Consider the following 144,179-nt stretch of genomic DNA (forward strand, 5'->3'; position numbering starts at 1 on the left):
GAAACTGAACAAGACAATCAGTTACCCTTTCTTGACATCTTACTAACTAAATCACATGAAAACTGTATGACCTTAACGTACCACAAACCAACATATAAAGGACTACTGACTAACTTTTTTAGTTTCACACCATTAAATTACAAAATTGGACTGATACGAACACTGACCGACAGAGCACGGAAACTCAACAACACAGACATCGGCTTTCAACGTGATTCAAAGAAACTAATTTTCACTCTCCAACGTAATTCTTTTCCTTTTCATTTCATCAACAACACTATACAACACTATTTGGACAACAAGAAAAGCTCTGACTCATCTAACTCCACGACTAACACTAACGATATACAACAACCTGACAATAAACGTTATTTTAAACTACCTTACATAGGTGCTTACTCACGACACACACAACGCAAACTCACACAAATCATTAAACGCTACTGCACTGACATTGACGTTAAACTTATTTTCACACCTTTTAAAATAAAATCTTTATTTTCGTTTAAAGACCCACTTCCCGAACTTTCCAAATCTATGGTAGTTTATCAATTTTCATGTGCGGGATGTAATTCCCGCTATATTGGTGAAACTTCTCGCCAATTATCTACCAGGATAAAGGAACATACTCACATAGACAAAAACTCCACTATCTACAAACATCTTAAAGCCTCTCCTTCATGTAAAAACAAATTTTCACCTTCCTGTTTTAAAATCATCGACACTGATCAATCCACTTTCTCACTCAAAATCAAGGAAGCTCTACACATTAATAAAACTAATCCCGATTTAAATATCCAAGTTCACCACTACAACACTATATTTACTTTATAATAATATTTTTTGTTATAAATTTTTAATACTTATTTTTAGAACTTATGTTATAAGTTCTTAATACTTAATACTCATTGTAATTAATTTATTCATATCATATTACGTATGATATTACTTAACACTAACCATTCTGCACTGAAGATGGCATTATGATAATGTCGAAACATGTTTGCTCTCAAAAAAATCGTCGTTTTTCTCAAGTGTTTTTTAAAATTGCTGCTAATTAGAAATTATGGTAATATTATCTACGACTTAGCATAAAATTATCATGGAAAGGTTTCCTTGTCGGATTTTCGAAATTATGAAAAGCTTACAACTAAGAAACGCAAGGCTGAACTTGATGTCGCCTTCCTTAAAGATTGCAATTCACTTGGATTTTTTCCAAAGTTCCTGTGTTTTCCACTGCCTAATGTTGACAATCGAGATGCATACCACATTCGAAAGCGTTTACTACGAACTACGATAACGAAGAGATCTAAAGAACTACGGACACTGGATAGGGACCTGACGAACAAAACAGAAGAAATCAAAAGCTTTCTTAACCCAATTGACTGGCATATCTTGAATAAAGCCCTCAAAAAGAATGTCGACAAACAACTAAACAAAATATTTTCGATACACTGTAAGAAACTAAATAATTTGACCAAAAACAAGGCTATACCATTCACTCATAAAGACACTGTCACTAACCTATCATCTGTAAAGCTAAGTGAAGATGAACTTAACGCTCTAAAAAACGGTCTCAACTTCAGCATCAAACCTCCAAAAATCCACTCCTCCGACATTCTGGCAACATTCGAACGAATCCACTATTCATTAAGAAATAAACTTATCAAAGAAGAGGACTATTCAATACTAAAAACGGAACTTGGTCACTTGGCACACACGTACGTAACTTCCTACCATCCAACTCCTAAAGACCTGAAGAAACATAAAATTCTAAGGAACAATCGTAATAATGACAAAATCATTGTTCTTAAACCTGACAAAGGCAATGGTGTAGTCATTATGGATCGTCAGGTATACATTAACTCTTGCCTCACTATAATTAACAATTTATCTAAGTTCAAACCACTCGATCATGATCCTACAATTTCCCGTGAAGCAAAGTTACAACGACTGATACGTAACTTAAAGAAAAAGAACTCTATTAACGAAAAATCATTTCAAGAAATGTACCCTAGAGGTTCACAGCCAGCTCGATTATATGGTTTGCCTAAACTTCATAAATTAAACAATATCAATGACATACCTCCTATCAGACCTATAAATTCTTCAATCAATTCGTATAACTACAAATTAGCCAAATACCTCAGCTCTTTACTCCAACCCCTTATACCTAATGACCATTCTGCTAAAGATTCTTTTAGTTTTGTCGATGATTTTTTATCTTTTAACACTAACGCTCCAAATGACAAATTCTTTATTTCTTTTGACGTTGAAAGCCTTTTTACCAACATACCACTGACCGAAACCATTGACATTGCTATAGATTTAATTTTTACCAACAACCCTACATTCAAAATGAGCAGAACAGAACTAAAACTATTGTTTAACATCACTACGCCTGAGACTCATTTTTTATTTAACGGTAAGTACTACGACCAAATTGACGGGGTAAGTATGGCCTCACCCTTGGCACCCATTCTAGCTAACATTTTTATGGGTTTTCACGAACGAAACTGGTTAAATAACTACAGCAACAACAAACCTTTATTTTACCGCAGATACGTTGACGACATTTTTTGTATTTTTCATAACAAAGACGAAGCATTACTCTTTTACGAATACATCAACAAACAACAACAAAGCATAAACTTTACATACGAAACCGAACAAGACAATCAGTTACCCTTTCTTGACATCTTACTAACTAAATCACATGAAAACTGTATGACCTCTACGTACCACAAACCAACATATACAGGACTACTGACTAACTTTTTTAGTTTCACACCATTAAATTACAAAATTGGACTGATACGAACACTGACCGACAGAGCACGGAAACTCAACAACACAGACATCGGCTTTCAACGTGATTTAAAGAAACTAATTTTCACTCTCCAACGTAATTCTTTTCCTTTTCATTTCATCAACAACACTATACAACACTATTTGGACAACAAGAAAAGCTCTGACTCATCTAACTCCACAAATAACACTAACGATATACAACAACCTGACAATAAACGTTATTTCAAACTACCTTACATAGGTGATTACTCACGACACACACAACGCAAACTCACACAAATCATTAAACGCTACTGCACTGACATTGACGTTAAACTTATTTTCACACCTTTTAAAATAAAATCTTTATTTTCGTTTAAAGACCCACTTCCCGAACTTTCCAAATCTATGGTAGTTTATCAATTTTCATGTGCGGGATGTAATTCCCGCTATATTGGTGAAACTTCTCGCCAATTATCTACCAGGATAAAGGAACATACTCACACAGACAAAAACTCCACTATCTACAAACATCTTCAAGCCTCTCCTTCATGTAAAAACAAATTCTCACCTTCCTGTTTTAAAAATCATCGACACTGATCAATCAACTTTCTCACTCAAAATCAAGGAAGCTCTACACATTAATAAAACTAATCCCGATTTAAATATCCAAGTTCACCACTACAACACTATATTTACTTTATTATAATATTTTGTTATAAATTCTCAATACTTATTTTTAGAACTTATGTTATAAGTTCTTAATACTTAATACTCATTGTAATTAAATTATTCATATCATATTACGTATCATATTACTTAACACTAACCATTCTGCACTGAAGATGGCATTCTGATAATGTCGAAACATGTTTGCTCTCAAAAATATCGTCGTTTTTCTCAAGTGTTTTTTAAAATTGCTGCTAATTAGAAATTATAAATAATTCTAAATTTGGTCTCCAAGCAACTTTAACAAACTTCTAGCTATATCATTGTTACTTTAAGTAGAAGTTAGTTTTTTGTGCAATTATTTTAAATTTTGTATTGTGTTCAAATATCAAGGCAAAAATATTATCTACAATAATACGATAATCTTTCTGTTCATAGAGTTACCACCATCATCTTGCGACTCACGTCCTTGTAAAAACAATGGTATTTGTACAAGTAACGGAGATGCATTCTCGTGTGAATGTGCTGTTGGCTTTGAAGGCCACACTTGCGAAGGTTAGCAAGGCTTGAGTTTTCCTTGAAGTTATTGTTGAAAATACAATTTGATTTCCATGTATAAAAGACTTAAATATGGGTCATTAAAAGCTTTATAATCTTTCAAATATCAAATACAACTTGGTTTTAAGCTCACTGCAAATCACTCCGAACCTCAAAAACGTAATTCCAAGAACGTAATTGGAGTATCTGTGACATAAACACAATTATCAAATATACATTAGCTACATGTGATATAATCATCAATTACAATACAAACAACACTTTTGTAGTGCATTTTCATCACAATGTTTAGGGTTGATGGTTTTTTTTCATTTTAGTTCTTAACGCTTGTGCCAGAGAACCTTGTAAAAATGAAGGTGTTTGTACAACTGTTGGATCTTCTTATAACTGTAAATGTAAATATGGTTTCGCTGGAAAGAATTGCCAGAGTAAGTGTACTCATACGTTTTCTTAATTGAAATACAGTCAACATGTAATTAAAACTGGACCGATCCAGAAATTTTTATACAAAGCAAATTTTGCAAATTTATGATGTCAAACTTCAAATGATGCCAAATGACCTAAAACTTGAAATTATTGATAATTTTAGTTTTTTATATCAATGACACAAATAGACGCGGCTTTTCCATATCCTCGTTTATAAGTATTTGGCACATGTCTTTGATAAAAAATTATCAAAATTTATCATTATATTAGACAAAAAGTGCTTAATCATTTTTAGCAAAGTGTAATACAAATGAAATAATCTTTTCAAAGCAGTTCAAATTATGAAGATATGCCATTTACTTCCATTAAAAAAAAGATGCCCTAAATGAAAAGCTAGCAACTTCGATGGTTGTTTACTAAATAACTTTAGGTTATAGCAAATAGGAAGGGAAAAAATGGATTTAGTGTTGGGTTGTGGAATGCTTAGTTCGCAATTACATTTATTTACTAATGTTTTAATTTTTATCTTCACGCTTGCAGAGTTAATACCAACACCGTGCGACACACGTCCTTGTAAAAACAACGGTGTTTATACAAACAATGGAGATAAATTCTCTTGTAAATGTGCTTCTGGTTTTAAAGGTGAAACTTGTGAAGATTCGTTCAATTTTTTCGCTAAACCAAATGTCTAAGATGTTAAGCCAATTTACAGGATTTATAATTACTAGTTAACAATTAAAACAGAGCAAGATTTCTTTAACTTACAAGACACACCATTTGTCACAAGCCTACTAAGACAAAGAAATTATTATGACTTTGAACAGTCAACATTGTAAAAAGTACTATCTTCAAGTCAAAATCAGTTTGCTGAGAAAAATATCAAGTAAATAAATCTTTAACATCTAAACATTGCCTTGCAGAGGATGAATTAAATACTTTTTAATAAAAAATAGATTAACTCAAATTTTATAATCGTATTCAAATTTGAAAAGTTTTCTTTCTGAAAATTGTAGTCTGTCGATTAACTTATTTCACCGGATCTGCCTCGAATCTATTCTTTTGTGTATTTGTATTTTTTAAAAGAATTGGAAACATAAAAACGTTACCTTTTTGTTCATTGTGCACATGCGTCATCAAAGTGATTAGAGATGCTTTTCTCAACAGAACTAATTTAATACACTATATTTAAATTTTTCAAAATTGGATGATATTTCGTTGTAAATGTTAGAACACGACTTCAGTGATTGTTTTTATACGATAGGCACTCTTGCAAATATTTCTTAAATATTATGAATAAATAAACTTACTTAGTTTATAATCTCTTTTTGTGTAGGTTGAAGCTCTATGGCAACCACTTGACACGTTATAATGGGTTATGGTTTCAGAAAAAAATATTTGTTGTAGTCAGAAAGTGTATTTTACTTAATTACTTAGCTTACTGTTCAATAAAACTTTGCATTAAAAAGATAAAGCGTGTACTTTCAAATTTCCATGGCACAAACTGCGTACCTAAGTTATAATGCATGAAAGTCTTCAATGATTTTTCTGCACTTGTGATTCCATGACAAAAAAATTACACTAAATTTCTCTATTCTTCACAAGTATACAAATTTTCAAACACTTTTACACTTGTTATATGAAATATTATGTTTTAAGTGTACACCTAACAAGAAGAGTAACTGGATTACAAGTTGCTTTACCTTGCAAAAACCATTTGAGACCTTATTTGAATGGTAAGTCATACTGTTGTGGCCTTTATAGATTTGTTTTAGTCTATTCATAAAATCATTTTTCAGATTTTAAATGGATACATTTCTTAAAATAGTTTATTTCTTTAAATTGTTTAAACAAAGTAAATAAAGTTACATAAATCGTTTAAATAGACGGTAATTTGGTCATGTGAAGGAAATTTTGTACGCGATTTGGAAATGCTTTATATACGCAAAAGGTACGTAATAAATTGGACAGCTGCCTCCATGCGATCAAAAGAATTCCTTTGAATCCGAAAAGTGTGCTTTTTTAATCGCAAAATTACTTGAGTAAAGAAGTTCTTTGAACATTGAGTCATGAAAATATTGCAATGTAAAAAAAATTTACTGTCCAAAGTGAATCAAAATTTTATAACATAAGGTTTGAAAGCAAGATCAAACTTAGACGATACAAGTTGCTTGGCTTATTAAATGTTATCTTTGCAGAAACTATTATAAAAAAGTAGATATTCCCTTTCTTCCATGAAGCCCATGGATGCTTTCGTTGATGGTGAGAGAGTTATATGTTATAAGGAGGCTCTCGTTCATCACAAGAGAGGTATGAAAAAGTTACATTGTAAAAAGTGAAGGGTAAAAGCACGTATAAACATGCTTAAATTATAAGTGAAGTAGGCAGAACTAGTTTAAACTTTTGTAGTAACCTTGGATGTTTTAGCTTCTTTTATGCGAAGAATTCTTGTAAAGGAAAAAGACAAATTTTGAAAACAAAAAATCCCGTTTTCGGTTTATGCCTCGCGAAACCCCAACTTATTTGAGAACCAGACGCCGCATGTTGATTAAGGGAAATAGATAATCGTTTTCCTTGAAGCCCATGGATGGTTTGCTCTTAATAGACGAGAAACAGTAATTGCAAGTGTTAAATCAGAAAGATATAAACCAATAAAAATTGTATGAAACATTTTTAAGGTTGTCTTAAGTTATAAGTGCCTGAAAAAGGCACAGTGTTAGAAGAAGTTAATCGAAATGGTGCTTGGTTTACTTCGTGAGAAGAACTCGTTTAAACAAAAAAATAAAATTCAAAAGCAAAAAGCCCCGTTTTCGTCCATGTTTCCGGATATTGTATATTCTATAATATGTTTGCTTTCGTCTGATGCCAAGGAGCTTCTTAGCTTTCTTATTGAAAAAGTAGATAAAAAGCCGCAATACTGCTTGTGTTATAAAAAAAAGAAACTTGTGTCAATCTGAAACTCGGATATTGTATTCTGTCAATAAGGAAATATTGCCAAGTTGTGAAAGTTTTTATTTATGTATTGTATGCACAAATTCTCAACGACCATTGCATGTAAAATTTTCATTTAAAACTAAATTAAATTGTTAAATTAGATATTTAAAGGATTTTTACTGGCGTCGTAAATATAGGAAATGTCAATTGTGATTTGTGTCACATAGCAAAAAAAGTAATTTCCTTGATTTTAACGAACGACAGTCATGTGCGCGCAGATACTTTTTCACATAATTTATATTACGTACCTTGTACAGATGATCTTTTCAGCTTTCTATTTTTTAAATTTTAGTCAACATCAGTTCAAGATGTATCACAGTATAGGGAATATATAGTTGGTCCACTTTGTTCCGCAATTTACTGCTGTATGTTCATTCATAATAAAAGCAGCCATCAACCATTTCCTCATTTCTAATTGTAGATTATGCAATTTACTGCTTCCACTACGGCAATCAAATGAGCAGTAAGCTATGCGTGATACAACAAAAAACTCAATGGGGAGGCCTCACTGTATGTTTCTCAAGTACAGATCTATAGAACTTTATATAATATTTGAAGATACAAATATTAAGGATATTAGTGTTATTTGTGTTCACCATATATGAACCAAAAGAGTTGAATGAACTACTGACTGAGTATTCAGCTCTTCAGCTTGTTTCCGAGGTAAGAATAAATATTTTTTGAACAGAACTATTGCATAGAACTATCCTCAAAATCATGGGGGCAGCTAATTTTACCAGTTGTAGTTGACATCTTTTGCAGTAAACTTGCTTTTTTTGTAACTTGTATTTTTGCAACTGGAATAGGTAAAAGCAGAACTTGGTCGAATTTCGGCAGACCAAAATGCAGCCAGCAACATGGTTATCCATTACAATAATATGGTTCAAAATGTCATGAAATGGGCAGGCAATAGTGACAACAAGCACATAAAAATATTGATGTCAGAGATGGAGGCCATGCTGTTGCAAAAACCTAATAAGGAAGCTGGTATGTGTATTCAATTAAGTCTGACCATTTACAGAGTTCCAGCGGTGGATTTATGGGAGGGTTGCACATGGGTGCTCACTTTTCTAAGCTCTCGTCAACAACGTGGTGCATAGAGGGATAAAAATGGCATTTTTCATGACTTTTAAGTTTTAATTAACGCTGAACATTTATTATTATTATATATAAAATATTTAGCAAATTTATTTGTTTCTAACATTCGGATTTTAGTTGCTCACAAAACCAAGCCCCCCCCTAAAAACTCTATGCTCGATCCACCACTGTAGAGTTTCATCTTAAAGCACGAGCACTTAAATCTACAATGGCAAAATGCGTATACTGTAAATATTAATCAGTTGGTTGTATATTTTGCAGATATAAGGAGTGAAGTTACAGCATTGATTATTCAGGTTGTGTTGAATGAAAAACCTACGGCAAATTGCTTAGTTTTCAAGATCTGCTGCGTAAGTAATAGATACCAAAACTATATAAAAACTGCATGGATAAAATTTGATGTATGCTTTAATAAAAATACAATTATATTACTGTCATGACATGACAATATTGTGTCTCACTTTCAATGACCTAATAATTCTAATTGTGTTTATGTTTATGCTGCTGTTTGGGAAGATGACTCTTTTGATGATGAAATAGCAAACACCACATACCCGCGACTAATTTGATCGGGAGAATTATGGAGTCTGGACCCCCTTGTAATTACCACCGAAGGGCAAATTTTTTTAAATCTGTCAAAAAAAATATAGAAATTTCATTGTCTATAGTACTACTTCTAGGTACATTTTATGTACTTAATATGGAGTATACACCAAAGGCCTGTAACATTTATGCCCTTTTGGAAGTAGTTTTGATGGGTAAGCCCGCAAATGCAAAGAAAAGGATTTCAGTTCAGAAGTTTCTGAAAAGTTTGGGGCTTTAGAGATTATAATATAGTAGTATTTCTAAGATGTTATACATATTTAATTATATATATGCATTTAACTTTACTTGTTTCATATATTGACTTGTTTATAATATGTTTTATGTTTTGTATATATTTATATGTGTGAATACAGGCATATAAATCATTTAATTTTTTTAAATATATTTATTGCTCAGCAATTTTGTGTCGCGTGTTTAACTGGCCTTACATAAAACAATAAGAAAAGGGGTTGCAAAATAACACTGAATTTAAGTGTCATTTTGACACCGGACGTTAAGGGCTAAATTAGCACTTTAACAAGTGCTATAATAACACCAAGAATAGGCGCTATTTTAGCACCAAACTCGGTGTTAATTTAACACCAGTAAGAAAATAACATCCGAAATGGTGTTATTCTGTACCATTTAATTTAACACGACTTTTTAGTGTTAAATTAACACCTTAAAATTTACAGTGTGCCTATCGTTCGAAAAGTCTTGATTGACTTTCTTTTGTGACTTCATGCAAGGCACTTGTCAATAGAAGATATATATACCCAATACCTTCGATAATATGATAATTCTGCTAGAATCTAAATTTGTGCAAAGACAGACATGGTCCATTTAAAAGCAACTTACAACCGACATAGCAAAAAGATGATTTGAACAAATTAAAAAAAGATTTCTTCACGGATACGTTAAACATTACACCTAGTACTAATATTTCAGAAAAAAGTTTTTGCTGATAGGTGGATTTTAACAAATGAATGAAAGGGAGGAAACAATTTATTAGTTTGCATTTAACGTTGAAAAATAAAAAACATTTCTTATCCAATGGACATCATAAACTAGGAAATTTAAATTGTCATAACAGCACGCTGTTTACATATACAAGGCGTCGATATATGTTAAATATTAAAGTGAAATAACTCTCATTACTAAAATGACGACAAAAGCTAATGAGTCAACAAAATTATAATAAAATTATGTCTAAATGCAACACATCTGTTTCTCTTAAGTAGCTAACTTATTGCGTATGTCACTTTTTCATTCATAAATAAAACTAGAAAAGGCATTTAGGTTCATCTTATTTATGCCACTTAGAGACAACAATTTTTATGAACAAATTTTGCGGGCTTGAAATAAATTTGAAAAAGTATACTCAAGTGAAATTATTTTAATAGAAAATTATAATTCTAAAGAATAATTCACCTTTACTAAACGGTTTGTGTTTTTGGACTGCTTTATCCAAACACACGGGAGCTAAGCGAGAGTTAAGTGAAGTGCTCAAAACATGAGCCGAAGGCGAGTACTTTTGTACCGCTTTTCTAAACTCGAGCAACATTCCCAAGTGTTTGGAAAAGGCATTTTAATCAATGAAAACCATTTAGTGAATGTTTTATACAATAACAGCAAGAGAAGAGTGTTAACAACAAGATAATTCTCCTAAAAATTTATCACTTTTTTTAAATGTTTTTCCATATAATAAAGTAAATTTCAACCAAATTTTATGTTTAATTTTAAGAACTAGGAGGAATCCACTACTCTTCATATCGCAGTACAGGATTGAAATGTCCAAGTCGTTAAATTATTGCTAGAACATGATTATTCCATGATAAACTGGGAGACTAAAGGTAAACGACAGCACTGCTGGAAGCTGCCTTACATGGCAAGAAAGACGTTTTGGAATGTTTACAGGACAACAAGGCAGCCATTACAAACGATTATGAATTCATTAACTGCTAGAATTTGGCCATTTAAAGGGGTGATGAGGATAGTGCTATGATGTTAATGTGTCATAATAGATGGCGATAGGTTTGAGTAATTTTAGTTACCATTTGTTTTCTTTAAAGCAAAAGATATTTCATACCTAAGTTAACATTGTAAAAAAGTGGTACTTTATCAGTATATCAATTGAACAAGAATAGCTCTTGCTTATAACGCAATTCTTTTAATAAACTTTAGTAAAGTACAATTTAAGAACTTTGATTTTTGTTTTCAGGTTTTGGAAAAATCTTTTCACTATCCTGAAGTAAGGATTTTAAATTTGGTTTCAGAAAACATATCAGATGTGGCTTACCAAGCTCTTTCCAACAGCATGATTTCCACAGGTGACCCAGAATGTGGTGATTATAAAGTTGAATACGACTTCATATGTTTACAAGTTAGTGACAAAGGTATGTTCACTCTGTTTTTATTCTCTTCTTCACATCGTTCTTAACTGTGCCATTCTTTAAAAAAGAATGATATCTTCAAATAAATATGTTTTATAACTTTTATTGTACCTGCAGAGTGCAATATGAAGTCTACTAAACGTAAACCTAGCACACATGGCTGTCAAAGCGATGGTGGATAATAAAAGCTACAAATGTCTTTCTCATCCTGTTTGCTTGAAATATCTTACAGAAAAGTGAAGAAATAACACATGGAAGTATTACACACTTGAATTGTTTATGTATCTTGAGTTTTTACAATTTTATTAACTTCTATGCATTTAGCATTCCCAGCTATAAGACAACGCTTTTAAACAAAGATGATAGTTCAACATATAGCATTCCTAACACGACACAAGGTATTTTTAACTAAACAAATGGCATTCCTATTAATGGGAAAACATCCCAAGACAACGGTAATCCAGCGCATATACATGTAATCAACAATAAAGTTTCTTACGATGTGTTTGTTATTTCTAACAATAGATAGTGCCTCCTTGACAATGGCAATGGCAGTTCGTTTGTTTTTTTTCTGGCTATGGTTGAATTAAAGAACTTTGTCAAGTGGGATTAAAAACATTGATTATTTTCTTCTTTATTCTTTCTATAAATTATCATCAGTAATTAAAAAGATACGTAAAGTCTTTTCTTGAGTGACTATTAGCTAAGCTAAGTTGACTTTTTTGCCTTTCCCACGTAAGTTTTAGTTCGGTTTTTGGACAAAAACAATTTAATAGTTTTTTCAAAAATGTCAGTTGACATACGTATTAGTGATCTCAGATTTATTACAACTTAATTTTGTTTTTCTATAGTTAGTTCTTTACAAATCGCACTTCTTTATCGACGACATGAACTTTTAGAATATGTTCTCTACATATTCACAGTCATCTTTCCTCGACGATTTCTCAGTGAAAAGCCTGTTCCATAGCATTGTTTTCTGCACGGCTTTATCTGGTTATATATTTCACCCAATTTCCATACTTTAGTTTGCTGATTTATACAATAAGAAAAATGGAATTCACATTATGCAAGGTTTACATATCACTTAAACATCAAAATAATTTTTGGTAACACTGCGGGAAATGTTGGATTGAGTTGTATAAGCTTTACAATTAAATGATATGACGATTAAAATTTTGTGTTCTGTAAAACCATATTATCTTGATACATGTTGATATAATAAGTTTTTTGTTTCTGTTCACATCTGTTTAGAAAAAAATTTAAGTAAATTTGCTCTATTCTACAGGTAATTATCCTACTGTTTTTGTTCTTGGTGGCGTTTGCAAAAGCATTTACGGTGATCATGAATGATAGAGAAAGATTCAAAATCTTCGGGCACGCTATTTTAACTGCCATTTTCATGATGATGGGTGACTTTGATTTTGAAGAAATTTTTGTGGAAAATGATATCTCTGAGTTCAATACATTGAAAACGTTGCGAATAGTTTTATTTTGTTTTGTTTCTTCTGTTTGTGTCAATCATCATGATGAATCTTTTGGTTGCTCTTGCAGTTCAAGACATAAGTGACGAGTTCAAGAAAAAAAATAAGCAAATCAAACCCTTTTATACTGTGAGTAATTGGAATTTTTTGAGAAAGCAAATATTTCTTATAAATGAGAAGCCTATATAGGAGAATCTTCTTTAACTTTAATTTCAGAAATATCACTTTGATTGAAAATATAGTCTATATGCACACTGCCTTATAATGATTGAAGAAAAGAGAACAAGAGCAGTCTTCTAAGGTGAATAAACAACAGGAAAGAAAAACAGTCTTTACATTTCCCTTAGATATCAACTTAGATAGCGAAAGCTAGTGTAGGTAGTTTTAAGAAAAATTAGAATGCAAAAAGGATATAAACGCTACTTAAAAAAGCTAATACGCACAAAAATAATTTAACGGAAAGCTTAATCAATCGTGCAAGCTTTTTTAACTCTAGGTTTATTTTACCAAATCAGCGGTCACTGTTTTTCACTACTAAAATAATAGGATGACAAGTCTAATGATGGTAGGTGAATGAAAAGATTTTATTTTGGAGGCTTGAGAATAAGAGAAACACTATATTAATAGCCTCCAATATCAACGCCAAATACGTCGGTACAACGTATTTGTGAAAAAAAGGATAAAAGCTTCGATATAAATCTCAACCTTTAGTAACTATTTTTTTCTGTGAATATAAGATAACTTAGCTCAATATATTTTTTAAGGAGTTATTAAAAGAGAACAAAAACAGCCTAGATTTACAACCCTATTATATAAACTAAAAGATAACGTGTATCAGTGTTAGCATAAGTAATGATCTTATGTAGAGCGTTGTCTCTTCTCTAGGCAAAAATGATGAGTGATTTAGATAGAAAGATGCACAGCTTTAACAAGTGGTCTTCTTGGAATAGAAAAAGCTTTTTAAAACCAGCTGCAAGTTGGCTGAAACGTCGAGACAAAATTTTGGTTACATGATTTAGAAATATATTTATGGGTCAGTCGTCATTTCAACAGTTATAGAAAAAACATGAGGACAACGACGTATTGCAAATGGAACTTACAATGGTGAAGCAGGAACTTATAAGGATGAAAGAGGAAGTTAAATAAAAGATGAAATTATAAAAAAATTGAAGAATGACAAAGACTTGAGTAAAAAGATAGTGATAAACTTAAATTGATGAAAGCCAAATTGATAATGACAATGATGGGCATTGAGAAAGACAGTTCTCTAAAAATCCAAGGCCATTACTACACTTCAATTTACAAAAGGGGGGTGTATTAATACATTAAAATATACCTAGCTGATTTCTTTGGGAAATGAAATTCTTTTAAAAACCAAATAGATCACTCGCAATAAATAAAGTACTATAAGTCCCCTGTAACTGAGTTAATGATGATATGGGAAATACAATGGCGTAGCCAACTTGTAAATTTGCGACAAAAATTTCAAATTAACGTTATATATGTCGAAATTATATATTGACATTATATTTGAATTGTCATCAATGTTAATTTGAATTATTTTTTAACACATATCAACTTTTTTATCTGTTGGCAAGTTTTTGGCAGTTATTTTCTCGCTTTTAAAACATGATTCTTTACTTTAATCTTCTTTCTGCATCAAATTATTTGAAGACATAGTGCAAGTGTCTTTCAAAATAAATGTTAATTTCGCTTAGAACAGCGAAATTAACATTTATTTCAACAATGGTGAAACAGGAACTTAAAAGGATTAAAGAGAAAGTTAAAGTAAAAAATAAAGAATGACAAAGACTTTAGCAAAAAGATAAGAGATAAACTTAAAATGATGAACGACAAATTGATGAAGACAATGATGGGCATTGAGAAAGACAGGTCTCAAGAAATCCAAGCCATTACTAGACTTCACTTTAGAAAAGGGGTGTGTATTAATACATTAAAATGTACCTGGCTGATTTCTTTAGGAAATGAAATTCTTTTAAAAACCACATCGATCGCTCGCAATAAATAAAGTACTCTAAGTCACCTGTGACTGAGTTAATGATGATATAGGAAATACAATGGCGTAAACAACTTCTAAATTTGTGACAAAAATTTTAAATTGACGTTATATATGTCGACATTATATATTGAGGGTATATTTGAATTTTCATCAATGTAATTACTTTTTACCAGATATCAACTTTTTTATCTGTTGGCAATAAGTTGGCAGTTATTTTCTCGCTTTTAAAACATGATTCTTTACTTTAATTATCTTAAAGTAAATGGTTTAAACACGGGAGTATCGTTACATGTTTGTAAATGTAGATCGTCCAGGTTGGTATAGTCCTGAGAAGGACTGTTTTTGTTGTTGTTGACTGAGGTTTCGACAACCTTAGCGGTAGTCATCTTCAAAGTCAAAAGAATCTGAATATGACTACGTGTAAGGTTGTCGAAACGTCAGTCAACAACAACAAAAAAAGTCCTTCTCAGGACTATACCAACCAGGACGATCTACATTTACAAACATTTAATCTTCTTGCCACATCAATTTACTTAAGGACATAGTGCAAGTGTCTTTCAAAATAAATGTTAATTTCGTTTAGAATATGCACTTAACAATATCTACTTTAAAAAACAATAATGAAATGAATGTGACTAGTTAGTTTTCATAATGTGACGTAGGACAACATCTGCCATATCTCTTGTGAACGACAACTCATGATGCATGTTGTTTTGTTGCGTTGGATTCGTTCTTGCGAGATTGCTATTAATAAAACTCTATAAGTACTATATTGAAGACGAAGAAAACGTTTTACTACGACTAAAGGAATTTCAAACCCAGTTAGGCGACCACACTGGCCGACAAATTAAAACGGATTAGATTTAATATGACGACTTTTTGTGAAAATCAAAGAATTTAATGGCAATAATAAAGAATAGCGACATTTTGTCGATTTTAAGAATCACTTTTTCAGGGCAAAGATATGGAAGACGAAACCAAACACCGATCGATTTTTTTGGTTAGCGTAGGGACGAAAACGTTTAAGTTGATTCAAAGTTTAGTAGCTATCATTTTCTTCAAAACTAAGAGTTACGAAGAGCTGACGCAACTGGTACAGGATATAACTACCAACCGAAACCATCTGAACCATTCACAGACAATAGTACAGCGTTTAAAATTAAACACTCGATGCCAAAACCAAAGTGAGATCTTTTCAATGTTAATGGCAGAATTAAAGCGTCTAATCAAAGGATCGCGAATTTGGTTGAAATTTGAACGAAATGTTGCAAGATTGATTTGCTTATGGGAAAAATTACCATAAGATTCAATATCGATTATTAGCTGAAGCAAAACTAAACTTAAAATGAGAGCTTGACCTTTCTTTTGCAATTGCAGCATCCGAGAATTTCACTTCAAAGAATCATTGACGTAATGGAGGCGGTTGTCTTGCTTTTTTCTTGTGTACTTAGGTAAGCCATAAAAACGGAGCGGTTGAGAGCCTTTTAAGAAAAAGGTATTGTATACTTGGTTGTCAATTGAGCCCTTTCTTTTTAATTTTCTGAGAAGTCGTTGTAGTTTAGGTTCTCGCAATAGCGTCGGATTTTCATCAAACAGTGTGAATTTTGTTGTGTTTAATACTTATATTTTATGCTCATTATAGAATAACCAAATGAAAGCTTTGAAAAAGTGATTTTCTAATACATTTTGAAGGAGTCTGCTGAACATTACTCAAACAAACATGGTTGAATATAGTTCGCAAAGCTTACTTTAAAGAGAAAGTAAATCTACAGCTAGTTCTACATAAATCGAATTACAAATATGTATAGCCTGAAACAAGAACAAATGAGGCTCCTATTACCACTATTGTACTTAAGAAAGAAAAATGTATCCCATTGATTTTACTTCTCTATATGCCTTTCCTCTTAAGCAATAGGCATAGTTCCCACAACTGTTAATTTGAGGTTTACGCTTGCAATAAGAAAACTTAGATGAGCCGCCAAACCCAATGAAAGAATCGGGTGTATGACAATTATTTTCATTATTTCCTATGATACCAAGCCTTACAGGAGAGTTTAACTTTTTTGGTGCAATGAAGTTAAAACCTTCTTTATTGCAGTTTTGTTGAAGAACGCTGTCGTTGATTAATGACATCCATTGGCTTCGGCTCACACTTGTTTTGTGGTATTTTCCATCTGCGATGACATCATACAACGATTTAGCTTTCATCTTGAAGCTGATTAAGTTTGTACCGTTGAGTTTCATTCCAACACATATCTTGTTAATTTTGGTGCTCCAATAGATAGGAAGTTTTATTTCCAAATCATCCATTCCTGTTTTACCACTTTTAATATTGTAACTACTTTTATTTGTCCAAAACGAAGAGTCAAAATCGAATGTTTTCTAAACAAAATTTGTAAAAATTAAATAATGAATTAAAAATTCTGTTCAAATTTAAACATTTCTAACATTTATTTCAATTAAAATATATTTCCTGTCTCCAAAAAATAAGTTAATTGCATTAGACATGAACTGATCTGAGGTATTATAACTTCTACCACACAAAGACAAATCGACCTTCTGTAACTGTTTCAATGTTAACACAGGCAAAAATCACATTGTGGCAATGGCGACACTTACTGTCTCTCCTTCCACAATAAACTCTTTACTCATTGTAATTTTAAGTTTATGTCGAGAATGTAAAATGAACTAAATATACAAAAATTCAAAAAAGATATGATTCTTTTACAGAAAACTTTGCTGTAGCCAAGTGAAGTGTTTGCCTTTATCAAATACACACCATCTTCTGAACTTTTACATTTGTTTAGAATAAATAAACAAAACCATTTTGGAGTCTGGATTTTGTTTCTAGAATTTATTAATATAATATTTTATGACAAGAAACGTTGGCAAACATCAAGTTTTATCAAGCATTTTTGTTTAAGAATAAAAAAATCCCGATTGAATATAATGATGGAGAGTTATGTATTATCTATTTAATAAAATATGGAAAACATTAAGAATGTATTATATTGCTAAAGCATCATAAACTGTACGTTTTAGATAAGGTGTTTTCATAAAAGAAATACTTCAAAAAATGCAACTGCATTACGAAAATGTTTATTTTTTTAAAAATTAACATGAAATGAGAATTAATTAAGAACAGGTGGAGCGGATCTGTCGGAAACTGAAAAGGACATCATTCATCATAAGTTAGTAGCATGCACAAAATATCAGTAAGAATGTCAAGAATTGGAAGTTATTAAATGAGATATGATCTTCGCACTTAGCTGGACAATTTAAGCAGTCGTCTCAGGACCTGAAAAAATCAGGTGACTCAACGGGATTCGAACCCATGACCTCTGCGGTGCCGGTGCAGTGCTCTGACCACTGAGCTATGAAGTCACACAGTGGTGAGCAGGTCAATATTGTTGGGCTGATGTTTTCTCGTGAAATGAATTTCATATGAATGTTTTATGCAGTGCAGTGTTTGAAATTAAATGAGATATGATCTTCGCACTTAGCTGGACGAGAAAACATCAGCCCAACAATATTGACCTGCTCACCACTGTGTGACTTCATAGCTCAGTGGTCAGAGCACTGCACCGGCACCGCAGAGGTCATGGGTTCGAATCCCGTTGAGTCACCTGATTTTTTCAGGTCCTGAGACGATTGCTTAAATTGTCCAGCAAAGTGCGAAGATCATATCTCATTTAATTTCAAACACCGCACTGCATAAAACATTCAATTGGAAGTTATAGTGGAGATAGAGTGAGAGAAGCGAGTTAGTTGTGAAACGTATGTGAACAAGACGAAATCCATTGTACAATACAGTAACGAACGTACATTTTATTAGTTAATATACCTTTGTAAACCATATTGTCGCGTGCTTACTTTGATCGATTGTGACTTATCGAGGAATACGAATTTGTAAGCACAATTCTTGACAGATCTATGATTTTTCATACATCTATCATGGATCATCTAAGGTGTAAAATTTTGAATTCCAAAGCCTCAGAAATGCCATTTTAATCGTTTTAGAGCAATACAAATTTTATTGTGGGCATCGTTTTTGCGTAAAAAGAACACATATTGCTAAGTTTTTTTTAAAAAAAAACTTTGAAGTTTACCATACTGTTAGTTTACAAAACAAGAAGTTTACCATACTGTTAGTTTGCAAAACAAGAAGTTTACAATTGGCTATCAGTTGAAGTTGGTAAAGCCAGTCACAACAACAACAAAAATTTAAATGAACTAATTACACAACAGCAATTGCAGTCCTTTATTGGTTGGGCTACCCTTTTTATCCGCCGAGATTATTCCAGATCGCCCAATCATCAGGCAATTGACCAATAAAAAGGCTTCCTTAGCTTTCTTGAACTTCATTATTGGTCAAACCAGTCATTAGCATTATTGGTCAAACCAGGATTAGTATTATTGTAAATTAAATTTTATGTTGCTAATTTTATGTTGCTTTAACATTAAGCATAACATCCGAGTATTATAAACTCCATAGTTTTTTTAAGAAAAAGGTTAGCAAAATGTGTTGTTTTTACGCAAATTTGATGCCCATAAAAAATTTGTATAACTCTAAAACGAATATAACTCCATACTCTTGACGTCATTACTGATATTTTGTGCATGCTATTAACTTGTGATGAAAACATATTATCTAAAACGTACAGTTCATGATATTTTAGTAACATAATACATCCTAAATTTTTTTTTATATTTTATTAAACTAAGCTAATTTTCCATCGTTCCTTACTCAATCAGAACTTTTTTATTCTTAAACGATAGTGTTTGAAATAAGTTGATGTTTGCTAACATTTTTTGTCATAAAATATTATATTAATAAATTCTAGCTACAAAATCCAGATTCCAAAATTGTTTTGTTTATTTATTCTAAACAAATGTAAAAGTTCAAAAGATAGTGTATACTTGATAAAAACAGATACTTCACTTCACATATATATAAAAGTAATATGATACAGTAACATATATATATAGATATGGAAAAATTATAAGAATAATAAGGAAGTAAGATAAATTAATAGGGAGCGTAATATAAACTAAATGTGTTGAATTGAGAAACTTGAAAATTTAGGTCAAAGTTATTTTTTTTGATGTGGAGTGCTTCTTTGACTTATCTCATTCTTGAATCTGCCCTAACTCGAAGCACAATGTTTAAGTTTTTCGATTCAACACAATATTTTTTTGCAACATGCTCCTCATTAATTTATCTTATCTCCTTATTATTGTTAAATTTTAGCCATATCTATATATTTTGGTCGGTGTATCATGTTTAATATTCATCATTTATTTTTTGATGACAGGAAATGTTAACTGGTAAACAGGATTCTTAATTTATGACTGAATTTTTTAAAAATTTCTTAGAAAACATTTGACTTTGACTCATCGCTTTGGAAAAATAAAAATAGTTACAAGGTTGAAAATGGAAAAACAGGAATGGATGATTTGGAGACAAAACTTCCTATCTACTGGAGCACAAAAATAAACATGATATGTGTTGGAATGAAATTCAAATGCGAGATAAATTTTATCAGCTTTGATTTTCAAGCTAATTCGTTGTACGATATCATTGCCGATGGACAATACCGCCAAACCAATGTGAACCGAAACAAATGGATGTCATTGATTAAAGACAGCGTTCTTCAAGAAAACTGCAATAAAGAAGGTATCAACGCAAAGGCAGAAAGAGAATTATTTGCTCGTGTAAGGATTGGTATCCTGGGAAATAATGAAAACGGTTGTGGGACAAGTGACTCTTTCATTGGTTTTAGTGGTCCATACAAAGGTATTTTCTGCAGGCGAGTACCTCAAATCAACAGCTGCAGGAACTCAGCTCATTGCACAGTAAAGCCGAAAATAGAACTTAAATCAATGGGATATATTTTCATTTCTTAATTACAATAGTGGTAATAGGAACCATATTTGTTCTTGTGTCAGGCTATATATATTTTTAATTCGATTTATGTAGAACTAGCTGTAGATGTACTTACTTTTTAAAGTAAGCTTTGCGAATTATATTCAACCATGTTTGTTTGAGTAATGTTTAGCAGACTTCTTCAAAACGTAATAGAAAATCTTTTTTTCAAAGGTTCCATATGATTTTTCTATAATGAGCATAAAATATACGTAATCAATACAAGAAAATTCACACCACTTGATAAAAATCCTACTTTAGCCCGGGAAGCTAAACAACAAAGACTCCTCAGAAAATTAAAAAGGAAGGTTTCAATTAACAACAAAGCATACAATAACATCTTTCCAAAAGGCTCTCAACCACTCCGTTTTTATGGCTTACGCAAGTTACACTAGAAACGTGAAGCAAGACAACCGCTTCCATTACGTCAATGATCCTTTGAAGCGACCTTCTCGGATGTTTCAATGGCAAAAGCAAGGCCAAGTTTTCACTTTAAGGTTAGTTTTACTTCTGCTAACAATTGCTATTGAGTTTTATGGTAATTTGTCCCATAAGCAAATCAATCTCGCAAGATTTCGTCCAAATTTCAAACAAATTCGCGATCCTCTAATTAAACGCTTTAGTTCTGCCACTAACATTGAAAAGATATCACTTTGGTTTTGGAAACGAGTATTGAATTTTAAACGCTGTACTATTGTCTGTGAATGGTTTGGATGGTTTCGGTTGGTAGTTATATCCTGTGCCAGTTGCGTCAGCTCTTCGTATCTCTTAGTTTTGAGGACTTAGATGGCTACCAAACTTTGAATGAACTTATACGTTTTCGTCCCTACGCTACCAAAAAAAAACGATCGGTGTTTTGTTTCGTCTTTCATATTTTTGCTATGAAAAAGTGATTCTTACGTTCGACAAAATTTCACCCTTCTTCATTATTGCCATTAAATTATTTGATTTTCCAAAAAAGTCGTTATCTTAAATTTAATTCGTTTTAATTTTGTCGGCCCGTGTGGTCGCCTAACTTGGTTTGAAATTCCTCTATCGTAGTAAAACGTTTTCTTCGTATTCGATTTAGTGCTTATAGAGTTTTATTAATAGCAATCTCACAAGAACAAATCCAACGCAACAAAACAACATGCATCATCAGTTGTCGTTCACAAGAGATCTGGCAGATGTCGTCATACATCACATTATGAAAAATAACTAATTAAATTCAATTCATTATTGTTTTTTAAAGTAGATTTTGTTGATTGCATATTCTAATCGAAATTAACATTTACTTTGAAAGACACTTGCACCATGTCCTTAAGTAATTTGATGCGACAAGAAGATTAAATGTCTGTAAATGTTGATCGTCGTGGTTGGTATAGTCCTGAGAAGGACAGTTTTTTTGTTGTTGACTAACGTTTCGGCAACCTTACACGTAGTCATATTCAGATTCTTTTGACTTTGAAGATGACCACCGCTAAGGTTGTCAAAACGTCAGTCAACAACAACAAAAACTGTCCTTCTCAAGACTATACCATCCTGGATGATCTACATTTACCAACATGTAACGATACTCCCGTGTTTAAACCATTTACTTTAAGAAGATTAAAGTAAAGAATCATGTTTTAAAAGCGAGAAAATAACTGCCAACTACTTGCCAATAGATAAAAAAGTTGATATCTGTTAAAAAGTAATTACATTGATGACAATTCAACATATATAACGTCAAATTAAGATTTTGGTCAAAAATTTACCAGTTGGCTACGCCATGGTATTTTCCATATCATCATTAACTCAGTTACAGGTGACTTAAAGTACTTTATTTATTGCGAGTGATCTATTTGGTTTTTAAAAGAATTTCATTTCCGAAAGAAATCAGCCATGTACATTTAAATGTATTAATACACACCCCTTTTCTAAATTGAAATCTAGTAATGGCCTTGGATTTTTTAAAACCTGTCTTTCTCAATGCTTATCATTATTTTTATCAATTTGTCTTTCATCATTTTAAGTTTATCTCTTATATTTTTACTAAAGTCGTTTTCATTCTTCATTTTTTACTTCAACTTTCTCTTTCATTCTTTTAACTTCCTGTTTCACCACTGTAATTTCCATTTCCAATAGGTCATTGTTTTCATGTTCTTTCTAAAACTGTTGAAATGAGGTCAGACCCATAAATATATTTCAAAATCATGTAACCAAAGTTTTGTGTCGATGTTTCAGCCAATCTGCAGCTGGTTTTAAAAAGCTGTTGCTATTCAAACAAGACCATTTTTAAAGCTGTGCATCTTTGTTTCTAAATCAATTATCACTTTTGCCTAGAGAAGAGACTTTGCTCTACATAAGATCATTACTGATGCTAACAGTGATACACGTTATCTTTTAGTTTATACAATAGGGTTGCAAATTTAGACTTTTTTTGTTCTCTTTGAATAACTGCTTAAAAAATATATTGAGTTAAGTTATCTTATATTCACAGAAAAAAAAGTTCCTAAAGGTCGACATTTATATCGAAGCTTTTATCCTTTTGTTCACAAATAAGTTGTGCCGACGTATTAGGCGTTGATATTGGAGGCTATTATTACACTGTTTCTACTAATCTCAAACCCCTAAAAATAAAATGTTCTCATTCAACTACCATCGTTAGACTTGACATCCTATTACTTTAGTAGTTGAAGAACAGTGACCTCTGACTTGGTAAAATAAACCTATAGTTAAAAAAGCTTGCGCGATTGATTAATCTTTCTTTTAAATTTTTTTTGCGTGTTAGCTTTTTTAAGTAGCGTTAATGTCCTTTTTGCATTCTAATCTTTTTTATAAAACTACATACACTAACATTCGCTATCTAAGTTGATATCTTATTGAAATGTAAAGACTGTTTTTTCCCTGTTGTTTATTCACCTCTACCTATATTTACACACATTCATCTTACCTTCAGTTTTAATAAGTGAGAAGACTGCTCTTGTTCTCTTTTCTTCAATCATTATAAGGCAGTGTGCATGTAGACTGTTCTATATTTTCAATCCAAGTGATATTTCTGAAATTAAAGTTAAAGAAGATTCTCCTATATAGGCTTATCATTTATAAGAACAACTTTCTTTCATAAAAAATTCCAATTACTCGCAGTATAAAACGGTTTTGATTTGCTTACTTTTTTTTCACTTATGTCTTGAACTGCAAGAGCAACCAAAAGATTCATAATGATGATTGACTTAAACAGAATAAGTACAACAAAATAAAACTCTTCCAGCGTTTTGAATGTATTGAACTCAGAGATATCATTTTCTAAAAAACTTTCTTCAAAATCAAAGTCACCCATCATCATGACAATGGCAGTCAAAACAGCGTGCCAAAAATTTTAAATCTTTTTCTATCATTCATGATCACCATGAATGCTGTAGCAAACGCTACCAAGAAGAATAACAGTAGGATGATTACCTGTCGAGTAGAGCAAAATTACTTAATTTTTCTTTCTAAACTGAGGTGAACAGAAACAAAAAACTTTTTATATCAACATGTATCAAGACAGTATGATTTTACAGACAACAAAATTTTAATCGTCGTAGCATTTAATTGTAAAGCTTATGCAAGTCAATCCAACACTTCACTCGAACCATTTCAATATTTAAGTGATATGAAAACCTTGCATAATGTGAATGCTATTCTTCTTATTACACAAATAAGCACACTAAAGTATGGAAATTGGGTGAAATGTGTAACCAGATAAAGCCAAGCAGACAACAATGCTATGGAACAGGCTTTCCACGGAGAAATTGTCCAGGAAAGATAACTGTGGGTATATAGAGAACACATTCCAAAAAGTTCATGTCGTTGATAAAGAAGTGTGATTTGTGAAGAACTAGCTAAGGAAAAACAAAATTAAATTATATTAAATCAGAGATCACTAATATGTATACCAACTGACAATTTTGAAAAAACTATTAAATTGATTTTGTCCAAAAACCAAACTAAAAACTTACGTGGGGAAGGCAAAACAATTAACTTAGCTCAGCTAATATTCACTCAAGAAAAGAATTTACGTATCTTTTTAATTACTTAAGATAATTTATAGAAAGAATAAAGAAGAAAATAATCAATGTTTTTTAATCCCACTTGAGAAAATTCTTTAATGCAACCATAGCCAGAAAAAACAAACAAACTGCCATTGCCATTGTCAAGGAGGCATTATCTAGTGTTAGAAATAAAAAACACATCGTAAGAAACTTTATTGTTGATTAGATGTATATGCGCTAGATTACTGTTGTCTTGGGATGTTTTCTCATAAACCGGAAGGCCATTTGTTTTGTTAAAAATACCTTGTGTTGTATTAAGAATGCTATATGTTGAACTATCATGTTTGTTTAAAAGTGTTGTCTTATATTTGAGAATGCTAAATGCATAGAAGTTAAAAAACTGTAAAAACACCAGATACATAAACAATTCAAGTGTGTGATATTTCCATGTGTTATTTCTCCATTTTCTTTAAAGATATTTTAAGCAGACAGGATGAAAAAGACATTAGTAGATTTTATTATCCACCATCACTTTAACTGCAATGTGAGCTGGGTTTACGATTAGTGGACTTCATATTGCACTCTGCAGGTACAATAAAAGTTATAAAACATATTTATATGAATATATTATTCTTTTTAATGAATGGCACAGTAAAGAACGATGTGAAGAAGAGAATAAAAACAGAGTGAACATACCTTTGGCACTACCTTCAGTGGTGTAGCTAGCGAAAAACATTTGGTCGGGCTCACGAGGCGCCACCATGGTTGGCGCGGAGCGAGAAAATTTTCCGAATTTAGACTCCCTAGAACATCGGAAACGGCTATCTTAGAAAGCAAATGCGTGATATTTATGCAGGAAATAGAACCATTTTGGTTAATTTAAATTGCCGAAGGGTCTTATAGTAAAGCAGAGAAATAGTTCAAAAATAGTTGCAGATATGTGATTTATTTTCTCAACACCACATACATAAATACATACCTACGTACATCTTGTAAAGAAACTTTGACAAAAGAACCGAAAAAGGCTCAGATTTGTCATCAACAACTATCAAAAGTTGTGATGCTGTTGATTGTCGTGCTGAAATGACAATAATCATTGCTTGCATTAAAAAGTTCCCGGAAAAATTCTCACATGGCATGGACGTAAGACATCATCAGGTTGCTATCAGCCATATATGAATACCTATTTGTATAAGAAAGCAAGTCTTCGTAGTTTTTCAATGAACTTCTTTACTACCTCATCATGCAAAGTGTTGGCGTCTTCTTTCTCTGAAAGTATGTCTTTGTGAATGGAAATTCTGCAAAGAGAACTAAAACGTCCTTGGCTCATAGTATTTCTAAGATAAATTTTTACCCTCTTCGAACAAGAAAATGACCTCTCAACTGAAGCACTTGTAATTGACAAAACCCCATTTATCTTTAACAGTTTTACAACTTCTGGAATACTAGATTGAAGATGGAACTGATAAATATATTTCAATAGTTCATCGCATGAATCACGGTGAAAGTCTTTATCTCTGTAAATAAAACAAAGTTGGCTAACTAGCATTGGTATGTCAAACATATGACCATAAACCTCCTTTAGAAGATTTATCTTTTCTGAGGGCACTTCACCTTTCCACATTTTAAACACCCTAGGGTTAACAAGGTCAAAATGCTCCATATCCTGAAATCTCTCAGTCAGCATAGTCACAATTGTGTCAAGAATTTCAAAATACATTTGTTTGTAATTATGCCGTTGGTCATACCTGGTTACTGGTGGTCCCACTTTCTCAACAGCCAGGTCGTACACCTGACAATATTCTGTATCATTTCTCAGAGAAGCAACAAAGGCCTTGAATCTCTCAATCCTACTCACTAGATAATGAAAGTCAGTGTCCTTGTCTTGCAAGATAGAATAAAGTATGGATGACTGCTCAAGAATTCTATGGAAAACAAGTACCAAGAAACAAAACAAGAAGCCATTAAGGTAGCCAAGTAAACCAGTAACCTTACTTAACGTTTCATCATCCCAACCTATTGGATTATCAGTAAGATTTTCAAATATGTCTATCATTTTCTCATAGTTAGAATGCAAGACATTGATGAAATGAGCTCTATAATACCATCTTGTGTCACCAGGACTAGGAAACTCAAGCCTATGGGATGATAGTAAATCTTTTCTTTTGGGGGAATTGCTAGTACAGGTGCAGCAAGCACTAATATTAACAAAGAAAATCTTAACAGGTGAAATGGAGGATGCAGCTTGACATAATACTAGATTTAGTCTATGGGCAGCACAGTGAATAAATTGAGCATAAGGATAATCCTGCTGAACTTGAGCTTGAACACCATTGAGATGACCAGACATAACAGATGCACCATCATAAGTCTGTCCAATAAATTTCTGTTTGACATTATTATATTGACTTAACTTACCCTTAACCACTGATGATATAGCAGTTGCAGTCCTATCACAACTAACATCAATAAACCCAAGCTGTCTTTCAATGACACTTTCCCCTATGTCCATTCGAAAAATTACACTCAATTGTTCTTTGGTAGAAACATCAGTTGCCTCATCAACCTGTATACTTAAGAAAGTGCAGCGATCTATTTCTTTTAAAATCTCATCCTCTATTATCTTATCAAGACAATCAATCAAATCATTCTGAATATCAGGAGAGACTCCAGTAAACCGCCCTTCCCCAGCAAGGTGGGTTTCAGCAAGCCTGCCATGTAATCGCCTTTCAAAAACAGAATCCATCTTGGCAAAACTTTCAAGTAGCTCTCTATAATTTCCTCTATTCATGCTGTCAATAGATTCATCATGCCCCCTAAATGCTAGCTCTTGCCTAGACAAGTATAAAACAGCTTCTGTTATGGTTTTCAACATTTCCCTGTTTTGCCTTACCTCCTCGTTATGACGCTGAATCTCTTCACGTCTGGCTTGTGACATGAGACAGTCGACACGAGGCTGAAAACCGTAGGTCCTCCAGGTCTTGTAAGCACCCATGTGCGATTTTGCCTTCTCATGCTTCATACAATCGTATAGGAAATTCTTCATGTTTTTGAATCCCGTCTGCGTCCATGAAGATGACGATCCAGGGCAAAACAAAAGACAAGGCCAACAGAACAATGCATTCTTTTCTGAGCTACCACAAAGCCAATCTTTCTTCGAGTACCAACTTTCCTGAAAGCTTCTATTGCCTGTAGTCGCTTGTAAATTTGGAATTGGCCGCTGCTTTACGAGTATATTTTGATCGCCTGATTGTCGAAAAAAAAATGGTTTCTTTTTTAGTAAACTTATTATATCGATTTCATTAGCCGAAGCCATTGTAATGTAAGTTATCACGATTTCCTAATGTATATTTCGAAAGCTCAAAATTCAAGTCACGCCTTTGAAAATGAGCCTGACTAGATTTTGTTAAACATTTGAGTGTGTTCACAGCTACTCTCAACCAATCAGATTACAGATATTCCCACTATAGATTTTACTACTTGGTCGGGCTGAATTTTCAGAGCCCGACTAGATGTTGCAAAACAGCGCATTTGAGTTTTCTTAGTTGCTGTCAACCAATCAGATTGCAGATAATCCCACTATAGATTTTACTACTTTGTCGGGCTGAATTTTCAGAGCCCGACTAAACTGCGTAATGACTGGCACTAGAAATGCACTAGTCATTGTTGCTAAGTAACGTTTAAAAATATGATAATTTTGCTAATAACGACGCAATTTGACAAATATTACACTAATAGACTGTGGATTATTCCAAAAAGAGTCGCAGAATTTAAAATTTTCGCAAATCCAATTTTGAAGAAAACAAATTTTTCATTTTTGGGAAAATATTTGGTCGGGCTAAACCCGACCAGCCAGACCGCAAGCTACGCCACTGACTACTTTGTAAACATATGAAGTCGTATTCAACTTTATACTCATCACATTCTGTGTCACCTGTGGAAATCAAGCTGTTACAAAGAGCTGGTAAGCCACATCTAACATGTTTTCTGAAACCAACTTTGTAATCTGTACTTCAGGATCGTGAAACGATTTTTGCAAAATCTGAAAACAAAAATCAAAGTTCTTAAATTGTAGTTTACTAAAGTTTATTAAAAGGAATGCGTTATAAGCAAGAGCTATTCTTGTTCAACGAATATACTGATAAAGTAACACTTTTTTTACAATGTGAACTTACGTATGCAATATCTTTTACTTTGAAGAAAACACATGGTAAGTGAGATTACTCAAACCTCTCGCCATCTATTATAACACAATGGCATCATAGCACTCTCTTGATCACCACTTTAAATGGCCAAATTGAAGCAGTTAATGAATTCATAATCGTTTGTAATGGCTGCCTTGTTGTCCTGTAAACATTTCAAAACGTCTTTCTTGCCATCTAAGGCAGCTTCCAGCAGTGCTGTCCGTTTATCTTTAGTCTCCCAGTTTATCATGGAATAATCATGTTCTAGCAATAATTTAACGACTTCGACATTTCAATCCTGTGCTGTGATATGAAGAGTAGTGGATTCCTCATGGTTCTTAAAATTAAACACAAAATTTGGTTGACATTTACTTTTTTACATGTAAAAACGTTTAAAAAAAGTGATGTAATTTTAGGAACAATCTCTTGTTCTTAACACTATTCTCTTCTTGTTATTGTATAAAACAGTCACTAAATGGTTTCCATTGCTTAAAATGCCTTTTCCAAACTATTGGGAATGTTGCTCGAGGTTATAAAAGCGGTATTAAAGCACTCGCCTTCGGCTCATGTTTTGTGCACTTCACTTAACTCTCGCTTAGCTCCCGTGTGTTTGGATAAAGCAGTCCAAAAACACAAACCGTTTAGTAAAGGTGAATTATTCTTTAGAATTATAATTTTCTATTAAAATAATTTCACTTCAGTATACTTTTTCAAATTTGTTTCAAGCACGCAAAATTTGTTCGTAAAAATTGTTGTCTCTAAGTGGCATAAATAAGATGAACCTAAATGCCTTTTCTAGTTTTATTTATGAATGAAAAAGTGACATACGCAATAAGTTAGCTACTTAAGAGAAACAGATGTGTTGCATTTAGACATAATTTTATTATAATTTTGTTGACTCATTAGCTTTTGTCGTCATTTTAGTAATGAGAGTTATTTCACTTTAATATTTAACATAATTCGACGCCTTGTATATGTAAACAGCGTGCTGTTATGACAATTTAAATTTACTAGTTAATGATGTCCATTGGATAAGAAATGTGTTTTATTTTGCAACGTTAAATGCAAACTAAAAAATGTTTCCTCCGTTTGATTCATTATTTAAAATCTACTTATTAGCAAAAACTTTTCTCTGAAATATTAGAACAAGGTGTAATGTTTAACGTATCCGTGAAGAAATCGTGTTAATTTGCTCAAATCATCTTTTTGCTTTGTCGGTTGTAAATTGCCTTTAAATGGACCCTGTCTGTCTTTGCAAACATTCGGATTCTAGCAGAATTATCATGTCATCCAAGGTATTTGGTATATATATCGTCTATTGACAAGTGCCTTGCATGACGTCACAAAAGTAACTCAATCAAGACTTTTCGAACGATAGGCAACTTCCATTATAAGAAGCAATTTTGCCATATATTTTGCAATTTTCAAACCTTTCAATGCTGCATTTACTGAGATATAGCCTTTGAAATTAAGGCAATTATTTTGAGTAAAGCAGAAAATTGTTTATTTCCATACTAATTTCAAATTATTCTTTGCAAAGCAGTCTAATGCTATTTTTACGGCATAAAGAAGAGTTCTCCGACAGTGTCATTTTAATGCAAATGAATGAAACATTAGCTATTAAGAGAAAACAAACAATATTTATTCGGTTGTTAATAGCATTGAGTGTTTTACTTATAAATGTTGAATTATTGATGTCCTTTTTTTACATTTTTTGCTTAATGTGAGCACACTATTTTAACTTAGGTAAATTCACAAAAATTATTTAACAGCATTTTTGAATGACAAGCTGCAATTCAAGTTTAAAATTACGGGTTTAATAAACGTTTTGACAGCATAACTTTTTAAATTAGGAGTAGAGCAGATTACTAAGGGAATATATTTTGCAGTAGACTGTATGATCGAGTAAACAATATCTAACATAAGATAATTATTTCATTACAAAAAAGCACTTAAAGAAAAGATCGTATCAAAAACTAATTTGTTTTTAGTGATTCATTTAGCTAAGCTGTTTTTTTGACTACAATGTTTATGTGAGGCAACATGTTTTTTAAAAACTGTATAAAGATGCTCTTGACAATTTTTTGGTGTTTTGAATCTTTTAGCCAAATCATGTGTTTTAATTTTTGCTTCGATTCTTCACACAAAGGTAAGGCACGTTATGTAGAAAATACTAGCTATAAATAGGGTTTGTCGTAAAATATTGAAAATTTGCATTTAGCAAGACCTAATTCCTTTTTTATCAAAATTATGTTAGAAATATTATTGTGCATTTCTAGATCAGAGACTGCAAGGCAATATATTCAAAAAAATTGATGTGACAAATGAGATGGAATGCATTGTTTCTTGCGCTAAGGAACCATGTTGTCGATCTATAAACCACAGGAGAAAGTTCAGTCAGGGACGTTGGAGTCTTTGTGAAATGTTACATACTGACCTCAATAATAGCAAAGAAAACGATTTGAAACATAATCGATTTTATGATTACATTTTTCTCAATTCCCCTTTCAAGGTAAAAAGAAAACTTAAGTCAATCCAAGAATAAATGTTTTGATAAAACTTTTTTGTCTAGTTATATCAAATACGTATTTGTATACTTAAATTTAAAATATTCAACGATGTTTATTATTTAAACACAAATTCCCTTCTCTTCATTTCAAATGCTAATTTCGTTTGTTTAGGAGTACAACAAAACATGCGAACTTCAATCGTGTAAGTTTAGATGGTTTTTACATAGCTACACAATGTTTTTTTTCATATTTATATAAATATAAAAAAGTTCAATTCATTCTTAGCTTTTAACAAAAGTTATGATTTGCTCTTTCCCAACGCACATGCTGAGAACATGATTCTAATGGATAATATGATGCCTAATATGTCAGAGATAACGTTGGTGTTTTGGATAAAAATGAACTCAAGTCAACGAATGGCCCTGTTTTCTTACGCTATAGAAGATAGTCCTGATGAATTTTTTGTTGGCTTTCAAAAGAATTGGCTTATTATCAGAATGCAGTCCAAGGATATTTTGTAAGGGGGAGTTGTAATAATTTACTTTTTTCTTAGTGAATCCAAAATCTGCTTGAATTGCGTTAGTAAGACTAACTGCAAATATCATATTTCAGGACAACCAAACACAGTTACACCGTTATTGCGAAAGAACTTACTCATTTATTTGCATCATTTATCAATCAACATTCATTTTTATAGTAATAGACATTAGTTTTTAAACAAGCAGGACATTTTTGTTGGTTTAATTATCAAGTAGTTTACAAAGGAGATTTTTGATGCACTTTATTTTGGGAACTTAGTATTTAATGTTAAGTTTAGTTTCGTTTTTCTTATTTTTATTGAATTCTCGGTTTAAAAGAGAGGGTTTTGTTCTAGAAGAACGAATTGACAAATGTAAATTATAAAATTTTTTTTGCTCATCGCTTGAAAAAATTCCAGTTTCTTGATTTATAATCTATCAATATTACGAATTTAGAAAAAATAGCTTGTTTTGATTAAGATGTCTATAACTTGGGAGTTCCATAACATCCAGCTTTTTTATTAATGAAAATCATACTACTTCCCTAACTTACTTCTTTTCGTTACGTTACAGAAAACTCAACATTCCACAAATCAACAACGGTTTTTGGCATCACCTGGCCATCATCATTGGTCACATGGATAAAAAAATTATTCTTGATGGATTTAAAATTTATAACACAACTAAGTTAAATAATTCATTACCATTATTACATGGTGGTGGTGTTGTTGCTATTGGTCAAAAACTTGAATGTGTGAATGGTGTTTTCGATCCAAAAATGTCATTTGTTGGTAAAATAAGTTATTTGAACTTGTGGAACAATGACGTTACACGTGATAAATCCTGTCATAAGATGCTGATCATTGATGAATGTACCAGTGGTCTAAATGAAAATACTTTTGTAATTAAGTGGAATCTTATGTATCAATTTGCAAGTGGAAATGTTATAAAAGTTCCTTCTTTAGCTAAGTTTGGTAAGTTAAAGTTGCATTTTTACTCTAATCGTTTAATAATTATGTTTATTATAATAATTAAAAGTCAAAACATTTCTCGTGAATTTTACTGAAAATGGCAAATAGTAAATAAAAAAAACGCAAATTCATTTCCTATAAAGCTAAATATTTAAATCGATCTAGGTATTTTAACTGTATTTTCTTTAGACGTTTAATTAAGATGTACCCAACCAAAGTGGAAATAAGATATTATCTCGCACTTTTTTATCAATTTTTTCTAGTAAAAAACAGAATTTTTCTTCAAATTTGTAATACGTGGCATTAACTCGCCTAACAAACATGTTCTTAAACCGAACCCAGTCAACTATAGTTTTTTTAAATGGCAAAATTCACAATTTGGACGGTTTTGCTTAAGTTGCTCCCACACCCTTTTTAACTTCTAGCTACTGTCTTTTCAGTAAGGTATTTTTTAAATTCCTTGCTGTTGTAGCAATTTTATATCTCTGTCTTTTTGATAAGTTTTGCTTCTCGTTCTTTATTCTTTTCTACTCTATTAGTTTTCTCTTGTGTCTAGCTAGAAATGTAGATAATTGTTTCATGTTACTTAACAATGGCAATTACTTCTATGTTTCATTTTTCTTTCATTTTCAGATTGACCACAGCGTTTTTTAATTTTCTTTTCTCAATATTGACTCCATGCAATTAAGTTCATTTTGCTAGATTGCTTTAGTTCGTTTGTTTACCGTCTCTATTTTCCTCATATCAAAGTTTGCAATCAGCTCTGCTGTTTTCTCTTATTAGCACTTTAATTGTCTGATTTTTTTGTCAGCTAATTTTGACATGAATTTGTAGCTCACTAGTATTGAAGATTGGTCGACTTTTTAATTCAAAGCGCTCTTTAGTATATTCAATAACGCTTTAATAGAAAAAGAATTTAGGAACACGAATTCAAGAATTTCTACATTTCCTATTACGTGTTGTTTGTGGTCGTCCCAAATTTGACTGATGCTTATCTAACGCTTCTTAACATTTATTTTTTAGGTTTTTCATCATGCAAAGAAGCATTAAAGGATGACAGGTATAGTATGCCTAGTACATAATTTATTAGGAATTCGTGTTCATTATTTTTGTTAAAAAAGTTATGTCCACCTTGTTATTTTTTCCACGCTCATTGAACTCAATTCCACGCCCACGCTTCTTTTTGTCGCGGTTGGTAAACATGAGAGAAAAAACATAGTTGAGCTTTGTCCAACTGCCTTTAGATAAATGACTCGAAGACATTGATTTTATTACTTTTCATTTTTCATTAGATCACATAATTCTTTAACTTAAAAACATAATGAATTATTTCAATAGTCTTTATCTGTGACGGATCTAGAATAAATCAAATAACTCACGCAACTGATGTCTACAATTCAAAAATTAGTCATCAAATTTAATGCTTACAATTCTATTTTGTCATTTGACTAAGTCACTAAAGAGTTACGTGAGATATGCTTGTGCAAACCTAGTGTTTAGTTTCCCACGTTAGTCGTTAGTGTTGATCGCAATATTTTGTAAATGGCGAGAACTTGGCGATAAGGATCAAATTTTACACTATGATCTCAAAGAAACTGACATATTGGACAATAATGAAAGAGATCCAATCAACGAGAAACAAATGCCAAATTTTTTTCAAAACTTAAATTAAGTTTTTTTGAGCATCGCAGAATCCATGAAATAAATGAAGAAATCAATAAACTGTGGTGGTTTATGCAAACAGATGGAAACGGATGAACCAATGAAGAAACGACCGAAAAGCTTAAAACAAACTAAGTTTTAGGACGAAATCGATGTTTATGAGGGAGAAGTCTTGTTGCAAATGACGTACACCCTGGCCAATACGGTCATAGAGGGTGAAAGAAGCGTCGAAATTGCTCGAAACGAATAGGACGCTATGCTAACTGAAATCTCGAACGACTTCCATCAGGATAAGGACATAGGTCCGAGCATTAAAACAAGATGTCAAACGTTGAAAGCATTTACAACTGGTTGGTGATGAGTGCATTTTTAATTCACAAAATTACTCAAAACATCATAACCTGGCAATAATCAGTGCCATTTGGTGATAAAATCTTTCACCGACAACGTTAAACTTTGTCCCTTCAAGATATTGAAAAATATTTGGAAAGAGCAAGAGACGTACGAGATGGTAAAAATAAACAATTATTGATTATATTAGTTTCTAAAAGCCTCATAAAGTCATAACATCTGATACTTTATCAAGGTGGCTTGAAAAAATTTTGAAAATGGCTAGTATTACTGACTTCACGGGACACAGCACCAGAGCTGCCTCATCATCTTCAGCAAAATGGAGTAATGCTGATATTACTAGAATCTTGCAAGAGGCTGGATGGATAAATGCATTTCATTTCAACAGATTTTATAGTAATTCCCTGCACAGAAAAGACAATTTTGTGCAAGCGTTATTACAGTCTTGTGCACAGGACCATAATATAGCAAAATATCGTGTTATTGTTATTCATTAAGAGCGGTTTTTCCAAAATAATTGATTTTTTATGGGTTTTAACTACTACGTACGCTCAAGATCTCAATATTTTTAATATCTAATGTGACTGCTTAGTGATGTAGTAGTTAAAAACTAAACAAGGCTTACCTGAAAGTTGGAGTTTTATTGTAATTCTTTGAGCTATTTGACAGGGAAACTATAAGGAGTCACCCACCCCCATTAATGCCTGAGAGACTAATTAGGTTTATTTTCTCAACCTATGGGTTTTTCTTATATTGGCATCACTTGCAGCGTTAAAGACTGAACACACGATCTGCGTGCGCATATCTCACGTGACTCCTTACTGTCCTTCTCCAATAACTCATAGAATTAAAATAAACAATTAAATTAAAAGAACTGCTGGTAAGTTTACCTTTAATATTCAATTTTTTGCAATCATTAAATTCCCAACTTATACTAATTCAAATTTTAATGACGAAATTCTGTTATATCTGAAATCGTACATAAAAATCACCTTGGCAAACAGATCAGTTGATTTTAACATATCTGGAATTATAATTAATGACTGAATGATAAGCGTGTTGGCTCGATTGGTTTGATTGATAATGGGGTTTAAGAACGCTATGTAAGCCTTTTCATTGATAAAGTGCCTGATAGTTGGTGATCTGGAATAATCTCGGCCGATAAACAAGGTGGCTGAACCGATAAGGGAGTGCAATTGCTACTGTGTAATTAGTTAGATTAAATTTTTGTGTTATTATGATTGGCTTTACCAAGTTCAACTGATAGCCAATTGAGATAAAATCTGATCTCTACTAAGCAATTTTTTTGACGATTGTCAAAAAATATGAACTGTCCCTTGTGTTACATCATTTCTAACTTAACACATTCCATAGAGGTGTGTCTGGAGTCTTAGCAAAAAAACTTAAATGTTTTGGAAAAAATTGTATCGCTTTAAAACGATAAAAATTGCTTTTTTAAGGCTTTAAAATTCAAAATTTTACACCTTAGGTGATCTTTGACTGATGTTTGAAAAATCATAGATATGTCGAGAATTGTGCCTCCAAATTTGTAGTCCTCGATAAGTCACAATCGATTAAAGTAAGCATGCGAAAATAAGGTTTGCAAAGGTATATGAACTAGAAAAACTATCTAATAAACAAGTACGTTCGTGACTGTATTGTACTATGGACTCCGTCTCGGTCACATACGTTTCACAACTAACTCCCTTCTCTCACTCTTATTCCACTATAACTTCCAATTCTTGACATTCTTACTGATATTTCGTGCATGCTATTTACTTATGATGAATAATTTCCTTATCAGTTTCTGACAGATCTGCCCCAACTGTTCTTAATCAGTTCCCATTTTATGTTACGTTTTGATAAAATAAACATTTTCTTAAAGCAGTTGCATTTTTGCAAATATTTCTTTTAGGAAAACACATTATCTAAAACGTAAACTTCATGATATTTTAGTAACATAATACATTCTAAAATGTTTTTCATATTTTATTAAACAGATAATAGCTAATTCTCCATCGTTATACTCAATCGAGACTTTTTTATTCTTAAAAGATAATGTTTGAAATAACTTGATGTTTGCTCACGTTTCTTGTCATAAAATATTATATTAATAAATTCTAGCAACAAAATCCAGATTCCAAATTGTTTTGTTTATTTTTTTTTAAACAAATGTAAAAGTGCAAAAGATGGTGTTTACTTGGTAAAGACAAAAACTTCACTTGGCTACAGCAAAGTTTTCTGTAAAAAAACTATATCTGGTTGTTCTGGAGAAGGTTGGACGCTAGTGATGAAAATTGATGGGAATAAGGTGCAACTAAAATTGTTTAAAGTTTTTCTTCAAAAAATTTAGTAATATAACAACATAAATTTTTGTGTTTAATGAAAAATGAAGGCATTAACAGAATTATAAAAATCTATTTACTTTGCATTAACGAGCATCATTTTTTTTAAAATATTACTTTTTTATCCTTAAATTCAATGTTTTTACCTAAGCTTCATTTCCATTAAATCGTAGAAGTCATTAATATTGGATGACGTTCGTCGTCACCACTCATGCACGGGGATTAATGGAAACTTGATTCGAGGCAATAAATACAACAACTGCACTGCAATAAATATAGACGAAGAGTTTTTTAAAAATAGACATGTTTTGGCGTCTCATGATGCCATCTTCAGTAGAAGTGAATAATTATATAAATAATGCAAAGTTTATGAAAGAGTAATGTGATACAGTGACATAAATATATAGATATGGATAATCTATAACAGTAATAAGGAAATAAGATAAATTAATAGGGAACGTAATATAGACTAAATGTGTTGAATCTAAAAACTTGAACATTGAGGTCAGGGTTAGTTTTGTTGATGTGGAGATCTTCTTTGATTTTACTTATTCTTGAATCTTCCCTAACCCTAAGCACAATGTTCAAGTTTTTAGATCCAACACAATATTTGTTTTGCAACATGCTCCCAAGTTATTTGTCTTATTTCCTTCATATTGTTAAATTTTATCCATATCTATGTATTTTGTCGGTGTATCATATTTAATATTTATCATTTATTTTTTGATGACAAGAAATATTAATGGTTTTAAAATAAATGTTAGAAATGTTAACTAGTAAACAGGATTCTTAATTTACGGCTTAATTTTTTTAAAAATTTTTTAGAAAACATTTGACTTTGACTCATCGCTTTGGAAGAATAAAAATAGTTACAATATTGAAAATGGTAAAACAGGAGTTGATAATTTGGAAACAAAAATTCCTACCTACTGGAGCACAAATATAAACAAGATATGTGTTGGAATGAGATTCAAGGGTGAAACAAATTTTATCAGCATCGATTTTCATGCAAATTCGTTGTACGATGTCATTGCCGATGGAAAATACCATCAAACCAATGTGAGCCGAAACAAATGGATGTCATTGATTACAGACAGTGCTCTTCAACCAAACTGCAATAAAGAGGGTTTCAACGTCTTTGACAAAATAAATTCACACCCCCGTGTAAGGATTGGCATCATAGGAAATAATGAAAAAAATTGTAGGTCAAGCGACTCTTTCATTGGATTTGGCTGTACGTACGAGCGATGCACGCAAAACGCTCAAATAAATAGCTGTGGAAACACGGTTTTCCGCCACAATAAGGAACAATTGAAATCAATGGGATACATTTTTGTTCTCTAATTTAAATAAATGCTTATTTAGACTACGTTGCTTTTGTTTAAGTTATAAATATGTGTAATTTGTTTAATGTATTGTTATGCCAACAAGCTTTAGCATTGCTAAATGTACTTTCTTCTTTGTTATCTGCTATATGTATAATTCAATAAACTTTTCTTTGAGTATGTTATACCAGACTTTTACAGACCTTATCATAGAAAGCAGTATTTAAAGACACTCATTTGATATTTCTATTGTAAGCATACAATATATGTATTAATTACGACTTGTGGGTTAAATATTGGTAGTAAAATTCAGGTTAGTTTGTGACTGTAGAAGTTACCCGTTAAATTATAAAAAAGTCTCACAAAAGAGTATCCTTTGTAAATACCTAAAATGAAACATTCAGCAGCAGAATTTGAATTTTAATTAGAGTAATTTGGCAAGCCGGACTTTTCGTATAAGACATCGCCGAAATTTTTGAGAAGGATTTGTGATTTGGCAGAACTCTTGCAGGACATCGTCAACATAAAGAATAACACTACTTTTATCCATTTCAGCATTTTCTAGCCTGCCCGTTTTTTTCTATCCATTCAAACTAACTTTTTAACATAAAAAATAGATTGCTGGAAATTTCTCGATCTTCGTTTCGCAGGTCCTTGGGGATCTACACGATGGTGCAGCGCTGTAGAAGTAGGGGGCACTTGGGAGAGAAGCCCCCACCCTTATACCTTTGAAATGTGTAACATTTCATTATTTCATAGCTTCAGCTTCGTCAAAAGAGCCCCCCCCATCTGATAAATTTAGTTCTAAAGCAATGGATTTTGTTCTTTTTTGCGCATCTTATATTTTTTTTGTAATGAACATCCACACGAACGTTTAACAAAATTTACCAAAGAAAAAACGAAAATACCTTCATTAGAGTCAGCGCAGCTAGAACTTTATGTGAAAAAATCCAATTGACATAAGCAAAATTTAGGCATACAAATTTTTGCAAGTTCCCTGCTAAGTAGCTAACTGTAGTGAGCCTTGTTAAATTGATTGATTATTTTAGCTGGAAGAAAATCATTCATTAAGCATGAGTCACGTTTTTGTTTACTTCATCGTCACAAGATATTTATAGCATACTGCTGTTATAACTAAAATTTTTCTGGCATTTAAAGATACGTATTTAGATTATCTTTCAAGAAAATCATCCAATATTGCCACATATTGCTGAACAAATTGTACAACTGAGTCAAACAAACTTTAAAATACTTTGAAATTTTTGAAATTTTAGCCATAAATATTTGACGTAATGTCATAACAAACAAATAGTTTATAACATGTAGAGGAAGGTGATTGCCATATATTTTAGAATAGGCAAAAGTTAAATAACTTAGTTGGGAACTTTTTAAAAGTTTGCAAAAGATTGAAACGATAAAAATCTCGTGCACTGGAATGCTAAAGAACATGAGATCACAACGTTAATTGATCTGAAAATTAGTCAAAAACTTGGCCGTATTCTTGAATAGATACATCCATATTTTAGAAATAAGGTAAAAACATTTTTTCAGTTGTTCAAACAAATTTAATTATTTACAAAAAACTCTTTAAAAGGATACAAGTATATGCATGCATAGACTATGCATCATTGTCATTGAAGCCCAATTTTAATTTACAAAAACAAAGTTGAGCTTTATTATTTATCTTTAAAGATTTTTTCTTCCCTGTCACTGCATATTCAGGTTACTACATATATAATCACAATTGCTTTTAAAATATACTGTGGTATTACTGAAAAATCCATGCTGCGTTTGCTGAAAGAAAGTTAGTTTGTGTAATGTTTAATATTGTATTTGAAGTTTTAATTTTAAATTTTATCTTCAAATTTTAAAATTCGCATGTCTTTTTCTTATATTTTAATGCATCTTTCATGTACATCGTTGCAGTTGAAAGCAAGAAAAATATCATCAATCCTGTAAACATCACAAGTCTCGATAAATCTACCGAAGTGCATCTTATCATCTAATTTATAACTATCTTAAATTTTGTTTTCAAAAGTTTTTTTAGTTCACAATTAACTGTAGAGACATGTCCATTAAAGGAAAATGTTTTGTTTGAAAATGTTTTGATTCGAAGATTGAAAACAACAAATGCAATAGGATTGTAATTGTGTTTTATAGCAAAATATCGCTTTGCACACTGCTCACTGTAACGTTTCCAATAATAAATGCAAACGATAGACTTTTTTGAGAATCTAAAACTCTCAATTCTTTATTTTTCAAAAATTGATTGAAATGACTTTTAACTTTAAGCGTTTAAAACATTTCCAAGGTCAGATGATGCCATGAGGAAATTTGTCATTTGACACATTTTGTGTTCGATATTTTATCGCAATTTTCTTTCACATCATGACACAGCCAAGTCAAAAAACTGTTTTTATGAACGAGTTTACGAGAATTAAAACAGCATTCATTCATATTAAAAGGAAAGTGAGTTAAAACATAAATAGTATCTTGTGCTAGTTTTATTTTTATTTTATGCTTATATAAAAGTAGCCAAAATTCATGTCTAGAAGTAAGGAGTGGTGTTTGCAAAAGCTTCTCATAATTTCGAACATTTTTTGTATTCTTTAATTGAATAGAACATATTATTCAGAAAATTTTGTCTGTTTTCAAAGATTGAGTCACTAAAAACGAGGACCGATATAGTCTGGGCTAGGGTATTTATCACATCGGCAAGCACGTTATAATACCTCAGATCAGTTCATGTCTAATTAACTTATTTTTTTGTAGACAGGACATACTATTTCAGTTAAAATAAATATTAAAATGTTTAACTTTGAACAGAAATTTTAAATCGTTATTTAATTTTTACAAATTTTTTTTGGAAACTTTCGACTTTGACTTATTGCTTTGGAAGAATAAAAGTAGTTACCAGGTTGAAAATGGTAAAACAGGAATGGATAATTTGAATACAATACTTCCTACCTACTGGAGCACAAAAATAAACAAGATATGTGCTGGAATGAGACAAATTGTGAGACAAATGGTGAGACAAATTTTATCAGCTTTGATTTTCAAGCTAAATCGTTGTACGATGTCATTGCCGATGGAAAATACCGTCAAACCAATGTGAGCCGAAACAAATGGATGTCATTGATTAAAGACAGTGTTCTTCAACAAAACTGCTATAAAGAAGGTTTTAACGCAAAGGATGAAATAGGGTTACATGCTCGTGTAAGGATTGGTATCCTGGGAAATAATCAAAACGATTGTGGGAGAAGTGACTCTTTCATTGGTTTTGGTTGTCCATTCAATGGTATTTACTGCGGGCGAATACCTCAAATCAACAGCTGCGGGAACTCAGCTTATTGCAATGGAAAGCTGATAAGAGAACTTAAATCAATGGGATACATTTTTATTTCTTAATTACAATAGTGGTAATAGGAAAAACACTTGTTCTTGTTTCGGGCTATATATATTTGTAATTTGATTAATGTAGAACTGGCTGTAGATGTACTTTCTTTTTAAAGTAAGCTTTACGAACTATATTCAACTATGTTTGTTTGAGTAATGTTTAGCAAATTTTTTCAAAACATATTAGAAAAGAATTTTTTCAAAGGTTTCATTTGATTTTTCTATAATGAGCATAAATAAATATGTATTAAAAACAACAAAATTCACACTGCTTGATGAAAATCCTACACTGTGCCGAGAAGCTAAACTACAACAACTTATAAGAAAATTAAGACGGAAGGGTTCAATTGACATTAACCCAAAGGGCTCTCAACCATTCCGTTTTTTTGGCTTACCTAAATTATACATGAAACGTGAAGCAGGACAACTGCGTCTACTACGTCAATGATCCTTTGAAGCGACTTTCTCGGATGTTTCAATAGCAAAAGCAAGGTCAAGTTCTCACTTTAAGGTCAGTTTTGCTTCAGCTAATAATCGCTATTGAATCTTATGGTAATTTGTCCAACAAACAAGTCAATCTCGCATTCGCGATCCTCTGATTAAAAACTTTAATTCTGCCATTAACATTGAAAAGGTCACACTCAGGTTTTGGCAACGTATGTTGAAATTTAAACGCTGTCTGTTAATGGTTGGCATGGTTTCGGTTGGTAGTTATATCCTGTACCAGTTGCGTCAGCTCTTCGTAACTCTTAGTTTTGAGGACATCGATGGCGACCAAACATTGAATCAACTTATACGTTTTTATCCCTACGCTAACCAAAAAAATCGATAGGTGTTTGGTTTCGTCTTCCATATCTTTACCCTGAAAAAGTGATTCTAAAGTTCGACAAAATGTCACTATTCTTTATTATTGCCGTTAAATTCTTCGATTTTCCCAAAAAGTCGTCATACTAAATTTAATCCGTTTTAATTTTGTCGGCCCGTGTGGTCGCCTATTTGGGTTTGAAATTCATCTGGTCGAAGTAAAACGTTTTCTTCGTCTTCAATATAGTGCTTATAGAGTTTTATTGATGGCAATCTCGCAAGATCAAATCCAACGCAACAAAACAACATGCATCATGAGTCGTTGTTCACAAGAGATCCGGCAGATGCCATCATACATCACATTATGAAAAATAACTAATCACATTCATTTCATTATTGTTTTTTAAAGTAGATATTGTTAAGTGCATGTTCTAAACGAAATTAACATAAATTTTGAAAGACACTTGCACTATGTCCTTAAGTAATTTGATGCAGAAAGAAGATTAAAGTAAAGAATCCTATTTTAAAAGCGAGAAAATAACTGCCAACTACTTGCCAACAGACAAAAAAGTTGATATCTGCTAACAAGTAAATTAAAAATACATTGATAACAATTCAAATATGATGTCAATATATATAACGTATATACAATGTCGACATATATAACGTCAATTTAAAATTTTTGTCACAAATTTACAAGTTGGCTACGCCATTGTATTTCCCATATCATCATAAACTCAGTTACAGGTGACTTAAAGTACTTTATTTATTGCGAGTGATCTATTTGGTTTTTAAATGAATTTCATTCCGTAAAGAAATCAACCAGGTACATTTTAATGTACTAATACACACCCCATTTCTAAATTGAAGTCTAGTAATGGCTTTGGATTTTTTAAAACCTGTCTTTCTCAATGCCACTCATTGTCTTTATCAATTTGTAATTCATCATTTTAAGTTTATCTCTTATCTTTTTACTTAAGTCTTTGTCATTCTTCCTTTTTTTCATAATTGCCTTATTTACTTTAACTTCCTCTTTCATCCTTTCAAGTTCCTGTTTTAGCATTGTAAGTTCCATTTGCAAGACGTCCTTGCAGAAGCGTGTTGGTGCAATTATGGCTGCGGAGGCCAAAGCAAAATTTCGCGCCGCCTTCACCTTTGAACTAATGATTTTTGCTGTGCATATCGCAGTATTATTGAGTCTCGATACTTTATGTTAGTTTTTGCATTTTGATTACACTCTAACGATGACTGCTCTACCACTAGAAAATTAAAAATAGGTACGCGAATAGGTTAAATGACTAATATTTAATTAACTACATGAGAAATCACTAGAGAAGTCCGACGGTCATTTTTTGTAATGATAACCAAAATATTATAGATCATTTATCAACAAAAATGATAATTTTGTCGCCAAATACAACAAACTAAAAGTCCGTCTCATTAGTTTATTAGCTTGCGCTCTATGGACGACTGATTTAAACGACTGAAACAAGTCGGGCGTCTGTTTGAGAGACAGGCTTCAGTCAATGGCTCAATAGACCTGCTAAGTAGGCTGGCCACTATAACGAGCCACTATAACCTGTATGATATTTTGAAAGGTTTATTCCCACTATTTCCAGTAAAATTTTACGAATTTCCTTTATTTTATACTTTCGAATATTTTCCATAACGCATCATCATCATGTGGTCGTGTCAATTTGTGAATTGCCGTCCTAGCACCCGGACATCTGGACATTTTTTAGTATAACATTGTGGTTAGCCTGTTAGCAGGCTACTACAAAAAGTATTATTAGGTTTGGATTAATGATAAAATGGAATACCAGTAACGATTCCTGTCTGTGGTAGAAAGCCAAGAAAATTGATTGAAATAGGCAAAAAACTATACATTTTTAGGCCTTGTCACGCCACCTAAGAAGACATTAATTTGGCCAAGTATGTTGTCCACTGTCATTGTAACAATTGACAAGTCAGGTGTTGTGGCCACATAAGAAACATCAACAATGCTCCTCAATTACTTTATTCCTTAATCGATTGTAAAACGACCCCCCTTACAAGGTTTAATTTTGATCTGTCTTCCTTTTCTTTACAGTTAACTTCATTTACTTTATATTATAACTGTGGAAATAGCTGTTTGCTTCAATTCATTTTTCTAGGCTGAATTTAAAACTTCGTGACTCATAATTATTTCTGCGCCCCAATAAAATAAACAGCTGGGGGGACTTGCCTCCCCTACCCCCCTGCCCCCCTGCCCCTCTGCCCCCTGCTACCACGCCAGTGCGTCATTGTTCTTATGCTTTTTCTAAAACTGTCGAAATGAGGTTAAACCCATAAACATATTTTCAAATCATGTAACAAAAGTTTTGTCTCGACGTTTCAGCCAATCTGCAGCTGGTTTTAAAAAGCAGTTGCTATTCAAATAAGACCACTTTTTAAAGCTGTGCATCTTTCTTTCTAAATCAATCATAATTGTTGCCTAGTGAAGAGACAAAGCTTCACATAAGATCATTACTTATGCCAACACTGTTCACGTTGTCTTTTAGTTTATATAATAGGGTTGTAAATTTAGACTGTTTTTGTTCTCTTTTAATAACTCCTTAAAAAATATATTGAGTTAAGTTATCTTATATTCACAGAGCTACTAAAGGGTCAGGTTTGTATCGGAGCTTTTATCCTTTTTTCACAAATACGTTGTGTTGACGTATTTGGCGTCGATATTGAAGGCTATTAATATACTATTTTTACTAACCTCAAACCACCAAATCAAAATGTTTTCATTCAACTACCATCGTTAGACTTGACATCCTATCACTTTAGTAGTTGAATAACAGTGACCACTGACTTGGTAAAATTAACCTATAGTTAAAAAGCTTGCACGATTGATTAAGCTATTTTTAAATTATTTTTGTGCGTATTAGCTTTTTTAAGTAGCGTTAATATCCTTTTTTGCTTTCAATTTTTTTATCACTACCTACACTAACAATGCTGTAGAAGTGTTGGGCGCTTGGGAGAGGAGCCCCCCTTCTTCCAGTTCTGGGGGGTGAGCCTCCCGTCTACTATTGAAATGGTAATTTAAAAGGACACTAATGACAAAAACCTGACTCTATTTTCATTAAGTACAATCAAAATTATTAAAATTACGTTCTTGATTAGTCGATAATTTTTCTTGTCTTATTATTTCACATGATAATGCCCCCAATCATCCATTTACGCTGTGTAGGTTTCAAACAGAATAACTTAGATTAAAACTTACACGAAGGACTAATTATGGCTGCTTAATATTATTGAGTTGCTTGGGCGCAAGTAACCAATTAATATTTACTGCAAAAATAATGACTGCTTAAATAACCTCTTTGAATATGTCTAAAAAAGTGAAGCATGCATCTCTGTTGGACTTTTTCGTGCCAAAGGCGAAGAAAAGCAAAGAAAAGCAAATAAAACCCTTTTGAAGATTTAAATGAAGACATAGATATGGAAGCTGAAACTTGTATCTCGCAAAAACCTAACAGTTCCAACAAGCCCATTGAAATAAATTACGATGTTTTCCACGCTTTAAAACCTGAAGCCGGAGGAAGAGGCGAGCATAAGGCAATGGTTGAAATCAACGACAGCAACAGCTCCGAAAAAGAAACTGAGCTGAGAAGTTTGATAAAAACACACAGGAATTTACGGTAAACAATGCCTTCAATGAATTTCCAAACTCTAGTGAGCATTTAGTTGTCGGGATTTTAGAAACGTTAACAATCTTGGACTGCATGCTAAACTATGAAATTACATGAGTAAAGAATGGATAGAATATACTGTTTTTCTATGCAAAACGAAGAGTCTTGAAACCACAGCAGCGCAAAATTACCTAAGAAAAAAATTTGCCAAGCATGCAAAAAGCAGTGCACAAGTAACTGCAACCAAAATTCTCAATGAAAAAGAAAAGAGAATTATCCAGATCTCAACTGGCTTATCTGTTGCACAATATCAATCAACAACTGCGAATGCCTAAGAACTGCCTTCTATGTTGCTAAAGAAAACAGACCATACTCATACTATGAGAATCTGATAAAGCTTTAGCAGAAAAATGGAATAAATCTTGGGGTTACTCTACATTCAAGGTGGTCTTGCAAAGAAATGATTGATACAACTGCCTCAATTATGCGTAAGAATCTTATTAAAGAAATTACCAAAATAACAAAAAGATTTCCATTATAATTGACGAAGTTACCTCAAATGCAAAAGAATCCTGCCTGGTCGTGTATGTGAAGTCCATAAAAAACGGTTTTGCTGTTAACATTTTTCTAAGTATTGTTGCCAAAGAAGAGCCAGGCGGGAAACGGATTCTTAAAATAAATATTAGAGCCCAAAAAATAATTTTAAAATATTCATAAACAATTTGGTTTTATGAAATTTATTAAAAGAGTGACGTTTTGTCTTTACTCAAGACATCTTCAGACTAGTTAACAAGAATATAGATACATGTTTGTAAATGTAGATTGTCCAGGTTGTTATAGTCCTGAGAAGGACTGTTTTTCATGTTGTTGACTGACGTTTCGACAACCTTGACGGTAGTCATCATACGAGTCAAAATTTTTGACTAATCGCTGCCGACAAAACAACAAATTTCTACAAGTTAGACAAGCCAGCATATTACGACCTCCTTGAACAAAACATCACAATATCATGCAAGAAATCAAATGCCGACACAATAAAAGCCATCCACGCCGAAGACAAAAATGTCACATCACAACTGGGTATATCTGACACTGGATTTTTCCTCAACCTACGACAACATCACAAACGCCAAAAGCAAACATCATTATACACGCCATAAATTAATTTCTCATACACAACCAACAACTCTGGAAAAACCAACAACTTTGCATTCGACGTCGCAATGGGCAGCATCAACGCTGCTGAAAAATGCCAACTCGTAGGAAGCTCCCTCCTTTCTCAACTACAACACATCACAACAGACATAGGACTTTATCGAGACAACGCATTACACAAAACCCAACACTTCTCAGCAATACGTCAACAACGAAAGCAACCATACACCAACCCTAAGGAAGAACATACCCGCCACCATTACAATAAAATTTAATATAACTACATGAATAATTAATCTTCCTTAATATTTTGACTAAATGTAACTGTTATTTAAAAATGGTAATCATTTAGAGTTATGTACTTTTATTTTAAATCATTTTCACTTTAATATAACTTTTTCAAATTTGATTTTTGTACATTGATTTGGTTTCATTTCGAAGTTCTAAATTTCAATTTAGCTAGATACAGTTTTAAATGTAAAAGTCACATACATGCGGAAAGAGTAAGCATATTTACTGAAACAGATGGGCTCCAGCGAAACAAAATTTATTAAATTTATGATAATTTCGTATTTCATTAACCTTTGACAGCGTTTTAGCAATTAGAACTTTTTACTAAGCTTTGACGTTTACTGCATAAAGAGCATGTTCTCATCAAATTTCTTAACTAATGCTTCCTCAGTTAAAGCGAAACTATTACTATCAGAAAACTTTACTGACAATACGAATTTCATTTATGATGTACACATGACAAAAAATCGTTTTAAGGCCTGTTCACATCGGCGATCCTATTGGTCAGAATCAAGTTTGTCAAATCCTAAGAAACGGACTATGTGAACACGTCTAAAGTTAGCCTCCTACAATCGGACCATCAATCGAAAATATCGGATGGAAATAGAACTTTCTCTATGCTTCATTCAATAAGATAAAAGGAAGCCGACCAGCTAACTTACATAGATTTAAAAAGACTTGAAAACAAGAACAAAAATACAAAATATTCATCGACAAATGTACTGCATAACACAAATGGCTGTTTACAAGACTATAAATATTTAAACGAATATTAATATCAACAAAACTATTGGATCGGATGAACAAGCAACCAAAACTTGGAACCCAACAAACGGGATCTAACAAATGTGTTCTCGTGAACGGGCATTTATACTTTGCAACAATGAAATACCGGATGTGGCAAAAAATGTTCTTTCTCATGCTACAATGCTTAGCACAGGTTTCCGTATTTAGATTGGGAAGGCTATTCCTTATTTAAAGCACTAATAATTAAAAACTACTACGATTTGTCAAATAGCCAGCAACAAAACTAAGAAAATATCATATTGCCTTTTAAAGAAAGACAAAATACCAACTTTAGAGCGGAGCAACTTAATTTTTGAATTTACTTCGGTGTCCAGGCTTTTTTCAATCATACTTAGCTAAGAACAATCAATATCTTCCATAAAAGAATTAACGTAGCTACAGACAAAATCCAACCCCATGCAACCAAAGCGCTATTCATGATCACCTAACTATCTGGCATAACGCACAACATATAGCTAACTGACATTTTGATATTGACACATTAAATGACATAAATTCATCACATGACTTTTCTAAATAACAATAAAACTAACTTTATACTGTCTTCATTATAACAGCAGCCTAATGTTCTAAGGTTTTGCTTTTTTGAATTGAGGCGTTTTGTATATAGGTTCAGCTGAACACTACTTTGAAGTCTTCTAAATCCCTTGTATGTTTCCTTCCCAACTCCTTACTCTAAATTTAAATAATAAACACCTTTCCAATTTATTTCTTTTCATTGCTTAGATCATTTCTAATTATTCGAGACCGCGCTTGCTTGTAAACAATCAATTAACCGGATAATGACTTTGAAATGAAGTCAAAATTATGCTTTTAGGCCTTGTCTCTTGCAAATATATCTCTTATCGTGAGTTTACAAGATACTATTTTTTCGGAGTATGTTTCATGTTATCCTTTATTCTACGGATTCATTCTGTAATAAAATGTAAAGAATTTGGGTTGTTTAAAATACTTATTTTGCATGCAGTAAAGTTAAATTTAATCTGATGTAATTTTCTAACAATATTGCAATATTTGTGCAATATTTACTGAGATAAGGCTGTTTTAATTAAGGCAGAGTTTTTTGAAAGAAGCAGAAAGTTAGTTACATACCTACTCAAATAATATTATTTTTAAAGTAGTACTGCATTTGAACTGCAAAAGTAAGATGTCCTTTTCATTATCATTTTTAAATGACCGAAACCATATATAGAAAAAAAGGACAATTTTTGTTCGTGTGTATGGCTGCGTGCTTCACTTGTACATATTTAATTATTAATGCCCCTATTTACATTTTTGTTTCTTCGAAACCAGCTTGCTTACATTGACAAAGTCACATAAATTGTCATATTGTGCGGTTTTTCTGTAAAAATATTTCAGCATAATTCAAGTGTAATGTCCCCCTCTTTAAATTTTTGTTATTAGCATAGCTTTTTCAGTTTTTGAGTAGAACGGAACACAAGGAGGAGAACAATTTTTATGCACTACCCTGAATAAATAGAGTAAACATCATTAAACATAAGGAAATCATCATTTCATTACAGAAAACTACTTAAAGAAACAAACGCTATAAAAGCTAATATGCTTATGGTGATTAACTTATAGCTAAGCTGCTTTTACTTTGAGGAGGATGTTTATGTAAGACAAATTGTTTTTAAAAAAATCTATAAAGGTGCAGTTGGCAATATTTTTGTGTTTTAAATATTTTGTTGAAATCAGTTGTTTCAACTTTTGCTATGACTCTTCAAACAAAGGTAAGGCATGTTGTGTAGAAAATCGTATAAATAAATTTGGTCGTGAAATATAAAAATTTACATTTACACCCAGAATCTTTTCTTTAATCAAAATTATTTCTGACTTATTTCGTTTTCATTTTAGGTCAGAGACTGTGGACCGATATATATAAAAATTAACTCAAGTCAACGAATGGCGGTGTTTTCTTACGCTATAGGAGATAGTCCCGATGAATTTTTTGTTGGCGTTGAAAGAAATTGCCTTGTTGTCATAATGCAGTCCCAGCATAATTTGTAAGAGGAAAATTTTATAGTTTACTTTCTTTCTTAGTAACAACAACTGATTAAAATTGCACATTTAAATTTGTATGAGTTGCGTTAGCTTTAAAATACCTTATAAAACGAAATATTTTTTATTTTCAGAAGACTTAAACACAATACATTAAACTATTTGCTGTTATTGCGAATAAACATACTCATTTATTTGCATCGCTCATTAATCAAAAGTTTGTTGAAGTGCACAAAAAAATGCCATTTTGAACATAACACACACACATTTTTAAAGCAAGACATTTGCATTAGGTTGATTTGCATTAGTTTCATAGGTAGCACAAAAGTCTGTTTGAGTTTTTTATTCAATCGATATGTGTATATAATAAATACATTATTTAATTTATGTACATTGTTTGTCACGCAAGCGATCTCGCGTGACTTCCACGTTTGTATGCTTTAAAAGGTTTTATATTTTAAAAAGGTTGGCAACTCTCAACACAAAATTACCGACCGTTAACACAAACACTTTTACAAAACTGCAATTATCACATAAGTACATGTCAAAACACGTAAGACAAATACATATTATTAATAAGGAAAAGTTTTACAATATTTTTGCAGTTTTCTAACATTCAAATGTATTTCTAATCATACATTAAATGTTTTAAGGGTTTGGGGCAAATATTTAGTAAAACCTATGCTGGGGACACTTATCTAAACATTCGTTATATATTTTAAGCTTTAACACATTGCAGATAGTCTACAATTGTTTTCAGTTGTTTTCACAGAAATTACGCTAATCTGCATAGCGTTTGAGCATTCAAAAATATGGCAAATGTATAGACAGGTGGCCAAAGCATATGTTTTCCCAATTACTTGCCACCAACCATTAAAACATTCGCATTTTTGGTAAACTTAGAAATACAGTTGAGTATTAAAAAAGTACAAAAATATTGTAAAATTATTTGTGATTAATGAAATGTATTTGTTTTTCATGTTTTACCATGTACTTATAAGATATTTACAGTTTTGTGAAAGTGTTTGTGTTATCAGTCCGTAGTATCAAGTTAAGAGTTGCTAACCTAGTTAAAATATACGACGTTTAAAATCATACAATCGCGGAATTCGCGCAAGATCGTGAGCATGTCAAATATTGCATATAAATGAAATTATGTATTTACTATTTACATAAATCGATTGATTAAAAAAACTTAAACAGATTTCTGTGCCGCATATGGTAGTTTACATAAAAAACTTTCGATTTTCACTGTTTTCAAACTTAGCTATTCATGCTAAGTTGCATGTTTTTTCTTATTGAAATTTGGTCCAAAGTTAGTATAAAAGAGGGAATTTGGTGACAACAGAACACACTAAAATTGTGAAGTGAAATTTTTCGTTCATCGAAAAAATTTTACAGTTTCTTTATTTGTATTCTATTAAAATATCGTTTAAGAATTCTCAAAAACAACTTGTTTTAGATAAAGAAGTCTAGAAGTATGCAGTTACGATATAAAGCTTTTTATTTAATAAAAATCACACTAGTTGACTTAAACTTACTTCTATTCGTTATATAATAGAAAACTCAACCTTTCGGCAATCAACGACGGCATCTGGCATCACCTGTCCATCATAATTGGTCGCACTCGTAAAAAAATATTTCTTAATGGAAGTACAATTTATAGCGAACCTATGGTCAATCATTCATTACCTTTATTACGTGGTGGTGGTGTTGTTGCTATTGGTCAAAAACTTGAATGTGAGAATGGAGTTTTTAATCCAAATATGTCATTTGTTGGTGAAATAAGTTATTTAAACTTGTGGAATCATGACGTTGTTTGTGAGAATTCCAGTCCTATGGTGCTGATTAATGATAAATGCACTACTGGTCTAAATAGAAGTACTGTTGTAATCAAGTGGAATCATGTGAACCAATTTACAAGTGAAAATGTTGTTAAAGTGCCCTCATTACGTAAGTTAAGTAAGACGAATTGGCTTTTTTACTCCAGTAATTTTATGATCAAGATAACGTTTTTTAAACAATTCTAAGTAAAAAAACTACCAGCGCATTTTACTAAAATTCATTTTCTTTCAAAAGGTTATAAAATGAAATTTTACCTAACTTTTTTTTGCTATGAATTAAAATTTTATAATGCGTTGAGTATGATGAGGTTTTAACTTTTTTCATAACTCCTATGGATAAAAAAATAGAGGTGGTTAAATTTGCTGTTTTTAAAAAAATTGTTTTGTGACATGTGCGGGCCTTGGACACTAGTTTGAAGTACCTCGTGACGTCAGTGGTTGTGTTTCCCATGTAAACATTGATAGTGCAATACAAAATTATACAAATGAAAATATTTGTAATAGAGAAAGTTCATTTGAATTTTCGTGTGACAGTGTCAATTTTAAATAAAATTTTCTATCCCAAAGAATCGTTTTTACCCCTTAAATTTTTCACAATACACTATTCAAGGTTTACACTATGCAATTATATAAAAATGTGAAAGCATGAAATTTCGTTTTATAAACACTTTAAAGCTAAATATTGAAATTAAGACCACGTCGCAAATTTTGTCGAAAACTGCTTTCCATCGTTTGTTAGCAGTTTCTTTTTTCCACAATTAAATGTCTCCAAATCGCAAGGTTGTTCACTCCAAATAATATTTTAACTGTTCAATTTCTTTGCTTATTAGGACGTCAATTTGTTGCTTGCTACTATTGATAGCTGATTGCACCATTTGTCGAGCGCCCATAATTATATAAAACTCAGCACATTTAATTCAATAAGCGTTTTAATAGAAAAAATATAGAAAACAAAAGTTATAGTTCATATATTTTTCGTTCATAACAATGTTCTTTCATATCCGACGTATAGTCATGCTCGTGCATCACCTGATGTAAAATATTACGTATTCTTTTAGGTCATCCTACACTTAATTGATGCATGTCTAACACTTTGTAGCACATAATTTTCAGATTTTTCATCATGCAAAGAAGCAATGAAATATGGCAGGTATGGTATGATAACAACTTAGCTAGTTACCTTACACTATAAATGAAAATGTAACTTGAAGTCTGTATTTTTTTAGAAAAGTTATGTGTACCAAGCATAGAACAGTCAAAAACTAAGTCATAAAGTAGCGAATTTTTTTTGTCAGAGTTTAAAAAATTTAAATGTGAGTAAAAACTGATTGAATAAGGTTATCTCGTTTTTTAATAAAATTATTTTCTGTTATAAAAAAATGAAAATCAACAAAATCATTTTCTGTTGACTTATTCTACAGCTATTTGCTCATCGAAGAAAAAACAAAAGGTGGCTGTATATAGTTTATAAAAATTCATTTTCACATAGACCATCAGATTAAAGCTGTATGGCTAATGAAACTTATTATGCATCAAAAACACACGACTACGCCTCAATTGAAGAATAGAGATTTTTACGAACTTTTATTTGTTGTGTTTTTGTTTTACTGCTTTAATTATGCAAGAATATTACTGCTTTTATTCATTTTTCCATTTCACTAATCTTTGCTTTGATGGACCTTGTACGAATTCTCTATTTAGCTGAAAACATTCCAAATGATTTCTATAGTGCGCTCCTTGCTCTTTAAAGCGTTTACCTATAAATACTTTGTTGCTTTTTTGAACCATTTTCTGGAAAAGGTTTCATAAGTCATGACTTAACGGAAATATAACATATCCTACGAAAACGGAAGTGAGGTGATTGTATCATTATTACCTCCTGCTGCACCATTATCTACTAATCTAAAAAATTTTTGCAAAAGTTTCACTCAATTATTGTATGGGCTGGAATAGTCCTGTTCGATAAATTTCAGAAAAATTAACAAAAATTTTCGAAAATTTTTATTTTCTACTATCATTTCGCAGTTTATAAACCGAGAGTAAAAAAATTTAGTAAGCATTTTGTAACTAGCTGTACAATAATGACTTGAAAGACAGTAATTATTGGTTTCCAATTTTTCATTAAAGCAAATAAATTAGTTAGCCAAAAAATCTGATAAAACATTTTAATATACTTTATCTGTTTCCATTTTGTGTTATTTTGAATAAATAAATACTTTCTTAAAGCAGTTGCAGTTTTTTAAAAGAAAAAATGCTTGCGTAAAAGAAGAATGGAAATCCTCTGTTTTTAATTCTTTTTTATAAAATACATTATTGAAAACGTACAGTTCGTGATATTCTTTTATTAATGCATTATATTAAAATACTTTCCATATTTTCTTAAATAGAAAATAACTCTATATCATTATATTTACTTGAGGTTATTTTTCATTATTTAACAAAAATGTTTGGAAAAACTTGATATTTGCTAAGGCTTTTTATGATTAACTATTATATCAATAAATTATACCAATAAAATCGAGATTCTAATTGGTTTTGTTTTTTATTTCAAATATATGAAAAAGTTCAAAAGATGGTGTGTACTTGATAAAGACGGATACTTCACTTGGCTACAGCAGAGTTTTCTGTATGAAAAACATATTGGGTTGTTCTGGAGAAGGCTGGACGCTGGTGATGAAAATTGATGGGGAAAAGGTACAACAAAAATAAACTGAATTTTGCTTTTAACAATAAATAGTAATATATAACACTTTAAGACATAAAATTTTATCATATGTGCAGGTATGGCAAAATGATAAAAATCTATTCATGTTGCACTCATGAGCGTTATTTTTGATGGAAATCGCAATTTTTATCTTTAGATTAAAAACTCTTATAAGCCATAAGTTATTATTTAAGTCTGGTTAAAGTTTCCACTAAATGATAATTTCTAACAGTCATTACTTTTATCGCGTTTGTCGTTACGGCTTCTGCACGCAAATTAATAGAGACTTCATTGAAATAATAAATACAAAAATCACAATAAAATTGTAAGTTTTTGCAGGTGATGATTTTTGAGATGGTAATTACGACTGATGATGCAATATCAGTTGAATAGAAACGTTTGTGCAATACCTTACGACCTAATAACTGCTTAAGAAACAATAGGTCACTGCTATTTAGTAGAGTGCAAATATGTAGCCATAATCTACGAAATTTTTATGGAAATATTAAGGCATTACCTTTTTGTGGGACAGCCTTTTAAAAGATTACAAAGCTAAATATTACCGTTAAAAAAATGTTGAAGCAATGTGGCGGAAGGTAACGAATTATGAATTGAATAATGCTAAAGAAGCACTTGTAATTAAATTAGGCCGACTCACCTCATTCACGTTATTTCATGTCCACATGTTTTCCGTCTCGGACACCAATACACTTTAAGAGACTTTATTCAAGTCTTTACTTAAGTGGGAGATTTTAAATAAGTATTGTAGAGAGGTAGTACATGATCTGGCGTTCGACAAAATAAAATGTACCTCTTAAGTTCAAAATCAAAACATATATAGAACAAAACTATTGGTCACTAGTTTTCAAAGAATGAAAATTTACTGATACAAATGCCTTTAAAATATTCTGAAATGTCTAGATGTCCAAGAAGTCGGTGCAGTGATTGATTTTGACGTACAGTAGATCTGCAACTGAGCCAGGACAATCCAAATTGCTTGTTTTGTTTTTAATACAGCTTTAAGCGCAGTCAGTTCAAATCATTATACAATTAGGTTAAAAACTGTTTTTAACGAGTGTAGGAGATTTAAAGTAACATTTGTTCATATTAGAAGAAAGTGAGTTCAAATTCAAGCAATATCTTGTGCTAGTTTATGTTTATTTTGTGTGCTTATATAAAAAGGGAGGTTTGAGTGAAAGAGTTTTCGTGTGGAAAGGAATTCGCGCAATCATTCTACTGGGATTTCCAACTGTGTTTATATTTAAACACGTAAAAAGGGTTATTTTCTGTTTTGATGAAAGGAAATACTGTTGGCTTCAAAATAAATGTTAGGAATATTTAAATACTATGTGGATAGTCTATAACACGATTTAATTTTTAAAAATTATGTTTAGGAAACATTCGACTTTGAGTCAACGTTTTGGACAAATAAAAAAAGTTACAAGAAAGAAAATGGTAAAACAGGAATGGATAATTTGGAAACAAAACTTCCTACCTACTGGAGCACAAAACTTAACAAGATATGTGTTGGAATGAAATTCAATGGTAAAACAAATTTTATCAGCTTCAATTTTCAGGCTAAATCGTTGTACGACATCATTGCCAAAGGAAAATACCACCAAGCCAATGTGAGCCGAAAAAAATGGATGTCATTGATAAAAGAGAGTGTTCTTCAACAAAACTGCAATAAAGAAGGTTTCAACGCAAAGGCAGGAAGAGAGAAATTTGCTCGTGTAAGGGTTGGTATCCTGGGAAATAATCAAAACCATTGTATGTCAAGCAACTCTTTTATTGGTTTTGGCTGTATGTATAAAAATGCAATCAAAATGCTGAAATAAACAGCTGCGGAAACTTTAAGCGCTGCAAAGGAAATAATGACAAACAATCAATGGGATACATTTTTGTTTCCTAAGTATATTAATGCTTATGTAGACCACATTTTGTTGTTTGTGCAATCAGCTTTAGCAGTATACTTACTAAACTTACTTTCTTTATTGTTATTAGCTATACGAAAAATTCATCAACTTTTCTTTAGAGTAATTTATGGAAGACTTTTAGAAACTAAATTAGCAAGTCCATTTTAAAGGCTGTCATTAGATTTCTCTATTGTGAGGGAAGAATAATTGTATTCTTTAAGATTTGTATAATTTAAAACAGTACCAAAAACGTATGTTAATAAATGGCACATGTAAAAATAACACAAAAATGTTGTTGTTTAAATTGGTAGCACACATGTTTTGTAATGAAAGAACTCGCAGCAGACACATCAGAAGAAAATTGTTTTAAAAAGAAATTTTTTTTATTCCAATTTAATATAGTTTTGTTTATCTATTTCATTACAAACAAAGCAGAGAAGAATATTTTCTTTAAAAGCAACAAATCACACGCTTAAATTTCTCACGCATGTAAATATCTGGTCCATTGCAGAAACTCAAAATGGAAAATTCAGCAGCTTAGAGCTTATAATAAGAGCAATTTAGCAAATGCAACGTCTTGTCTATATCGTTGTCAAATTATCGCAAGGATTGCAGGTCTAAGATGCAAAGTGACAACACTTAGTAAAGTATATGGGATTTAGCAGAAATTTTCGTATATAACTTCGTCAAAGTATAATATAATATAAGTTATATCCAGACGTTTAGTGTCGCGACCGCACTCTACCTGCATACCACTACCCAGGCCTATCGCAGGTGATCTCGAGTCTCTGTGATACCTTGCTTACTGTGAACAATAGGAGTAGATAAAAAGAAATTAAGCGAATAGAAAAACTTGAAGACATGAAAATGAATTAGGACAAAGTTTTCTCAGAAGAACGAAGAAATCGTGAATTGTGCATTTGTTATAAAGTGACTTTCTTCATTAACAAAATATTTAATATTCATCCTTTATTGACCATGTGGTCATAACCATTTAATAACAGGAACTTAAAATCTTGAGTCGACAAACGTTTATGAAAATCCATAAAATCTAAGAGAGTTAAATTTAACTAGAAATATTTTTATATAACTTATTATGTTATTTTATTATTGTTAACCATAACATTATGGTGGTTTATAGTAAGTAACCGTTCTCATTTTGTAACAATTTTCCTCACTACTGGTTGTTGTCGTTCTATTCTTTAATGTCTATAAGTAAAATTTAAATCTTCGTTATAATGCATGAATATTGTCACAAACATTGACATTAAGCTATAACAAATCCTCGAAGGTTACTCACACCTTTTCTTCTTGATAAATCGACTTGTTTTTGGCTGGAAAATTAACATATCTTAAATAACAATAGCTAGTATGAAAAAGCTAAAATGAACTTTGCTCTTGTGTTGTATTTTTTCCTTCTTTATTACAGAAGTTTGGTCGCAGACAACAGTTGTATGCATAAGGTTTACCTTTATTTTTAAAAATCAGTTGACATAATTTGTTTTGTAAGGTAATCGCTTAGTATGTAGCTATCAATAAACCTTTTCAAGGTTATCGCAGCCATTTTGCAGGGGGTGCAAAAACATTGGGCTGAGTGCGCGGTCACCCACAGCGTCCATATAAATTTTTAATAAATACGCAAAAATTATTTCATACATATTCAAAAATATTTCTCAAACTCGTCGATTTTAATGGTTAAATTACTATCTGCAATTTTTATACATGTGAGTCCAATTTTCTAGTAACCAGAGAACGGAAAGCTAAAGAAAATATTTGTTTTCTTTGAACAACTTGACCGTCGTTTGATCGATTTTCTTGAGTTCGCAACACATGCACATGTTTACAACACGCATTGCGTGGAACTATTCTACGGCAAACTCTTATCAGTATTCCCATTTATTTGTAAAGTAACAATGGTATTTTTATTATAATGTATGGTTGGTTTGGTTTCATTTTGAAGGTCTAAATTTCATTGTAGGTAGATACATTGCGCATGTCGCTTTTTCATTGTTATAAATGAAAAAGTTACATGCGCAAAGAGTAAACACCTTTACAATAACAGATGTGCTCCAGCAAAACAAAATTTATTAAATTTATGATAATTTTGTATTTCATTATCCTTTGACAGCATTTTAGAAATTAGAACTTTTTTACTAGGCTTCAATGTTTATTGCAAAAAAGCATGTTCTCGTCAAAATTCTTAACTAATGCTTCCTCAGTTAAAGCAAAACTTGCACTATAAGAAAACTATACTGATAATATGAAAATCACTTATGATGTACACAGGACAAAAAATGGTTTTAAGGCTCGTTCAAACCGGCGATCCTAATGATTGCAATCGATTTCGTCTTATCCTAAGAAATGGATCACGTGAACACGTCGAAAGTTAGCAAAAATTGTGGCAAAAAATGTTCTTTCTCGTGCTACATTGTATGCAAAAATTTTGCTGGCTTAAAAAGGTTCCCTACAGTTTTCATGAAATTAAGATGTTTTAGGTAGCCTTTACTTGCAAAATATTATTTTGATCAACACACTGAAATGGTAGAAATGCGAACTTTGCAAGAATGTTCAAGAATGCCAGTTAAGTCTATAAATGCTTGAACAGGATTATTGTTAGCATTGTTATGGCAGCCATGACTTATTTTCTGTAACACTTATATTGTTTAGTTTTAAAAGAATTGACCGTATCTTTTTTTCGGTCAGGTGAAGTCTTTAATTTTTAGCGTGAAAATTCTCATTCATTCAAGGAACATTATGTTCAACATTAGAGGAATCCTATAAATATTGTTTTGCATTATTTGAGAATATCAGTTACATGAAATATTATTAAACATAAGTAGTAAATTAATAATTAAACATGACGCTGAGTCACGTTTTTGGTTACTTCATCGTTGCAAGATATTTACACCATACTGCTGCTAAAATTAAAATTTTTCTGGCATTTAACGATACACATTTAGAGTATGTATTAATAAAGTCATTGAATATTGCCACATATAGCTGAATATTTCTACAAGTGAGTCAATAAAACTTTAAAACACATTAAACTTGTAGAAATTGTTGCCTTAAATATTCGAAGTAATGCCTTGACAAACAAAAAATTTGTAACATGAAACATTTAAATAATTTAGTTGGGAACTTTAAAAGTTGCAACGATAAAAATTTAATCTCATGCATTGGAATGTTAAAGAACATGAGACCACACCATTGAATGATCTGAAAACAAGTCAAAGACTTGGCCGTATTCTTGAAAAGATACATCCATATTTTAAAAATAAGGTACAAACAATGCTTCAGCTGTTCAAACAAATTTAATTACATTGAAAGGATATAAGAATATTCATGCACAGACTATGCATCATTTTCACAGAAGCTATATTTAATTTACGTTTGCAAAGTTGTCCTATATTGTTGATCTTTAAATATGTTTTCTTCTCTGTCACTGCATTTTAAGATTACTACATATATATTTACAATTGCTTTTGAAGTATACTGTGGTATTACTGAAAAATCCATGTTGCGTTTGCTGAAAAAAGGTTAGTTTGTGTAAAGTTTAATAAATTGAGTTTAAAGTCATAATTCTTAAATTTATCTTCAAATTTTAAAATTCACAGTTACTTTTTGTATATTTTAATACACCTTTCATGTACATGATTTCAGCTGAAAGCAAGAAAGATATTTTCAATCCCGTAAACATTACGACTCTCAAGAAATCCAGCAAAGTGCATCTTCACATCTAATTTATTATTATCTTAAATTTTGTTTTAAAAATGTTTTACTTCGCCATTAATTTTAGAGACATGTCCATTAAGAGAAAATGTTTTGTTTGAAGCATTTTTCACATCGGCAGATTCATGTGCATTGAAATGCTTACAAGAGCCGTTCTGTGTTGGTTTTAACTTCTGTGAAGACATAGCGATGAGGGACGTAACTTGTCAATTAACCCACACACGTCCACTGAAATATGAACATTGCACAGATAACAAGTGGAGTTTATATGAATTGTTAAATCCACAAAGAAAGGTACGAAGGAAAGGCATATCAATGGTTTAAATTATTTTTATATAAAGAGCTACTTATATTGATTAATTGCCCATTTTACTCTCAAAGATACCATACAACAAAGAAAAGTTGTGCGAAAATGGCGGAATAACGACTGTTGACTTGAGAGACGGACCTGGTTCTGATCCTTATAGATGTCAATGTTCTTTTGGCTTCACAGGGAAAATTGTTTGCAAAACTAGGTAAGTTTGTCAAGAATTTCGATGCAGTACAATTTGTTCATATATTTGCAACATTTTCCCTTCCCTAATCATTTTTCACTTTCTTTTCAAAACATGACAAGAGCATTTAACTTCATACGTTATAACTGAAATTTTATACAATTTAAACGACGCTATAATATGTACATTAGAACAGGTGATAAACTGCATAATTTGCGTGCTAGGAGACATGCTCTGATGGGGAACTTCATTCCTCCACCCTGAATACGGTAAAAAGGTTCTAAATTGTTGGGGAAATTAACTAAAAACTTCCAAAGTCTAAATGTTTGTTTGTTATTACTGTCGGACGCTAGCACTATTCTATCTACAAATGACTTTATTCCAGTTATTACACCTCTAAATCTAAAAAAGATTGGCTGTATGAACTAAATTTGTGCTCTAATGCTTCAATTGACAATAAATAGTTTTTATGTCAAAAAACTTTACATTTTGCATTTGATTTGTCAATACTAAATACTACGACTAAAGCCATAAGCCTAATTCCTTTGCTCGAAATAAATTTCCAAGTCTGTCTCTTAATCCGGAAGTTCAAGTAGTTATTTATGGAACTACAACATTGGGCAAATATTAAGACGTTTTCGAGAATGACGACTCTTTCGTATTGAAAAAGCCACCTATAGAAATCTTTTATTGATAAGTAAGCGGAGTCAACTGTAAAAAATCGTAAACAAAGTTAGTACAGAGTTGGAGAAAAGGTTTTATATTTCATTTTCAAAACATTAAACGATAAAAATTTTTTGAGGTGTTTAGATCGTCATTAAATGACACAACAATAAATCTCCTCTTTAAACCTTGCTACGTTTAAGCCCACGCTTGAAGAAAACACAACAGCGCAAAAACATTGTGTTGTATTTATCTCTTTTTGCCTCGATTACCTTTATAACTATGTAAAGATTCAGGATCATCCTATCTTTCCTTTTTAATTGTTCATGCTCTCTCCAGTTCATATCGTTTATCTTCATTGAAATTTTCTTCCCTTGGCAAAATTGAATGCATGCATATTATTAGTTACCTTAGTTATGTTAAAAACTATTTTATCTCCCCTTTTATAATTTAGTTTTTTTGTTTGTTTAATTTTCATGACAAATGCTTTGTATATTTTATCTTTGGTAGATATTTTATTTTCGATCGGTCTTTGTCTCTGTTTGATTGTTCGTTCCTCCGTTTGACAGCCGTTTTTGGTTATTTTCACCTTGTTCCATGTTGTCTTCGTGCATTCTTTTCTCTTTTCTGCTTTAATTTCGCTTTGCATCTCGCTCACCAAAGACGCTTCCAATTTGTATTCAATTTCCTTTTCTACTTCATAGTTAAAGCGATTACACATCCACTCTTATGGACTGTGATCATTGTGTGTTACTTTGCATGCACAAAGAAAATGGAATTTGATTAAGTTGAAAATAATGATCAGTGACCTTAATCAAATTCCACCACATTTTACTGATGCTTATCTAACGCATCTTAACATTTTTTTCAGGATTTTCATCATGCAAAGAAGCATTAAAAGATAACAGGTTTACTATGCCTAAAACGTAGCTAATTTTACATAATACTTTAATTTTACACAATTTGCTGTGCATGAGAAATACATGACTTTGTCTCAAATGAAGACTACAAATTTTGCCTTCAGTTTCACTAAATTAATTCAAAAAAGTAATAGCCATGCTATATAAGATTTAAAACAAAATTAAAAAAACTTTCCAAAATTGTTATTTTTTCTATCCTTATTAAGCTCATTTCCACGCGCACGCTTATTTCGTTACGTTTGGTAAACATACGAGAAAAAAATATTTAAGCTTTGTGTAACTAGCTTTCGAAGAATGACTCGACAGACAATGATTTTAATAGTTTTTATTTTTTCATTAGAGCAAATAATTTAATTAACTAAAATACATAATGAATTATTGCAATAGTCTATCTGTTGCGGATTTAGGAAATGTCATAACATTCACGCGACTTGGGCCGGTTTCACGAAATTTGGATAGCGTTATCCACTGGACAGCAAAAATTTTGAAATTTATAAAAACAGTGTTTATATTTTTCATACGACAAAGAAATTTCGTAACGTTTGAAACAATATTAATTTCAGTGGTTGCTCAGTTCAAATCTTTTATTTTTTGCTTGTTAAAAGGTGTTATAAATGTTTAAAAAAATTGCTATCCAATTGATAACGCTATCCATGCTTCGTGCAATTTGCCCTTGATTTTTATGGTTCAAAAATTACTCATTCAATTTAATGATTACAATGCTACTTCGTCATCGGACTACGTTACTAGTGAGTCAATGTAATGTTCAGTTGCCCACGTTAGTTCGTTAGTGTCGGTCGTAAAATTTTATTAATGGTAAAGCATTCTGATATGGATGAAACTCTACAGTCTCATGTCGAAGAAACGGTCTTTTTAGATGATAACGAAGGAGATAAAATCAACGAGAAGGAGATACCAAAATTTTTTCAAAACTTAACCTTTGTTTTCAACCTTCGTTGATCGTGGAAGAATCCCCGAAATCAATGGAGAAATCAGTAAGCCACGCTCACGTAGAAAACATGAAAACAGAAGAGCTGATGAAGAAACGAAGGAAAATCTCAAAAGAAACTGAAGTTTAGGAATAATGCGATGATAATCATGAAGAAGCTTTGTTGCAAACGACAGGCAACTTGTCCGACACGGTCGAACAGGGTGAAATCATCGTTAATACTGTTCAAGAAGACCCCTACGACACTTTGCTATCTCAAATCTCGAAAGATTCCTATCAAGATTAGGACATGCATAGCACCGAACGTAAATCAACAACTTGCTGACGTTTTAAACAACTGTTGGTTATCGAAGCTAACTGACCAAAAAATAGAAGAAATATGAAAAAATGCGCACGACAGCAAATTCTAAGAAACTGAATGTCTCGCGTGTAAACACGGAAAAATGGGATATATATTTAAGAGAGAAAAATAAATCTGATATTGACATTTCAGTGACTCTCAAAACTGATGCTTTTACCATATTGAGGCACACTTTGCGTGAACTATCATTGTGGAGAGAAGAGGCTATAAAAGCCAACTACACAAAGATTGTAATAGTTTGTGTCGCCTGGCAAGTCAAAGTCACTTCGTTGTTTTTTGATGAAAACTTTTAGTAACGATCAAACGAAATCTGAGGGTGTAAGAAAATCAGCAAAACAGCTGTACCCTAAGATATGCTCAAGGAAAAACGCGAGGTTGCTTTTCACAGAACAGCAATCGGAGCTCGGAAAAAAGAGTCAGTCGAGGACATCATTTTTTGTCCAAAGGCCACCACCGAAAGAATTATCCTCTGAAACCGTTTGCTCGTTCAAAACCTGACTCGCAGAAGCGAACAAATCAGTGGCAGTAAATAACAAAGCAACTTTCAAAGCTTTTAGGTATGCAATCTAATTAGTTCTTTACCGGATGTTGTAAACTTCCTAGCGTTAAAAACACAGTCAGTCATAACGGATCAATTTTCATTTAGCTTGTGTCAATGGCACGAATAACTTCTACACGGAGGCTCTTCGCACAATTGCTAGTGAGAAAATAAAGATTATCTCGTCACCGCTGCAAACCTGCAGAAAAACAACTCAGTTCTCTGCATAGGAAAATACAGCTTTTGCACAACAGATAGAAAAATTATTGTTAATTCTGTTTTAGAGTATGAGGATTTCTTTGCACCGATATTTTTATTAAAAGGAAGGATCATACAGGCTCATAATAAATTTAAAAAAACAAAACAAAATGTGCTGCATAGACATTTTACGATAAACTCTACCTGCACTGCTACTAGCTTGACGAAGCAGAGGTGCTTCATGGCATTAGTTGAGTTAAAGGGTGTATTAATCCTTCAGTTCGTGTATCAACACAATTTTAAAGTATCTAAAATTTCTAGGAATTATATTGCTTATCAATTTACCTCCCTCCCTAATAGGTTGGCACCTTTCCCGCAAAAATTCATGAAAATAATGAAACTGGTATTTTCTTCTTTAAGACAGTTTCATCCCCCTACATTGATCACTCGTTCTTGATAAATCCTAGGTTATCAGGAATGTGCTTTAAATTTTATTGAAATTTGCCGTTGTTATGTACGGCTCACTGCATTTCCGCATTACAGAGCACAAAAATAAGAGGCTCTTAACAAAATGCCCGATTTTTATTCTTTTAAGCATTTAACTTCATCTATCAGGAAAAAACTTCAATGATAGGTCGATTATGAAGAAACTGACGTATAAAAATTTGGTCGCAAATAGCCAGAAATTACCAGATGACTAATAATTCCACAAAGGGTGGGATGTGCCATAAATAATTAGGCAAATGGAGTACCATAGAAAAGAGAACACATGACGAAGCAGCTTATTTTGCAAGAAAACCTGACTCTAGTTTAAGGCAAACATGCAAAAGTCCTTGTCAATAATACTACTGTCCAAGTTATCATAAATAAAATGTGCAGCAGTAACTCCCACAAATAAATACATTAGTAAAAGATCCTTTAGAAGAGTGTTACCGTTGGATTATCTTTGCCTGCATACCGGGAAAGGAAAGCAATGAAGAAGTTTTAGAATCTCGGAAATCTAGTTAGCGTAACACTGAATGCTGCCTTAACAAGGAAATTTTTCAAAATGCATGTGCAACAATTATGGAAGCAGCATGAAGACCAGGAACCAGAAAACAGTACGAGGTAGTCCTATCAAAATTAAAATTGTACTGTAGTTAAATGGAAGTTAAGTCAATTTCACCCCTGTTGTAGAATGTAAAAAATTTCTTGCGTAACTGTTTAAGGTAAATATGGGGTATAGTAATTTAAGCAGAGCACGAAGTTCAAAATAAGCATTTTCTTCCCTGGAAAACAGCTTATCATTCCGGAATCCCCCAGTGTACGATATTTCATGAAGAGTGTTTTTGAAGCTATACTAAGCCTACTAAAACACAAACATATTTAGGATGTACGTACTGTCCTTAAATTTTTGCAAACTCTGACTATTGTGGAGCACCTCAAATAAAAAAACTTAGCATTTAAGCTTACTATGCTTCTGTCTTACTTGTTCTTACTTGCGTCTCTGCACAAAGATGTCAAATCTGGAAAGCACTGTCTATTGATATGATAGGTGCATATTTATTTCACAAAATAGCACAAAACATATAAACCTCTCAGTCATCAGCGCAATTTGATAATAAAATCCTTCACACCTGAAGTTACACTTGTCCTGTTAATACGAGACAGTAAAAATGGTCAATTATTGATTAGTTATCAGAAGCCACATTAAGCCGTAACATCTGACACTCGATCAATCTTAAAAATGGATGGTTTTACTGACTTTAAAAGACACAACACGATGCTACGATGCTGCCTCATCATTTGCAGCAAAATGGAGTAATGCTGATATTGCACGAATCTTGCAAGTTGCTGAATGGATGAATGCATCTACACTTTACAGATCGTATAATAATTCCCTGCACATTAACGCCAATTTTAGGCAAGTGTTGTTACAGTGCGGTCCAAAGGAGGAAATGTAGCAAAATATGGTGTTATTGTTATTCATCGAGAGTGGTTTTTTTCCAGAATATATTGACGACTGATGGGCTGTTATTATTACGTACGCTCATGATCCCAACACTTTGAATATCTTACGTGACTCATTAGTAACATGGTTCAATGACGAAATAGAATTTAAGTATGATTCTATGTATATGAGTTATTGAACAAGGATAATAAGAAGTCAATCACACACAGTAATGCCTGAGAGAACAATTTGGTTTGTTTTCCCACCTATGGGTTTTTTCCTTATGTTTTTATCACCCACAGCATTGAAGAATGAACATTTGACCTGCATGCACATATCTTACGTGATTCACTCGTTTCATTCTCTAATAACTCATAGAATTACAATAAAACTTCAAATTGCAGTTAGTTCTTCGTTTAATTTTAAATTTTTTCGTGATCATTAAACTTCAGATTTATAATGATTGTTCTAACTTCATTGTCAATATTCTATTTTATATTTGAAAACTTATATAAATGTCACCCTAGTAAACTGATCATAAGATTTTAACATATCTGGAATTATATTAACTGACCGACTGATAAGCGGGTGTGCTTAACATGTTTGACAAATAAGGAACTTCAACAACGTTATTTAAGCCATTACATTGGTAATTAGCGAGATCAGTGGAGAATCTGGAATAATGTTGACCGATAAGTGCAGTGGCTGACCGATAAGAGAGTTCAATTGTTATTGTTTAATTAGTTCGTTTAGATTTTTGTCTTAAACCTGGTTCACAGCTACAGGCTTTCTACCTGAAAATACGCCTTCGAATGTTGACAGCTTTTGCCTGTATGATTTTGCCTGTTTGCCTAGGCGCAAAAAGTCAAAATGCCACCTGTTAATAGGAAGCTTTTTCAAAGACTTCAGTACGCATTTTGTTCGCTCTTACTCAAATTGAAATATAGGAAACCGGAAAAGTATAAGGAATGAAAACCCCGGAGGTTTAGGGTCCAAACTTTGCAACCTTACAGAAAGATGAAATTTTGGGCTATACCATAGTCAATTTTTAGAGCTAAAATTCTTGAAGCAAGAATACTTTTTCAGGTTTTAAAATTTCATTTTGTTTGTTTTGTAATGCTGATGTGTTTCAGCATCGCTATTTCAAATATTGAAATGTAAGGAATTATAAGGATTGCGCGGTACATTTCAACTTGCGATTGTCGTCGAACAAAGTTCACAGCAAGAACACTAGGCTTTAATATGATTGCTTTTGCCAATTTTTACTGATAGTTTCATTTTTTATATATGGTTTGAAATCTGATCTTTTTTACATCAATAAAGTGTCCAATTTGGTATCTCATTTCTTAATTAACTTAGCTAACTTAACTCATTACATAGAAGCATAAATGGGGTCACAGCGGGGTCTATGCCTGACAACTTGGAAATAATTTTAAAGACTACATCTGTTTTTGATTAGCATTATTGTAAAGTTAATTCTATGATTATAAGCATGGTAATAAGCCTTAACAAATAGAATAACATTCAAATATTTTTTATTTCACAGCTTTTTTTTTGAAAAAAAAAACGTAAGCAAAGTATATTGTTTTTACGCAAAAACGATAACAACAAAAAACTTTGTTTTACTCTCAAAATCTTACAATGGCATTTCCGAGACTTTAATCAAAATTCAAATTTTCCAGGGGACTTTGCGCATACCGTTCTTGGTGGGTTTTGAAATATTTCTTCTACTTTTTATTTCTGTTATGAAAACTACTAACTAATGATGAATGATGTCCTTATCAGTTTTTGACATATCTGCTTTAACTGTTCTTAATCAGTTCTCGTTTTATGTTACTTTGTGATAAAATAAATATTTTCTCAAAGCAATTGCATTATTTAGATATTTCTCTTACTTATCTAAAACTTACAATTCATGATATTTTAGTTATATGAAACCATCTAAATGTTTTTATACCTTCTCAAATAGACAAAAGCTAACTCTCCATCATTATAGTCGCTCAGGATTTTTTATTCTTAAACAAAAATAGTTGAAAAAACTTGATGTTTGCTAATTTTTCTTGTCATAAAATATTATATTAATAACGTCTAGCAGCAAAATTTAGATCCAAAATTCGTTTTGTTTTTTATTTTAAATATATGCAAAAGTTCAAAAGATGGTGTATACTTGATAAAAACAAATACTTCACTTGGCTACAGCAATGTTTTCTGTATGAAAAACATATCAGGGTGTTCTGGAGAAAGCTGGACGCTAGTAATGAAAATTGATGGGGAAAAGGTACAACAAAAATTAAATTTAATTTTGTCTTTAACAATTTATAGTAGTATATAACACTTTAAGACATTTATTTTACTTAATTTATAGTCATATATAAGACTTAAGACTGATATTTATCATTTGTTTTTTGATGACAAGGAATATTAATTGGTTTTAAAATAAATGTTGGAAATGTTAACTAGTAAACCGGATTCTTAATTTATAGATTAATTTTTTAAAATCTTTTTTAGAAAACATTTGACTTCGACTCATCGCTTTGGAAGAATAAAAATAGTTACAAGATAGAAAATGGTAAAACAGGATTGGATAATTTGGAAACAAAACTTCCTACCTACTGGAGCACAAAAATAAACAAGATATGTGTTGGAATGAAATTCAAAGATGAAACAAATTTTATGAGCTTCAAATTTCAGGCTAAATCATTGTACGATGTTATTGCCGATGGAAAATACCATCAAACCAATGTCAGCCAAAACGAATGGATGTCATTGATTAAAGACAGTGTTCTTCAACAAAACTGCAATAAAGAAGGATTCAACGCAAAGGCAGAATTAGAGACATTTGCTCGTATAAGGATTGGTATCGTGGGAAATAATGAAAATGATTGTCGGACAAGCGACTCTTTCATTGGTTTTGGTGGTCTATACAACAGTATTTACTGCGGGGGGAAATTTCAAATCAACAGCTGCGGGAACTCAGCTTATTGCACAGGGAAGCCGTTAATAGAGCTTAGATCAATGGGATACATTTTTGTTTCTTAATTACAATAGTGGTAATAGGAACCACATTTATTCTTGTTTCAGGCTATATATATTTGTAATTTGATTTATGTAGAGCTATCTGTAGATGTACTTTCTTTCGAAGTAAGCTTTGAAAACTATATTCAACCATGTTTGTTTGAGTAATGTTTAGCAAATTTTTTCAAAACTTATTAGAAAATCATTTTTTCAATGTTTCATTTGATTTTTCTCTAATGTGCATAAATATATATGCATTAAACTCAACAAAGTTCACACCGCTTCTTGAAAATCCTACACTGTCCCGAGAAGCTAAACTACAACGACTCCTAAGAAAATTAAGACGGAAGGGTTTAATTGACAACCGAGTATACAATAACATTTTCCCAAAAAGGCTCTCAACCATTCCGTTTTTTTGGCTTACCCAAATTATATACGAAATGTGAAGCACGACAACTGCGTCCACTACGTCAATGATCTTTGAAGCGACCTTCTCTGATGTTTCAATATCAAAAACAAGGTCAAGTTCTCACTTTAAGGTAAGTTTTGCTTCAGCTAGTAATCGCTATTAAATATTATGGTAATTTGTCCAACAAGAAGTCAATCTCGCAACATTTCGTCCAAATTTCAACCAAATTCTCGATCCTCTGCTTAAACGCTTTAACACTACCATTAACATTGAAAAGGTCTCACTTTGATTTTTGCAACGAGTGTTGAATTTTGAACGCTGTACATAAGTCGTCGTTCTCATGAGTTCCAGCAGATGTCGTCATACATCACATTGTGAAAAATTACTAATGACATTCATTCAATTTTTGTTTTTTGAAAGTTGATATTGTTAAGTGCATAATCTAAACGAAATTAACATTTATTTTGAAAGACACTTGCACTATGTCCTTAAATAATTTGATGCAGAAAGAAGATTAAAGTAAAGAATCATGTTTTAAAAGCGAGAAAATATCTGCCAAAAATTGCCAACAGATAAAAAAGTTGATATTTGTTAAAAAGTAACTCAAAATTACATTGATGACAATTCAAATATAATGTCAATATATAATTTCGACATATATAACGTCAATTTAAAATTTTTGTCACAAATTTACAAGTTGGCTACGCCATTGTATTTCCTATATCATCATTAACTCAGTTACAGGGGACATATAGCACTTTATTTATTGCGAGTGATCTATTTGGTTTTTAAAAGAATTTCATTTCCTAAAGAAATCAGCCAGGTATCTTTTAATGTATTAATGTATACACACCCCTTTTGTAAATTGAAGTGTAGTAATGCCCTTGGATTTTTAGAGACCTGTCTTTCACAATGCCCATCATTGTCATTATCAATTTGTCTTTCATCGATTTAAGTTTATCTTGTATCTTTTTACTCAAGTCTTTGTTATTCTTCCTTTTTTTTATAATTTCATCTTTTACTTAAACTTCCTCTTTCATCCTTTTAATTTCCAGTTTCACCATTCTAAGTTGCATTTGCAATACGTCGTTGTTCTCATGTTTTATCTAAAACTGTTGAAATCAGGTCAGACCCATAAATATATTTCCAAATCATGTAACTAAAATTTTGTCTTGACATTTCAGCCAAACTGCAGCTGGTTTTAAAAAGCTGTTGCTATTCCAACAAGACCACTTGTTAAAGCTGTGCATCTTTCTATCTAAATCACTTATCATTATTGCCTAAAGAAGAGACAACGCTCTACATAAGATCATTACTTATGCCAACATTGATACACGTTATCTTTTAGTTTATACAAAAGTGTTGTAAATTTAGAATGTTTTTTCTCGTTTAATGACTCTTTAAAAAATATATTGAGTTAAGTTATCTTATATTCACAGAAAAATAAAGTTACTAAAAGTTAAGATTTATGTCTGAGCTTTTATCTTTTTTTTTTCACAAATACGTTGTACAGACGTATTTGGCGTTGATATTGGAGGCTATTAATATAGTGTTTTACTAATCTCAAACCACCAAAATAAATTGTTTTTATTTTTTAAATCAGATTACCGTCGTTAGACTTGACATCCTATCACTTTAGTAGCTGAAAAACAGTGACCACAGACTTGTTAAAATAAACCTAGAGGTAAAAAAGCCTGCATGATTGATTAAGCTTTCTTTTAAAATATTTTTGTGCGTATTACCTTTTCTAAGTAACATTAATATCCTTTTTGCTGTCTAATTTTTTTTTCATAATTATCTGCACTAACATTCGCTATCTAAGTTGATATCTAAGGGAAATGTAAAGTCTGTTTTTTTCCCTGTTGTTTATTCACCTCTACCTATATTTACACACGTTCATCTTAGCTTCAGTTTTAATATGTGAGAAGACTTGATTTCTTTTCTTCAATCATTATAAAGCAATGTGCATATAGACTGTTCTATATTTTCAATCAAAGTGATATTTCTGAAATTGCAGTTAAAGAAGATTTTCCTATATAGCCTTCTCATTTATAAGAACAATTTGCTTTCATAACAAATTACAATTACTCACAGTATAAAAGGGTTTGATTTACTTATTTTTTTTGAACTCGTCATTTATGTCTTGAGCTGCAAAAGCAACCAAAACGATTCATAATGATGATCAACACAAACAGAAGAAACACAATAAATAAAACTATTTGTAGCGTTTTGAATGTATTGAACTCAGAGATATCATTTTCCACAAAAGTTTCTTTAAAATTAAAGTCACCCATCATCATTACAATGGCAGTTAAAATAGCGTGCCCAAAGTTTTTAAATCTTTCTCTATCATTCATGATTACCGTAAATGCTGTTGCAAACGCCACGAAGAAGAATCACAGTAGGATCATTACCTGTAGAGTAGAGCAAATCAGGGGCGGATCTAGGATTTTTCAAACGTCAGTCCTAAACCGGCAAACGCCGTATGGGGTCCGAGGGCATCCTCCCCTGGAAAATGTTGAAGCCTAGGGTCCCAGAAATGCGATTTCCAGCGTTTTGGAATAGCTTTACAACAAATGTTCAAAGTGAATTAAATCGCAGTTTTTCATTTTTTTTCTTACAAAATATTGAGGACAAACACGCTAAGACCGTTTCGCCCAATGTCAGGGCTCTTCAGCATGCCTAGGAAACACATAGTGCAAAGCAATAATGTGATTCCGGACATGACAGTCTTTGTTTCAGCAGAAACGGCGCATTACAGCAGCCAGATATGCTGTAAGACATTTCTGCAGCAACAGCGCATTAAGCAGCCAGTTGCACTGTCTTACATTTCTGCAGCAACGGCGCATTAAGCAGCCAGTTGCACTGTCTTACATTTCTGCAGCAACGGCGCATTAACCAGCCAGTTGCAAAGTCAGTAATATTTCTACAATAACGTAGACATAACACATTAAGCAAATTTCAAACGTGTATTACCTTCAGCAAACTTATTGATTACTCTTTCTATGTCAGGAATAATTTCTGGGTGAATTCGCATTAAAGCCAGGCCATTTAAACGTTCCTCTACCATAGTGCTCCTTTGGTAGGTTTTTAGATTCCTCAGTGCTGAAATTGATCTCTCACATTCACATGAGGTGATTGGTAGTGTACCTAAAATGCGAAGAATAACTTTAATATTTTCAAATCCTGGAAATGTTACATGCTTCAGTGTTTTGACGATGTTTTCTGGCAAAGGCCCATTGTGCGTTTCCCAGTATAAACGCCATTGCCTTAATTCAGCATCTAAACCAAGGGGGTTGGGCAAGTCATCATGTCATCATGATAGAATTTTGCAACACTTTTAAACTGTTCTTTCCAATCAATTCCTTTGTCCGACAGAGTCATCATTTTGACGGGAACGATAGATAATCCGCGGTACACATTAACACTATCCAAGTTAAACCTAGTGCTCAAAGATGTTTGAAGATGGTCTAATAACGGAATAGTGATGGTTAGTTTATAATGTTCTTTGAATGATTGACTGGGGGGATTAGATCGCATAGTTTGTCTTCCAGCAATTTGCTTTTTTGTTTCTTGAACGTTCACCTCTTCAGCAAGTTTTAAAGCCTCTTCATACCAAGTGTTATGATAAAAATTAATGCTTTTCCTCATGTTGGCTACATCATTCTTCAAAGTGGTTATCAAATGAAAACCATCCATGACATCAATAGTTTTTCCCTGCAACAATTGCGTGACTGGAAGAGTAGCATCAAGAATATTTCTAGTAATAACTAGCGCAACAATAAAATGAAATTGAGTAACTAATGAAAGTAACTGGGAAGCATCAGCAGAAAGGGAAGGCTTCACCTCGCCACTTACATTGTTTATCATGTCCTGAAGAGTGTCGATTAAAGGAATAAACAATTGTTGAAACGTGTCAAGACTGTCAACTCGCTCAACCCATCTGGTTTTACAAAGACTTACCAGTTTTGCCTTCTTGGTCTGAACATCTGACTTTTTAACGTGCTCAGCAAAGGGTATGTTGCGTGTCTGTGATATGTTGATAAAATTGGCAGCTTGAGAAACAACAGATAACATGTTATTAATTTCAACGTTAGAAAGAGTATCACAGACAAACAAATTTAGTCAATGACTGTAACAGTGAGTATAAAAAGCTTTAGGATTAGTTCTTAAAATGTGGGCTGCTAAACCATTTATATGCCCAGAAACAGCCCCAGCACCATCATAACCTTGTCCCCTGCAATCCATAATGGGTAAAGCAAATTTCTCTAGAGTTTCTAAAATAAGCTTTGAAAGTTGTTGACCACTCAACCCCCATTTGCAATGCAGGAAACACATGAACTCTTCTTTAACATTCATTGAAGACTCAACAAACCGTAGAATAAAGGACAATTGCTCTTTGTGAGAAGAATCAGGAGCTTCATCTGCAATGATAGAATAATATCTATTTTTTTTTATCTCGTTTATAATATCTTCTGATAATACCTGACCAATACAATTGATGATTTCGTTTTGACTGGTCTTGGAAATATTACTTTTATTCTTGCCACATTTGAGCAAATGATTTTCCAAAGTTTGATCACCAGCTCTAACTCTAAAATTTAAAGATTCAACAAAATTACCAACATTGCCATTGACTGAATAGCAACCGACCTCTGGGTGAAATTGAGCATCATCACGATGACCTCGTAATCCAATGCCAAGCCTTCCACAAAAAAGAACTGTATCAACAATTTGTTTAAGAATTTTCCTATTTTGCTCAATTTCAAGTTTTATGTTAGTATCTAAGATATTTTCAATGAGTTGAGCTACGCCTGACATTTGAGATCGTATATTATTCAAAATTGGAGAAGTAAATGCATGTAGTCCTATTTTTCCCCCCTTACAATTTCCAGCATGTCGCCTAAATGTACCTACAGCATCATTCCAATAACGAAAAGGTGAACGAAATAGCTTGCTTATTCTCGAGCATTTACTTGGGAATTGATGTCCAAAAAGAACACATGATAAGCAATAAGCACCATCGTCCTTTGGTAAATAACACAGCCAGGTAAAATCTTTGAGCCATTCATATTTAAAAGACCTTTTATTGTTCTCACTTAAAGGAGGAAAAGTGTAATTTTCATCTGGTTTAAAAACATTTTTAATAAGGAAACAAATATCAGACATTTTCAAACCTTTAGCTCTTTCATAGTAGGTAGCTACATCAAAATTGTGACTAAATTTAGGCTTTACCTGTAAATCTTCAATGGTTTGTTCAGAAACCCTAGTACAAGAAACCTCACTTGTAATGATTTCTGGTTTTTCCATTTTTGAAAAAAACTTACTGATATTCCCAGACTTTTTTTCTGCTTTTGCTTTTTTTGAAGGCACTGGGCATGTTGGACCAGAAATTGTCCTTTTAGTTTTGCTAGGAAAAAAAACTAGAGGAACAAAATGATTAGGTTGGAAACATTGATCTGATTTAACTACCCCTTTATAACAAAACAAAAGATGAATTGCATCGGCTGATTCTTTAACTATCCTTCTTGGACAAACGAGAGAGTTGAATATTGATTTAGGCCGGCTCTCTCCACAATCTGGGTAGTAGGTAAAAATTTTTGTCTCCAGCACAGAAGAAAGAGCTAAAATGCATAGAAACGATGACCACTTTTGGTCATGACAATTCAAAAGGGCCTCCTTTTTGAAAAGATCAACACCTACAAAACCAGAATCTAGACAGTCTTGAGATACTGTCAAAGGTAAAATATTCTTTGAGGTGTTGTTGAATTCTTTATGCTGTTCAACAATTGAGGAAAATAAAGGATGTTGGCAGTAAAAAGTAGCATTCAAAAACAGCTCAAGTGATGTTAACTGCCTCAAAATATGCAATAAACTGTTATCACCTGCCAAAAGCAATGACACTGAACTGTAGAGACAGTTGCCAGATACTTCTGATCTAAATTGGATAAAAAAGTCGTGTTCCTATAAGTCATCCAACAAAAATTTAACTAACTGGCCAGGAAATATCTAACATAGCTACGTAGTTACATGTAGAAGATAATTCAAAGTTCAAATATAAATTCACTATTCGCTGAATTTATGCCAATATTTATAATAAAATTAAAAGCCCAAGCCGTAGATCTTCAGTATACACTGCACAAAATGAAATCTGCTTCATTAAAATTCATACAACAGTCAATAGACAAAAACCACATCTCATAGTCGCATAAATTGATATTAATGGTTGGATACCTTAAGGCCATGCATACATTTCCTTTGTCCTCGTGTTGCTTACGCACGATGTTGGGGATGTAAATTTCTGCTGAGAACTCTCTGCTCAATGATGTTTCACCTTTCAAAAGCAATGATAAGAATTCCGCTCTCGGCATTTTAGTCGCCCCACAATATTCCTCATTCAAACGCAATTTCAATTCATTCAGAGATTTGTCATTCTCTTGCGAAATTGCAGTCTGAACAGCAGCATACATATCAATATTTAACATTGTAGCTTGTAAACGATTTTGCAAATAAATGCAATGAAACAGATTTTACAAACCACGCTAAAGTGAATCACAATGTGATGATCTATCTCGCATTCCAGACACTACGCTTGACTATGTTAGTTCAGTTGGCTATCAGTCGAAATCCGTCAAACCAATCACAATAAAACAAAAATTCAAATGAACCAATTGTAATATAGCAATTGGACTCCCTTATACGTCCGGCCACCCTTATTATCAGTCGAGACCATTCCAGACTGTCCACTGATCTGGCCATTGACCAATAAAATAAGCGTTTTTGGCGTTGATAGACTCCTTTATCCGTCGAACCAGTCAAGCCACCCCGCTTATCAGTCGGTTATTCCAGGTCAATTAAAATTCAACTGATCTGGTTACCAAGGAGATATTCATTAGATTCGTCATTAGTTTTCAATAATAAATAAAGCTGCATTTTTATCACGAAGTAAATGCGATAATAAAGTAAGAATAATTAATGAATTTTTAAGTAATATGAATAGGTAATTTTTGAATTTCAAACATCAGTCGCGCGACGGATTTGACATACTCTAGATCCGCCCCTGGAGCAAATATACTTAAATTTTTTTCTAAACCAAGGTGAACAGAAACAAAAAACTTTTTATATCAACATGCATCAAGATAGTATGGTTTTACAGACCGCAAAATTTTAATTGTCATAACATTTAACTGTGAAGCTTATACAACTCAATCCAACACTTCACACGCAGTGTTACCAAAAATTATTTCAATGTTTGAGTGATATGTAAACCTTTCTTAATGTAATGCAACTCTTCTTATTGTATAAATTAGCACACAAAAGCATTGAAATTGGGCGATGTCAGCAAAATGAGTGGGGGAAAAGAAAGGTTGGTGTGACTGCTAGTAGGATATAAATCCTGAAATCATAATGAAAGAGTAACAGCTACACAAGCACAATGTTTGAAAGTACGCTCCACAGTTGGTCTAGTCCACTGCGCATGCTCAATCGTTTCGCCGATAATATGTTATTTACTGAAGTATTTATTTTAATTGTTGCTAGTAGATCTTATTGTCATTGCCATGACTATGAGCTCGGGCAGATAGTTGAATCGACTGCTCATGCTCTGATGATTTCGCTAATTTTTGAGTAACCCAGCTAGTTACTACGAATTCAGTGCAAGTAAATCTAGTTGATTGGTATTAGTTAGTCAAATGGACTGTTTTCATTCCAACATATTGGCACGTGTTTTTCATTTTTTGGCACGTGTCAAAAATGCATCAATCTCGTCACTTTAAAGTGCCTACATCACCCTTTGGGAAATAATGTAATTAGATTGAGTTAACTATTTGAAGAACATTTGCAATATATTTTATATGAGGAAAATTTGATCTTTCTTCACTGTTTGTCCTCAAAATTGGCTTTTTTCGTGTTTGCCGGTGAGGCGCTGTGACTAGGTCTAGTTTACCTTACTTGACGTACAATGGAGAACACGATGCTTTTTAACGCTGCAATTTAATATGAATTTTAACAAACTTGAGTTGTATTGTGTATTTTGTTATTGAATCACGCTGTAATTGATAGTTAAGGTCCTCAAAAGAACCAGTTCACGCATAACTTCATGTAAGCTTCGGGCTGAAATGCTATAAGGAAAAGTGCTGCAATAATGGCATTCGTTCAATTGTTGTACTTTTAAATTGAATAAAATTTGTCGACTGGCTTTTTTGACTCTTAAGTTTTCCTTACATAGATTGACACAATGTAATCGGCCAAACGAAGAAATTCTTAAAATATACCTCAGTCACTGTGTATACATCTTATTAATTGCAAGTATATTTACGCATAATAAACTTGTCAATAGAGTTGCTAATGATTAGTAATTTGTGTCTCCTTTAAAAACAAAGTCGTTTTTGAATTTTCATGAAGGAGTTGTACACTTAGCTAAAAGCACTAACTACTTATTCTAAGCACATAAGTTCACTCTACAATTTTTCGAGTTGTACGTCTCTTACGTTTTTTTTTAACTCAATTGCCTCACAAATTTTTTGTTTTCAGCCGCGTTTATCGTAACCATTTCAAAAGGTTGTGGCGTTGGGGGGCTTACATGCATATAAATTTGTGTCTACACAAGGCGTAAGAAAGTTTTAGGAATATTGCAGAAGTATGTTTCGCAAGTCTTGTCGGTTCAATGATGAAGTGTGTGAAAAAGTAAATTGTTTAAACCAAGGAGTATTGTTACATGTTTGTAAATGTAGATCGTCCAGGTTGGTATAGTCCTGAGAAGTACTGTTTTTGTCGTTGTTGACTGACATTTCGACAACCTTAGCGGTAGTCATCTTCAGTGTCAAAACCTGGACAATCTGCATTTACAAACATGAAGTGTGTGAACTTGTGACAAGTCTGGTGGGTTGGTGAGTTTATGAATTTAAGCGTATAAAAGCAGAGTAAGGAGCAATGTTTGTATGAACGAATGTTAATCAATGTTGCTTTGTCATTCCTTGGTTTGTTGGGCTGTTGTTGCTCGAAACTATATCATAATCCATTAAATAAAAAGGTATCAAATATTTGCTTTTTATTCGTCTTAGAAATTATGCTCCGTCGTTATACGTCCAAGACAAAGCACATAAGAAAAAATGTGAGCAGGTTCTCTGGCTTTATGGTGAAGATGAACAAGTATGTTTTCTTGACCTTAATTCACATTCTTAAATTATACTTGTGTTATGTTTCGAAACGTTAAACTCGTTTTATCTTCTCTTTCGTCATCTTCCACTTACCTCATCTTTCACTTATCTCATCTTTCACTTAGCCGACCTTTTATCTCGTTTGCAGTGATTACTATGCACTGTTCGTTGTTCTGACGTGCGATTGCCTTGTGATTGATGCAGTTGTCTGATTAATATTATTTTCCTTAAACATGATGAATGTTTTTTTACTTTTTTTTCTATAGATAACTGAAGTTGGCACCATGAATATATTTCTTTTTATTGAAAATGAAAATGGCGGTAAGCTTTCTTGGTCCTGACATTGAAACTTATAAACTTACGATAAGACGTAATAATGTGATAAAAACTTAACACAGTAAGTTTTGTAATAGTAACAAGTTACTATTTAAGACTAACATACACTACCATGAATAAATTCAAAGAAAGCAGTAGAAATTGCTTTGGTGCAACTTTGCATTTTAATGTTTTTTTAAAAAGCATGTTAACATGGTATTTGGGCAGCAGAAGTTGAACAGGATTTATGAGTCAAAAACGCACACCTTTATTTTTTAATTATTCTATTCCTCCTTCATATTAGAATTATAAAAAGTAAAAGTTGGGGTGAAATATCTTTTAACTAACAAGTTTTTTATAGTGAACGTAATAACACAGAATATAATAGTTTTCATGTCGAAACCTTTGATGGTTTTATCCTCGCGCATGTCGTGCCGCGCATGGTGGCCGCCATTATTCCAACCAGACAATTTGCATTTTTGACTGTTTCCAAACCTTTAAAATGATCCGAAGTCATTTCTTAAGTCAAAATATACTTGAATTCATTATTAAGTATCGACGTGACGTAATTTCAATGGTTGGAAACAAGTGAGAAATCCTAATCATCTGGCTGGAATAATGGCCGACATGAGGACACGTTGTACACCTGAGTGACCATTCTGTATATTCATTATTCTGTGGTAATAATATGAATGCTAACACGATCTTTATATACACAATATAAAAATGCGACTAGAGCGAGATTTGAACTCACACCTTCGGGTACTAGTCAACCGCTCTACCTGTTGAGCTACAAAGCCTACAGAGATTAAATTGGAGTAAAATGTCTTTTAAAGTTCATGTGGACGAGATACTTATGCAACAATAGTAGTTTCAGGAGATCAAAACTCGTTTAAATCACATGTTTTTCATGTGCGTATAGAGTTTGTGTCAGGATTCATATTAATGTGTTGTTTCTCTGGTAGTGGCCATCTTAAAGCAGTTTTTGTCATTTTTTCAAATATGTAAGATGTACCATAACACCTATTTAGAAGATGGACTGATCTCTCCTCCTTTGGACGGTCTAATATTACCTGGAGTGACACGAAAGTCGATGATTGAACTGGCGCACAAGTGGGTACGACACGGATTTAAATCTTTGAAACTTGGGCAATGTTATGCGAAATAGTTTTATCACTGTTTCCATTTTCGCATTACCCTTCTTTTTTGTTGAAGGATGAAAAAATTTATAACTAAAGGGAAACGATATTTTTGCTTTACCAAAAAATGTCAAATTTAAATCACGTGATAGACAACTTTTTCTTGTGATCGTTAGTTTGTAGTGAAGGAATGCAATGCAAATGTTAAATTTTAGGGTGAATTTAAAGTATCGGAAAGGCTATTTACGATGAAAGAATTGAAGAAATGTCTCAAGGAGAGAATAAAGTAGGAAATTACTGCAAATTTTTTTTTATGGTTTTACTGTTTTCAGTTAAGTTTTAAAATTGTTATTTAAGAAACTGGTCTTAATTTCCCCACTAATGTATTTGTCTTCATTTGCATTTTCTCTCTTTAGTTCTTAATATCTTTTTATGTTTCTTGCAAATCGAGATAATTTTGCTGAGATTTTTTTTTTAATGAAGTGCGGTGTTTGAAATTAAATGAAGATATGATCTTCGCACTTTGCTGGACAATTTAAGTCATTGTCTCATGAACCTGAAAAAATCAGGTGACTCAACGGGATTCGAACCCATGACTTCTGCGGTGCCGGTGCAGTGCTCTTTCCAAGTGAGCTATGAACTCACACAGTGGTGAGCAGGTAAATTTTGTTGGGCTAATGTTTTCTCGTGAAAGCAATGTCATATGAAAGAATGTCTTTTTTTGTGTGACTTCATATCTCAGTTGGTTAGAGCACTGCACCGGCACCGCAGAGGTCATGGGTTCGAATCCATGAGTCAACTGAATTTTTCAGGTTCATGAGACAATTGCTTAAATTGTCCAGCAAAGTGCGAAGATCATATCTTCATTTAATTTGCAGAGATTCTTGATAACTCTAGCAAATGCTGGCCCCAATTTGATTACGCATAAGGGTCCCATCTTCTCCTGCTACCCCATGGGTTATAAGATACCTGCATTGCTGTAACTTAGTTTTTCCACTTTATGATTTATGTATGATTACTTTTTAAAAATATTTTCTGCTCCAAGTGCTTTCCTTGAATTTAGAATTTTGCATAGAAAAATGTAAAATATTAGTATTTAAATATGTTGATGCGTTGATTGTATCTCTTGTTTCACGGAATGAAAATGTTGTTTGTTAAACTTATCCAATGACACACTTTATTTTTAGGTGAAAGAAATATTTGGCGCTGGTACGGCTTGCGTCGTATGTCCTGTCAAAGATATACTTTATAAAGATGAGGTATAGTTACTGTTGGAACTATTTACATACCTTCCAAAACTGAATCTGTGTCTTTCAGTTGTAAATCCTGTCAGAGGCGGCGGAATATTGATAATTAGGGGGCTATATTCATATATTCATATGTTATAATCCGTAAACACATATGATTTCAATAGAAACTAGTAAAGTAAAACATGCATGTATGAATAGCACCCAAACTATCAATATTCCGCCGCCCTTAAATCCTGTATTAATAAAAATAAGTTGTAGTTGCTCAATTTTTAATTCAAAGTACCAACCACTCTATGGGCTGTAAGTTTTTGAAGAAAAAAATGCAACCAATGCGCTTGCCTCTGATGTATATGGAAATGTAACAGCTTCGTATCCAGACGCGATGCCCACTCACGCCATATAACATGTTTAATTTCTAAAAATTGCGCTTTCAAATCAGTCACTCGAAGTATTGAAACAGCGTCAATTTGTTGAAAGCACCAAAGCACTTTGGTACTATAGGCTGGAAATGTTGTATGTTGAAAAATTTGCTGCGGTTCTTTCTTTTGATGTACCCCATATTCGCCATTGTTTTCCTTAAACGACAACTAAACGTAAAAAATAAAACAACAACATCATCACAGCCATCTTGTCTTCATTTACATAAACATTATATATTATATTTCATAAACTGATATCTGCATTGAATCTACTTTCTCGAATATATACGACTTATGATATTTTAATATAAATGATAGAAGTGATGTTAATAGTCCACAAACAGTAAACGGCTATATTGTCTGTCACATTCAGTGTTTATGATTCAAATTAAAACAGCAAGGCAGCAGTAGTTCAAAAACTGCGCTATTTTCAAATAGTTAGTCGATTAAACATTAAACAATTTAGAAGACGTGCATTCGGGCTAAACGATACCCTCTACCTAACTTTTTTTCTGATATTTTTACACATCTCTTTGACATATGTATTTCTTAGATGCTTCATATACCAACAATGGAAAATGGTACAAAGATCGCCAGACGGTTTTACAAGGAACTTACTGATATTCAGGTAGATGCTGCACGAATAATGTATTCATTCACCCCATATTTCGATCCTATTTTCTATGCTGTACAATGCATACTCCATACTGTGCATTAATGAATCAAACATTTACATTTTTTTCAATCATGACTTGAAGACTAAAATGAGTTTACTGTTTCTAAGTTGTTCTTTATTTCTTTCAGTATGGAAAAGTTTCCATTCCATGGGCATATGTTGTAAATGATTCATCTGATGAGGGCGAAAATTTACAAGCTATGAGTCTAAACTAGTTGTTGTTTCTGGTTCATAGAAACCTTTTTTGTCGTATGTCATATGGACACTAAGAAGCTAAATATAACCCATTTGTAGAAAACCTCAATAATAAATATTTGTTTGACAGAAAGAATTTATGCTCGTTACCTTTATTTGCTGACATAAATTTTTCCTAAAATAATTATGGCTAGTTGTAGCAAAGTCGGCTCGTGTTTTATTTTCCTATACAATGCAACTATTGCTTTCTTCATATACAAATATTTTTGTATATGAAACAGAGACTTTGTCGTGGTGACAAATTTAATGATGGATTTCAAAAACGCAAACACCATGGTGAATGGTGATAATAACAATGTAATAGTTCTTAAAAGAACTGTTTTAACCAGAACACTAACCCAAAAATTCAAAGGAACCGTTATTTACAGCTAGGAAGAGACACTATGCATTTCCGCACATTACTCGTCAGGTGTCAACGTCTGCTAAATGAGAACCTCCAAATCATGCTATATTTATAATGTTCCAAAGGTCAATGTCATCCCTACTTTTAGAGATGACACTTAAAACAGAGACAGATTAAACATGTAATCCTTTTGTCGACAAAGGACAGGATTAGTCGATTTAATTAATACCGACTCCATGACGTGTAGCTGGAATAACGAGCGACATTTTTTAATAATTTTAAGTTTTCATCAGAATAAACATTGGCACAGCGAGTGTTGCTTAAAAGATGTTTTCCAATCGCTGAATCACATAGAAAACATCTATTAAGCAACACTCGCTGTGCCAATGCTTATTCTGATGAAAACTTTAAAATTATACGAACTGTATACAAACTATACAAACTTGTATAGAACTATGCATTTGTTTTTAAGTAAATTTTACCTCATTATTACTTGCCCAAAGTTGATATAGGTCGCAGCAAAAATTATTGATAAAAATTTTTTACCTGTAACAGGTTTAACAAGCAATAGCCGAATATCTTTATAGCTGACTAAAGTTTTCAATTAAAAAGCAACATGCGCTAGACTTATACAAAATTAAATAAATTTGTGATAATTTCGGAGTTTCATTAGCTTTTTGACAATATTCTCGCAATTAAGTTTTTTTGATGCTTTTAATAATCGATATCACTTGACTCCGCCAATTCGTAAACAAGTGGTTGCTATCCAAGTACTTAATTGCTTGTTTTAAGCAAGCAATCTTATCTTAGGCTATGTCTCTAAGGCTATGAATATTGTTTAGTATAATTTCGAATGATTAATCACGAGTTAAGTTTAACAATCCTGCGTTAAATAAAGTTTTTAAGAGCATATTTTTTAGTTTTTAATGTAGAACCTATATGCTAGAATAAACGATGTATTTAACGTAAGAAAATTATAATTTTAACTTAAGTTATTCTAAAAAAGCACTTTAAGAAACAAACGTAATAAATAAATAATGATTTTGAAGACGAATCAACGTTCAGCAAGATGTATAAAGAAATGCTTAAAAATGTTGGTAACAATTTTTAAATTTTTTGTCAGATCGAATGCTTCTATTTTTGTCTTTAAATGGCTGAAATAAAATGAACCCAAGTGCCTTTCTAGCTTAATTTATGTATTAAAAAGTGACATACGCAAGAAGTTCGCTACTTAAGAGAAACAGATGTTAAAATGAAGATATGATCTTCGCACTTTTTCCGGGATCCCGTTGAATCACCTGAATTTTTCAGGTTCATGAGACAATTGCTTAAATTGTCCAATCAAAGTGCGAAGATCATATCTTCATTTAATTTCAACACCGCACTGCATATAACATTCTTTCAGAAACAGATGTGTTGGATTTAGACATAATTTATTAAATTTACTATAACTTTGTTGTCTCATTACATATTGGCGTCATTTTAGTAATGAGAGTTATTTCACTTTAATATTTAATACAATTCAACGCCTTGTATACATAAACAACGTGTTGTTATGACAATTTATATTTACTAGCTTATGATATCCATTGGATAAAAATGTTTTTTATTTTGCAACGTTAAATGCAAACGCAAAAATTGTTTCCTCCCTTTGATTCATTTGTTAAAATCCACCTATCAGCGAAAACTTTTTTCTGAAATATTACAACAAGGTGTAATGTTTAGCGTATCCCTGAAGAAAACGTTTTAATTTGTTCAAATCATCTTTTTAATATGCCGGGTGTAAGTTGCCTTTCAATGGAATTGCTAGATTCCGATTCTAGCAGAATTATGATATCATCGAAGGTATTTGGTGCATATATCTTCTATTGACAAGTGCCATGCATGACGTCACAAAAGAAAGTCAATGAAGACTTTTCGAACGACAGGCAACGTCCATTATAAGAAGGAGTTTGCCAACTTTGAACAGCGAAAAATATGGAACAAATGAATCAACCTGAAAAAAGTTCCCCTGATAGGTTAGAAATATTTTCTAAATTGAACATCACAAATAAATTTTTTTTGCCGTTTAATTCTCTGTCACATATTTGATCACTGTATAAACATTTTTCTTGATAAAGTGTTTCAACCCAAACCACCTGTTCTTAATGCACCCAAGCAAATAAAGTAATTTGGCCTTCCATTTACTGGCTTACACTCATCCCAAATCTGCACAAAAGTCAATCCCCTTGTAGTGCTCCTTTCCCACACTGTGAAATACGATTCTTCTTTCGATCCACCAAACGCCTCTCCAACCTGTTTTCGTTTAAGAACAAGGTGCCCAAAACTCTGAATTCAAATGTTGTCTATTCTTTCAAGTGCCGATGCTGCTCCGCATCGTACGTGGGTCAAACCACCAGCCACCTACACACTCAAATTTCAGAGCATCTGGGCATCACCTGTTTTTAGTGATTCACTTAGCTAAGCTGTATTTTTGACTACAATGTTTATGTGAGGCAACATGTTTTTAAAAAACTGTATAAAGGTGCTTTTGACGATTTTTTGGTGTTTTGAATATTTTCGTCAAATCATGTGTTTCAATTTTTGCTTCGATTCTTCACACAAAGGTAAGGCACGTTATGTAGAAAATACTAGCTATAAATAAGGTTTGTTGTAAAATATTAAAAATTTGCATTTAGCTAGACCCAATTCTTTTTTTATCAAAATTATGTTTAAAATATATTTGTTCATTTCTAGATCGGAGACTGTGGAGCAATATATACAAAAAAAATTAATGTGAAAAATGAGATAGAATGCATTGTTTCTTGCGTTAATGAACCATGTTGTCGATCTATAAACCACAGGAGAAAATTAAGTCAAGGACGTTGGAGTCTTTGTGAAATGCTACATAGTGTCCTCAACAAAAGCAATGAAAACGATTTAAAACATAATCGATTTTATGATTACATTTTTTTCAATTCCCCTGTCAAGGTAAAAATAAATTTTAAGTCAATAGAAGAATAATTGTGTTAGTAAAAATGTTCCTTCAGGAATACATAAGTATTATGTCAAAAAATGCATATCTAGTTATGTAATATTTTAAAATATCTGTTATTTAAGCACAAAGTGCTTGTTCTCCATTACAAATATTAATTTTTGTTGTTTAGGAGTACAATAAAACATGCGAAGTCCAATCGTGTAAGTTTAGATGGTTTTTACATACACTGTGGTTTTTTATTTTGATGTAAATATAAGAAATTTTATTTTATCCTTAGCACTCAACAAAAGTTACGATTTGCTCTTCAAAAATGCACATGTTGAAAACGTGATTCTATTGGATAATGCAATGCCCAATATGTCTGCGATAACGTTGATGTTTTGGATAAAAATTAACTCAAGTCAACGAATGGCGGTGTTTTCTTACGCTATAGAAGATAGTCCCGATGAATTTTTTGTTGGCGTTGAAAGAAATTTCCTTGTTGTCATAATGCAGTCCCAGCATATTTTGTAAGAGGAAAATGTTATAATTTACTTTCTTTCTTAGTAACAACAACTCATTAGAATTGCACTTTTAAAATTGTATGAGTTGCGTTAGCTTTAAAATAGCTTATATCACGAAATATTTTTTATTTTCAGAAGACTTAAACACAATACATTAAACTATTTGCTGTTATTGCGAATAAACATACTCATTTATTTGCATCGCTCATTAATCAAAAGTTTGTTGAAGTGCATAAAAAAATGCCATTTTGAACACAACACACACACATTTTTAAAGCAAGACATTTGCGATAGGTTGATTTGCATTAGTTTCATAAGTGGCACAAAAGTCCGTTTGAGTTTTTTATTCAATCGATATGTGTATATAATAAATACATTATTTGATTTATGTACATTGTTTGTCACGCAAGCGATCTCGCGTGACTTCCACGTTTGTATGCTTTAAAAGGTTTTATATTTTAACAAGGCTGGCAACTCTCAACACAAAATTACCGACCGTTAACACAAACACTTTCACAAAGCTGCAAATATCAGATAAGTACATGGCAAAACACGTAAAACAAATACATATTATTAATAAGGAAAAGTTTTACAATATTTTTGCAGTTTTCTAACATTCAAATGTATTTCTAATCATACAAAAAATGTTTTAAGTGTTTTGGGCAAATATTTAGTAAAACTTTCGATATGCACAGTTTTTAAACTTAGCTATTCATGCTAAGTTGCATGCTTTTTCTTATTGAAATTTGGTCCAAAGTTTGTATAAAAGATGGGATTTAGTGACAACAGAACACACTAAAAATGTGAAGTGAAATTTTTCGTTCATTGAAAAATTTAACAGTTTCTTTATTTGTATTCCATTAAAATATCGTTTAAGAATTCTCAAAAAACAACTTGTTTTAGATAAAGAAGTCTAGATGTATGCAGTTACGATATAAAGCTTTTTATTTAATAAAAATCACACTAGTTGACTTAAACTTACTTCTATTCGTTATATAATAGAAAACTCAACAATTCGGCAATCAACGACGGCATCTGGCATCACCTGGCCATCATAATTGGTCGCACTCGTAAAAAAATATTTCTTAATGGAAGTACTATTTATAGCGAACCTATGGTCAATCATTCATTACCTTTATTACGTGGTGGTGGTGTTGTTGCTATTGGTCAAAAACTTGAATGTGAGAATGGTGTTTTTAATCCAAATATGTCATTTGTTGGTGAAATAAGTTATTTAAACTTGTGGAATCATGACGTTGTTTGCGAGAAATCCAGTCCTATGGTGCTGATTAATGATGAATGCACCACTGGTCTAAATAAAAGTACTCTTGTAATCAATTGGAATCATGTGTACCAATTTACAAGCGAAAATATTGTTAAAGTGCCCTCATTACGTAAGTTAAGTAAGACGAATTGGCTTTTTTACTCCAGTAATTTTATAATCAAGATAACGTTTTTTAAACAATTCTAAGTAAAAAAAAAATACCAGCGCATTTTACTAAAATTCATTTTCTTTCAAGAGGTTATAAAATGAAATTTTACCTAATTATTTTTTGCTATGAATTAAAATTTTATAATGCGTTGAGTATGATAAGGTTTTAACTTTTTTCATAACTCCTATGGATAAAAAAATATAAGTGGTTAAAGTTGCTGTTTTTAAAAAAATTGTTTCGTTACATGTGCGGGCCTTGGACACTAGTTTGAAGTACCTCGTGACGGCAGTGGTTGTGTTGCCCATGTAAACAATGATAGTGCAATACAAAATTATGCAAATCAAAATATTTTTAATAGAGAAAGTTCCTTTGAATTTTCGTGTGACAGTGTCAATTTTAAATAAAATTTTCTAACCCAAAGAATCGTTTCTACCCCTTAAATTTTTCACAATACACTATTCAAGGTTTACACTATGCAATTATATAAAATAAAGAACCATGAAATTTCGTTTTATAAACACTTTAAGCTAAAAATTGAAATTAAGACCACGTCGCAAATTTTGTCGAAAACTGCTTTCCATCGTTTGTTAGCAATTTCTATTTTCCATAATTAAATGTCTTCAAATCGCAATGTTGTTCGCTCCAAATAATATTTTAATTGTTCAATTTCTTTGCTTATTAGGACGTCAATTTGTTGCTTGCTACTATTGATAACTGATTGCACCATTTGTCGAGCGCTCATAATTATATAAAACTCAGCACATTTAATTCAATAAGCGTTTTAATAGAAAAAATATTGAAAACAAAAGTTAAAGTTCATATATTATTCTTTCTTAACAATGTCCTTTCATATTCGATGTATAGTCATGCTCGTGCATCACCTCATCTAACATATTACGTATTCTTTTAGGTCATCCCAAATTTAATTGATCAATGTCTAACGCTTTATAGCACTTATTTTTTAGATTTTTCATCATGCAAAGAAGCAATGAAATATGGCAGGTATGGTATGATAACAACGTAGCTAGTTACCTTAAACTATAAATAAAAAGGTAACTTGAAGTCTTTATTTTGTTAGAAAAGTTATGTGTACCAAGCATAGAACAGTCAAAAATTAAGTCATAAAGTAGCGAAATTTTTTTTGTCAGAGTTAAAAAAAAATTAAATGAGTAAAAACTGATTGATTTAGGTTATCTTGTTTTTTAATGAAATTATTTTCTGTAATAAAAAAATGAAAATGAACAAAATCATTTTCTGTTGACCTTATTCTACAGCTATTTGCTCATCGAAGAAAAAACAAAAGGTGGCTGTATATAGTTTATAAAAATTCAGTTTCACATACACCATCAGATTAAAGCTGTATGGCTAATGAAAGTTATTATGCATCAAAAACACACGACTACGCCTCATTTGAGAAATAGAGATTTTTACGAAATTTATTTGTTTTGTTTTTGTTTACTGCTTCAATTATGCAAGTATATTACTGCTTTTATTTATTTTTCAATTTCACTAATCTTTGCTTTGATGGACCTTGGATGAATTTTCTGTTTGGCTGAAAACATTCCAAATGATTTCTATCGTGCGCTCCTTGCTCTTTGAAGCGTTTAGCTATAAATTCTTTGTTGCTTTTGTGAACCAATTTCCGGGAGAGGTTTCATAAGTCATGACTTAACGGAAATATAACATATCCTACGAAAACGTAAGTGAGGTGATTGTATCATTATTACCTCCTGCTGCATCAATATCTACTAATGTAATAAATTTTCGCAAAAGTTTCACCAACTTATTGTATGGGCTTGGAATAGTCCTGTCAGATAATTTTAAGAAAAATTAACAAAAATTCTCGAAAATTTTTATTTTCTATTATCATTTCGCAGTTTATAAACTGAGAATAAAAAAATTTATTAAGCATTTGTAACTAGCTGTTGACTTATGACTTCACAGACAGTAATTATTGGTTTCCATTTTTTCATTAAAGCGAATAAATTAGTTAGCTAAAAACCTGATAAAACATTTTAATAGACTTTATCTGTTTCCATTTTGTGTTATTTTGAATAAAAATACATTTTCTTAAAGCAGTTGCTATTTTTTTAAAAGAAAAAAATGCTTGCGTTAAAGAAGATTGAAAATCCTCTCTTTTTAATTCTTTTTCATAAAATACATTATAAAAAACGTACAGTTTGTGATATTATTTTATTAATGCATTATATTAAAATACTTTCCATATTTTCCTAAATAGAAATTAACTCTCCATCACTATATTTACTTGAGTTTATTTTTCATTATTTAACAAAAATGTTTGGAAAAACTTAATATTCACTAAGGCTTTTTATGTTTAACTATTATATCAATAAATTATACCAATAAAATCCGCATTCTAATTGGTTTTGTGTTTTATTTCAAATATATGAAAAAGTTCAAAAGATGGTGTGTACTTGATAAAGTCGGATACTTTACTTGGCTACAGCAAAGTTTTCTGTATGAAAAACATATCGGGTTGTTCTGGAGAAGGCTGGACGCTGGTGATGAAAATTGATGGGAAAAAGGTACAACAAAAATAAATTAAATTTTGTCTTTAAAAATATATACTAATGTATAACACTTCAAGACATAAACTTTATCATATGTGCAGGCATGGCAAAAGGATAAAAATAGATTCATGTTGTACTCATGAGCGTTATTTCTGATGGAAATCGCAATTTTTATGTTTAGATTAAAAGCTTTTATAAACCAAAAGTTATATTTAAGCTTGGTTAACGTATTCACTAAATTCTAATTTCTAACAGTCATTAATTTTTCATCGCATTTGTTGTTACGACTTCTGCACGCAAATCAATAGAGACTTTATTAAAATTAATAAATACAAAAGTCACAACAAAATTGTAAGTTTTTGCTGGTGATGATTTTTGAGATGGTAATTACGACTGATGATGCAATATCAGTTGAAGAGAAACGTTTCTGCAATAACTTACGACCTGATAACTGCTTAAGAACAATAGCTCACTGCTATTTAGTAGAATCCAAATATGTAGCCATAATCAACGAAATTTTTATTGAAATATTAAAGCATTACCTTTTTGTGGGACAGCCTTTTAAAAGTTTATAAAGCTAATTACAGTTATAAAAAAATTGTTGAAGCAATGTGGCGGAAGCTAATGAAGTATGAGTTGAATAATGCGAAAGAAGCACTTGCAAATAAATTAGGCAGACTCATTTCATTCAGGTTATTCTATGTCCACATGTTTTCCGTTTAGGACACCAAAAAAAATTAAGAGACTTTTTTCAAGACTTTACTTAAGTGGTAGATTTTAAATAAGTGTTGTATAGAGGTAGTACATGATCAGCGTTCGACAAAATAAAGCATTCCTCTTAATTTCAAAACATATATAGAACAAAACTATTGGTCACTAGTTTTCAAACAATGAAAATTTACTGCTACAAATGCTTTTGAAATATTCTAAAATGTCTAGATGTCCAAGAAGTCGGTGCAGTGATTGATTTTGACGTACAGTAGATCTGCAACTGAACTAGGACAATCCAAATTGGTTGTTTTGTTTGTAATACCACGTAAAGCGCTGTCAGTTCAAATCATTATACAATTAATTTAAAAACTGTTTTTTTAACGAGTGTAGGAGATTTAAAGCAACATTTGTTCATGAAAGAAAGTGAGTTCAAAGTCAAGCAATATCTTGTCCTAAATTTATGTTTCTTTTTTGTGCTTATATACAACTGGCCGAAATTAAGTATTAGAAAAAGGGAGGTTTGAGTGAAAGAGTTTTAGTTTGGAAAGAAATTTGCGCCTTCACTCTATTATGATTTTCGACTGTGTTTATATTTAAACACGTAAAAAAATGTTTTTTGCTGTTTTAAAAAAAAATAAATGCTGTTAGCTTCAAAATGAATGTTAAGAATATTTAAATACTATGTGGATAGTTTATAACATGGTTTAATTTTCAAAAATTATGTTTAGGAAACATTTGACTTTGAGTCATCGTTTTGGAGAAATAAAAAGAGTTACAAGATTGAAAATGGTAAATCAGGAGTGGATGATTTGGAAACAAAACTTCCTACATACTGGAGCACAAAAATAAACCAGATATGTGTTGGAATGAAATTCAAAGGGGAAACAAATTTTATCAGCTTCAATTTTCAGGCTAAATCGTTGTACGATATAGTTGCTGATGGAAAATACCACCCAACCAATGTGAGCCGAGACAAATGGATGTCATTGATCAAAGAGAGTGTTCTTCAACGAAACTGCAATAAAGAAGGTTTCAACGCAAAGGATGAAGAGAAGTTGTTTCGTCGTTTAAGGATTGGAATTATAGGAAATAATGGAAACAATTGTAGGAGAAGCGACTCTTTCATTGGTTTTGGCTGTACGTACAAGAAATGGAAGCAAAACGCTCAAATAAATAGCTGTGGAAACGGTAGATCCTTTCAAGGATTGAAAAACAAACAATCAATGGGATACATTTTTGTTTCCTAAATATAGTAATACTTATGTAGACCACATTTTTTTGTTTGTGCAATCAGCTTTAGCAGTACAAATAGTAAACTTACTTTCTTTATTGTTATTAGCTATACCGACAATTCATCAACTTTTCTTTAGAGTAATTTATATAAGACTTTTACAAACTAAATTAGCAAGTCCATTTTGAAAGGCTAGCATTTGATTTGTCTATTGTAAGTGCGAAATAATTGTATTCTTTAAGATTTCCAATTTTGAAACAGCACCAAAAACGTATGTTAATAAATGGCACATGTAAAAATAACACAAAATATGCTTGTTGCTTAAATCGATAGTATACATGCATGTTTTTGTAATGTAAGAACTCGCAGCAGACATATCAGAGAAAAACTGTTTTAAAAACATTTTTTTTCCAATTTGATACAATTTTGTTTATCATTTTCATTACAAACAAAGCAGACAAGAATATTTTCTCTAAAATCAACAATTAACACGCTTCAATTTCTTACGCATGTAAATATCTGATCAATTGCAGAAAATTAAAATGAAAAATTCAGCAGCTTAGAGCTTATAATTATAGCTATTTAGAAAAGATTTATTGCAATAAAAAATCTATATAAAAGAAATTATCAGCATACGGCTATTTGACGATTGGCACAGCCCGGCTACAAGTTTAGCATACAATTTGTTTAACATACGTATGTTTCATTTTATCATTTATTCCATGGACTCATTCAGGAATAAAATGTAAAGAATTTGATTTGTTAACGATGTATTTTGCACGCATTAAAATTAGACTTAAAGTGATGTATTTTTTAAAAACTATGCAAAATTTGAGTCGTATTTACATAGATACGGTTGTATTAATTAAGACAGCGTATTTAAGAGAAGCAGAAACTTAGTTACATAACTACTAAAATAATTTTCGCTCATGTGTATGGTTTCGTGTTTCACTTTTAAAAGCTATTAAATTATTAATTCCCCTATTTACATATTTTGCTTGTTCGAAACACGCTATCTTATTTTTAGGCAATGTCATATGCATAGTCATATTGTGCGGTGTTTCTGGAATCACATGAATCATAATTCATGTGAAATGTTCCCCGTTTTAAATATTTTTTAATAGCATAATTTTTTTTTGAGTACAACAGATCACAAGGAAATTATTTTGGCATGACCATTTATTAATGGGTAAAGAACATTTAAAATAAGAAAATCATCATTTCATTACAGAAAAGTAATTAAAAAAACAAACGTTATGAAAGCTAATATGTTTATAGTGATTCACTTATAGCTAAGCTGCTTTTTTTGACAACGATGTTTATGCGAGGCAAACTATTTTTAAAAATATCTAAAAAGTTACAAATAGCAATGTTTTTGTGTTTTGAATATTTTCATCAAATCAGATGTTTCATAATTTGCTATGATTCTACACACAATGTTAAGGCCCGTTGTGTAGAAAGTACTATAAATAGTTTTGGTAGTAAAACATTTAAAATATACATACATACATCCAGAGTCTTTGTTTTTATCAAAATTATCTTTGACATATAGCGTGTTTATTTCTAGATCGGAGACTGCTGAGCATATAAAAATATTAATGTGAAAAATGAGTTAGAATGCCTTGTTTCTTGCCTTAAGGAACCATGTTGTCAATCTATAAACCACAGGAGAAGGTTGAGTCAGAGACGTTGGAATCTGTGTGAAATAGTTATAGTGTCCTAAACTATAGCAATGACAAAGATTTAAAACATAATCGATTTTACGATTGTATTTTTTCATATCCCCTTTAAGGTAGAATTAACCTTCATAAAGAATTGCGTTGATAAAATGTTTCATTGTAGTTATACCAACTACCTAGTTTTATCTTTAGTTGTTAAATATTACACGACGTTTTTTTTTTATTTAAACACAAATTCCTTACTCTTCATTTCAAATGATAATTTTTTTGTTTACAAGTATAATGAAACATATAAAATCCAATGGTGTAAGTTAGATGCATTTTACATTCACATTTTTTTTTATATTTATATAAACATAAGAAACTTGAACTCGTTCTTAGCTTTTGACAAAAGTAATTATTTGCTCTTTTCCAACGCACATGTTGAGAATGTGATTCAAAAAACTTTGACTCTGAAGATGACTACCGCTAAGGTTGTCGAAACGTCAGTCAACAACAACAAAAACAGCTCTTCTCAGGACTATACTAACCTGGACAATCTACATGTACAAACATGCTATTTAATAACGTGAAAATATTAACGCAATAATTTGCGTCAGTCCTGTTTTAATTGAGATGGAGGGGGGGCATATTCTTATATTCTGCTATGCTTGGTTAATTTCTTTATAAAAACAATGTGATTGTCAAAAAAAATAATTTTGACATAACTGAATATATCACTATGGTCCCCCGCAGTTATCGCAGGATTGACGCCCATTTTCGCAATTGTTTTAATTCGAAAGAACGTTTTGTAAATGATGTACAAAAGTTAAGTCAAACATCATCTTTCTACAACCTTAAACCAACGTTTTATTAAGGTTGTGCTTTTAAATGAGCCGCCATTAGACAGTTCAAAACACTATGCTTTTGAAAAACTGATATGAATGATCCTAATGAAGCGTTTGTTGACATTTCACTACAGCGCGAACATGTAAAAATTTGTCTTTGTGGTACATATTTTAGAGACAAATCTGTTTGAAATCGTTATCCAGCCAAGTCAAAAGCTATTATCTAAAGAAATAAATTTTGTCCATTTTTGAATTTTCTTGCTGGTCCGTATTTCCTATCATTTCAACTAATTTCTCATATTAAGAATAAGCCGTATTATGTCTATTTCAAGAAAAAAATTAATGAAAATCATCCACGTACAGCTTTTTGACTAATATTGTTTTGACAACAAGGAAACCCCCGATAGATCCTACGTTGTTTATTTGTTTGTTTAGGTTTCAGATAAAAAATGATGGCAGTTTTTATTTACATAAGCATATGTATATGCATATATAGTATTTTAATATTCAAATAGAATATTGCCAAAATAGTCTTTAAGAATTTCCTTAGAGAAAAAAGTCCTGTTAATGGCACATTACAGAAAGTTGTTATTAAAGAGTGAGTTGCTTAAAGATTTATAGAAGCTTAATAAACGTTTTTGTTTTAAAAAAATATATTTGATCAGTAAATACGCTAATTTGACAAACTTTGAAGTGCAATTTGTGAATGACAAAGATCGAATGAATATAATTATGTGCTTTACCGGCTGCGAGCTCAACACAGAAAAAATATTTTTACGACGTCTCAATGCTTATTTCATCATCCTTTTTAGGATAGTGAAATATTCAAGTGTTCCCCATGGAGGTCTTCTACAATGAAAGAATCATTTGTGATAAAAATGTCATCAGGCCAATCAAAATGGTCCCGATGCATTTTTTTTGACAAAAAAACTTTCACGGTGTTTATGCAACCGATACTCGTCTTGTTTGCACAAGTAGAACTTCTTAAATATTCAAAGTTAAACTATAGATTTGTTTGCTAAAAAGTGCCAAGGAAAATGACCTTATACAAATTTATTAGAATTTGTACTTGGTAACCTTGGTAACCTTTGTGTAGTCGATTAACAATTTATAAATAAAGCAAAAATATCAAAATAGTAATTCAAAATATGGAAAAAGGACGGGAGGTTATAAAAGTGTGCATATGCAACTAGCTGCAGGAGTTAAGTGAGATACAAACAAGTTGAAGTTTTCAAGGAGTGTGGTCTATTATCAATTTTATATCGTACTTGGCTAATTATAAGTCGCAAATTACTTGTAAGAAAGGGAAAAGTAGGGTAGTAATTACTAATCAAATTCTTGTTGGTTGTAACGAAGCCTACCTATGTTTAAGAGTTATTGTAATTTGTCATTACTATATCTGCATTAGAAGTACAGAGAAGTTTGGATTGCCTGTTGACAAATGTGATTTGTCTTGATTTAATAAAGCAGTACATTATCTATACATTCAAAGGGTTTTTTGATAAATAAGAGTATATAATTTTAGTCAAACTTTATGGTCTTATAGATGCATTCGATGTTGCAAATTACTTTGAAAGAAAGTTGTCCTAGAAACACAGAAATACACGTAAACCGTATTAATGTCAATTGCAGAATGCATTGGGTTTATCATAGGTTATTTCGTTTCATTCACAATATACTCGTGAGTAGCTATGACACTACTTTAACGCTAGATTTCCTCAAACACATTTCTTTTATTCTTTAGGCGAGATTACACCGTAACTGTTGAATGTATTAACAATTTGTGAATGATTATAACCTGTATTACAAACAAGGTCCAAGACATCAGGTCTCCTTGCTAGCTGCCTTAACTGCTCTTCTGTAGCGGCAGAAACGTAAATATTTGCAATCGATGACGTCAATACGACAATGATTTCTTTTCTAGACGGTTTGCATAATACCAATTATATTTGAAAATTGTATAAGTAGAAAACAACATCAAACGGAGCAATATTGAGAAACTCTTCACTCAAGTCTCTTGTGATTTTAGAGGGCACCATACTTGCTTGACAAAACATGAGGCAGGCTTCTGCGTTCTAACTTACGATGTACTCCAACAGTGTCCTTGCCAAATAATTAAAACCTACAGAATTATATCAAAACAATCCCATAATTGTAAATGTAGATGGTCCAGATTGGTACAGTCCTGACAAGGACTATTTTAGTTGTTTTTGACTGACGTTTCGAACACCTTGGCGGTAGTCATCTTCAGAGTGAAATGAGGAGCAAACGTGAGGTTAGCCGTATTTTTTATCTGGTTCTTACGTCTTTGTATTGTGTGTTCAGGAAATGTGTGGGGTGAATTGTGTGTTGCCTTTGTGAATTAGTGTGAAGTGTAATGTTTTAAGTTGATAGTTTGTTTGTATTTTGAATAAGTCGTTTGTAAGGTGCCGGTAATTGCTGTGATCTTTTCAGGGAGGCTTGTTCCAAGTTGGTATACCAAATTTCTAATATAAGCCGTTGTCTATAGTCAGTATTGTAAGTAATGCGTTTTGCCAAGTCCCAGTCAATGTTACGCTTTGTGATTCGGTAATGTTCACCAATGTGATTAGTTTTGTCTTGTTTCTTAGCAGCTCGTTTGTGTTCAGTAAGTCTTATGTTTCAGTTCCTGCCAGTTTCCCCGATATAGAAGACGTGGCAGTCGGAGCAGTTTATTTTGTATACTGCACCTTGTCGTTCGTTGGGTTGTTCTTTATCTTTTATGTTTGTTACTACTTGTCGTAACGTTATGATTGGTTTATATGCGACATGTATGTTGTATGGTCGTAAGATATACGAGATAGTCTCAGATGTGTCTTTTATGTAAGGTATCGTTGCTGTTGTCACTGAGCTGTTCGTTTTGTTGATTTCGTTGGGTTTGTAAGTATTGCGTTTGATAAAGTCAGAGGTAAATGGTTTGAACCCGGGAGTATCGTTATGTGTTTGTAAATGATGATCGTCCAGGTTAATAAAGTCCTGAGAAGGACTATTTTTGTTGTTGTTGACTGACGTTTCGACAACCTTAGCGGTAGCCATCTTCAGAGTCAAAAAGAACATCTCAGTGTCATTTTAACTCTGAAGATGACTACCGTTAAGGTTGTCGAAACGTCAGTCAACAACAACAAAAACACTCCTTCTCAGGACTTTATAAACCTGGACGATCATCATTTACAAACATATAAAGTCAGAGGTATAGTTGTTTATTGTCAAAAACAAGTTTGAGATAGTTGTTTTCGTTGTGTAAAGCGTGCGATGAATCACACATGATTTGTGCACGTCTTGATAATGTCCTGATTGTGGTGGCTTTGTGTGATGTAGGGTTGTAAGATGATTGGTCTAGTAGTCGGTCAGTATGTGTTGGTTTGCGATAAACTGTTGTTCGTAGTTTTTGATTGTCTTGTTTTACCAAACAGTCGAGAAAAGGAAGAGTTCCGTTTTCTTAGTAAATTGTAAGTGGCTGTTCTGTTTGTTGATGTGAGGGTGAAAGTCATTAATCTCGTCTGCATGTAGTGCTGTGATTGTGTCATCTACGTAGCGGACCAAAAAGGTGGTGCACGTTTGTAAGTCGTGACCGCCCGTTCCTCTATAGACTGCATTACAATTTCAGCAAGAACTACAGAAACGTGTGAGCCCAATGCTGTTCCGTGTAATTGTTTGTAGTGTGTACTTTTGTACTGAAAGTAAGTCGAGGTGAGGCAGAGCTCCAGTAGCTCCATAATGTCTTCTGTCTGTAATGGCAGTACGTCCGTGGTGTTTATAATGAGGGTTTTTGCACAAGCAAGTGCTAGATTAAGTGGAATACTGGTATACCGTGAGCTAACATCAAACGACACTAGTACATAGTTGTCCGGTGTTTGTACAGTGCTCAGTTTTCTAATGAAAGTTTCAGTGGATCGTAGCCTGTGTTTTGATTTGTATGTAAGTGGTTGCAGTATATCAGTCAAGTACTTTGAGAGTTCGTAATAGGCGAACCACAAAAGGATACAATTGGTCGCATGGGTATTTCTGCTTTGTGATGTTTTGGTAGTCCGTTTTAGTCTGGGTGGTCGCGGTACTGAACATCTAATTCGATAGTAAATGCGTTCAGATATAATGTTGGATTTTCTCATCGAGAAGATCTTGCTGTTAAGTTTGCGTACTAGTGATGGTGTTTGATCTCGTTTAAGTTGTTCGTACGTTTGTCTGTCTTTGACAAGGTGTCCGTTTTGTTGAAGTAATTATTCCTCTCCATGAGCTTTGTCACGCGTTCTTTTTCTGCTGGTAAAATGACGATGTTGTCGTCGTGTTTTAGTCGTTTGAGTGCTTGTTGCTCGTCCTTTGTCAAGTTCTTGTCACTATAGAAAACAATTGTAAAGCGGAGGATTTCCTGCTTCTGATCTCGTCTTTGCTTGTCTCTGACAAGTCTCTTTGATACGCTAGGAATCCTCGACACTTGATATTATCTTCTAAGTTGGCATTCGTCTACGTGTTATGGAATGTTTTAGTCCGTAAGATAGTGGTCGTGTTTCAGTTTCGTCTACTGAGCGGGATGAGATATTCATCACCCAGTTATCGTCATGTTTATGTCTTGTACATGTCCTAGTGCATTTTAAACGTTCAACTTTTTGTTGTTGTTTGATTTTGTGTTGTTTCTCTGTCTTGTTTGCTCATTTCTATGAAATAGCTTGTATCGTAGAAAGTAAAGTATCACTTAATGTCGTTGGTATGAGTTCCTTCAGTTTTTTCAGTCTTTGTACTTGTTGTTTAATGGAATAGTTGATTCGTCTGTGAGAGTCGTTAATCCGTGCTCGTATAAGTCATCTGGTGGTGGATTTGACAATCTGAATAGCCTCTTGTGTGTTCAACGGGGACTTAATTCTAAGTCCTGTTGGAAGAAGACCAAAAACTTTGCACTGGTGATTGAACGAGAGTTGTTGGCGTATGCGTCTGACGTTGCTTGCAAAACGTATGTAGTTGTTAGAAACAACACAAACAAAACAACAACAAAAACAGTCCTTCTCAGGAGTATACCAAATTGGACGATCTATATTTTTAAACATGTAACGATACTCCCGGGCTTAAACCAGATATTTTATTACGATCATTTGGACGACAGAGCGAACAACTTGCTAAGGACACTTGTAATATCATCATTTTACAAGCAGACAAAGAACGCGTGACTGTGGTCTTAGACGGGAATGGTTACTTCGAAAAAATGGACACCCTTGTTAACAACAGACAAAGGTACGAGCAACTCGAAGGAGACCCAACATCATCACTAGTACGCAAATCGAACAGCATGATCTTCCCTATGAGAAAATCTAACATTATACCTGAACGTATTTACTATCGACTTAGATGTTCAGTACCACGACCACCCAGACTATACGGACTACCAAAACATAAAACCACAAATACCCATGCGACCAATTGTATCATTTAGTGGTTCGCTTACTTACGGACTCTCAAAGTACTTGACTGACGTACTGCAACCACTTATAAGAAAATCAAAACACAAGCTACAATCAACTGAAACTTTCACTAAACTGAGCACTATACAAATACCGGACAACTATATACTAGTGTCTTTAGATGTGAAATCACTGTTCACCAGTATTCCACATAATCGGGTACTTTCTTGTACAAAACCCTCATTATAAACACGGACGATCTACATTTAAAAACATGGGATTGTTTTGATATAATTCTGTAAGTTTTAGTTATTTGGCGATGACAATGTTTGAGTACATCGTAAATTAGAACGCAGAAGCCTGCCTCATGTTTTGTCAATTAAATATGGTGCCCACATACGGAGACTTGAGTGAAGAGATTCGCAATATTGCTCCGTTTGATGTTGTTTTCTACTTATACAATATTCCAATATAATTGGTATTATGCAAACCATCTAGAAAGGAAATCATTGTCGTATTGAAGTCATCTAGTGCAAATATTTAGGTTTCTGCAACTACAGAAGAGCAGTTTAGGCAGCTGGTTAGTAAACCTGATGTCTTAGACCTTGTCTTGTACCAACTTAATCTTTTGTGCTATATTTAATGACAATATGCTTATACTATTTAATTTGTATAATTAGCATATTGTTTGCCTTATGTTGAGAAGAATTTAGGAATTGAACAAAGCAAAGCCAACTTTAATTGTTTCGATATATTTGACAGCATCACATTGTGAAAAAACCACTTAATGCAATAACGTTTTAATTCATATTTTGATGCAAACCATAAAATTATAAATAATTTTCTTTAAGATAATTATCAGAAACTGCACAGTTTTCATTTATTGGTCTTTGTTTTTATCCTGAGATACTGATAAAAGCTTAACCGTGTTTTTTTTTCATTCATTATTTCTTTAGAAAGTAGGCATACTGATGGTAAGATTTCAACATCAGGAAGTGTTGTGGCATTGCTTATTTGATCATGTACTGTAACAGCAGGGTAGAGTGTTTAATGTTACATGAAACGGCTAAGTTCTGTGAAATGGCCAAATGCAAACATAAGTTGATGTGGCTTGGAAAAACACTCTGTTGATATTTTATGGCTATTGTGAGTCATAACAACATCCACTAATGCTTTGTTCATCCTGGGTAAGTATGCCTAGTGTAGGCAAAATTTATTACTGTTATTGGCAATATCTAGCTTTTTTTCAAATTCCATCTCTTCTAAGGTTTCAGTATAATATCGACTAACCTGAACGTTAACATCACCAATTGGACGTTGTACTCTCTGATTAGGAACTGAAGATCCCAGCTATGATCAAATCGTACCATTAACGGTCTACCATATTTATCGACAGTCTTTAAGAACTTTTGTAGTACAGATTCAGCCTTGTTGTTGTCGGATGCTTCTCGAAAAGTGATAAGACTAGTAAAGCCATCAATTGTGAGGTGGGTTTCAAAGCCTGTGTATGGTGGCCCTGTTTGAATTCTGAAATAATCCTTTTAGATTGAAATCAGAAATGGCTTTAAATATTTCAGGATTACCAATAACTGCGTTAGGTAAAAGGTTATAGTTTGTTGGCCGAGTTTGTCATTAGCGTACGGTCATTTGATCAACGCTGAATCCAAAATCAAGCATCTCTTTGACTTTGCTAGGACTTGCACCAGCTTTAGGTTGCCTTTTCAATAAAGTAGTTAAAAATAAGCGTAATGAGATCATTAAACAAATTAGCTAAATATCAAGTGTACTTTTACCTTCTTGTGGATACGTCTGTTTCTTCGTCGATATTCCCAACCTAAATTTCCATTGTGGAACGAGTATAATACAAGAATGAAATTTTCCAATTGCAAAGTAAAGTTTATAACTGCAGTGTAACTTAAATACGAACAAAGTAAATTTTGCCACCAGCCTAACTTTACCACCAAATTTGTTAATATTGTAGTGTCAATACATTCCCCGTGTAACATACTGGAAGCAATCGTTATTACAGTTTATTTTGAAATTCGTGTTTCTTCTTAGTCATTCTCCAGTTTAGCAACTGCTTATTGTTTTACATTTGGCACGCACGATATTTATTCTAAATTCGGATTGATAAGCAGTGGAGTATTTAATTTGCAATAAACAATACATGCCTTGTTTGGAGAAAATATACGGTTTGTTTGCATTGAATACAGAAATGGTTACTAAATAATGAAATTCGAGACATTGTTTTACATAAATAGTATTTTTTTACACTTGGCGCCCCATATTTAATCACCGATTCTTGAGAGTATTCAGCCAATCTTGTACATTTTCATAATCACTGATTAAAAAAACAAAATTTCAACTCCACTTTTGTCAATTTAAAACACAGTGCAGTGTTCTTTTTCTGAGACATTTCGTACAAAGACATTACATTAATATCATCGCTTTTCTGCTAAAAAAATACCGTTTTTGGACTTCGTTAAGAGTTCTTAAAAATGTTCTTGCTTTTGCTTTCCAACTGCAAAAGATAGAGCCAACTCTTGGCATCAAAATGACTTTAATAAAACTACTATTAAAACTGCAGTAGCTGCTCAGGGATCTTGCATTATAAACGGATTCCCAAAAAAGTAAAATATTTTTTACAGTGAAGATGGTAAAAATTGGACACTTTAAAGAAAATGGATCGAAAATTGTATAAGTGCATTTGAGTAAATTCTCGGTAAAAAAGTATCATGTGCAAGAAGTTTGTCGTTTCGGTAAGGTATCGAAAATGTTTCGGTAAGTTGGTCTTTCTAGATCTTATATTTTACGTTGCAAGCTTACCCCGGCTACATAAAAAAATTTCTAGAATAAACAAATTCATAATGTCATTTTGGTCATTAAGACAATAGCATCTACAAGATGTCTTCATAGTCCTCTATGCTTCCTTTTCGGCATTTATTCTCAGAATTTTAGAACATTTAACTGTTATCACATTTCCAAAGAAAATTTAAATTTTCTAAAAAAAATTTTGGTGGAGAGGGGCTGAGCAGATCTACAACATCACTGAGACTTTAGCCACAGCAGCTAAAGTCGATATATGAATTTCTTTGAGCTAAAAAAAATCTTTTCGTTTACCATTAGCATCAAATGATCAAACAATTTTGAATAAATATGACAAGAACAATATAACTGTTCTTAGCAATATTAGGATATTTAAAAGTGGCCCTGTCAGTTGAGTTCACACTTGCAGTCAAAATTTTCAAAAACTTGTTATATGAACTTAAAAGAAGGCGTATGCAAAAATATGCTTAATATTGCTGATGCATAAAAGTTCGTAAGTTTTATGTACTTTATGCATGTTATGTTTGTGTGACTTTTGTCCTTATTATAGAAGCTCACTAACACTCACACTCACACTTAGATGACTTTGTAGCCATGCTCAGTAGTTGTGATTTGGGGTAAGTTTTTAAAAAGACGTTGTTCTTAATATTACATCCAAATTCTTAACTGACTTATGAACGTTTTTTATTGTAACTGAAATAAACGAATTTTGGTTTTATCCTTGTGGAAAAGGAGGCAGGTGGATTAATACCGTTGGTTCTAGAGAAATAAGTCTTTAATTTTTTAAAATAGCTGTTGTAATAGCACTTCTATTTTGCTAAAGAAAGAGTGCGGCCACCCCTATTCAACATCAATGTCGTAGAGTGCAACGAAGCATTGATTGGAGGAACTGGTCTTAAGTGTTTGCGGCTGGCTGGCTGTCTTTATTGCCGAGGTTGTGATACACACTATCATACAATATCAGACCTGTGTAGGTTAGGATTGTCAACAGTAGAAAGAATAACGAGTGTTCTTTTCATGGCCATTATTTTATCGGTTTCGCACTAAGCTTAGTTGCTGAGCCCTGATTTTCGTTCGGCGTATCGCTGCTGATCTTTTAGAGGCTAACAACATGTACGCACTGCGCGCCTTTTTTTTTTATTTTAACGCGAGCGCAACATGCAATATTTGATCCGCGTTTGCTGAGTGTAGCGCGAGTTAGATTGCACTCCTAATAAAATCACATCATTAAAGCTGTTGAAAAATTTAAACTATAAAAGGAAACTTTTTGTCAGGTATTTATTTTTTGCAATCAGTAATAAATTTTCCCTGTCACACAATTCATTGTTTTCCTTTCAATAATCTGAGTGAAGAATGTTATATGCAACGGGATCCCGTTCATGATACAATTCCTTAAATTTTCCTGCAAAGTGCAAAGATCATATCTTCATTTAATAATTTGAGTCAAAAACAACCTAACAAAGAGACATTTTTTTGAAGATTTTTTTGCAGAAAGCATTTTTTTTTTGTAGAAACTGTTTGAATAAATTTAAGAGAACGTTTTTGCATTCAATGCCAATTTAATATTTTTAATACGAATTGTAGAAATATTATTATTCTTTTAGAAAAATTGTTCAAAAGTATAATATAATGATGTGCATTTATACATATTGCACAAGTGGTGTGCCTAAAAAACTTAAACTTGACATTATATTAATAAGACACAAACATACGTAGTACGCCACAATTTATGACAGAAAAATGAAAAAATACAAACAGTTACTTTGCTTTTATGCATTCGGTGAAAACGAAAAAACACTTTCCTGTATGATGATTGTAACTTATGAAAATATTGGTGGTAAATTTTGCTCTGAAAATGTTTACGGAAGGGGGGGGGGGTTGGAGGTCAAAACATAAATGTGTCTTTTGTCCTTATTTTCTGCATTTTTGAGAGAAGAATGGGAATGAATACATTGAAATGAACTAAATACAATAAAAACATGGAAAATTAAAATCATGTGAATTGGGATGTATATAGATAATTACCTAAGAAACTAGCCTTGTTTGAATTTCATGTTCTTTAGAAAGTTTCATGTTAGTTAAGTAAAAAGGGGATAAACCATATTATAATTAACTTTAAAAATTGAACAAAAGTTGCTCATAGACAATACTCCTTTTCTGGCTTTATAGTATTTTATGTATGAACGAAACTAACATCTGCAGTGCACATTTTTCATTTAGCTTATAGAGACACTTGAAATAGTTGACCAATATGAATAACGTCAACATAAACATATTTTTTCCCGGGGTGTTGTTATAAGGAATTGAAATAATTTGGTCTGTTATTTTCAATGTAAATGGTATTTCTTGGAATTGTTGAAACAATATTTTGTTTCATATTTTTTCTGACAATGAAAAATAATGAAAGATAATGAAAAATCATCAAAATTTGTTTCCCCGTCCACAGAAAAGTACTTGTCTTGTGTTGACAACAAAATTCAAAAAGCCAATATTACTAGCACTTTAGGACAAAACAATTTCTTATTAAGTTATATTTTTTCTAAGCTGCTGTTTGAGAAGAATAGAAAACAACTCGTCAGAATTCAAAAGACAAATTTCATTGATAGCCAAATTGCTTCTTCTATGGTAAGTAAAGAAAACATAAAAATACCTAAAATTCAGAGCCTATCACATAATTTAAGAACAATAGCTCGTATGGATTAAACTTCCTTATCAAGAGCATACATTTCTTTATCATAGTCATGCTTATACGTCATCCAATAGATAATCTAACACAATCTTCATCTTATATAATACTTAGCGCATTATGAAACATTTTTGTATGTTTTTTTTAAACATTTTCTGTAGTTTAGAGTAGCATAGCCATGCATCATATATACATATATGCTACTTGGTAATTTGACTTCTCTAAAATTCTTTAAAAACATTTTACCGTTTCGCAAATCTTTTTATCATTTTATATTTATCCTTATGATGAAAACAAAAACGAATTGATTGATCACAACCAATGATAAAGTTCTACTAATTTATATTTATGAATGTCTGGAAATGTCTTATATCATATTTCCATTGATGCGCCAGACAAAATAGTTGCTACATCAAAAATATTTGAAGCAACCATCATTAAGTATTTTTATTGTAAATGCAGATAACAAAAATAAACAGATAAAAAATGTTTTTCGACTGTCATAGTCATTTAAGAATTATAAAATATTTGCAAACTGTTTTACGTTTTTAGATGAGAATGATAGTAAACTAAAACTTGAATGCATGTGTGATAAAGAATGTTTGATTGGACATTAAAACTAAAATTTAGGATTTAGGGAAGTAATCAAGAAAGAGAGGTACGCAATTGATATGGGGCAAATCATCATCAAACATCAATACAGAAGTCATTATAAAGAGCAAGAAATACATGCAGAAAAAATGATACATTTCTCGTCTCTTGTTTCTTCTGCTACGATTATTCAATATTGCAAGAATACTTATGACAGATGGCAAATACCTTTTAATTGTCTGAAGCAAAATATTTGAAGAAGTAAGAATTTTTTAACACTGCAAAGTTGCATTCCTCTATTTAGCTTTTTAGACTTTTTTTACTTTAGCAGTTCAGTAAAAATGCTCATAAATTTCATTCAATTCCAAACTTAAATAATTATGAGAGTCAAACTTCTCTCTAATACTGACAGATGTTGTAAAGCAGAATATCATGTATTGCATAGCGGCATCGGGATTCTGTTAAACACTGCGCAACAGACTATTTTGCCCTCAACTTTGCTGGCTTAGTTGAGCAATACGTCTTTCCCATTAAACTAAGTTCACATGAGCAAGTTTGAAATCAACCCATTTTTAATTGTTTCTAAACTGCTCTTGGTAAATTTCATATTTTGCGTCATTTAATTATAATGGACATTGAAATGTATTATTTCGTTCTATGCTTTCGTTTCCTAGAAACCTTATATCTATTTATGCAAAACAAGTTATACGCGGGTGAACTCGACTTATATGAATTGTTGTAAACATTAGTCATTATAATGAACAATTTGTCTAATCTATTGCAACAATATTCAATCGTCATCAATTTTCTGAAAGTAAACGTGAAAATACTTTTTGGGGAAAGAAGTTAAAATGTTACGTAATTGTAGAAATCAATACTTGATTCATACATCCCAAAAAAGGCTAAGAACAAAATGATTATATCATTGGAGTGTTGATAAGACTTTCATAAATAATGCAAAAATTTTATTACGAAAGCTTTAAAGAAATTAATAATCGTTCACCTTCTAACAAATAGAAAATAAAGATGTCATCAAGCTTAACAAAAGCGTTTCTTGGGACTCTTATAATCCTGTCTATTACTGGGCAAATAGTAAATGGTAATGACGACATATCAATCTGCAAGAAAAACTTAGAGAAACTAAAAGATAACGTGGAAGAATGGATGGAAACCTGCGTTGATAAAGATGGAAACGACGATAACACAACTGCATGCAAGGAAGTAAAACAATACAACAAAGAAATGATGCAAATGCAAACAGAAATGTGTTTTTACGAAGGTATAATCTTTAGATTTGTTAAATTTTCATAGTATCTTGTTCATAGCATTAAAAATAATATGCAACAATAATAGGTAGAAGTTATGCAGTCAATCTAATTTCAGTTATTAGTAATATTTCTACAGTGAAAAATTCTTTTTAAAATACTGATTTTGGTCTTCCACCAAATATTATGATCGTAAAGTCAATAATAATTTGCATTTTTTTAATCCACTCGCATCGTTGTTATTTATAGTTTTTTTATCATTTATTTAGATGTTTATCCAAAGCCATATTTGATTATTATGAGCTTTGATAAAGTATACTCTGTTGATTCTATTACTGGAGATATTCATGTCAGCACTATTAATGGATCCAGTAAGAATAAATTTGACAATGCATCAAGATATAATGACATCGAAATTGATGTAGTTGAGAATGTGCTTTACTACATTGATGACAAAGACATCAAACGGGGAAATTTTGACTTGACTAGAAACGAAATTTTGCGAAAAATGTTTCTGTTCGTGATATTACAGTTGACTGGATTGGTCGTCGTATCTTTTACATTGACTCCACGAACATTATCTACCAAATTTGTTTGAAAAATAAAATTACAAGTGTTATGAGGCTTCAACCAGGATTACAATTTTCCAGCATTGTATTTGACTCAAAACATGGGTAAGGCGATATTGAATTTTTTATTAACTTGTTAACGCAAAATTACGAAACTATGTCAGTAAGGTAAGAGTTTTTTTTATTTAGACACGGTGTTTTCATTTAATAGAAAAGTTGAATTTTAGAACTCCATATTATTGTTTGTTATTTAAAGGTTTAATAATAGAAAAAAATATCGATTTTCGAGGGAAAACAAAACTCGCTTTTTCCCGAGGCAGCGAATATTAAGTATTTTGTTGGCTATAAAGAAACAAACCTCATATATTTCGACAGATTTTTTTTAAAATCAACGTCTTTCGGAGAGATTTGGCCAGAAAAATTTTATTGCGTGACTATAAGGCATTTCAAACCAACTGCAATGATAAACACATTTCGTGTGATTATTCAGCACAGTAGTAGTAGTATTGCTGCCCGTCGAAACGACGATGGCTGTCTGCAAAAGTCCATTTAGTTCACTGACTTCCACAAGCGCGCTCGTGACTTAACATGCCACTGCGGCTTGCGCAGGTCCTGTTGCAGTGTTGGCAACGAAATTCTCCCGAGTCTGCGACAGTGGAGGCGTTCCCGGTAGCGTGACGTCTTGATCGTTTTACAGCGTTGTTCCGCCGCCTCAAATCATCCTTCTTATTGAGACCGTTACGTGACTTGTCTCTCCAGTCGCATCAATTCGCCGCTTCGAGTTGCCAATTATCTATTGAAATTTGACATGTTTTCAAAGTGTATTTGAGAGAGTCTTCCCAACGCAGGAGCGGACGACCAGTACGTCTCTTTCATTCAGCGAGCTCTCCAAAGAGTAGCTGTTTGGGTAATCGATTGTTTGCCATGCGAGCAACATGACCAGCCCACCTTAGCTGCATTTTGGCGAGGGTAATCTCAATGTCCATGGAGTTGGCTCTCGTCAGAACTTCGTCATTCGTTACTCTTTGTTGATAGGAAATGCGGAAGATTGCGCGCAGGTGACGTTGTTGTAGCTGACGGAGACGTGTGACGTGTCTACGGTATAACGTCCAAGATTCGGCACCATACAAGAGAGTCGACAGTACCACTGCATTATACACGGCGATCTTTGTAGTAACTTTAATGTCATGCGAAGACCACAGACGTTTCCACAGCCTGCCGAATGACGAACTGGCACACTGTATGCGGTTGTCAAGTTCTTTGTCAATGGAGCAGTCGCTGGTGACAGTACTGCCAAGATACTTGAAGGATTGAACGTTTGTGAGCGGAGTGTCATTGACAGTGATCGGGATGTTATCGGTGAGTACGAGAGAGACATGACTTCTGTTTTCTTCGTGTTGATGATAGCGCCAACGGATTTGGTAGCAGCCTCGAAGCTATCCATCATGCGCTGAAGGGATTCCTCCGAGTTGGCAACAAAAACGCAATCATCTGCATATTGAAATTCTCTCATCAGTGTCCGCGTGCATTTGGTGCTGGATTGGAGGCGACGAACGTTGTAGAGCGAGCCATCCATCCTGGATCGTATGTATATGCCTTCTTCAGGTATGTTTTCAAAGGCATATGTGAAGAGAGCAGTCGCAAAGAGGGAGAAGAGGGTGGGAGCAAGTATACAACCTTGCTTCACTCCATTGTTGTATTGAATGTCACGAGTCAACTCGCCGCCTACCGAGATCTTGACGCACATGTTGATATGTAATAACTTTAAGATATTGACAAATTTTGGTGGGCATCCCATTTTTGCGAGGATGGTCCACAGTGCCTCACGGTTCACAAGATCAAACGCTTTGGTAAAGTCAACAAAAGTCATGTATAGCTTTTGGTTCTGTTCTCTCGATTTCTCCATGAGCTGTCGAAGGGCGAATATCATATCACTCGTTCCACGATTTCGGCGGAATCCACACTGGGTTTCTGGCAGTACTGCTTCGGCAAAAGGATCGCGCATTCTGTTTAGCAACATTAGAGCGATTATTTTCCCGGCTACAGCCAACAGACTGATGCCTCGATAATTATTGGGGTTATGGCGGTCATTCTTCTTGAAGATGGTGATAATGTTTGCATCACGGAGTTCAGCAGGAATGGTCTCATCGGACCAGATATTTTCAGTTATGCCATGCAGATGTTTTGCAACCAAGGGTCCTCCGCACACAAATAATTCTGGTGGAATTCCATCAGGGCCCGCACTTTTGTTGCACTTGATATGTTTGATGGCATTTTCAACTTCTTCGAGAGTGGGCACATCACCAAGAGTGTCAATCATAGGTCGTTGAGGGAGGTTGTTGATGACATCCTCATCATAGATGCTGGTCTCGCTTAGAAGCTGTGTGAAGTCCACCGTTCTCGGGCGTCGTCGGATGTCGTAAGGAGCTTGGTACCGTACGAGTTGAGCAGCGGGACAACGGAGCTCTTTTTTGGCCCGTAAATGACGTTCAGCGACCGAAACAATTCTTTTGCATTTCCAGTGTCAGCATATCTTTGGGTCTCTTCTGCGCGCTCTTGCCACCATTTGTCTTTCATAACTCGGAGTCTGTTCGTTATGGTCCTCTTTATTTCCTTTAGTCTGTCACCGATTTCATTCATTCTTGCTTTCATTAGTTCGGCAATTTCTACGTCATTCTCATCAAACCAGTCCTTATGAGAATGCTTTTGGTAGCCAAGGACAGTCTCAGCTGAGTTAAGAAGAACCGTCTTCAGACTATCCCACTCTGGAGCAGTGATATTCTGTAGCTGTTCGTCGATGCAGGTTCTGAGGGATGTTGCGACTTCTTCTGATTTGAGTTTCGAGACGCAGAATTTCTTCGGAATTTTCTGAGCTTTTCTGGGTGCAGGTTTGCTGATCTTGAGACACACCTCTGAAATTAGAAGTCTATGGTCCGTCCAACAATCAGCACCTCGCATGACTCTAGTGACATGGAAGTCTGATATGTCTTTTGACTTTGTAATGATGTAGTCAATTAGGTTCCAGTAACCAGAGCGAGCGTGCTTCCATGTTGTCTTTAATTTGTTTGGTAGTTGGAAGTACGAGTTGGTGATGGTCAGGTTGTTTTCAGCGCACATTGTTAAGAGAAGATTACCATTGCTATTTACATTGCCGATGCCATAGTGAACGAGAACGGATGGCCAGCTGTGGAAATCATTGCCAACTCTAGCGTTGAAATCGCCAAGGACGATACATTTGTCGTGGGCTGGAATAGTGCGAATGATGGCTGACAAATCTTCATAAAATGCATCTTTCATGATGTCAGAATGCTGCATAGTAGGAGCATACACGCTGATGAGATGGAGCGAACGTTGCTTATTCAACAGCAAACGAAGTGACATGATGCGGTCCGAATGTCCAACTGGAAGCTCAGATAATCGGATGGAGGACTTGATAGCAAAGCCAACTCCTGATTCGTGTTTCTCTGAAGAATGTTTGCCTTTCCAGTAGAAAGCGTATCCACCCGCTGCCTCTGTGAGTGATCCCGAATCGTGGAGTCTTGTCTCGCTTAGAGCAGCAACGTCAATATTATAACGATGTAGCTCACGGGCTACAAGAGCGGTAGAACGCTCAGGACGAATGTTTCCTGGATTGTCATTTAGGGTTCTTACGTTCCAGGCCGCAAGTTTTTGAATTTCATTGTTATTTTGACCGCTTTGAATGAGTACCCCGCAGCCGCGGTGTGCTGAGCAGGCGAGTGATGAGAGTGCGATTTACTCCACCTTTTCTAGGAGCTTCCCCGGATTGGGGGAGGGTGCGCATCCCTAAAAAGGGCATCCTCGTCGCTTGGTGAAATACCGAAGGATATTATCTCTCATTCTATCCAGCGATTGTTAGAATCCAAGCCGCCAGCAATCGAATTTCGCACTAGAGGCTGCCAGCCTACTAAGCCTGCCCCCGTCATGAGTCATCCGTATTGATGGACTTTTGATGGACTTTTGATTGCAGACTGCATGCACAGTGAGAAGAGCATGGTTGTGCAGGCCATGTTCTATTGGCTTGGCCACGCGGTTCCATCTTCAGTGGCACAAATGATCGCGACGACTGTGAAACTACGCGGTTGCAGGGAGAGGCCGTCGACACAGTTAATCCGTGAACGCCCTTTGCTGGCGTTTTTCCTGTTACGCCGAAAACCATTTACCCATGGCTGGGGACTATTTAATCCATAGCTGGGCAAACCTTGTCAGACCGCAGGGCGTGTCCACACGTAGGTGGGCCTGGCCTGTCGTGACTGCGGGGGGTTTGTCCTCCGTAGGTTTCTGTCAGGGTTACCTCACCCTTAGCCTTTGGGCAGTTAAACCCTAACCGCAAGGCAGCGGGTTCCAGTTAATTTAAGGGCGCCGGAAACTCGCCCCTCGCCAGAGCCCCGTTAGCCAAACACAGGCTGCACCACGAGTAGGCGGGTTTGACTTGACTGACAGAAGCTTATTATCGCTTGGACATTTGCGGCACTTTTAATGCGCGTCCGTATGAGTCCTTACACCCCTATGAGTCCTTACAACCCTATTCAGCACACATGCAGTAGAAAATAACATGCAGATCCTGAAATTGCAAAAATCGACAGCGATATTTATGTTGAGCAACCAACTAGCTTTGAGAAAAAAGGTAATAACGGAGGGATCAATGTTTATATATGATGAAGTCATTAAATGAAATGAAACAGAGCGGTAGAAACTGAAGTAAAATATTAAGTAATTATTTTGCACATAAAACTTTAGTCAAATACTCACAGAATTTGGCTTTCCACAACCTAAAAAAAAGTAGTACAACTTCACTGTGCAACTTAGTGTTGTACATTTAATTGTTTTACTGGCTTCGCTAGCCACCTAAGAGCTTTTTTCTTTGTCAGAAAAAGCAATTTGCTTGACGCCTCCATGGTAATCATATGCTTAATAAGATATGTCCTACAAATAACATTTCAACAAATTGGGAGCATTGTTTGTTGCTATGCTGTGCTCTTTTGTATACTTTTTTGAGGCAGTGTAAGAGATGTGCAACAATCTCAATACGGAATGGCAATAAAGTTTTAAAATATTCACGAATGTGGTGAACGTAAAAAACTTCAACTTTTCGTTTTGTAATGAAGATAAAAAGAACTACACGCATTCCGACGTAGTTAGTTTTCAAAAAATGTTGCAATTTAAAAAAACATAATTATTATATCAAGTTTATAGTTTTTTCAAGCCTTCTCTTAAATTGCATTGAATGGCAGAGTATATTGAAAAGTCGAGGGCTGCAAATTAAGTGGCTGCACACTTCCCTTTAATGAATCCAATCACACAACCAAACAACTCACCTGAATGGAAATCATCCCACTACCTTTAGTTCATGCAGTGCTTCTTTGTGTAGCTTAGGAAAACGTTAGGTATGTAGTTGCTCTACTGATGATGAATCTGAAGATAATAATCATGTGATTAAAAAGAAATTGGCTGAAAAGCTTTGTTTAGCGAGAACATTCTGAATATGTTATAAATAATTTACGAGTTTAAAATAATTTCCTCTTCTAACGATTCCTATGAACTCTCCATTGATGAGAGCTTTCTAATCAATAAATACAAGCCTTCACTCTTCGTGCAAGGAGGTTCCATTCCACTTAACCTCGCTTAACTTCACTAAATTTTACTTTCCAACTTCTTTATCATGTAATCCATTTGACAACGCCTCTTTAGTCGTAATTTAACACCTTTTGTAAATACAATATCTTGTCTTAACATCTCATTATAATTTATTACTTGCCTGAATATGTCTTGAGTAAGGACGAAACGTCAGTATGAATTCCATTTTACAACTTTTGGTCTATTTCTATGGCTCTAATTAAAACTTTATGTGGGCATTAATTTTTATCATATTACAAGAAAAAATTAATTTTCACGAACACAAAAACCAAAAGAACGGTAGTATATACAAGAAAGTTTTTAAAGAGTTCGGGGAAATGTAAAATGAGCGACAAGAAGACATGGACTTTACTGTTAATCAAATACATAATATAATTTAGAAATGTATTGCAGAATGCAATTATGATGCTATGATAATCAAAACTGCCAGTTGCATCAAACATTTTCGATAAAGTAAAGGCCATAGTATTCAAGCAGTTTTTGCAACATGTCTAATCAAGAGATTCTTGAAAACACGAACATGACATGGCGATAGAATCAACATTTTCAAATGATACCAATAGCGAAAGCTCTGGTGTCAATATTTTTCTGATTTTTCAGAAAAACAATGAAAAATTTGACAATTAAAAGAGAAGTAAGATAGTTGTATAAAATCTTTTTTCCAAACAAATTGGAAAAAAGCATCAACAAAAGACAATGTTTGTGAAGCTATAGCTCTTTTAAAGACATTTGTAGACGATGATCCATCCAAGGAGCTGCTACTTTTCATGCAAGAGGAAACTGAAAAATTAAGAAAGCTTGAAATTGAAATGACAAAGCTTTCTTTATTTTATATCTACATTAAATAGTGCATATCATTTACCAACACCAAATTTTCACTTCGAACAAAATTTCCACGCATCAGCTAATTTTCAGCATTATCAATTACCAACACAATTCATTCGGCAGCCACTCCAAACAACAGCATTACTCATTCCGACAATAATCTCAAACAATACCAATCATATAGGTTATGTGAATAAAAATAACATATTACATTTATTATGCTCTGAATCACATGCAATGTTTAATTACTTCATATAATTTAGTTCGGTTTTTAAAAGAGAGATTTCAAACGATAAAGATGATCTTTTCTTGTTAGTTACAATAGCTTTATGTTGCTATATTATCAAATTTCATGAATATGTTACATTAAACCGACTATATATGAAGGTAGTTCTGAATACTTTGACAACATCTTTGTTTAAATTAAAAAAAAATTCTATCTTTCCTTTCTTGCATATATTAGCCTGTTTATTGTTTATGTATTTCAATACGTATAGAGAAAACTAATGTACAAAACAAATGTTTTTATTAAGGTATCTAATCTTGGCAGAAAGTACAGAACTTTTCTTATGGTTATGGAGCATGACTGCAAATAAACATGATATTTTTTCAGTTTCACTTCAGTCAATAGCACATGATCTAACGCTTGACATGGCTAAAGAGAAGATTTATTGGCGAGCTTCAAACGGAAATGTTTTTTCTTGTGATTACTACTCCCGTAATGTAATTGATTTTGGAACTTCAGGAGGTCCCATGGCAGTATTTGGGGATTTCATTTATATCATGACTAGTGTCGGACAAAGTGTCGTTAGTGTCCATAACACAACAGATCAACGTACGAGACGTAAATTTTTTCTTCCTGTAAACAACGGTTATCTTGATTTGGCTGTAGCAATACACAGTATCAATCCTGACTCAAACGGTAGTGAAATATTTACTTATTTGACGTAATAATCTAAGACTTGCAAAAACTCCCACGCTAATGTTCATAAAATAGAAAGACGTTAAAACGTTCAAATGTACATTGCCTAAGTAAACGGTTGTTCTCCTTCCAAAATTATAGAAAATTTGATAAGCTTTAAGTTCAAAGTGCAAAGTGTCTAATTTGTATGTTTTTGCCGTTTGTCTATTCACCACACTTCTTGGGTGTTAACTTTAAGTCTTTATTGTTTCTTACATCATTTCAACAATCACTCTGGTTTGTAATCAATCATAAATAAGAAAAAATTCATGAAAATAGGTTGAAAGATAAAAACATCCAATTTGAGTATGTTCTGCAGTGAGCTTAATATTTATCAAATTTTGATTTGAAACTAGATTTGAAACTTTTCATTTTCTTTGTGCATACAGTTCAAATTGAGGCAATCACGAAGTACTCTCATGGTTTTCGAGATTAATTTTTAATTCATTTTACTTTTAAATAAACAAGACAAGGCAATGCCAAAATACACGAGCTTTGACACATTTTGCGAGAACTATTGATGAATTGATAATTTTCTGAACATTTTTCAATTATCTAACTTCTTTAGATACATCCTATTTTAGTATCCCAAACAGCCAGCAAATTTGTTCATACTCTGTTAAGTTTCAACGTTTATTTAATTGTTTTGTTTTTACGATATTCGCGAACACCAAAAATACCAACATTACATAGCAAACTTGCTAGCTGGGTACGTCATAGTGGCTACTGAGTGAGAAATTGTGTTCTTTGAGGAAGAATATGTTTCGTTTAAAATCTCTGCTTGATTTTATTTTTAATTTTATTAATATTTATAGCGACAAAAACTTTTCGCTTTCCTTTATGTGGACCCTACACATACTATCGTAAAATTAATGGAACATTGAACTGCACGTGTATGGAAGGATTTTCAGGAGAATGTAACTCGTGCCAAGGTATGAATGTATTAGTGTCTTTATCAAGATCTTTTAATCACGGATCATGAATAAAGAGTATCTCTGTGCAATTTTAAAACTTTGTTCTCAGTTGAGAAATCTGAAGAGTTCTCTGTGCAGTTCTATTTTGCAAGGAATTTTCCACATGTACATTTTGCATGTAACCACAAAAATAAGGCTCACAGCCAAACATGCAAGCTCATCATTATCAATACAATCAAGCAAGAAATCAGCACTAAATATATGAAAAGCTTCAATACACTTAAAACTCCATCAGCACACTAAATTGGAAGTATATGGTTCTCTAAATGATAATAGCATATGTTGATATTTGTAAATGTAGATCGTCTAGGTTGGTATAGTCCTGAGAAGGACTGTTTTTGTTGTTGTTGACTGACGTTTCGACAACCTTAGCGGTAGTCATCTTCAGAGTGATTTTGACTGGACGATTAACATTTACAAATTTGTAACGATAATCCCGGGTTCAAAACATTTACTTTAGCATATGTTAACATCAGAACATTTTGATTTTCTCTACATAAAGGAAGGGGTAGGTTTAGGGTTAACACTACTCCTGCAGTTAGCAACCTAGATATGGCCCTGCTAACCTAGATACGCTATATTAAGTATTTTTGACTTTATTATGGGTTTTAACTTGGAATTCTGTAAATCCAAACTATAAAAAGCATTTTGACTGACAAGTTTTCAGACGTCCTAGAATGTGCGCACCGAAAATATATTACATAAAATTTCTTAAACCAATGAGATTGTATTTTATGAACTTATTCAAAGAATTGACAAGTATGGGTAGTGTCCAATTATTTCATTAGGCTATGTAGGCTGAAACTAATAGGCCCGCATTTTAAACAATCCTGTTCTATTTAAACATAGTTCTTATTCTTTGCCTTTTTTGGATGAGCTAAATGTTCACAATTTCAACCATATATGATTTTTTAGACTTGCTCTTATTGCTCAAAACCAATTCAAAGCTACTTATGCACATAATCGCATAATACATGATTATTTTTTACCTCCATTCTGTATGCAACCAATGAATATAGTCAAATAATAATGTTTCTTCAAGAATTTTATTTTTAGTCACAATAAAAACTTCTTTAATGAATTATTGCTCTGTCGTTTTCAAATACTTGCATGCCTTTTTTGTAAAAAAATCACGATGTATGGTGTTGTTTTCAATATATTGCTGTCAATTAAAATTACAAAAAATAAAGTTTTTAATTTTAACATAATCAGTGTTACCCGAAATTATATTCGCCGTTCCATTGCATATTGTCGTTTATTCAGTTTTTATAGAAAATTAGAAAAAATTAGCTGTGGCTTTTATTACGTTTTTTAGAACAATCATGTCTCCTAAAATAAGTTAAGCAATAAAACGAAATAAAAATGAGTTTTCTGATATACTTGTCTTTTCAATATATTGGCATATTACGATGTTTCCACTCTGCAATTTAATATTCAACCACCCCTTCCCCAGTTGTGATCACTTGGCAACGGTCCTAGTTTAATGACGCTCAAAACCAATTCAAAGGTACTTATGCACATAATCACATAAAAATAATTATTTTTTACTTCCATTCTGTATGCAACCAATGAATATTGTCAAATAATAATGTTTCTTCAAGAATTTTATTTTTAGTCACAATAAAAACTTCTTTAATGAATTATTGCTCTGTCCCTTCATTTTTAAATATAAATTACGTTATTTATTTTGGCCAACGTTAAACCAGGCTGTGTAAAAGCAAATTGGTGGGTATCTTTCAACAAACAAGGATGGTCAACTTGTGACAAAACAAACCAGTTTATCACTGGCTTATATCTCAGTGCATTAAGTGCCAACAATGATGGACTTTACCGTCTTGAAGAAGCCAAATGCTGCAAATCTAGTCCAATATATATTTGGCAGAAAAGTATTTGCCGAAATGCTAACTGGCGGGACTCTTTGAAAAAGTTAGTATTTTCCCCCAGAATCAATCTTTTAACTGATATTAATTGTCTGTTGGTTCATTTTCTCAGTTCTTTCTACTGAGAAAATGAAGGAAACGTAAGAAGTTTGGATACATTACTTGGACTATGACTTAAAATGATGAACTTTTGTGATTGTTTAGTTTAACGTAAAAAATGCGTACCAATATTTACAGGTTTTTTTTCAAAGGTTGATCCAGGATAGTGCTTACTATTTTCACTTTCAATTTTGATTTTTATCAAGTTTTGTACTTTATTGTTTTTTTTACCTAGTTGTGAACACTGATCGTATTAGTAGCAACCGATAGCCGAATCATTCTTAATAGTAGCGAGAGACTTGTCAAGTGGAAATCGAATTCGTGTAATAAAAATTAATGCTCAACTTAGGGCTCTAATCAAAACTTTATGTTGGGCATTAATTTTTATCACACGAATTGAATCATTCTTAGTCTCTAAACGTGGTAACTTAAACAGCTTTTCAATTAATATCAAGGAGCAATGTCTTGAAAGTTGTCCTTTAATTTAGTGAAAAATTCTTTTCTTACTATCTTTTGTCTGTTGGTTTTCCATGTGCTCGTAGCTAGCTACATTTTAACTTGTGTAGCAACACTTTTCTAATGAAGATTTACGTAATTAAATTGACTTTTTTTAAGACTGTATACATAAATGTATAAATAATATGGAAAAATAAGCAGGATAAGCTGTTTAAATCTAAATGCTGAACAACAACAAAAAACGACAAAAAAAATAGTAAATGCAGTCCTGTGTGTGTCATTCAATCCTCAAAAAAAATAAAGATACAAACATATTTCCTTAAAAATGTATTTCAGAAAAGGATGGAGTGCTTGTTCGATTGGATATTTTCTAAATGGTCTCTATCGCACAAACGGACAACACTTACACAACCTCGAAGAGGGAAAATGTTGCAAACCAGTCAATCATCCCGACAATTATGGTGATTGTTACTATGAAAATATCAAAAATGATTTCAACAAAAAAGGATGGGCATTGTGTAAAAAAGATGGCTACTACGTCACTGGGTTAAGACGAGATTGTGGTGATTGGCTAAAGGACATTGACAGTTTTAAATGCTGTAAAATGTGGAGTGGTAAGAATCATAAAAACTAATTCTTTATTAATCAGGTTAAGACAAAGTCCTTTCGCCTTTCTAGCTACATATCATATTTTAGAACGAAAATATATCAAAAAACTGCAAATATACAAATAGTTATTCAGAGTTTTATGATTAAGCATAAAATTTCCTGTTGTATAAGGAACTTTACAATTAAGAAACAACACATATGTTTTAGAAAATCAACCGTTATTGGCTTCAAAAGTTCAGTACGATAAAAATAAATTAAAAGAGAAATATTTAATAAAATGAACTGTCATTCCATTTAAGCCTAATTTTGGTGAGCAAGTCCTTTATACATAGCCACACACTTAAAATGCACAATTAATGAAAATCAGTTTATTATTTCCATGTTCAGTGACTTATGCAACAATTGAAAATCATAATTTCCTTGTTTTTTATTAAAATATTTTGTGTGATTTTAATATAAACGTTTTGAAATACTTGCATGCCTTTCTTGTAAAAAAAAACACATATATAGTGTTGTTTTCAGTATATTGCTGTCAATTAAAATTACTAAATATAAAGTTTTAATTTTAACATAATCAGTGTTACCCGAAATTTTATTCACCGTTCCATTGCATATTGCTAATAATACTTATAGCTCAAAATTTGTCTGATGAATTTTTTCTAAAATATATTTTTGATATAGTTGGAGTTTGTGATCATAGTCCTTGTAAGAATGGTGGTTCGTGTGTTGTTGATGGTAGTTCATACAAATGTACATGCCCTCCAGACTTTATTGGTATTAACTGTGAAACAAGTAATTGGAAAACTTACATTCATTGTAACACTACGTAACAAGAAAAAATGCGTGATTATATATGAGGATTACATATAACGTAAAACGAGATTTAAAGTTTGATATAAAGAATGATATAAAGTTTTTATTGAACAAGCTTTCATGTGTAATAGTTAGCTAATATATATATATATATATATATATATAAGATTCATCCCGACAAGCCTGTTTTTTCGTGATTAAATCCCTGAAGAGTGAGCAATCACGAAACAGGCTTGTCTATATATAATATTATCGGGCATCGAGCACTGTTTTATACGGAAAATCATAAATTATAAACTTCCTATATATATATATATATATATTACGGATAATAATCCTGGATAAAAGAGCGCTCAATATTCTATATATTAGAAAAGTAGCGACAGCAAACAATTGTCAATTTTATATATATATATATATATATATATATATATATATATATCATCATTTTTATTATAAAATGTATTATGTCTAAAAATAGTCATAATACAGTTTATAATAAAAAAAACCGGGGATCGTTTTTGAGGCAGTCAGCGGTAGTAAACATAAAAATAGAGAAGGGTGAGCCTGTGATTATATACATATATATATATATTAAAAAAATAAATAAGAGTAATACAAAATATATAAACAAGAAGATTTTATAAAAAAAGGTGTATTTCAAATACAAAACAAAATACACGAAAGTATTAATCACCTATTTTTTTATAAGTACTCCAATCATCCTCCATCTATCATTAAATAACTACTACTCTCTATCATTAAATAACTACTAGTCTCTCTATAATTAAACAACTACTAGTCTCTCTATCGTTAAACAACTACTAGTCTCTCCATCATTAAACAACTACTAGTCAATCTATAATTAAACAACTTTTAGTCTCTCTATCATTAAACAACTACTAGTCTCTCTATAATTAAACAACTACTAGTCTCTCTATCATTAAACAAATACCAGTCTTGAAAAACCACAGGATTTCGTCCATATCTTCTGACAAAAATATCATCGAGTAGCTCAAATTTACAGCAACGCTATAGAAGACAGCAAATTCAATACAACATCATTTTCAACTAAGGTAGAGAAACACACCCAGTCCAACAAATAAAAATGCACTAGAAATATTATTTGGTTCAATCCACCTTTTAATAAAAACGTTGCAACTAACATTGCACAAGATTATTTGAAATTGATTGACAAACACTTTCCTATATTTAATCAACAAACAATAAAATTTTCAAACGCAATACTGCAAAAGTTAGTTACTTTTTTTTGTTTACTTTTACTTTTATACAACTTTTTACCGCCATCAAAATATCACCCTTTTAAATTTTAGTTGTCCCCAACTTAAAAAGAAATAAATATAAATAGGTTTACCACATTTAAGTGCGTTTCTCTGAAACTACTACAGTCATAAATACAAATACTAGTTTTTACATTAAAGTGGGATTTTCCACAGCTTTTGAAGAAAATAATTCTAAATTTGGTCTCCAAACAACTTTAACAAACTTCTAGCTATATCATTGTTACTTTAAATAGAAGTTAGTTTTTTGTGCAATTATTTTTAATTTTGTATTGTGTTGAAATATCAAGGCAAAATATTATCTACAGCAATACGATAATTTTTGTGTTCATAGAGTTACCACTATCATCTTGCGACTCACGTCTTTGTAAAAACAATGGTATTTGTACAATTAATGGAGATGCATTCTCGTGTGAATGTGCTATTGGCTTTGAAGGCAACACTCGCGAAGGTTAGCAAGGCTTGAGTTCTCCTTGAAGTTATTGTTGAAAATACAATTTGATTTCCATGTATAAAAGACTTGAATATGGGTCATTAAAAGCTTTATAATCATTCAAATATCAAATACAACTTGGTGTTAAGCTCACTGTAAATCATATCGAACCTAAAAAACGTAATTCCAAGAACGTAATTGGAGTATATATGACATAAACACAATTATCAAATATTTATTAGCTACATGTGATATAATCATCAATTACAATACAAACAAAAATTTTGTAGTGCATTTTCATCACAATGTTTAGGGTTGATGTTTTTTTTCATTTTAGTCCCTAACGCTTGTGCCAGCGAACCTTGTAAAAATGAAGGTGTTTGTACAACTGTTGGATCTTCTTATAACTGTAAATGTAAATATGGTTTCACTGGAATGAATTGCCAGAGTAAGTGTACTCATACGTTTTCTTAATTAAAATACAGTCAACATGTATTTAAAACTGGACCAATCCAGATATTTTTATACAAAGCAAATTTTGCAAATTTATGATGTCAAACTTCAAATGACGCCAAATGACCTAAAACTTGAAACTATTGATAATTTTAGTTTTTTATATCAATGACACAAACAGACGCGGCTTTTCCATATCATCGTTTATTAGTATTTGGCACATGTCTTTGGTAAAAAAATTATCAAAATTTATCATTATATTAGACAAAAAGTGCTTAATCATTTTTAGCAAATTGTAATACAAATGAAATAATCTTTTCAAAGCAGTTCAGATTATGAAGATATACCATTTACTTCTATTAAAAAAAAGATGCTCTATATGAAAAGCTAGCAACTTCGATGGTTGTTTACTAAATAACTTTAGGTTATGGCAAATAGGAAGGAAAAAAATGGATTTAGTGTTGGGTTTTGGAATGCTTAGTTCGCAATTACATTTATTTACTAATGTTTTAATTTTTATCTTCACGCTTGCAGAGTTAACAGGGAGTTTTAGCAAGAGTACGACTACGACTTCGAGTACGAAATTTAACCGTGTAAGGGAATGGCACGAGGAAGTTTGCTGTCGTTGTCGCTTCGTCAAAATTTTGCTTTAGTTGTAAACAACAGAACGAGCCTTTTTATTGTGTAAAACACCGACGTTTGCGAAGCAGCTACGGCTCTATTTGACAATAATGATATCAAAGAATCGATAATACTGGTTTTGCGAGAATATTGGACTCTTTAGACTGAAAAATCTTCATTATTTTAAGTTTTATGTACGATATATTTGCACTATTTTATTGTTTGTTTACCTTTCACTTTGCGTACGAAATACATGAAAGTTTTGCAGGTCATATTTTCCTTTTTAATATACATCTGCGCTCAAAAAGAGTTCTAAATGAAAGCCTGGATGCTCGAAAATAGTACTGTAAACTAATTTCTTACAGAATGAAGAAATATACCTACTTTCTTTGCTTAAAAAGACATCGTAGTCGCGACTACGAATTTTTTACAAAACATCGTACGCAGATTGATGACGGCCACGTGTTTTTGTTGTCGCAACAATGTTTTCGCGCCAAAATGACGTAAATCGTACTCGTAGTCGTACACGTAGGCTCTGCTAAAACTCCCTAATACCAACACCGTGCGACAAACGTCCTTGTAAAAACAACGGTGTTTGTACAAACAATGGAGATAAATTCTCTTGTAAATGTGCTTCTGGTTTTAAATTCGAAACTTGTGAAGATTCGTTCAATTTTTTCGCTAAACCAAAGGTCTAAGATGTTAAGCCAATTTATTGGATTCATAATTACTATTTAACAATCAAAACAGAGCAAGATTTCTTTAACTTACAAGACACACAATTTGTCACAAACCTACTAAGACAAAGAAATTATTATGACTTTGAACAGTCAACATTGCAACAAGTACTACCTTCAAGTCAAAATCAGTTAGCTGCGAAAAATATCAAGTAAATAAATCTTTAACATCTAAACATTGCCTTGGAGAGGATGAATTAAATACTTGTTAATAAAAATACATTAACTCAAATTTTATCATCGTATTCAAATTTCAAAAGTTTTCTTTCTGAAAATTTTAGTCTGTCGATTAACTTATTTCACCTGGTCTGCCTCGAATCTATTCTTTTCTGTATTTGTATTTTTTAAAAGAATTGGAAACATGAAAGCGTTACCTTTTTGTTCATTGTGCACATGCGTCATCAAAGTCATTATAGATGGTTTTCTCAACAGAACTAATTTGGATACACTATATTTAAATTTTTCAAAATTGGATGATATTTCGTTGTAAATGTTAGAACACGACTTCAGTGATTGTTTTTATACGATAGGCACTCTTGCAAATATTTCTTTAATATTATGAATAAGTAAATTTACTTACATTTATATGCCAATTATAGCTAGTTAGATAATTCTACAACATAATAAGTTTTTGACAACTACTCTTTAAGACAAGTTGACAATGGATAATATCCAACAAGATTTTTGCTTTTAAAAATGATTAGATGTAAAATAAAAGTTTCCAAACTGAATTATTGCAATTTAGTTTTATACTGTTATTTCATTAGAAAAAATTATTTCCATTTTAATTTCAGCCCTTGTCCAACCAGTCTGCGTGAACGCTAATTGGGGGATATCTTTCAAAAAAGAAGGATGGTCGACATGTGGTCCCCAAAACAAGTTAATCACTGGCTTTTATCGCAACAGCGTAATTAAGGATGATGGACTCGACCGTCTTGAACAAGCAAAATGCTGCCCGTTAAGTCCAAAATATTTCGCCCAATACATTAATTGTAAAAACGCTGACTGGGAGAGAATTTTCAACGTGTTAGTACTTTTTCCTACAAATATACTTTTAGACAATAATTGTGTGTTGGTGTACCAAGCTAATGCATGCTACTGTGAAAATGAACGAAAAACCAAAAAAGAGGAAACATTACGCACACCATACAACCATGAACAATCATGACGGTTTAATTTTATGTCAATAAGTGAGTTCCTGATATGGACAATTTTTGAAAGGGTTAATCTGAGATGGTACTAATTATTTGTTGTTGTGTTTTGACATTTTGACTTTTCATTTCAATCGAGTTTTGTACTTTACTCCTCTTTTAACGTTGTTGTGAAAACTGATCGTTTTGCTAGCTCCTGATAGCTGAGATATTCTGTTTTTTGCAATCAACTTTAAGAATTGTTTTTTTTATGAGCTGCGTAATGTTTATTAATTTTTTTCGCAATGAAAATTAGCGACTGAAACAGCTTTTTAATTAAAAAATTTGCAATGTCTTAAAGAATTAAATTGATGAAATAAAGACAGAAACATATTACCAAACAAATTGTATTTTAGACGAGGAACATGGAATATTTGTCCAGCAGGGTATTTTCTATATGGTCTGTATCGTTCGTGTGGCAATCACTTATATAACATCGAAAGAGGGATGTGTTGCAAACCATTTAATCATCCCAAAAAATATGGTGGCTGTAGCCATGAAAAATTGATTTCAAAAGAAAGGATGGACAATGTGCAAAAAAGATGGCTACTACATTGCTGGGTTAAGACGAGATTATAAAGGGAATTGGCTTCATAATATTGATTACTTGAGATGCTGTAAAATGTGGAAAGGTAACAATCAAAAAACGTATTTATTTTTAAACATTAATGAAAAATTAAAAATTTTATAATCTCTTTTTGTGTAGGTTGAAGCTCTATGGCACCCACTTGACACGTTATTAAAGGTTATGGTTTCAGAAGAAAAAAATATTTGTTGTAGTCAGAAAGTGTATTTTACTTAATTACTTAGCTTACTGTTTAATAAAACTTCGCATTAAAAAGATAAAGCGTGTACTTTTAAATTGCCATGGCACAAACTGCGTACCTAAGTTGTAATGCATGAAACTCTTCAGTGATTTTTCTGCACTTGTAATTCCATGACAAAAAAATCACACTAAATTTCTCTATTCTTCACAAGTATAAAAACTTTCAACCACTTTTACACTTGTTATATGAAATATTATGTTTTAAGTGTACACATAACAAGAAGAGTAACTGGATTGCAAGTTGCTTTACCCTGCAAAAACCATTTGAGACCTTATTTGAATGGTAAGGCATAGTGTTGTGGCCTTTAATGATTTGTTTTAGTCTATTCATAAAAATCATTTTTCAGATTTTAAATGGATACATATCTTAAAATAGTTTATTTCTTTAAATTGTTTAAACAAAGTAAATAAAGTTACACAAATCGTTTAAATAGACGGTAATTTGGTCATGTAAAGGAAATTTTGTACGTGATTTGGAAATGCTTTATATACGCAAAAGGTACGTAATAAGTTGGACAGCTGTCTCCATGCGATCAAAAGAATTCCTTTGATTCCGAAGACTGTGCTTTTTTAATCGCAAAATTACTCGAGTTAAGAAGTTCTTTCAAACATTGAATCATGAAAATATTGCAATGTAAAAGAAATTTACTGTCCAAAGTGAATCAAAATTTTATAACATAAGGTTTGAAAGCGAGGTCCAACTTAGACGATACAAATTGCTTGGCTTATTAAATGTTATCTTTGCAGAAACTATTATAAAAAATTAGATATTCCCTATCTTCCATGAAGCCCTTTGACGCTTTCGTTGATGGTGAGAGAGTTATATGGTATAAGGAGGCTCTCGTTCATCACAAGAGAGGTATGAGAAAGTTACATTGCAAAAAGTGACAAGTAAAAGCACGTATAAACATGCTTAAATTATAAGTGAAGTAGGCAGAAGTTGTTTAAACGTTTGTAGTATCCTTGAATGTTTTAGCTTCTTTTATGAGAAGAATTCCGCATGTTGATCAAGGGAAACAGATACTCGTTTTCCATGAAGCACATGGATGGTTTGCTCGTGATAGATGAGAAACAGTAAATGCAAGTGTTAAATCGGAAATATATAAACCAATAAAAATTGTTTGAAACATTTTAAGGTTGTCTTAAGTTATAAGTGCCTGAAAAAGGCACAGTGTAAGAAGAAGTTAATCGAAATGGTGCTTGGTTTACTTCGTGAGAAGAACTCGTGTAAACAAAAAAATAAAATTCAAAAGCAAAAAGCCCCGTTTTCGTCCATGATTCTGGATATTGTATATTCTATAATATGTTTGCTTTCGTCTGATGCCAAGGAGCTTCTTAGCTTTCTTATTGAAAAAGTAGATAAAAAGCCGCAATACTGCTTGTGTTTTAAAAAAAAAGAAACTTGTGTCATTCTGAAACTCGGATATTGTAGTCTGTCAATAACGAAATATTGCCAAGTTGTGAAAGTTTCTATTTATGTATTGTATGCACAAATTCTCAACGACCATTGCATGTAAAATTTTCTTTTAAACATAAGTTAAATTGTTAAATAAGATATTTAAAAGATTTTACTGGCGTCATAAATATAGGAAATGTCAATTGTGACTTGTGTCACGTAACAAAAAAAGTAATTTCCTTGATTTTAACGAACGACAGTCATGTGCGCGCAGATACTTTTTCACATAATTTATATTACGTACCTTGTACAGATGATCTTTTCAGCTTTTTATTTTTTAAATTTTAGTCAACATCAGTTCAAGATGTATCACAGAATATGGAATATATAGTTGGTCCACTTTGTTTCGCAATTTACTGCTGTATGTTCATTTAGTATAATAGCAGCCATTAACAATTTCCTCATTTCTAATTGTAGATTATGCAATTTACTGGTTCCACTACGGCCATCAAATGAGCAGTAAGCTATGCGTAATACAACAAAAAATTAAATGGGAGGCCTCACTGTATGTTTCTCAACTACAGATCTATAGACCTTTATATAATATTTGATGATGCAAATATTATGTATGCCTTAATAAAAATACAATTATATTACTGTCATGACAGGGGCGGATCCAGGGTGGTGCAACTGATGCGAGTGCATCAGTCATAAAATTGAATATTTCACAACATTATAACTTACAATCAATATGAGCAAAATGCAAGAAATATATCAGATTGGAACGTTTATAGTTTCTAAATGCTTTAAATACCTTAACACTGACAATACATTGACAACAGATATACATTGATCATTGAGAAATATTGTTAAAAGCCTTCGTAGATTGTTTACATGTGAGTATCATATTGATTACAGCCGCATTGTTAAAAAATGCGTCGCTAAATATGGCGTTTTTATGTGTCGACATTTTTAGCGAAAATTTGTTTCATAATCCAGCTACACTGAGCTGAATTTGTATTACTACGTCACGGTGGCTAGATAGTGAATCACTACGTCACGGTGGGGAAAAAGTGCACCAGTTGGTGCAACAGTCCCGAGTCTCTTTGGCCGAGTGAACCACCTAAACGTCACGAATTTCATTGTTTTTTAGCCTACGTCACGGTGGGAAATCACTGCTGACTGTTGCACTTAAGCCCACGAACACCAAAATTTCATTCTGACTGGTGTACTTGAGCCAGCGTTATAAATCTTAAAACCTTCAAAATTATAATTACATGACCATAGCGTTTGGCTTATTTATATCTTGAAGTCATAAAGCTGAAAGTAGGCATATATACGATCTTGGCTCATTGATTCAAGACAGTAAAACCAGCGAGATTTCGTCTGTAAGAAAGGATTATGAAGCAAAAGTCTCTGCTGCCATTCCGACTAAAACAGACCTGTTTCGGAAAGGAAAGCTGGCGAGAGATCTTAACGCAGAGTTGCTTATCCCTTAGCATATGGGAGATAATTGGCGGGCTTTAAAGTAAGTAGCTTGAAGTGCTTACTGCTTACTATGCTTGACATTGTAATGCATAGCTATAGGTCTATACTTGTATTTCTGTAATGCTTATGGCTTACTCTCTTTAATGTTAGGAATATGATGGGAAGGGGCACATGGGGTGTTTATTCCCTGTTGCATTTATTTAAATTTCAAAGCATCCTGACCTGCATTAATCTATTAAATGGAAATTTACTGTATTGTATTTTACAATGTCAATTTTCAAACTCCATGTCCAATATTGTTGGCTCAATGAAATTTAGCCATTAGTATAAGGCAATGCTCTGGATTTATGCCATAACTAGTGTGCACATAATTATGCATGTTGTTGTGCCAAGTTTATAAAGTGTCATATAACATAAGATCACAAAACATTTTATTCACTACTACATGTTTGAATTTGGGTAATCCTGCATATTTATACTTGAGAATAATTCACCTTTACTAAACGGTTACTGTTTTTCGACTGCCTTATCCAAACACACAGGAGCTAAGCAAGAGTTAAGTGAAGTGCGCAAAACGTGAGCCAAAGGCGAGTGCTATTGTACCGCTTTTCTAAACTCGAGCAACTTTTCTAAGAGTTTGGAAAAGGAATTTTAAACAATGAAAACCATTTAGTGAATGTTTTATACAATAACAACAAGAGAATAGTGTTAACAACAAGAGATTGTTCTTAAAAATACATCACTTTTTTTAAATGTTTTTCCATATAATAAAGTAAATGTCAACCAAATTTTATGTTCAATTTTAAGAACCAGGAGGACTCCACTACTCTTCATATCGCAGCACAGGATTGAATTGTCGAAGTCGTTAAATTATTGCTAGAACATGATTATTCCATGATAAACTGGAAGACTAAAGATAAATGGAAAGCACTGCTGGAAACTGCCTTACATGACAAGAAAGATGTGTTGGAATGCTTACAGGACAACAAGGCAGCCATTAAAAACGATTATGAATTCATTAACTGCTTGAATTTGGCCATTTAAAGTGATGATCAAAAGGACGCTATAATGCTATTGTGTCATAATAGATGGCGATAGGTTTGAGTAATCTTACTTACCATGTGTTTTCTTCAAAGCAAAGATATTTCATACCTAAGTTGACATTGTAAAAAAGTGTTACTTTATCAGTATATCCGTTGAACAAGAATAGCTCTTGCTTATAACGCAATTCTTTTAATAAACTTTAGTAAACTACAATTTAAGAACTTTGATTTTTGTTTTCAGGTTTTGGAAAAATCTTTTCACGATCCTGAAGTACAGATTTCAAATTTGGTTTCAAAAAACATATCAGATGTGGCTTACCAAGCTCTTTGCAACAGCCTGATTTCCACAGGTGTCCAAGAATGGGATGATTATAAAGTTGAATACGACTTCATATGTTTACAAGTTAGTGGCAAAGGTATGTTCACTCTGTTTTTATTCTCTTCTTCACATCGTTCCTTAATGTGCCATTCACTAAAAAGAATAATATCTTCATATAAATATGTTTTATAACTTTTATTGTACCTGCAGAGTGCAGTATGAAGTCTACTAAACGTAAACCTAGCACACATGGCTGTCAAAGCGATGGTGGATAATATAAGCTACAAATGTCTTTCTCATCCTGTTTAATTGAAATATCTTGAAGAAAAGTGGAGAAATAACACATGGAAGTATTACACACTTGAATTGTTTATATATCTTGTGTTTTTACAATTTTTTTAACTTCTATGCATTTAGCATTCCCAGCTATAAGACAACGCTTTTAAACAAAGATGATAGTTCAACATATACCATTCCTAACACGACACAAAGTATTTTTAACAAAACAAATTGCATTCCTGTTTATGAGAAAACATCCCAAGACAACGGTAATCCAGCGCATATACATCTAATCAACAATAAAGTTTCTTACGATGTGTTTGTTATTTCTAACAATAGATAGTGCCTCCTTGACAATGGCAATGGCAGTTCGTTTGTTTTTTTTCGGGCTATGGTTAAAATAAGGAACTTTGTTAAGTGGGATGAAAAAACATTTATTATTTTCTTCTTTATTCTTTCTATAAATTATCTTAAGTAATTAAAAAGATACGTAAAGTCTTTTCTTGAGTGAATATTAGCTAAGCTAAGTTGACTTTTCGCCTTTCCCACGTAAGTTTTAGTTCGGTTTTGGACAAAACAATTTAATAGTTTTTCCAAAAATGTCAGTTGGTATACGTATTAGTGATATCTGATTTATTACAATTTAATTTTCTTTTTCTATAGTTAGTTCTTTACAAATTGCACTTCTTTATCGACGACATGAACTTTTGGAATGTGTTCTCTACATATACACAGTCATCTTTCCTCGACGATTTCTCAGTGTAAAGCCTGTTCCATAGCATTGTTTTCTACACGGCTTTATCTGGTTACAAATATCACCCAATTTCCATACATTAGTGTGCTGATTTATACAATAAGAAGAATGGAATTCACATTATGCATGGTTTACATATCACTTAAACATCAAAATAATTTTTGGTAACAATGCGGGAAGTGTTGGATTGAGTTGTGTAAGCTTTACAATTAAATGTTATGACGATTAAAATTTCGTGGTCTGTAAAAACATACTATCTTGATACTCGTCGATACTAAAAGTTTTTTGTTTCTGTTCACCTCAGTTGAGAAAAATATTTAAGTAAATTTTCTCTTCTCTAGATGTAATGATCCTACTGTTATTCTTCTTGGTAGCGTTTGCAAAAGCATTTACGGTGATCATGAATGATAGAGAAAGATTCAAAATCTTTGGGCATGCTGTTTTAACTGCCATTTCCTTGATGATGGGTGACTTTAATTTGGAAGAAAGTTTTGTGGAAAATGATATCTCTTAGTTCAATACATTGAAAACGCTGCGAATAGTTTATTTTGTTGTGTTTCTTCTGTTTGTGTCTATCATCATTATGAATCTTTTGGTTGCTCTTGCAGTTCAAGACATAAGTGACGAGTTCAAGAAAAAAATAGGCAAATCAAACCCTTTTATACTGTGTGTAATTGGAATTTTTTGAGAAAGCAATTTGTTCTTATAAATGAGAAGCCTATATAGGAGAATCTTCTTTAACTTTAATATCAAAAATATCACTTTGATTGAAAATATAGTCTATATGCACACTGCCTTATAATGATTGAAGAAAAGAGAACAAGAGCAGTCTTCTGAGGTGAATAAACAACAGGAAAAAAACAGTCTTTACATTTCCCTTAGATATAAACTTAGATAGCGAAAGTTAGTATAGGTAGTTTTAAGAAAAAATTAGAATGCAAAAAATATATTAACGCTACTTAAAAAAGCTAATACGCACAAAAATAACTTAAAGGAAAGCTTAATCAATCGTGCAAGCTTTTTTAACTCTAGGTTTATTTTACCAAATCAGCGGACACTGTTTTTCACTACTAAAATAATAGGATGTCAAGTCTAACGATGGTAGTTGAATGAAAAGATTTTATTTTGGAGGCTTCAGATAAAGAGAAACACTATATTAATAGCCTCCGATGTCAACGCCAAATACGTCGGTACAACGTATTTGTGAAAAAAAGGATAAAAGCTTCGATATAAACCTCAACCTTTTGTAACTATTTTTTTCTGTGAATATAAGATAACTTAACTCAATATATTTTTTAAGGAGTTATTAAAAGAGAACAAAAACAGCCTAAATTTACAACCCTATTGTATAAACTAAAAGATAACGTGTATCAGTGTTAGCATAAGTGATGATCTTATGTAGAGCAATGTCTTTTCTCTAGGATAAAATGATAATTGGTTTAGAAACAAAGATGCACAGCTTTAAAAATGGTCTTGTTTGAATAGCAACAACTTTTTAAAACCAGCTGCAGATTGCTGAAACGTCGAGACAAAACTTCGGTTACATGATTTGGAAATATATTTATGGGTCTGACCTCATTTTAACAGTTTTAGAAAAAACATTAAAGCAATGACGTATTGGAAATGGAACTTACAATTGTGAAACAGGAACTTAAAAGGATGAAAGAGAAAGTCAAAGTAAAAATTAAAGAATGACAAAGACTTTAGTAAAAAGATAAGAGATAAACTTAAAATGATGAAAGACAAATTGATAAAGACAATGATGGGCATTGAGAAAGACAGGTCTCAAGAAATCCAAGCCATTACTAGACTTCACTTTAGAAAAGGGGTGTGTATTAATATATTAAAGTGTACCTGGCTGATTTCTTTAGGAAATGAAATTCTTTTAAAAACCAAATAGATCACTCGCAATAAATAAAGTACTCTAAGTCACCTGTGACTGAGTTAATGATGATATAGGAAATACAATGGCGAACACAACTTGTAAATTTGTGACAAAAATTTTAAATTGACGTTATATATGTCGACATTATATATTGAGGGTATATTTGAATTTTCATCAATGTAATTACTTTTTACCAGATATCAACTTTTTTTTCTGTTGGTCATAAGTTGGCAGTTATTTTCTCGCTTTTAAAACATGATTCTTTACTTTAATCTTCTTAAAGAAAATGGCTTAAACACGGGAGTATCGTTACATGTTTGTAAATGTAGATCATCCAGGATAGTATAGTCTTGAGAAGGACTGTTTTTGTTGTTGTTGACTGTCGTTTTGACAACCTTAGCGGTGGTCATCTTCAAAGTCAAAAGAATCTGAATATGACTCCGTCTAAGGTTGTTGAAACGTCAGTCAACAACAACAAAAACAGTCCTTCTCAGGACTATACCAACCAGGAAGATCTACATTGACAGACATTTAATCTTCTTGCCGCATCAAATTACTTAAGGACATAGTGCAAGTGTCTTTCAAAGTAAATGTTAATTTCGTTTAGAATATGCACTTAACAATATCTACTTTAAAAAACAATAATGAAATGAATGTGATTAGTTATTTTTCATAATGTGATGTATGACGATATCTGCCAGATCTGTTGTAAACGACAACTCATGATGCATGTTGTTTTGTGGCGTTGGATTTGTTCTTGCGAGATTGCTATTAATAAAACTCTATAAGCACTATATTGAAGACGAAGAAAACGTTTTACTACGACCAGAGGAATTTCAAACCCAGCTAGGCGACCACACGGGCTGACAAAATTAATACGGATTAAATTTAAGATAACGACTTTTTTGGAAAACAAATAATTTAATGGCAATAATGAAGAAGGGCGACATTTTGTCGAACGCAAGAATCACTTTTTCAGAGCAAAAATATGAAAGACGAAACAAAACACCGATCGATTTTTTTGGTAGCGTAGGGACGAAAACGTATAAGTTGATTCAAAGTTTGGTAGCCAACGATGTCCTCAAAACTAAGAGCTACGACGAGCTGACGCAACTGGTACAGGATATAACTACCAACCGAAACCATCAAATAATTCACAGACAATAGTACAGCGTTAAAAATTCAATACTCGTTTCCAAAACCAAAGTGAGATCTTTTCAATGTTAGTGGCAGGACTAAAGCGTTTAATCAGAGGAACGCGAATTTGTTTGAAATTTGGACGAAATCTTGCGAGATTGATTTGCTTATTGGACAAATTTCCATAAGACTCAATAGCGATTGTTAGCAGAAGTAAAACTAACCTTAAAGTGAAAACTTCACCTTTCTTTTGCCATTGAAACATCCGAGAAGGTCGCTTCAAAGGATCGCTGAAAGACCACTTCGTGTTGTGTTTACACCACTATACCCCATACTAACTTCAAACAATACTGCAAGAAACATTATACCTTCAGCAAAAGATGTCGAAATTAAATTAATTCGCTTTGAAAGCAATAAATATTCCTTTTTGATATGACTCCCTCATTCAGTTTCTAAGAATTTGCCGGTCGTGCTTATCTTTTCATATTTTCTTTTATTTTTTTTCGGTTAGTTTAGAGACTAACTTTAATTTATAATGTCAGCAAGTTGTTGATTTATGCTCAGTTCTCATTGTTTGGATCTCTTTTGTTATTATCCAATTTGCCAGTTTCTTTGAGATCATAATGTAAAATTTCATCCAAATCAGGATATAAAATTTTGCAATCTACACTAATGAACTAACATGAGAAACTAAGCACTAGATTTGCGTGAGCATATCTCACGTAACTCTTTAGTGACTTAGTCCAATGACAAAATAGAATTGCAAGCATTAAATTTAATGACTAATTTTGATCTGTAAACACAGTCGGGTGACTTTTTGATTTACTCAAGATCCGCTCCAGATTAAGACTATTGCGATAATTCATTATGCTATTTTAGTTAAATAATTATTTGCTCTAATGAAAAATGAAAAGCAATAAAATCAATGTGTGTCGATTCATTTCTCTAAAGCCAATTGCACAAAGCTTAACTATGTTTTTTGTCTCTTGTTTACCAACCACGACAAAATAAGCGTGGGCGTAGAATTTAGCTCAATGAGCGTGGAAAAAGTAACAAGGTAGACATAACTTTTTAATCATATAATGAACACAAATTCAAAAAAAAACTTTGTGTTAGGCATACTATACCTGTCATCTTTTAATGCTTCTTTGCATGATGAAAAACCTGAAAAATAAATTTTAAGAAGCGTTAGATAAGCATCAGTCACATTTGGGACGACATTAAACAACACGTAATATGAAATGTAGCTAACTTTAATTTCCTATATTCTTTTTTATTGAAGCGTTATTGAATATACTAAAGAGCGCTTTGAATTAAACCAATCATCAATACTGGTGAGCAACAAATTCATGTCAAAGTTAGCTGACAAAAAAATTGGACAATTAAAGTGCTAATAAGAGAAAACAGCAGAGCTGATTGCAAACATTGATTTAAGGAAAATAGAGAATGTAAACAAACGAATAAAGCGATCTAGCAACATGAACTGACTTGCACGGGGTCAATATTGAGAAAAGAAAATTAAAAAACACCGTGCTCAATGTGAAAATGGAAGAAAGATGAAACATAGAAGTAATTGCCATTGTTAAGTAACATGAATCAATTATCTACATTTCTAGCTAGACACAAAATAAAATTAATAGAGTAGAAAAGAATAAAGAACGAGAAGCAAAACTTATCAAAGAAGATCGAGATATAAATTTACTATAACAGCGAGAAATTTAATAAATACCTTACTGAAAAGAAATTAACTAGATGTTAAAAAGGTCTTAGGAGCAACTTAAGCAAAAACGTCCAAGTTAAAAATTTCAGCATTTAATAAAACTATAGCTGACTGGGTACGGTTTAATAACATATTGTTGAGCGAGTTAATGCCACGTAATACAAATTTGAAAAAAAATTCTGTTTTTTGCTAAAAGTAATTGATAAAAAAGTGCGAGATGAGATCTTATTTCCAGTTTGGTTGAGAGCATTTTAATCAAAAGACTAAAGAAAATACAGTTAAAATACTTACATCGATTTAACTACTTAGCTTTATAGGAAATGAATTTGCGTTTTTTTTTATTTACTATTTGACATTTTCAGTAAAATTCACGAGAAGTGTTTTGACTTTGAATTATTTTTATAAACTTAATTATAAAACGATTGTGGTAAAAATACAACTTTAACTTACCAGACTTAGGTAATGAAGGCACTTTTATAACATTTCCACTTGCAAATTGGTACACAAGATTCCACTTCATTACAAAAGTGTTTTCATTTAGACCACGTGTACATTCATCAATGATCAGCATCTTATGACAGGATTTATCACGTGTAATGTCATTGTTCAACAAATTCAAATAAGTTATTTTACCAACAAATGACATATTTAGATCAAAACACCATTCACACATTCAAGTTTTTGACCAATAGCAACAACACCACCACCATGCAATAATGGTAATAAATATTTCAACTTAGTTTTGCTATACATTATAAATCCATCAATAATAATTTTTTTACTCATGTGACCAATGATGATGGCCAGGTGATGCCAGAAACCGTCGTTGATTTGTGGAATGTTGAGTTTTCTGTAAAGTAAAGAAAAGAACTAAGTTAGAGAAGTAGTACTATTTTCATTGATCAAAAAGCTGTATTTTGGAACTCCCAAGTTATCTTAATCAAAACAAGATATTTTTTGTAAATTCGTTATATTGATAGATTATAAATGAAGAAACTGGAATTTTTTGAAGCGATGAGCAAAAAAAATATTTTATAATTTACATTTGTCAATTCGTTCTTCTTGAAAAAAAAACATCTCTTTTAAACCAAGAATTCAATAAAAGATAAGAAAAACGAAACAAAACTTAACTTTAAATACTAAGTTCCCAAAACAAAGTGCATCAAAAGTCTCGTATGTAAACTACTTGATAATTACATCACCAAAAATGTCCCGCTTGTTTAAAAACTAATGTCTATTATTAAAAATGAATGTTGATTGATAAATGATGCAAATAAATAAGTAAGTTCTTTCGCAATAACGGTGTAATTGTGTTTGGTTGTCCTGAAATGTGATATTTCCAGTTAGTTTTACGAACGCAACTTAAACAGATTTTGGATCTGCATTTGTTAAGTGTTGATACAATAAAAAAAAACTAAATCATTACAACGCCCCCTTACAAAATATCCTTTGACTGCATTCTGATAAAAAGCCAATTATTTTCAAAGCCAACAAAAAATTCATCAGGACTATCTTCTATAGCGTATGAAACAGGGCCATTCGTTGACTCGAGTTCATTTTTATCCAAAACATCAACGTTATCTCTGACATATTAGGCATCATATCATCCATTAGAATCATGTTCTCAGCATGTGCGTTGGGAAAAAGCAAATCATAACTTTTGTTAAAAGCTAAGAATGAATTGAAATTTTTTATATTTATATAAATATGAGAAAAACCATTGTGTAGCTATGTAAAAATCATCTAAACTTACACGATTGGAGTTCGCATGTTTCGTTGTACTCCTAAACAAACGAAACTAACATTTGAATTGAAGAGAAAGGAATTTGTGTTTAAATAACAAACATCGTTTAATATTTTACATTTAAATATAAAAATACGAATTTGATATAACTAGAAAATAAAGTTTTATCAAAACATTTATTCTTGGATTGAGTAAAACTTCTTTTATCTTGAAAGGGAATTGAGAAAAATGTAATCATAAAATCGATTATGTTTCAAATCGTTTTCTTTGCTATTGTTGAGGACACTATGCAACATTTCACAAAGACTCCAACGTCCCTGACTTAACCTTCTCCTGAGGTTTATAGATCGACAATATGGTTCCTTAGCGCAAGAAACAGTGCATTCTATCTCATTTGCCACATCAATTTTTTTGTATTTCAATAATATTTTGATGAAAAAATAATTTGGGTGTAGCTAAAAGCAAATTTTTTAAATTTTACGACAAACAATATTTATAGCTAATATTTTCTACATCACGTGCCTTACCTTTGTGTGAAGAATCGAAGCAAATATTGAAACACGTGATTTGATGAAAGTATTAAAAACACCAAAAAAGAGTCAAGAGCATCTTTATACAGTTTTTGAAAAACATGTTGCCTCACATAAACATTGCAGTCAAAAAAACGGCTTAGCTAACTGAATCACTAAAAACAAATTAGTTTTTGATACGATCGTTTCTTTAAGTGCTTTTTTGTATTGAAATAATTATCTTATGCTAAATATTGTTTACTCGATCATACAGTGTAGTGCAAAAAAATATTCCATTTGTAATCTGTTCTACTCAAAATGTAAAATATTATGCTGTCAAAACGTTTATTAAACCCGTAGTTTTCTACTTAAATCGCAACTTGTCATTCAAAAATGCCGTTAAATAGCGTTTGTGAATTTATCTAAGTTAAAATAGTGTGCTGACATTAAGCAAAAAATGAAAAAAAAGGGCATCAATAATTAAACATTTACAAGTAACACGCTCAATGCTATAAAAAAACGAATAAATATTGTTTGTTTTCTCTTAATAGCTAATGTTTCATTCATTTGCATTAAAATGACACTGAAAAGGAACTCTTATTTATGCCGTAAAAATAGCATTAGACTGCTTTGCAAAGAATATTTTGAAATTAGTTTGGAAATAAACAATTCTCTCCTTTACTCAAAAGCACCTTCTTAATTTCAAAGGCTAAATCTCAGTAAATGCATAATTGAAATAATTGAAAATTGCAAAAAAAAGGCAAAATTGCTTCTTCGAAGCTGCCTATCGTCCGAAAAGTCTTGATTGACTTACCTTTGTGACGTCATGCAAGGCACTTGTCAATAGAAGATATATTTGCCAAATACCTTTGATGATATCATAATTCTGCTAGAATTGGATTTTTGCAAAGATGGACATGGTCCATTGAATGTAAGCTACAGATTATAGCAAGTTGTTCCCTCTGTCACCCAAATGATCGTAATAAAGTAAATGGTTTGAACCCGGGAGTACCGTTACATGTTTGTAAATGTAGATCGTCCAGGTTGGTATAGTCTTGAGCGTTTAAAATTAAACACTCGATGCCAAAACCAAAGTGAGATCTTTTCAATATTAATGGCAGAATCAAAGCGTCTAATCAGAGGATCGCGAATTTGATTGAAATTTGGACGAAATGTTGCAAGATTGATTTGCTTATGAGACAAATTACCATAAGATTCAATAGCGATTAATAGCTGAATCAAAACTAACCTTAAAGTGAAAACATAACCTTGCTTTTGCTGCTATTAAAACATCCGACAAGGTCACTTCAAAGGATCATTAACGTAATGGAGGCGGTTGTCTTGCTTCACGTTTCTTGTGTACTTAGGTAAGCCATAAAAACGGAGTGGTTGAGAGCCTTTTTAGAAAATGGTATTGTATACTTGGTTGTCAATTGAGCCCTTCCTTTTTAATTTTCTGAGGAGTCGTTGTAGTTTAGCTTCTCGGGATAGCGTAGGATTTTCATCAAGCAGTGTGAAGTTTGTTGTGTTTAATACGTATATTTTATGCTCATTATAGATTAATCAAATGAAAGCTTTGAAAAGTGATTTTCTAATACATTTTATGGAGTATGCTAAACATTACTCAAACAAACAGTGTTGAATATAGTTCGCAAAGCTTACTTTAAAGAGAAAGTAAATCTTCAGCTAGTTCTACATAAATCGAACTACAAATATATATAGCCTGAAACAAGAACACATGTGGTTCCTATTACCACTATTGTAATTAAGAAACAAAAATGAATCCTATTAACTTTACTTCTCTATATGCCTTTCCTCTTAAGCAAAAGGTATAGTTCCTACAGCTGTTTATTTGAGGTTTACGCTTGCAATAAGAAAACTTAGATGAGCCACCAAACCCAATGAAAGAATCGGGTGTATGACAATTATTTTTATTATTTCCTATGATACCAAGCCTTACAGGAGCGTTTAACTTTTGGTGCAATGACGTTAAAACCTTCTTTATTGCAATTTTGTTGAAGAACGCTGTCTTTGATTAATGACATCCATTGGCTTCGGTTCACACTTGTTTTGCGGTATTTTCCATCAGCGATGACATCATACAAACATTTAGCTTCATCTTGAAGCTGATTAAGTTTGTACCGTTGAGTTTCATTCCAACACATATCTTGTTAATTTTGGTGCTCCAGTAGGTAGGAAGTTTTGTTTCCAAATCATCCATTCCTGTTTTACCACTTTTAATATTGTAACTACTTTTATTTGTCCAAAACGATGAGTCAAAATCGAATGTTTTCTAAACAAAATTTGTAAAAATTAAATAATGAATTAAAAATTCTGTTCAAAGTTAAACATTTCTAACATTTATTTTAATTAAAATAGTATTTCCTGTCTCCAAAAAATAAGTTAATTGCATTAGACATTAACTGATCTGAGGTATTATAACTTCTACCATACAACGACAAATCGACCTTCTGTAACTGTTTCAATGTTAACACAGGCGGAATTCATATTGTGGCGATGGCGACACTTACTGTCTCTCCTTCCACAATAAACTCTTTACTCATTGTAATTTTAAGTTTATGTCGAGAATGTAAAATGAACTAAATATACAAAAATTCAAAAAAATAAACTTAAAGCGTTAGCAGTTATACTAGTTAATCATACATAACTACATTCATCTTTACGGGCTTGCCGATATGATAAATACCCTAGTCCAGCCCGTATAAATTTATCTTATTTCCTTATTATTGTTATATTGTATCCATATCTGTATAATTATGTAACTGTTTCATATTCTTTTATATAAACTTTGTATTATTTATGTAATAATATTCACTTATACTGAAGATAGCATCATGAGATGCCAAAACATGTCTATTATTAAAAAACTCTTCGTCTTTATTTATTGCAGTGCAGTTGTTGTATTTATGGCCTCGAATCAAGTTTCCATTAAAACCCGTGCATGAGTGGTAACCACAAATGTTATCCAATATTAATGATTTCTACGATTTCATGGAAGTCAAGCTTAAGTAAAAATTTTAAATTTAAAGATAAGAAGTAAATTTATTAAAAAATGAAGCTCGTTAATGCAACGAAAAAAGATTTCTATCAATCTGTTAATGCCTTCATTTATCTTTAAACGCAAAGAATTATGTTGTTATACTACTACACTTGTTTAAGAAAAAATTTAAACAATTTTAGTTGTACCTTATTTCCATCAACTTTCATCACCAGCGTCTAACCTTGTCCAGTACAACCAGATATGATTCTTTTGCAGAAAACTTTGCTGTAGCCACGTGAAGTGTTTGTCTTTATCAAGTACACACCATCTTTTGAACTTTTGCATTTGTTTAGAATAAATAAAAAAACTATTTTGAATCTGGATTTTGTTTCTAGAATTTATTAATACAATATTTTATGACAAGAAACGTTGGCAAACATCAAGTTTTATCAAGCATTTTTGTTTAAGAACAAAAAAAATCCCGATTGAATATAATGATGGAGAGTTATGTATTATCTATTTAATAAAATATGGAAAACATTTAGAATGTATTATATTGCTAAAGCATCATAAACTGTACGTTTTAGATAAGGTTTTTTCATAAAAGAAATATTTCAAAAAATGCAACTGCATTAAGAAAATGTTTTTTTTTTAAAAAATTGGCATAAAATGAGAACTGATTAAGAACAGGTGGAGCAGATCTGTCGGAAACTGAAAAGGACATCATTCATCATAAGTTAGAAGCATGCACAAAATATCAGTAATGACGTCAAGAGTTGGGAGTTATAGTGGAGAGAAAATGAGAGAAGCAAGTTAGTTGTGAGACGTATGTGACCAAGACGAAATCCATTGTCCAATACAGTAACGAACGTACATTTTATTTTGAGAGTTTTCTAGTTAATATACCTTTGTAAACCATTTTGTCACGTGTTTACTTTGATCGTTTGTGACTTATCGAGGAATACGATTTTGGAGGCACAATTCTTGACAGATCTATGAATTTTCATACATCTATCATTGATCATTTAAGGTGTAAAATTTTGAATTCCAAAGCCTCAGAAATGCCATTTTCATCGTTTTAGAGCAATACAAATTTTATTGTGGGCATCGTTTTTTCGTAAAAAGAACACATTTTGCTAAGTTTTTTTAAAAAAAAAACTTTGAAGTTTACCATACTGTTAGTTTACAAAACAAATAGTTCACAATTGGCTGTCAGTTGAAGTTGGTAAAGCCAGTCACAACAACAACAAAAATTTAAACGAACATAAAAATCGTTTAGTAGAGATCCGCTTTTTATCTCAATTGGCTATCAGTTGAAATTTTGTAAAGCCAATCACAATAAGAACAAAGTTTTAAAGGAACTATTTACACAACAGCAATTGCAGTCCCTTATTGGTTGGGCTACCCTTTTTATACGCCGAGATTTTTCCAGATCGCCCAATCATCAAGCAATTGACCAATAAAAAGGCTTCCTTAGCTTTCTTGAACCTCATTATTGGTCAAACCAGTCAAGCCAACACGCTTATTAACCAGTCAGTTAATATAATTCCAGATATGTTAAAATCAACTGATCTGTTTGCTAAGGTGATATTTATATACGTTTTTAAATATAAAACGGAATTTTAACATTGAAATTCGAACTAGTATGAATCGGGAATTTAATGATTGCAAAAAATTTGAAAATTAAACATGAAACTT

General features: G+C 32.3%; 6 protein-coding genes and 5 long non-coding RNA genes across 14 annotated transcripts in view; 8 read left to right on the forward strand and 3 right to left on the reverse strand.

Moving 5' to 3' along the window:
* Positions 1-5,910, forward strand: part of LOC124458108 (neurogenic locus notch homolog protein 1-like) — an 18,138-nt gene extending 12,228 nt beyond the window's left edge. The window contains exons 12-15 of the mRNA XM_047008202.1: positions 3,898-4,014; positions 4,335-4,445; positions 4,984-5,085; positions 5,777-5,910. Of these exons, the coding sequence (XP_046864158.1) occupies positions 3,898-4,014; positions 4,335-4,445; positions 4,984-5,085; positions 5,777-5,781 (335 nt within the window). The 3' untranslated portion in view covers positions 5,782-5,910. The remainder of the gene's footprint in view (positions 1-3,897; positions 4,015-4,334; positions 4,446-4,983; positions 5,086-5,776) is intronic.
* Positions 5,911-12,875: 6,965 nt separating this feature from the next.
* LOC124458123 lies at positions 12,876-14,122 on the forward strand. Its single transcript, XR_006953020.1, has 3 exons — positions 12,876-13,120; positions 13,208-13,292; positions 13,877-14,122. It is a non-coding gene; the product is annotated as an uncharacterized LOC124458123 (long non-coding RNA).
* Positions 14,123-22,524: 8,402 nt separating this feature from the next.
* LOC124458112 lies at positions 22,525-29,153 on the reverse strand. The gene is made up of 12 exons (XM_047008205.1): positions 29,108-29,153; positions 28,867-28,974; positions 27,826-28,178; positions 27,351-27,498; positions 26,116-26,948; positions 25,912-26,010; positions 25,629-25,735; positions 25,033-25,108; positions 24,358-24,397; positions 24,071-24,130; positions 23,852-23,956; positions 22,525-23,070 (listed from the first exon to the last, which is right to left on the reverse strand). The coding sequence occupies exons 3-5, from the start codon at positions 27,976-27,978 to the stop codon at positions 26,116-26,118; spliced, it is 1,134 nt and encodes a 377-aa protein (XP_046864161.1). The 5' UTR covers positions 27,979-28,178; positions 28,867-28,974; positions 29,108-29,153; the 3' UTR covers positions 22,525-23,070; positions 23,852-23,956; positions 24,071-24,130; positions 24,358-24,397; positions 25,033-25,108; positions 25,629-25,735; positions 25,912-26,010.
* A 1,948-nt stretch (positions 29,154-31,101) lies between these two features.
* Positions 31,102-39,231, forward strand: LOC124458109. The gene is made up of 8 exons (XM_047008203.1): positions 31,102-31,265; positions 31,396-31,628; positions 31,798-31,828; positions 31,912-32,143; positions 32,718-33,118; positions 34,139-34,175; positions 37,310-37,439; positions 38,299-39,231. Exons 1-8 carry the CDS (start codon positions 31,160-31,162, stop codon positions 38,815-38,817), a joined length of 1,689 nt encoding a protein of 562 aa, XP_046864159.1. The 5' UTR covers positions 31,102-31,159; the 3' UTR covers positions 38,818-39,231.
* Positions 39,232-43,606: 4,375 nt separating this feature from the next.
* LOC124458127 lies at positions 43,607-47,285 on the reverse strand. Its single transcript, XR_006953023.1, has 2 exons — positions 47,212-47,285; positions 43,607-44,257 (listed from the first exon to the last, which is right to left on the reverse strand). It is a non-coding gene; the product is annotated as an uncharacterized LOC124458127 (long non-coding RNA).
* Positions 47,286-50,496: 3,211 nt separating this feature from the next.
* Positions 50,497-70,386, forward strand: LOC124458113 (uncharacterized skeletal organic matrix protein 5-like). 4 transcript variants are annotated; one of them, XM_047008210.1, is made up of 6 exons: positions 50,497-50,643; positions 50,768-50,916; positions 52,473-52,651; positions 53,869-53,905; positions 55,320-55,449; positions 69,934-70,013. In XM_047008210.1, the coding sequence occupies exons 1-6, from the start codon at positions 50,626-50,628 to the stop codon at positions 69,988-69,990; spliced, it is 570 nt and encodes a 189-aa protein (XP_046864166.1). In that variant the 5' UTR covers positions 50,497-50,625; the 3' UTR covers positions 69,991-70,013. The 4 variants fall into 4 exon arrangements, with proteins under 4 accessions (XP_046864166.1, XP_046864163.1, XP_046864162.1 ...); XM_047008207.1 differs by having other exon boundaries at positions 50,498-50,643; positions 69,666-70,386; XM_047008206.1 differs by lacking the exon at positions 55,320-55,449 and adding an exon at positions 69,306-69,435 and having other exon boundaries at positions 50,498-50,643; positions 69,666-70,386.
* LOC124458119 lies at positions 60,562-61,593 on the forward strand. Its single transcript, XR_006953016.1, has 3 exons — positions 60,562-60,654; positions 61,172-61,398; positions 61,486-61,593. It is a non-coding gene; the product is annotated as an uncharacterized LOC124458119 (long non-coding RNA).
* A 4,615-nt stretch (positions 70,387-75,001) lies between the features above and the next one.
* On the reverse strand, positions 75,002-76,952 carry LOC124457170. The gene is made up of 5 exons (XM_047007453.1): positions 76,816-76,952; positions 76,467-76,519; positions 75,558-76,004; positions 75,067-75,175; positions 75,002-75,005 (listed from the first exon to the last, which is right to left on the reverse strand). Exons 1-5 carry the CDS (start codon positions 76,950-76,952, stop codon positions 75,002-75,004), a joined length of 750 nt encoding a protein of 249 aa, XP_046863409.1.
* A 2,671-nt stretch (positions 76,953-79,623) lies between these two features.
* Positions 79,624-81,091, forward strand: LOC124458116. The gene is made up of 3 exons (XR_006953013.1): positions 79,624-79,731; positions 80,006-80,060; positions 81,064-81,091. It is a non-coding gene; the product is annotated as an uncharacterized LOC124458116 (long non-coding RNA).
* Positions 81,092-81,098: 7 nt separating this feature from the next.
* On the forward strand, positions 81,099-83,720 carry LOC124458115. The gene is made up of 5 exons (XR_006953012.1): positions 81,099-81,171; positions 81,409-81,479; positions 82,381-82,452; positions 83,416-83,490; positions 83,667-83,720. It is a non-coding gene; the product is annotated as an uncharacterized LOC124458115 (long non-coding RNA).
* A 3,185-nt stretch (positions 83,721-86,905) lies between these two features.
* Positions 86,906-94,094, forward strand: LOC124458110. The gene is made up of 7 exons (XM_047008204.1): positions 86,906-87,106; positions 87,283-87,313; positions 87,391-87,622; positions 88,619-89,010; positions 90,015-90,051; positions 91,466-91,595; positions 93,020-94,094. Exons 1-7 carry the CDS (start codon positions 87,017-87,019, stop codon positions 93,536-93,538), a joined length of 1,431 nt encoding a protein of 476 aa, XP_046864160.1. The 5' UTR covers positions 86,906-87,016; the 3' UTR covers positions 93,539-94,094.
* Positions 94,095-144,179: the final 50,085 nt, after the last annotated feature.

This window comes from Xenia sp. Carnegie-2017, unplaced genomic scaffold, assembly GCF_021976095.1.
Source record: "Xenia sp. Carnegie-2017 unplaced genomic scaffold, XeniaSp_v1 HiC_scaffold_6, whole genome shotgun sequence".
NCBI classification, from domain to species: Eukaryota; Metazoa; Cnidaria; class Anthozoa; order Malacalcyonacea; family Xeniidae; genus Xenia; species Xenia sp. Carnegie-2017.

Bases quoted from the DNA above. Each gene is read 5' to 3' on its own strand.
- LOC124458113 (XM_047008207.1), top strand. The intron at 52,652-53,868 runs GTGAGAATGGAG...CATAATTTTCAG, and splicing joins TATTGGTCAAAAACTTGAAT to ATTTTTCATCATGCAAAGAA. The intron at 53,906-55,319 runs GTATGGTATGAT...TATATGAAAAAG, and splicing joins GAAGCAATGAAATATGGCAG to TTCAAAAGATGGTGTGTACT.
- LOC124458109 (XM_047008203.1), top strand. From the start codon at position 31,160: ATGTTTTTTAAAAACTGTATAAAGATGCTCTTGACAATTTTTTGGTGT. The intron at 31,829-31,911 runs GTAAGTTTAGAT...ATTCATTCTTAG, and splicing joins AACATGCGAACTTCAATCGT to CTTTTAACAAAAGTTATGAT. The intron at 34,176-37,309 runs GTATAGTATGCC...CAAATGTAAAAG, and splicing joins GAAGCATTAAAGGATGACAG to TGCAAAAGATGGTGTTTACT.
- LOC124458110 (XM_047008204.1), top strand. From the start codon at position 87,017: ATGCTACATAGTGTCCTCAACAAAAGCAATGAAAACGATTTAAAACAT. The intron at 87,623-88,618 runs GTAAGAGGAAAA...GTTATATAATAG, and splicing joins ATGCAGTCCCAGCATATTTT to AAAACTCAACAATTCGGCAA. The intron at 91,596-93,019 runs GTACAACAAAAA...AATTATGTTTAG, and splicing joins TGAAAATTGATGGGAAAAAG to GAAACATTTGACTTTGAGTC.
- LOC124457170 (XM_047007453.1), bottom strand. From the start codon at position 76,952: ATGCCGAGAGCGGAATTCTTATCATTGCTTTTGAAAGGTGAAACATCA. The intron at 76,005-76,466 runs GTGATAACAGTT...TTGTTCCTCTAG, and splicing joins AGTGTCATTGCTTTTGGCAG to TTTTTTTTCCTAGCAAAACT. The intron at 75,176-75,557 runs GTAAATGCTCGA...TTTAAATTTTAG, and splicing joins TTTTGGACATCAATTCCCAA to AGTTAGAGCTGGTGATCAAA.
- LOC124458112 (XM_047008205.1), bottom strand. From the start codon at position 27,978: ATGAAGAATTTCCTATACGATTGTATGAAGCATGAGAAGGCAAAATCG. The intron at 27,499-27,825 runs GTAAGGCAAAAC...TTAAGTATACAG, and splicing joins TTCAGCGTCATAACGAGGAG to GTTGATGAGGCAACTGATGT. The intron at 26,949-27,350 runs GTAAGTTAAGTC...ATAATCCAATAG, and splicing joins TATATCATCAGTGGTTAAGG to GTTGGGATGATGAAACGTTA.